This window comes from Xiphias gladius, chromosome 2, assembly GCF_016859285.1.
Source record: "Xiphias gladius isolate SHS-SW01 ecotype Sanya breed wild chromosome 2, ASM1685928v1, whole genome shotgun sequence".
Lineage (NCBI taxonomy): Eukaryota > Metazoa > Chordata > Actinopteri > Istiophoriformes > Xiphiidae > Xiphias > Xiphias gladius.
Genome location: NC_053401.1, coordinates 3,055,366 through 3,199,544, shown reverse-complemented (window position 1 = coordinate 3,199,544; position 144,179 = coordinate 3,055,366). Strand labels below are relative to the sequence as shown.

Genomic DNA, 144,179 nt, shown 5'->3' with positions numbered 1-144,179 from the left:
CTGCGAGGTTAAGGTTTAAAAAGCGGCACTTTAAAATCCAAAGACAGAAGTCATTTAATCGGTCATTTATTATTTCAAGTTGGTGGACGGAGCTGCGTATAGCAGCACAGACTGTAAGCGATAATGTGCATTATCATTTTCAGTGATGTGAGGAATCATATTCTTTCATCCAAAAGTCCCCGTGGTCTCGAGACTCTGACTGTTCCGGCCTTTGAAGGGAACTTGCGCGCTCGCCGGAGACACGACGCACCGTAAAACCGTGGCCGCCTTCGCACTGCGGGCCGTAGTGTTTATCGTAACCCGTGGTAAAATCCAGTTTGTTTGACTGATGACGTTCATATTTGAAATGAAGCCTTATCCGATCAGCCCTTTCTGTTCATACCATTGTACTGGAATGTCAGAACTCCTCTCAGGAAAGATTTAGTTAGCCTACTTAGAGCAGGGCTAGCTTCGAACAGCTGCTGCAGCCGGTTCCTGGGGTCCAAATAAAGAGGAACCCATGTGGGCAGACAGACAGGCTGTAAACAAGCCTGCAGTTTGACCAAACTTTTTTGAAAGGCAAACAAAATAGTTTCCCCAATCTGTCCGCTTTTAACATCAATCACACTTTGTGGATCCACTTGGATCCATCACGTTAACCGTAGATGTACTGAATTTAATGAGAGGTTACAGCTGACTTTTCATTTTTACCTCCAGGGACGTCGTTTAGATTATATGACTAAACTGAGGGTTTGTTTAGGCTCATCTGACCAATAGCGCTCCTTCCATGCCGGACTGTTTTGTGCATGATGGCAGTGAACAAACAAAAATATTCTCCTTCTAAAGCTGCAGTATGAATGTAGCTTTTGCTTCATGTGTTAAATGCTGGTTGTATATAACGTGCACTTCTCGAAATACTAAAGATAAACTTCCTTTTGTTATTTTGTTACCCTGCCAAATTGTGCCCCTTAATACCAAAATGTCCTCCCAGCTCACTGCTTATGTTTTAAATCAACTGGGACGAGTTGCACACACTAATATTTTGCGAGAATCCCGCGGTTTATGTCTAAAGATACACAAGTTTTCCACAAAGACGCGTTCACGTTCTTGTTTGGGCATGAAGGCCTTTCAAACTCCACTTAGATCACCTGACACTGATGCTGCCTGAGATGGGAGTGGAATCTGACCCAAACGGCATTGATCAATTCAGTAATCACTACTGAATGCAAACAGAGCAAATCCATCCGTGCGAAGACGCTAGCAGTGAAGTATAAACGGCCGGCACCGGCCCTCACCTACCAGCTAACTGATACCCGGGCAAACGCCTCGGATGGCACAAGTGTGTGTCCTCGGCAAAGGGCTTGTTAGTAGCTCGGGCGAGGGGAGGGATGGCTCGTGTCCACAGCCTGTCGGTCGATGTGTGTTGTTTGTTCAGGTGCGAGCCCATTACACGTATCGCCGCTCTATCACAATGGCTCTCCGCGCTGCACTTAGCCGGCTCGCAGGAAAAAGAGATGAGGTAACTCCCACCGACTGATAGACCGGCAGATTTACTCTCCAGCCCCTTTAAAGTTTTTCGCCATCTCGCCGCACCGCAGACGAGCTCCCATGAAACCTGACCGCCGGAACCGCCCAGGGACCTGGGAAGTATTAGTAGTAGGTGGTGCGAAGCCAGAAACAGCGGAAATATGCCGGTGTATGATATTAAATTTCTCATGTACTAAGTCGTGTGTCATCAAACATTCATGTGTTATAGCCTGGAGGATATTATGCAACAAGCTGAAAGGTTAGACCTCGGACAAGTGGTTTATAAAAAGGCTGACAGCTATTAGAGCAGCATGCACCCATGTTTTAAATATGCGTTTGTGTGTGTGTGTCCTCATCTTTAAATCCTGCTCGGCTGCTCACAGATAATTTAAGTCCAGAAAAACAACAGTAGCTCATTCATTGCAAACACCACACACACACACACACACACACACACACACATATATCTATACACACCACCATTCCCACAGCGGTGTCATTACAGAGGCTCATTATCGAAATCAATTCAATTAAAGGCCGTAATTGCTGTAGTGAAGCCCAAATGCTATCACAAACACTGCTGAAGGAAGACAAACTTCATCGATGCGCCAACCCTCGGAGTGTGTGTGCCGTGTGTGTGTGTGTGTGTGTGTGTGATGTCCTCATCTTTAAATCCTGCTCGGCTGCTCACAGATAATTTAAGTCCAGAAAAACAACAGTAGCTCATTCATTGCAAACACCACACACACACACACATATATCTATACACACCACCATTCCCACAGCGGTGTCATTACAGAGGCTCATTATCGAAATCAATTCAATTAAAGGCCGTAATTGCTGTAGTGAAGCCCAAATGCTATCACAAACACTGCTGAAGGAAGACAAACTTCATCGATGCGCCAACCCTCGGAGTGTGTGTGCCGTGTGTGTGTGTGTGTGTGTGTCCTCATCTTTAAATCCTGCTCGGCTGCTCACAGATAATTTAAGTCCAGAAAAACAACAGTAGCTCATTCATTGCAAACACCACACACACACACACATATATCTATACACACCACCATTCCCACAGCGGTGTCATTACAGAGGCTCATTATCGAAATCAATTCAATTAAAGGCCGTAATTGCTGTAGTGAAGCCCAAATGCTATCACAAACACTGCTGAAGGAAGACAAACTTCATCGATGCGCCAACCCTCGGAGTGTGTGTGCCGTGTGTGTGTGTGTGTCCTCATCTTTAAATCCTGCTCGGCTGCTCACAGATAATTTAAGTCCAGAAAAACAACAGTAGCTCATTCATTGCAAACACCACACACACACACACATATATCTATACACACCACCATTCCCACAGCGGTGTCATTACAGAGGCTCATTATCGAAATCAATTCAATTAAAGGCCGTAATTGCTGTAGTGAAGCCCAAATGCTATCACAAACACTGCTGAAGGAAGACAAACTTCATCGATGCGCCAACCCTCGGAGTGTGTGTGCCGTGTGTGTGTGTGTGTCCTCATCTTTAAATCCTGCTCGGCTGCTCACAGATAATTTAAGTCCAGAAAAACAACAGTAGCTCATTCATTGCAAACACCACACACACACACACATATATCTATACACACCACCATTCCCACAGCGGTGTCATTACAGAGGCTCATTATCGAAATCAATTCAATTAAAGGCCGTAATTGCTGTAGTGAAGCCCAAATGCTATCACAAACACTGCTGAAGGAAGACAACCATCGGCGCGCCAACCCTCGGAGTGTGTGTGTGTGTGTGTGTGTGTGTGAGTGTGTGTGTGTGTGTGTGTGTGTGTGTGTGTGTGGTCGATCGTACGGTCTCGGTCACCGATATTGAATCCCGACTGCGAGGGCCATCTGTCCGACTTTGACCCAGCAGCTCACCGTCACACCTTCAGGGAGGAGGGAGGAGAGAGAGTGTGTGGTTGCCGTCCGTGTGTGTGTGTGTGTGTGTGTGTGTGTGTGTGTGTGTGTGTGTGTGTGTGTGTGTGTGGTCGATCGTACGGTCTCGGTCACCGATATTGAATCCCGACTGCGAGGGCCATCTGTCCGACTTTGACCCAGCAGCTCACCGTCACACCTTCAGGGAGGAGGGAGGAGAGAGAGTGTGTGGTTGCCGTCCGTGTGTGTGAGTGCGTGCGTGTGTGTGAGGGAGAGACACAGACAGGGGGAGAGAGAGAGAGAGAGAGAGCGAGAGGCGTTTGGTACCATACAGTATGTGTGCTCCCCAGTTTTTTGGCACACGCACCCTGGTCATATGAACTTGGCTGTTGCTTTGAAGGTGCCAACTGCTGGCTAAGGGCACGCACATAGGCTTCATATACACACTCCTTCCACAACACACACTCATTCTATTCCCGGCGTGAGCCTCAAGTTAGTACCCTGGCTCCAGGACAAGTCGACCTCTGACCTTTTAAGCGCCGGGGCATTCCTGGGCGACGTCAGCGGGTGATAGGAGGCGACAGCGGCTAACGTTAACCCAAGAGCAGCAGTTAACATTTGGGGAGTGTAGGGTTTCCTGTACTCGATGCACCGGGAGGGACTATTTAACGGCCAGTCGATGGGGGGGGGGGGGCGCTTGGCACATACACCTCCTAAATGCCGGCGAGGTTGCCGGGAGTCTCTGTACATGATGAAAGATAAAAAAGCTGAAAGGAAAAGAGGCGGGTTAGCGGGTGACATTTCGTCATCTAGTCCGACAGATAGACACCTCGTCTCAGTCTCCAGCCAGGAAGGGGACTGGGGGGGTTGTGTGTGGTTAAAGAGACTGTCCAATAAGTGGAAGGTCGTAAAATCCATCCTGGCTGCCCGCTGCACTCTGATCCCTCCGCTGTAATGTGGACCTTATGGTTCCACTCATCCGTAAATATCTTCTGGTGATGGTTGGCTAAGCTAATCCTGCATAGCCACATCTTTGCCTTGTCATGCTCACGGAAAAAACCAAAAGCTGAATCACTTCTGTATTAATAACATATCACATATCAAAAAACTGTTTGAAATGTGGTGACAGACCCACGAGGAACTGCTTTGTCCTGCTTTAGCTCACTGGTTTTGGTTTCTCACAGCACATTAGCTCAGCACCAGGCAGCAGACAGACAAGGTTAGCGACTTTCGTCCGGCGCCTCAAAGAGGCAGATGTTTCTCTCAAGAGAAAGTGGAGGCCAAAAAACAGAGCGAGAGGAAGAGCGCATATCAGACTTACATTTGTCAGCTGGACAAAAACAGTAGGCAACTGTTTTCTAACAAATTAGCCATACAACAACACAATAAGGGAATTTTATGTCAGGTTTATGTGTTTTTCAGCTTGTTGTGTAGTTTCTCCTCCCCCCAAGTGGCCATATATCCCATTAGCGCAGTTTTAAACCGAAATCCCTTCCTCTCCCCTGGCTAGAGCCTCTGCGCCGCCAGCTAGCAGCAGTGACTCAGTGACCATTCCCCGGGTTTTCTGTCCGCGTTTTACGTTAGATGAGTCCCTACCGCTGTCCAGTACAGTAAGATAACCCCCCCTCGCGTGGCGATGCGTCTCCTAAATGAAAACAAATAGACTACTTTGGGCAACTTTTCAAAGCAATAGAAGTTCTATATAGAGCTCGTTTGGTTAGTATTCAACATCTACAGCTTCCAGGAGGCTTTGACAGTCTGTCAGTGGTAAAACTCACAGGATATAAAAGAAATAATAAGGTTGATAAATAGAACGGATGACTTTGCCGTGGTTCTGGAGCAGCCAAGAGGAGTTGTTATTCTCAGCAATGTAGTTCTTTGAAAAAAGGAACAACATGGCGGCCTAGCAACTCATTATCAGCAAAGTGAGCGGTGACTTTCAGTTTGTCCATTAATACGTGAATTAAATGTTAAGCGATTTTCAAAGGTGTCCATTTATCACGCGTTTCACAGCAGCGCCCAATGTGACTAATCAGAACTGAACTATGCAGGTCGTTACGAGGCAATTCAGGTGCTCTAAATATGATTAAAAAGGAAATGGTGACACTTTGCTTCAAGTGCGCGGCGGATGCACTCCGAGCAGATAACAAGCCCCGCAAAGCACAGACAGACTTGTGCTACGTAATAATCAAACATCGAGGAATTAACATTCAATTTAACTTTCTGTCATAAGTGTATTCATCTCATTTCTTTCTTATTTTGTAAATCATGTTCCGATTAATTATTATGCAGTGGCTTAGAGTGGCTCATGAGGACCACTTCAGTTTACCAAAGAAAACACTGACTCGGCTCTCGGAAGAGCAGAGAAGAAGTGAGTAAAAAAAAAAATGGGGGTTTTTTTTTTTTGGGAGAGGAGGAAGAATTAACCCTCATGTAGGATGTAGAGGGTAAACAGGAAGTAGATTAAACAGCCTACTGACTAGACAGACAGATTTGCAAAGCTAAATGCCAGCGCAGCATCAAGCCGCCTGCACACATGGCTTTACGTCGTGAAGTTTTTGTTTCTCTGTGCCTTTTATGAGCCTGAGCGCGGCGAGGACTTAGTAGTTTTACCGGGCTCCTGCTGAGCGCATAATGAATGGCAGACTGCGGCTGCGGGCCTGCCAGGCACGAAGAAGCAGCGCTGTGGAATTGTGGGGTAGCGGAGGAGAGTCTCGCTTTGTGGGTCTCGGCGGGAGCCCGCTCAGATCAAACATGTCGACAGTGCCTCCGCCCGCCAGGCATTTCTTGGTAGATAGACCTGAGGAGGAGACGCCTGAAAGCCAGGCAGAGTTTTTGTACCTGCACGGGGGTGTGTGTGTGTGTGTCTGTGTGTGTGTGTGCTGTTTATGTTTGTATACACGTGTGGGTGTGTAGTTGTGTGCGTGTGTGTGTGTGTGTGTGTGTGTGTGCGTACATGGCAGCTTTTGGCAGTGTTTTTCAGGAGTGAATGACGGCAGCACGGCGGATGCTGTCGTTGCTTTTGTTTTTTCGTTTTTTTGTCTTTTGCCTTTAGAGGACAGACTTTGAAATGGATTAACAAGAGCTGACTTGATGTGACTTCCAGGTTTGCTTTGACATGACTTTCCTCCTTTTGATGTGGCTTCAACCCAAATCTCACACACACACACACACACACCTCCTCCTCCTTCTCCATGTCCCTGCATTTGTCCTTGCGTTAGTGATACTGTACTGAAACTGCAGCCTGAAGGGTTTTCTGTCTGTCCAGTGTCTTTAACCCTCTTCCCTCCTTCTGATCTCTGGTGATGGTCTTCCTCTCACCACGTCTCTGTCACTGTCTGTTATTTTTTCCCCTTTTTTATTTATCACTTTCTTTCTTGCTTCCTTGTCTTTATTTCATCATATATTTCTTTTTTTCTTTAATTCTGTCTTTCTTTCTTTCTTGTCCTTCATGTAGACATTTGCAGCTGGCGTGTACTGCAAACTACAAGTTAAAACACGCATCCATCACTGACTTTCATTGTAATATCCTTTTTACTTTCTTATTTCTTTTCATATTTAAGTTTTTTTTTGGCCTTACCTTTTTCTTTTCTCTCACATTGTAGCCTTTCTCTCTGTCCTTCTTTCTCTCTATCTTGTTTTCAGTACACGCAGACCTTTCTGACTGAAATTCAAGGCGTTCCAGAGTCACACCTTAATTTTTGTAGTTTCTTTCCGTCTTTCTACCATTTTCCTTTGTTACTTTTAGTTTTATCTCTCTTTCCGGACGCCCAGACATTTGGAGCTGATGTACACGACACGACACAGTTTTCATCTTCTTTCTAATATTAGTTACTTCCTTCTTTCTTTCCTTTCCCTGTACTTTATGCAGCCGAAATGCATCACAAACCTCAAGTCAAAGTGCTCAAACGTCAACACTGAATTACTCTTAGATTTTTTGTGCATGCATAAAATCCATCACAAATTGCAACTTCAGAATCGGGAAATTCTTCTGGTTGTCAAAATGAGCACAGTTTTTTGGGTTTTTTTGGGTATTTTTTGGTTGTTTTGTTCCTGTTGTTTGCCTTTTTTTAAGGGGGTCAGCAATGGTTGACTCTTGAATCTGCAGCGTGCAGTGTGCGGTTTACAGAGTGCTTTGATTCGTTCTTCCATTCTGTCTTTCTTTGTTTCTTCCTCCTCCACCATTGACTGCCCCCATCAGGCATATTCGGGAACTAACCAGCGGACATACTGGATGTGTGCGAGTGTGTGTCGGGTAGAAGAGGAAGAAAAAAAAAAAAAAGCAGAGAGTGAAGATGATAAGGAAGACAGCAAGAGGGAGAGAGTTGGGATAAAGGTGTATGATAGAATTGGAAGATCAAAGCGTTCTGTCACAGCGTGACTGAGCCCAGGGGCGTTATGGGTAAGACAGGGCACATACACACTCCTACGGACACACACACACACACACACACACAGACACACTTATGCACACGGACACACACACACACACACACTCACTCATGGCTGGTATTTGACTTTGAGTGTGATTGATACAGGGCTAGATTTGGAGAATCACTGTCATTCGTCTCTCTGCAGATCAAACAGCCACATAATCTGCCATAAAGGAAAGAGGGATGGAAGGAATAAAAAAAGGGACAGAGGAGGAGAGACTGCAGGGATGGGGGGGTGACAAAGCCTTCTCATCTGTGAAGTGTTTTCTTGTTTTCCATTAAAAAAAAAAAAAAACCCACCACCTTAAAAACACGTCCATCATTCAGCTCCATTAAACCGCTTCTTGGGCTCATCAGAGAGATATCCAGTATCTAAAAAGATACGTTTAAATGCAGGCATTAGAACCCATTTGCACCTGGTGTGAACATGCAATCTGTGCGGATGCCATTTTTCAGATGCAGACTGTTAAAGGGGCGTTAGAGATGGATTGCTGGCTGCTAAGACCACCTCGGAAGGGGGGCACAGGGATGAAGTTTCCATGCGTCCGAGCAGAGACCAACCGTTCATGTGGTCGGGATTCCATTTTAGCGGCAATGTAGCCAGGTTGAGCTATTTTAAGTTATGTCAGGTGGAGCCCGGACTAAAATAACAAGTCAACCAAGTCTAACTAGAAAAATGAAGCCGCTGCTAACTAAATTAGCACAAAATTAAAGTTGCAGTAGTAAAGGAACTTGAGGAAGTGCAATGACAAGGCTACGACAGCGCTTAAATTACATATCTACACCCCCCGATTTTCAAGTGTGACAGGCAGACCAGCGCTAGCATCTCAACCCTAAGCAGTAATCAGCAGTTGTTGAGCAGTGTGTGTGTGGCTGAGAGATGAGCGAGCGATCGGGCGAGTGACTCAGTGAGTGAGCGAGCGAGGGAGCGGCCGTATGACAGGCAAAATCTTTTTCTCATTCATAGTTCATTCAGAAAGGTCGCCTGGCTTGTTATTAGCTAGCAGCTAAAATGTGTTCAGCACAAGCTATTTAGAAACGTTAAGCTGAGACTGCTTGTTCTTCTTCTTCTTCCTCTTCTCTGTCTTGGACTTTATTTTTCTTCTTGGCCTTCTTCCTGTTCTTCTTCCTCTACTGCTTCTCAGTTTTTCCCTCTCTCTTGCTCTTGGTCTTCTTTTTTTTTTTCTTTTTTCTCCCCTTGTTCTCGATCTTTCTCACGCTCTTGAATGTGGTCTCGGTCCCGTTCTTCCTCTTGTTCTTCTTCTTCTTCCTCTTCTCTGTCTTGGACTTTATTTTTCTTCTTGGCCTTCTTCCTGTTCTTCTTCCTCTACTGCTTCTCAGTTTTGGTCTTCTTTTCTTTTCTTTTTCTTTTTTCTCCCCTTGTTCTCGATCTTTCTCACGCTCTTGAATGTGGTCTCGGTCCCGTTCTTCCCCTTGTTCTTTATCTTCCTCTCCCAGCGTTTCTGGCACTTATCAAACCACATCAGGTGCCATACCACCACCTTCTGGACTGAAGTGTTTTAGGGCTTACCCAGATTTGTGTCTGGTATGGGAAACTAGTTGCACTCGCATTCCTTACCTGGGAAACAAAGACGCATTTACAGCACATGTAAATGAATGTGTATTGAATCATATCTGGATTTAATTTGGGTATAAGACAACTGAGATGACAATGAGAAATGCAGCATATGTCTGGCTGTATTTGTGTATGTTTATAAGTAGCATTTAATGTATTTTGTCCTCCTTTTTTCTCTCTACAGATGCACCATCCTATTCAGATGAAACCGGCAGACAGTGAGAAATCTAATGGTGAGTGCCCCCCACCCACACACACACACACACACACACACACATTCTGTATCACACGCACATGCATCAGTAGCCTTTTTCGAATTTGCTTGGTAATAGCTATCTCACCCATGTGTTTGCTCGCTGCCTGACTGGCAGACAGGATGAGGGACTGGGTGGAGAGATGGAGGAAGAGACGTAGAGAGGGATGGAGTAAGAGAGCAATGGGGGGTGGTGGGGGTGGGGAGCTGATATATATATATATATGTATATATATATTTATATGTGTGATGAATTATTAAGATGCTTCAGAAAGGAGGTTGATGAAAAGTTGAATCGTTTTTGGCCCCTGCGGGTGAACCAGCCTCTCTCCCTGTGGCCACTCGCCCGCCATACTTGACATGTTGTAGGCACTCTCCTCTCGCTGCACACACGCACATCGTTGGCTTTTTAATGCATCTGTCACACGCTGCACACACACACACACACACACACACATGCATCAGTAGCCTTTTTCGAATTTGCTTGGTAATAGCTATCTCACCCATGTGTTTGCTCGCTGCCTGACTGGCAGACAGGATGAGGGACTGGGTGGAGAGATGGAGGAAGAGACGTAGAGAGGGATGGAGTAAGAGAGCAATGGGGGGTGGTGGGGGTGGGGAGCTGATATATATATATATATATATGTATATATATATTTATATGTGTGATGAATTATTAAGATGCTTCAGAAGGAGGTCAGTGAAAGTTGAATCGTTTTGGCCCCGTGGTGAACCAGCCTCTCTCCCCTGTGGCCACTCGCCCATACAAACATGCTGTAGGCACTCTCCTCTCGCTGCACACACGCACACGTTGGCTTTAATGCATCTGTCACACGCACACACACACACACATCTGTATCACACGCACATGCATCAGTAGCCTTTTTTGAATTTGCTTGGTAATAGCTATCTCACCCATGTGTTTGCTCGCTGCCTGACTGGCAGACAGGATGAGGGACTGGGTGGAGAGATGGAGGAAGAGACGTAGAGAGGGATGGAGTAAGAGAGCAATGGGGGGTGGTGGGGGTGGGGAGCTGATATATATATATATATATATATATATAATATATATTTTTATATATCATACATACTAAGAGATAGAAGAACAATTACATTAGGGACACAGGATACGAACCTGAAAACAGTCCTTTTTTGTTTATTTCATTGTGTCTTTAAAGAAAGATTTACAAGGTCTGAATTTTGCCGCTCCAGTATTCCAATCTGTTTTTAACTGGTTTAATTCTGACGCGGCAATAAGGCCGGGCGTAGTTCGTCAGGTTCATTACGTTCAGTGGTGTTTGGCCGAGGAAGACTCGGAAGCCGAAAGGCAGAGTCGTTGCGCCATTGGATGCCGCAGCTTTGCGGTAGAGGCAAGGAAAGACGGCGGACACGGTGTCCCGAAACAAAAAGCTGATTTGGTGTCTGTTGTATCCGTTATAAGGTTCTGCTCAATCGCTCAGCTTTAAGGGTCAATTCACCCAAATTGTGAAGGAAAAAAAAAGAAAAAAAAACCCCTGTATTTTCTGACTTGCCTCTGCAGATAGTTTAGGTTTCGGGCCCCTGGGCAACGGTGATAATGATAATTCACCCACGAGTTGGCGTTCTGACATCGCTTGCTGCCGAGCTTTCATTCTCTCCCACTCAAATATAATGAGGATTAATGTGATTTCGGTTTTGTAGCTCAGAAAATCACATTTTAAAAATCTTAACAACTGTCCGTCCTTCCAGGAAATAATTTGCGGTTGCATCTGGATAATTGAGAGACCTCGGTGCGGGCAGTGTTTTTATACCTTCGGTGAAAAATATTTCCCAGTGAATTTTCGGCGATCGTCTGTGAATTATTCAGCGTGGCAGGGCTCAAGAAATCTCAGCAGCTGATATCTGAAAATTTTAGCAAATAAAACTGAAATTATTTGCATGACTGAGTGAGAAAATGTGTGTTTTTGCAATTTGGGTGAACTGACCCTTAAGGCTGAGTAATTGAGCAGAATATGAAAATGGATACTATAAAACCATGATTGTATAAACTGGCCATTTAAATTCAGTTGCAGGTTGTTTAAAAAAAAAAAAAAAGGAGGGGGGGGGGTGGTTCACAAAGTTTTAAAGGTATTTTTCTGACACCTGCAGGAACCCTCTGTGGGCGCGTATTAAATTAACAGGTTTTGCCGTAACTTCACATCGCGGAGAAGTCCTTCTGGCTGACACGCAGACGGATGGAGCAGCATCATAAGCCACCTGCTGTGTCACTGTCCACTGCCGGGGAAATACAATAAAATGACAGTATCCAGCCAAGGCGGAGGAGAAATCCTTATAAAAGCCATCATCCGCTCCACTGAAATATGGCGAAATGCGACTTTATAAGACATAACCGTCGGGGGTAACGATGGTGGAACTTAATAAAGCAGCCGCCGCTCTCAGCCGGGATGGTGAAATATGGAGCAGACCATACGTAACATATCCTTCCCCTAATGGTAATGACCTTTAATATACCCAGTGTTAGAGTCGCTGTAACAGTGACGAATGGCTGCTCAGCAGTTTATTAGTCAGTGGAGGAGATAAAAGAAGAGAAAGAGACGAAGAGACGTACAGTGTAACGGAGAGATAACATTATTGGTAAATCTCGTGCAGTAATTTTTTCTTTTCACTAGACCTTTGTGATTCTTTTCCCTTTTTCTTTTTTTTCCCCCTTCCCGGTATCTGTTAATGTGTTGGGACTCAGCATGAAGCCAATTCTGCTCCAATTCATCCCAGAATGCAAAGCTGACTCCAGATCCTCCCAGAGCCGGCTTTATGAGTCTTATCGCCCGCCCGCCTGCCTGTGCGCCTCGTCCGAAAAAACAGAAACAGTCAATTGTAACGATATCTCCCCTCTTTCTTTTCTATCACCACAGAGTAAATTAATTACATCGCTGTTAGACTTGTGGTAATCTTCCTCTGGAGTGATGCGCATACACACGCTGTGTACAAAGGAGTTAAAGCTTTTTGAAACAACACTTATCTTGGCAGCGTATCCCGACGGTTTGTTTTTTAAACACACAAACAATTCAAACAGCAAAATAAACAAGTGCGCTATTGATTTCCCAGAGTGCAACAGACCGCTTATCTCTTTCGCCTCGCGGTAAGAGCTGACAGTTTCCTCATTAAAAATGAATTGGATTAGCATTACATTGAATGTGGTGGAAACACATAAGCACACACATATTGTTTCTGATTTCACTCTCGGCTTAATTCACACTTAACCTCCCTCACACTCTCTCTCACACACACACACACACACACACACACACACACACACACTCTAAAATACAGCCCAAGTTTCTCACCGTTACCTGCAGCCGTCTCCCATTCCTGGAGATTGCACCTGAGAAGGAGGGATTGTGTCAGCGCAGGAGAAGGTGAGGGGACCCACGGGGGAGAAAAAGGAGGAGGTTAGCGGAGGAAGAGGAGGAGAGGTGGAGGGAGGAAGAGGGTGAGAGAGGACAAGCTGGAGACTCTCAGCAAGCAGTCGGCGTTGAAGTGATAATGAGACATTGATCAGAGCCTCGCAGATGGCATGATGAAATATATGAACTCTGCCTGTCTTCATCTCTCTCCCACTGTCTTTTTTCCTCCCTTCCTTCTTTCTTTGACCATTTCTTTTGATTGTTGTGTTTTGCTCTGTCTCATTCCATTTTTCTGGATTTTACTGTTTTTGTTTCATCTTTTTTTTTTTTTTTTTCCTCCCTCCCTATTTCGCAGTTTATTATCATCGTTACATGTTTTAGAAACATCAGATTCCAGTGCAATGGGAAGCCTGTGCTCTGGCTACCCACATACAATACACAGGGGAAATGTACCGTTAAAAGGAATAGTTCAAGACTTTGGGAAACACGCTTGTTTGCTCGCGTGCTGAGAGATGAATGATGGTAAATATGAGGCTACGACCAGCGGCCAGTTCGCCTAGCTCAGCACGGAGATTGGAACCCGGGGGAAACGGCTGGTAAAAACTAGTGGTTCATTAGACGACTTGGCAAAAAGCTTAGAAGTATACTTCCCAAAATGTTGAACTCTTCCTTTAAAAAGTGATAAGTAAGTAAATGTACAATTCAGAAAAAAAAGCTCAGTAAATACATGCTGAACTATGCAGCGACGGATCTATATACAAAGACCTGTTTTCTACTTTTTCTTCTTCTCGGCCCTGCAGCGGTGGAAGACAGGAAGTTGTTTATTGGCATGGTGTCGAAGAAGTGCAACGAGAACGACATCCGGGTCATGTTCTCCGCGTTCGGACAGATCGAGGAGTGCCGGATCCTCCGAGGGCCCGACGGACTCAGCAGAGGTACGTGTCACTCCGACTCACTCCCGTCCCGCACCCGGCGCGCCTCACGTGAATACGAGCGCCCGGCCGGCCGGCCGGCCTCCGGCAGCCGCCGCAGTTCGCGCGTCGACTTGTCTCATGACTCAAAGTCCTGCAGGACGTGTTTACCTCTGACTGTGTGACAAGAGCGGGCTGGTTGAAGATGGTCTCTGAGCAAATGCCTATATCTCAAGAGTATAAACAACTTTTTTTTACATTAAAGAAACTTTTAATTTTCATGTATCCAAAAAAATCCAGGACTTTATCTGTTTATTTTTAATTTTCATGTATCCAAAAAAATCCAGGACTTGAAAGCATCGTTTCAACCGGTTTTTAGTTTATCCATTTACCGAGTTTTTGTACCTACACAAAAGCATTTTCCTGCATAATCAGCAGCTCATTTACCTGTTTTCAAATGTCTTCTCCTCACTGTCCTTTACTGGAAGTTTTTCAAGAGCTGTCAAGGTTGCAAGATGTTGTTTACTGTAAACTGTGGTGATTAGTGTCGTCTGGCAGCAGGCAACACAAAAACTTTTGGAGACATAAATGTGAGGTGACATCTGGTTTAAACTGTTTTGCAAAAAAACAAAAAACAAACTCTAGATCATTTTTTGTGCTAATTTGTAAAAAAAAAAAAAAAAAAAAGAATGAGCCTTAAATATTGTTTGTCTGTGACTATAAAATCAAATTGCTCCATTTACCTGATATAGTCTTTTGATGTTTTGACCGGGCTACACGGTATCTTTGTCCCGTGAGACGCTCACTGTGTCAGATTAGGCCGCGCCAGAGCCGTAAATTCGCAGCGACCTGGCCGAGAAACGTGGCAGATTAAAATGTTGGAGACCAATCAGAGCCTCCTGGCCTCCGCGCCTGGCGCGACGTCCAGAGGTGATCGGTGGGAGACGCCAGGGACCAACTCCCCTTGTACCTGCCTGACGGCACCACCACCACCGCAGGTTGACACCTGTACCCATGATTTTCTGAACGAAAGTCAACCTCGAACCGTTCACGATCGCTGGGCGGTGAAGGTGAGCGCCGTCCCCGTTCCTTCCCGGCCGGCAGAACGAGTGCGAGGGTGCCGGCGAGCAGCATATACACTGCATGTGCGCAGAGAGCGATGCTGCAACACGCAGGCGAACCGGTCGTGGTAGACACATGGGTACATGTTCACTGAAATGAAATCCAGCATCGGTCCGCCGGGCTGGGCCGTTATCGGGTCGATATTGTATAGTCTGAATCTGGCATAAATCGTATCTTTACTATTAGCTGTCAGACACAGAATACAGAAATCATAATGACAATAATGATAAAGTAAAAAAAACCAAACCAAAGACCAAATAAAGCAGTAAGAAATAAGAACAGTGAAGAGCGAACGTCCTCGTGTTGCCTCGTATATTAAGGATTACAGGTTTTCCTCGGTGAAACTGAACTCCGTTTGAAATGGTACGATTTTTTTTTTTTTGAGACGTTCGAGGGGCGACCCGGACAGCGGACTTGAGCTTGTATAGTGCACTCTTTGTTGCACTTAAAGCCTCGTGTCACATCCTGTTGTCAACCAGCTGCTTCTTGGAAAACAGTCAAGATTTCCTGCAAGGTTTTGAAAGAGTCATGTTCAAGTAAATACAGAAGAACTAAAGGGACATCTTGAGGCTGCTGTGGCCATTTTGAATCCATGATTCTCCTTTTCGCTCTATATATCTCTTCTCCCTCTCTCTCTCTCTCTCTTTTTTCTCCCCCTGTTGCTCTCTCAGCTTCAGCCCCCCGATCGCCCCCCTCCTCCTCCTCCTCCTCCTCCTCCACCTCCTCCTCCTCCACCTCCTCAGACCTCCTAACCCCCATTCATATCCCTCACCTTCCCTGCCGTTCCAGTTTAGCCTCACCGTAAGCCAGTCCTAAGCTCTCTGATACTTCCCACACTGAGACTGAGAGCATTTGCAAACCTGCAGTCCCCATGAGAAGACGAGTCGCTGCTTTGTTGCATTTACGGTGGGCAGGTTATATTTTACATAGCGGAACTCGAGTTTCAAAGCCGCGTTGAGGCAGCTTTTTCCTTTCCTTAATTAATAGGGAAAAGACTAAACAGTCATCAAGGATTCACCGTTTTTATCAGTGACTTTCCTTTCATTGTTTGGGTCATATGGAGGGTCAGTGAAGTAAGTGAAGGAAAAGGGGTAAGAGGACGTATAAGATTATGGGAAATCACAAAATATAGTCATCGCATCAGGAAAATGCCGAAGAAATGAGTAGGGTGGTGTATCGTTCGACAATTTTTGATACTAGAGCTAAAACAGTTGATTTTTGATACCTTACCTTCACGGATATATACTGTTTTTTTTCGTTTAATAGAAGAGTCAGAGTCCTCGAATGTTAGATGTTGGCTAAATGCTAGCAGCCGAACGAGAGCGTGGTCCGAATGAAATACCATCTGAAACTGGCAGGATTTTGATTTTAATCATAAAAGCGTTCGATCGGAGAATAAGGAAAGGAGAATACGACGGTCTACCCGCTGAATTTATGGTTTGCTTCGGATAACTGGCGCACATTGCGGCCATTGAGGCCACAGCGTGCGCTCCAAACAAAGTGCTCCAGGGCTGGTCTGAATACCGGAGTCGGTCCTATTGACTGCATGTCAAAGCGGTCGGGATTTTTCCAACAACTGAGTTTGACGAGTGTTCCTAAACAAAACTCAGCCACTCTTAAAAACGGCCAAAGTCACCAGTTGGTGGCTCACGAGGCTGACGTTATGACCAAATCTGGCGAGTCCTGCCAACGGAAAACTGGCTGCCTCGTCCGTCAATCCCATCTCACCTACTGTACCTCTATAAATAGTCCTTGCAGTGAAATCATCAACCATTCCTCCCCACGAACACACATACACACGCCTGCCCGCCCACCCACCCTGATTTCTGCCATCCTCCCGATACTCCCCACCTCCCCACTCCCCTCTCCCCTTTGTGGTTTCTGTGTGCTGAGGAGATGGAGGGCCCTTTGAAAAATCTCTGTCCTCCCCTTCCTCCTCCTCCTCCTCCTCCTCCTCTTCCTCCTGTCACATGAGCTGTCAGTGTCACCGTCACACAGGTTCGATGTGGATCTGTCGTCACACATGTTTTTTTCTGTGGTTGTCGGGCGTTATGGATGTTTTATCGTTGACTCTGGTCTTATTTTCTCAGCGTGCCCTCTCTCTCTCTTTGCCCTCAAGGTTGTCTCTATCTAGAACCAATCCTTGCTTCAAACCAAACTACTCAAACTCCCATGCTCCTTTGCTTCTCCAAACAGCACCACCCTCCCTGTCTCTCTATGCACCCCGGCTGTCCTAGAATCCTCTCTTGCATCAATTTGTCCTCTTTTTTCCCAGACATCCCTCACCGGCCTCTTTCCCTCCCTTCCCTGTTTTCTTCTCCCAGCCCTTTTCAGCTCCTCTCTTTTGTCCTCATGAATATTTCAGATGCGATGGCCACATCCTTGTTTCTGTAGAACTAGTATAAGCCACTTTCCGGCTGACATAGGGGTCAAACAGAAAATGCCGGTAGTCCGGTTTGGGTCCGGCTGGTAAACAAACAGCCCTAACCAGGTTGGAAATAAATAGGTCTTTAAGGATTTCCTCGTGCCTGCAACTCCCAGAGGTCCTCAGTCCCACCTAGCCGCACTGCCGAGATCCTATTAAATCACGGTATCAATCAGAGGAGCGCTCCGCCATCCCGCTATTAATAAAATATGGATCACACCACCAGTGGATGGCTGGGCCTTGGGAGCTACCCTACTTTCATTAAAGGACTGTGTGGTTCTCTGCTGACGACAGAATGCGGCCCATGAGGTATTTTTAGCGCTGAAGCCACATCCCATCTCTGCGCCGTGAGAAATAAGACACGCACCAGCCAGAGAGCACTGCTTTTACTCTAAGTTTTGTTTTTTGTTTTTTTTTGTCATTAACAGCTTTGACATTAATGATTCAATGTTCAGGCACTGAGGAATTCTTTATTTAGACGCCTCAAGGTTCAAGCTGCAGAAACTGGCTAAAGATAGAAATGTTTTTTCGGGGCGGGGGTATTCCGTCTGCCAATAGGAGACAAACCCAGGAGTTTCCATTAGATGACAACAAATGACGTTGTAGCGGACCAGTTTTATAAATAGAGTCAGGACCTATCGAGTCAAGTCTGGATCGCTAACCCAAATGGAAGACCCCCCGCCCCCCCTTGCCCCAGAACTGATCCAGTTCTGGGGCAGCGCTTCTCTGCAGAGGATGGGGCATACTCCTGGAAAATAAGCAGTCAAATGACAGATTGTGACCCATCTAAAATAGACAGTCCCCTGAATTGGTTGGAAAAAAAAAATGACCCCTTTTCAAATGTCCTGGCTACAGTAAGACCAGCTGGCACAGCAGCCCAGCACCGTAGAGGACACGTGAAAATGTTTACTAGGTTTACCAGTGTCTTTTTATGGCCCTCATACCACTCAAATGTTAAGTCACTAAGGAAGTTTTATATAAAAGATCAGTAAACTAGAACTTCCAGTTGGCTGGGACATGAAAATGGAAAAAAGGAGGTCAAATATGTATTAAACGAGATCAATAGCAGGTCTGTGTGGATAAGAAGAACAGTCATTTTGACACGAAATACCCTAGATACTGGTCCGACCGGCTGAATGACAAAAACCTGTTCCGATGTAGTAACAAAGTGAAAATTATTCTTTCTGCATCATTTCGTGACATCAGGGCCTAAATGTCCGTCAGAGACCGACAAAAAAAGGAAAACCCCGTGGCGGCCCGCTACCTTTTTTCTGGGCTTCTTTAAAATTCTTTAAATAACGCCCACGCCCACAGAGGACGGTCATTATTGGCAGGGCCGCTAGAGGCCGCCTGTCAGGACAACGTGAAACGGGGGTCATTTTAAGCGTTTGAACATATAACCAATGTCGTCAGGGTTTTCGGCGAGGCAGTCTTTTGATTTTGAATGTCGCAACTGTTGCAGAGCCCCCGATTCGCCTTAAAGAAGCGCGCCCCGTCCGCCGTCTGGCACATTAGACCTTGTTCGACGTGCCCAGTGAGGGTGTCGGAGGCAGTTCTGCTACGGAGGCGGTCAGAAAACGTGATCATACCATTACTGTGGCGCTCCGTGCGTCCCCCCCCTGCTTGTGGTTTCTCGGGGAAAAGCCCCCGTATGAAATCCGTGTAGCTGATTTTGGCAGGAGAAAAACTGACCAATCCCGCGCTCTCAGCCTCGTTCTATCACAGCAACAGCCGGCTTTTGATAGAGGTGGAATAGGACAACGATCACATCTATTCTTCAACACATCTGCCCTTCCTCTCTGTTGCATTATCCATCCTCACGGTTTCTCCTCTATTTTTCCCTCATCCCATCCACACTCCCAGGGAGAGTCTATCTGATGACCCGGGCTATTAGTTTTTTTTTTTTTTTTTTTTTCTTCTGTAGCGAAAGCCGCCAGCCAGCCAGCCGAACCTGAACATGTGTGCGTGTGTGTGTGCGCGCGAGCATGTGTGTAATTAGTTCAGGCCTGGCTGTGCTAACATGGCTTGGTGAGTTTGTTAGCATATTATTAGCCTAGGGGGTTGTTGAAGCACTTCTCAGATTATCTCCTCTAATCACTCCCTAACCAGCCAGCCAAACACAACCTTGCATCATCCCCTACCCACAAACAACCGAAAACAAACCCCTGAAACCGCTTCAGGCCGCGTCCAGTCTTGATTGGCCAAAGTCAGTGTCAGTCACGGAGGAGGTCGACCACACCCCCCCCCCCTTCTCTTCCTCTCTCTGTGGATTTAATTAACATGTTTTTCCAACTGATTCCCATCTTCCCGAGCCCCTGCAGATATTTCGTCCCGCCCCGCCGCCACGTCTCTTTCCTTTTTGACAAAGAGAGAAAGAGGGCACCCAATCAGAAACACGATACAGGCCCAATTGAATTCAAATGGCTCTCGTGCAAATTTTACCTGATTTACATCGTTGAGTTTGTTGAGAGAAGGGAGCAGTTGAATCCAGGTATAACTAAATTGGCTCAGTGAGAAGGAGCGAGAGGGAAAAAAAAAAAAAAGACGGCAACAGAGAGAGACGAGGAGGAGGAGGAGGAGGAGGAGGGAGGCGGGGAATTCATCAACAGCCAATCCAAAGCCCCGATGGTGATCATGGTTGTCTGAGATGTCCCACGGTGGCTGTGGATGGGCTGAGGTGGTGGGACGGGGCCGGGGAGGGGCTGTGGTTGTCATGACACTGTGCTCATTTTTCGGCTGTTGTTTCTACAGCGACTGAGAACACTGTTGTCCACCTGTGAGCTGTTCTCTGTATCAATCTGTGTTTTGGGTTTTTTTACAAAAACGACGTGTCCAACCCTTTTGTCTTGTTTTTGTTCTTTCTTGTCTTCCCTCCCTCCCTCCTCCCTCCTCCTGCCCCTCTGCCCTCCTCCCTCCTCCCTTCCACTGTCCCTCCATCCCTCCCTCCTCCCCTCCCCTCCCTACAGGATGTGCGTTTGTCACGTTTTCCACCAGAGCTATGGCACAGAATGCAATCAAAGCCATGCACCAGTCTCAGACTATGGAGGTACTGTACTCTTGCCCTTTCTTTAACTCTCTCTTTCTCTCTCTGCCTCTCCAGCTCCTTTTTACACATGCAATTCACTCTGTCCTTGTGCTGGCAGTTTAATGTGTCGGTCTCATGTTTGAATTTCTGTATGCCCCCGAGTCACCTCTCTGTAAAAGTCACGACGTACCGCTGTAGTCCGCTCTCTAGGTCGGTGCCTTGTGAAATTTTCATCGCACTTCCGGAGTGGCACGGGTCAGAACTGAATGCCGTCAAAATCAATCTGAGGGTGCAGCGGCACTGAGTTAAATAGAGACAGAGCGGAGGGGGTTCTTGCTTTCGGTGGTGAAGAGCGGTAATATTTCACAAAATGCTGTAAATGAGCCAATAAGCATAATCAGGAGATTCATCAAACGTCAGATCAGTCCCGACGAAAATGCGGAAAAGAAGACGGACCCCTCGGGAAACCATTATATGATCATTAGACCTTCAGTTTCCCTACATTCTTAACTCCCATTCAAGCCAACTGCTTGAGCGTGTCGTCGAGTGGGAATCGAACAACAGTCATTTTTAACTGGGCTCAGCCGGTCGCTGAACTGTTTGAAAATGTGACGAAAACATTCGTTGGAGAATCTCCTCGGACCAATACAGTTGTATCCCGTCAGCCAAAACAAACAAAATCAGACAAAATCTGTCGTTGGCGGGGGGGTTAAAAATCTTACCAGCATACAGCATTCTCCATCCGAGACCCGAGACTCGGGTCAGGTTTCTGCAACCTGACTCGATTACAACAGGTCCTGATAAAGTATTGGGTTTTCTCTTTTTCTAACCATCTAACCGTCAGTGATGTATGTATATTTACTGGATCTCAGGTCAGGCCTGAACCTGAGCTTTGGCAGTCGGGTTCACCCGAGTTTGGTCTTAGAAGTGCCGTCACGGGAAGGTTTCGGGCCTTAGTTTCGGGTCCGGGCAGAACTCTTAAGACCAGATGCCCGAAAGTCATGCGAGCACTGTTCTGCTCTGTCCCAAAAGTCATTATGTCTGAGGCCAAAAATCCATTTCTTAAGCAGAAGCTACCAATGTTACAGGTGAAGTTTCTGAAAGGGGCTTCCCTCGCCTTGGCCTCCTCTCTGCTGACTCGTGACGAAATCAGTTCTGTCACCTCTTATCCCTCCTTTCGTGGTCCCGAGTTTAAAAAGTGGGACAAACTTTGGCAAAGACCGAAAACTGTGACCACAAAAAAAAAAAGCGACACCTTTGATACAACAGTCACAATGGGCAGGTGGTGTTACAGACCTCGTCGGCTGCCCCGGCAGTGCCATAATGGGGACTCGGCCGCAGCTCCTTTGTGTTCCGGCGGGTTTTTTTGGGGCGCCCTTGTCAGCATTGTCAGGCCGGTGACAGGGCTGTGATCGGGAGAGAATTACATGTTTTACCGCGACTGTGAGTGTTGCGCACACGTGTGAGTCAGAGAGAGAGACAAAAAACTGGTAATAACAGGCTGCGTTAAAGAAGAAAAGACGAGTGGCATTCACCCCCGTGGGCCCCTCATTAGACCCGATCGTGATAATCATGGCTGCCATTGATGTGCTCTGACCCTGACATGGGGAAAACGCATGCTGCTCCCTCCGTGTGTGTGTGTGTGTGTGTGTGTGAGAGCTGGTATTTTTTTTGTTTATGTTGTCACCCTGCAAATATCAGAGAAGTGTCTGTGTTGATTTATGTGGCCGAGCAGCAGCAGCAGCAGCAGCAGCAGCTGCAGCAGCAGTGTGTGTCTGTCTTTGTGAGGAGAAGGAATGACACTCTCCTCCGACAGCGTTAGTATTAAGGCCGAATTATCCTCGCTCTGAGCAGTCGTCTGCCACAATGGGCCTGGTAAACACTGCCAGTGTCCCTCGCTTTTATCAGGAATATAGGGGGAAAAAAAAAAAAACGTTAAACCGGAACACAGCGATATAGCAGTGGACAATGGCAAAATACCTTCATTTCCATTTGAAAACAAGATGTCTAGCCCCAGGCAGACCTAAATTGCCGCATCCGTTTGTTAATGTTCCTCAGTTTTGCAATTTAAAAGTAATTACTTCGGGTCCGAATGAGGGAATGAGGTCTGGCAAATAGCGTTTGGTTATTGTCTTGGCTCAATTGCACCCCACTGTCTTAGATAGAGCATGGTTGTGTGTGTGTGTGTGTGTGTGCGTGCGTGCGTGCGTGCGTGCGTGCGTGCGTGCGTGCGTGCGTGCGTGCGTGCGTGCGTGCGTGCGTGCGTGCGTGCGTGCGTGCGTGCGTGCGTGCGTGCGTGCGTGCGTGCGTGCGTGCGTGCGTGCGTGCGTGCGTGCGTGCGTGCGTGCGTGCGTGCGTGCGTGCGTGCGTGCGTGCGTGCGTGCGTGCGTGCGTGCGTGCGTGCGTGCGTGCGTGCGTGCGTGCGTGCGTGCGTGCGTGCGTGCGTGCGTGCGTGCGTGCGTGCGTGCGTGCGTGCGTGCGTGCGTGCGTGCGTGCGTGCGTGCGTGCGTGCGTGCGTGCGTGCGTGCGTGCGTGCGTGCGTGCGTGCGTGCGTGCGTGCGTGCGTGCGTGCGTGCGTGCGTGCGTGCGTGCGTGCGTGCGTGCGTGCGTGCGTGCGTGCGTGCGTGCGTGCGTGCGTGCGTGCGTGCGTGCGTGCGTGCGTGCGTGCGTGCGTGCGTGCGTGCGTGCGTGCGTGCGTGCGTGCGTGCGTGCGTGCGTGCGTGCGTGCGTGCGTGCGTGCGTGCGTGCGTGCGTGCGTGCGTGCGTGCGTGCGTGCGTGCGTGCGTGCGTGCGTGCGTGCGTGCGTGCGTGCGTGCGTGCGTGCGTGCGTGCGTGCGTGCGTGCGTGCGTGCGTGCGTGCGTGCGTGCGTGCGTGCGTGCGTGCGTGCGTGCGTGCGTGCGTGCGTGCGTGCGTGCGTGCGTGCGTGCGTGCGTGCGTGCGTGCGTGCGTGCGTGCGTGCGTGCGTGCGTGCGTGCGTGCGTGCGTGCGTGCGTGCGTGCGTGCGTGCGTGCGTGCGTGCGTGCGTGCGTGCGTGCGTGCGTGCGTGCGTGCGTGCGTGCGTGCGTGCGTGCGTGCGTGCGTGCGTGCGTGCGTGCGTGCGTGCGTGCGTGCGTGCGTGCGTGCGTGCGTGCGTGCGTGCGTGCGTGCGTGCGTGCGTGCGTGCGTGCGTGCGTGCGTGCGTGCGTGCGTGCGTGCGTGCGTGCGTGCGTGCGTGCGTGCGTGCGTGCGTGCGTGCGTGCGTGCGTGCGTGCGTGCGTGCGTGCGTGCGTGCGTGCGTGCGTGCGTGCGTGCGTGCGTGCGTGCGTGCGTGCGTGCGTGCGTGCGTGCGTGCGTGCGTGCGTGCGTGCGTGCGTGCGTGCGTGCGTGCGTGCGTGCGTGCGTGCGTGCGTGCGTGCGTGCGTGCGTGCGTGCGTGCGTGCGTGCGTGCGTGCGTGCGTGCGTGCGTGCGTGCGTGCGTGCGTGCGTGCGTGCGTGCGTGCGTGCGTGCGTGCGTGCGTGCGTGCGTGCGTGCGTGCGTGCGTGCGTGCGTGCGTGCGTGCGTGCGTGCGTGCGTGCGTGCGTGCGTGCGTGCGTGCGTGCGTGCGTGCGTGCGTGCGTGCGTGCGTGCGTGCGTGCGTGCGTGCGTGCGTGCGTGCGTGCGTGCGTGCGTGCGTGCGTGCGTGCGTGCGTGCGTGCGTGCGTGCGTGCGTGCGTGCGTGCGTGCGTGCGTGCGTGCGTGCGTGCGTGCGTGCGTGCGTGCGTGCGTGCGTGCGTGCGTGCGTGCGTGCGTGCGTGCGTGCGTGCGTGCGTGCGAGCGTGCGTGCGAGCGTGCGTGCGTGCGAGCGTGCGTGCGAGCGTGCGTGCGTGCGTGCGTGCGTGCGTGCGTGCGTGCGTGCGTGCGTGCGTGCGTGCGTGCGTGCGTGCGTGCGTGCGTGCGTGCGTGCGTGCGTGCGTGCGTGCGTGCGTGCGTGCGTGCGTGCGTGCGTGCGTGCGTGCGTGCGTGCGTGCGTGCGTGCGTGCGTGCGTGCGTGCGTGCGTGCGTGCGTGCGTGCGTGCGTGCGTGCGTGCGTGCGTGCGTGCGTGCGTGCGTGCGTGCGTGCGTGCGTGCGTGCGTGCGTGCGTGCGTGCGTGCGTGCGTGCGTGCGTGCGTGCGTGCGTGCGTGCGTGCGTGCGTGCGTGCGTGCGTGCGTGCGTGCGTGCGTGCGTGCGTGCGTGCGTGCGTGCGTGCGTGCGTGCGTGCGTGCGTGCGTGCGTGCGTGCGTGCGTGCGTGCGTGCGTGCGTGCGTGCGTGCGTGCGTGCGTGCGTGCGTGCGTGCGTGCCTGCGTGCGTGCGTGCGTGCGTGCGTGCGTGCGTGCGTGCGTGGCGTCGGAGCACATTTAGACGAGAGCTTAAGTAGAGCGTGAGAGAAAACAGAGCGGTGTTTGTTTAAATAGCAAACAAACGCATCTGTCAACTGTGGCGAAGAGAGGCGAAGGATACAGAAAGACTAACAGCGGAACAAAAACATTAGATAAATCAGGGGCTGACGTTGCGTAAGACATCGTATGGGGCTGGGTAATCATGTCCGTTGCGTTGGTCTGAAAGTGTCCGCACACAGCCCCAGGTTTCTTACACCGACTCTGAAACGGCCGTCTGTCACGGCCGGTCTCCGGCCGGTCCCAATTTTCTGGGTGTCGCCACGTCGGACGAGAGGCTCACGCACGTACGCGCATTGATCAGAATACACCCTCAGCCGTCAGTGTCAGGCGGCGCGCGAGCGAAGGCGGTCTAATGCAGCAGAGCTGCGGTGAGTCCTGCCTTCGTGAAGGTTGTAATGGTCTTTGTCTTTGTTCAGGCCCTTTTAGAGAGGTGTCGGTTCAAGCTGCGGTCCGTGGTGCCTTCGGACCGCATGGCGTCACAGTGTAAACTCCTGATGCTTTACAATTTACCCACAATGATTAAAATAAGATAGGACGAAGAAGAGAAGTAGTAGATTGTGCAACCAGAGTGTAGACGGAAGTAAAATTCCAGGCAACGGCGAACAAGTAGGCTTTAAGTGTAGATTTGATCACGGCGCACAAGTTTGTGAAGCTCTCGACACCTGTTTTTGACTCAGCCTGCAAGGTTTTTCTATGTAAGGCGTCTTTGGTACAGTGGGTTAAAACGGCATGTTCAAAGAACTCAAACTCAAACTCCTGTAGTTAACAGAGCCTCCCTCTGTCCTATTAGTAGCGAAAGATCACAAGGTTTGACGTTTTAAAGGCTGTGTGAGTGGTAAATAAATGAGATGGAGAAGGTTCAGAGCACATAAACTCACCTGAAAGCTTCGAGCGATTGATTTTCAAGGCAAACGGACCAGAGCTCACGAGTTCAGTTTGCGTGAGCGCTTCCCAAGCATTTTGGGGCAAGGTGTGTGCCGCCCTCTCCGCGGTTGTGTCAGAGTCGGCTTCGGGGAGCACGGTCGGGCTTATTAGCTGCATGAACTCCAGGTTTAGGTCCCTAACTTCTGTCACACACAAAAAGTTTAACTTTTTTTTTCGTGGTGGGGAGAACGAGACGAGGTCAAATGGCAGCCGGAAGCAGGTGCTGAGGCATATTCCACACGCGTTAATTACATGATGACGAACTTGGACACCGTAATTACGCCAGGTGCTCATTGCCATGTCCGCAGCATCATTTTGAGACTATAGGTTGTCATGCCATCAGCCTACGCAGACCCGTCTGTCAGTCACAGCTGTGCTAGTGTGATATCAGGACGTCAAACATGCAGCAAAGGTGAAATTCTCTGGGTCAGCTGAGGTTTTTAAAGGAACCCACCAAGTTCGACCTGCTACATGTTGACATCCGTTAGCTAATGTGCTGTAAAGACATGTGTCTGAGACTGGCATTTTTGTGCAGGGGACTTGTCGAGAATCTGCAAGAAACAGACAAAAATAACGACTCGGGAAGGAGCGTCTTCCCTGTAGAATCATCTCCCGGTGAGACCCGTTCCCGTGGGACCCGGCGCGCCTGATTTTTCTTAAGATGTGAAAGTTGTGCAGCAAGGGAGACGCACCGTGTGCAGCCAAAAACTCTCTCCTGCCAAGGTGTCAAAAATAAATCGATGCTACACCGACGGCATTGAGTCAATGACGTGCGTGACAAAGACAAAACAGCACCAACTTTTTTCTGACTGTACAATTAGTGTTCCTCCGCTGGAGGACACTGTCGCCTGTTGTTAACAAATTCCGTGCGTTTTTGAGTGTCGGCACCACACAGGTGAGACTCGTGAAAGGTGTTAGTGCCCCATGGCGAGGAAGACTCATCTCGCCGCACCCCCGCTGTTTGCGTCCGAAAGTGGCCAATTCACACAAACAAAAAAAAATCAGATGGTTCACAGATTTAGTTTTTACACGTCACGAGGGATAATTGCGCTTTCAGGACGACGATGACCGTGGCCGTGACGGTAGGTATTTTGAAAAAGTCTCAATCCAGCATTCGTTTTCAAACGTAGGAAATTTGTCTCAACTTCTTGCTCTCTTGCCAATAACAGTCATAAACCTTATGACTCCGGTCCCGGTTCATGTGGCGACAGCAAGCGCGGTTTAATGCTACGGCAAACGCTCGCTGATAGATGAACCTTTCAGTGAAGAAGTTAGCCGAATTCAACTCTTGGCATCGTGCTACGAGCAACGGCGATCTGAGTTCACTTTGCGGGGGAAGTACGACGTGCCGGCCTCCCAACTTTGAATGAGCGACCGCCGTCATCGCTAACCTCTGTGACAAATACGCCGTGTTTCCCGTGACTGCTTCACAGTAAAGGCCGCCCAGTGTTTTACGCGTTGGAACGCTTCTAATGTGAAGCAGCAACAGCAGGAAATCTGCGTTTGTTTGTTTGTTTTTTATGGATGAGATGAAACAGAAATGTTGGATTACATGCTGCGACGTTTCCTGTGAATCCCTTGCGCGTATGAAGGCAGATTTTAGTCCGGCACAGGAACGGCAGACTCCGCAGCAAACAATGAAAACTTCTGTGGGTAGGTAATTACTGAATATAAATCCATTTATTGGCTATTTCGGGAAAGATTCAGACGGAACCGCTGAGAGAAAATGGCATCTGAGTTCACGTAACGCATGTAATCTTTTAGCTGGTGTGAAAACCTTGAGATCACCTAACTACGAACACGTTTTTCTCCCCGGTCACTGACGTTGTTTCATCTCACTCACGGCTGATTAGCACCGTAGTCGCACAGTGTTTGATATATGAACGTTCAAGCTGTTACTAATCTATGGTGAATTATTAAAACTACCCCGACGGTAAAATCAATGGTGATTTGTTCCTTTGAGCGAGAACAACAGATGGAAAAAGCCACCACTCTCCCTCCATGTGTTCCCATTATTTAAGGGCAAAGTTGACCAACGGGCCAATTGCCTGAAAAATTCAGCGTGCCGCTTTAAAGCGCGGCCCAGTTTTCAGAGAGAGCCAGTATCATAGAGGCGCCCCATCCCTCGGCTCCCCTCCCAGGGCAGGACTCTCATTCTGGGTTGAACCACCCCCCCCCCCGCTCGCATGGTGTCAGCTGGAGTAATGAGATATTTAGCACAGAGGGATAGGCAGCTCCTGTCTCAAGGGGAATTGACTGCGGGGACGAGGCCCCAGACTGACACTCTCCTTCCGAATGCAATTCTCCCGTCGTCTCCTCTCCTTTATCTGTCGGCGGTCAGAATAAAGAGGGGGAATGACTGGCGGAGTGACGGAGTAAATATGGCCGGGCCGCCGCCAGACAGGAGGCGCGCTCATTCGGCTGATGAAGTCGAGCCCCCCCCCCCCCCGCCGGCCCCCAGAGGGGCAGCTTTCCGGTCACACACTTGGAAACACACACATACAGGCGTACAGGTACACTGTAAAAAAAACAAAAACAAAAAACACACAAACAAAAAAAACACAACCAACCAAGTCATTAGCTTAGCATGTGATATTTGACTATTTTCAGAATATGTTAGGCTGCTCAGAAGTGCCATCGTTGGGCATGTAAGTGGTACTATTCATTCTGAGAGAAAGAAGGTTTAACGCAACGTGCCATTTTTTTTTTTTGCCTGTACAGGCAAAGGTCATCAACAACCGGCATAGGTCTGGCTACGAATGGATGGCTCCACAGGAGAACAGCGTGCGAAACGCCATGTTTATGGGACTTCTTCATCGCCTCATCGGTCTCAAAATATGTACGGACGGCGCAGAAATGAAAAATGTCACGGATTCCGTCACTTCTCGTTTTTTTCTAATTTCCATTTGAGATGAATATGTTTTGAAAACATATTTGCCGTGGCCCATTGGTTGTACGGAAAACCTCATTTCTAGGAGACGGGGTTGGTGTGACTTATCTAGGCTCGAGTCACTGACAGAAAAATTATTAAACAACGACAATTTTGATCAGGCATGCCCGAGGTTTTTTTTTTTTTTTTTAAGCAGGAAGAGTTTTGGACTGTTTGGACTAGGAGAAAACAAGTAATTCCAAAAATGTCACCGTGAGCTCTGTAAACTTTCTTTCGAGGGCACTTTTCGCTTTTTATAAATGGAAATTATGAATCAGTCAATCAGAAAAGTAATCAGTGGATGAATTCCTAATGAGAACAATGATAAGTTGCATCCATACTCATCTAAGATACAAATATGGGGGGAAAAAATGAGACACAAAATGAGCCTCCATCATAAAACTTTCTACAACTTGGAATCCAAATTAAGTAGAAAGTTTCTGATTATTGCTACAAGTTCTGAACGAGTTTTGACTTTTACGTTGGCTTGACTTGAAACTGCCGGTCCCGGCGAGTCGGACTGACAGAAAAGTTAGCGAGAACAGACAAGGTGATTTTCTCCGAGCTGATCCAAGAGTCTCTCTTACAGGCTCGCACACACACACACACACACACACACACACACGCGCACGCTCTCGGTTCTGACTATGTGCCGCACTGTCTGCAAAGTAGCCAAATCCCTTCTCTCCCCTGCCGCGCGCGCATCGCGTCTGAAACTAAATGTTTCACTCAAAAGGTTTTTATCCTCCTGCGGCAGATCGCCTTTGTTTCCGACGGATTTGCCCCCAGTTAGACTTTGATTGCGGTGTGTGAGTAACGGTGTGGTGTAATAGATTATGACTTACAGTTTCAGCTCCGCTCTGTTTCAGCCGTCGCTGCAACTTTAATCAGGAGCATTGTGGGTTTTTTTTTTTCTTTTTTTTATATCTCCTTTAGGTTATAGTTGTCAGTAGGTGTGCATGCCAGGAATCCGGTATGTTACTCACCTCGGGCCTGTGTGGGTCAGACGCGCACACGCCCACACACACACACACACACTCACACACACACACAAGCTGCTCTGAGGAATAGAAATTTGGTCAATTAGATACACTTCCTCTGATTGTCCAAATCTCCAAATCTTCCTCTTGCCCTCTCAACCTCTTTTTCTGGACATCCCAATTACTTTATTTTTCTCTTTCTCTCCTACGCACCCTAACACACACACACACACACACACACACGCACACCAAGTCTTTCTTCATGTGAGGTGATGAAATAGTTGGAGAACACAGGAAATCTGTTTCTGGTGAAACCGTTCTGGACTCAAAGATAACTGAGCCCTTGTGGGGAAAAGAAGAAAGCACCACTGGCTTTAGAGTCAAGTTTCCTGTGTGACTCTGTGTGTGTGTGTGTGTGTGTGTGTGTGTGTCCCGTGTCACTGAGTGTGTGTCTGTGTGTGTGTGTGCTGGTTAATGTGTGAGGGAGAATTTTAGAAGGTTTTAATTGAGTTTTTTTTTTTTTCTTCTTTCTGATGGAAAGTTTGTTAAAACAAAACTGTGTGTTGATTGGTCGGTGTGGAAATACTTTTGTGAGTCCTTCTCGGCTGTGTCTGTTTGTGTATTTGTGCTTGTGTGTGTGTTTGTGTGCATATGCAGGTGTGTGTGTGTGAACTCTTCCCCATCATCATAGAAACTTTAATTTTTCTCCTCTCCTCTCTTCTTCTGTCCTTTCTTGTTCCTCTCCACTCCCCTTTCCCTTCTTCTTCTCTTCTATTTTCTCTCCTTCCCGCTCTTGTTTTGTCTTCTCCTTTTTCTCCTCTTCTTTACTCTTCCTCTTCTCCCCGCTCTCTCCCTCTGCATCTCCCTCCCTCTCTCCTCCTCTTACTCTCCTCCTCTTCCTCCCCCGCAGGGCTGCTCGTCTCCCATCGTGGTGAAGTTCGCCGACACGCAGAAGGACAAGGAGCAGCGGCGTCTGCAGCAGCAGCTGGCGCAGCAGATGCAGCAGCTCAACAGTGCGACCACCTGGGGGAGCCTGACCGGCCTGGGCGGCCTCACCCCACAGTATCTGGCTGTAAGGAGCGCCGCCGCGTCACCCACCTCCACCATCACCTTCTCCACCCCTTACTGCAGCTCCGTGGCCAACGCCGCCGCAGTCAGTGCCCCTACCAGAAACATTCAACTCCAACAGTCCCAAAATTCTCTGTCAGGCTTGCCTTCTTTTCCTCCCTTCTTTCTTTTGTTCTCTAATTCCTCCTTCAGCCCTGCCATTGTTCCTTCCCGTCATGCTGCTCTCGGGAGTGTTGTGTAGTGAGGAAATGAGGTTTCTGAATCGGTTTGAAGGCTGCTAGAAAAAAAATGTTTCTTATTGTATTTATTCCGTTTGAAACACTAAAATCCTCAATGCAAAGTAACTCTCATGAAGTTCTTGATGCAAAGACATGTTTAGGAAGGATTTACTTATATGTTGCTATTGAATCGTAGATCTCGTCAAACTTTTCTACGGAAAAGCAGAAAGAACAAAAATCTTCAGTAATTATGTCTGTATTTGTGTCTCTTATATTCCATTTGTCCCATTTCTAATGCTTAAATAATCGTGCAAACTTTAGAAATACTTTTGGGAGATTTTTCTGTCAAATTAATTCTGGTTGCGAAACAACTGTGTCAGAATCACAAAATAACCATTTTGTCATCTGTTTCTTCTAGAAATTAATGTTTATATACTAAAAAAAACCTAATGACTCCATGATTATATTTTGGTCTTTTTATCAACACAAGGGAAACATTTTCATTGGACGTGTCTGCAAAGCCAGAATCTTTGCCTGACCGTAGCCAAAGCGTTTTATTGCCCACAACCATTCATATGAGGGACACGGTCTCCGAGGTCAGTCCGGCCCTTTCCGTGTGGTAGAAGAACGTAGAAAATAAAGTGTCCGGTGAACGCAATCTACGCCGCAAATCCGTGTCCTCCACAACGTATAAAGCAAAAACATTTAGTCGTATAAAAACGCAATTTCTAAGGCGCAGGGCTGCTTCACCGACGTCCTCTCTGGACTCCTGTCTTAAGCTGCAAATCTTCGCTGTCCAATGAAATCCATGTACTGGATCTCCAAATTTTTTATTTTGAAAAACTTCAAATGAACTGAAGGATTCAGTGTTTTTTTTTTTTGTTTTTTTTGTTTTTTATAGATTAAGAAAATTCTTCTATTCCTTGCGATAAATAAAACATTTAAAAACCCATTAGATAAACGGAAAAATTGCTTTGTCGCAAAATCGCCAAATGTCTCAAAAGCCTGTGATTCGATTCTGAATTAGTTTGATCCTAAATGCAGTTTGCACCCGTCTTTACGACAAGGCAAAACAGAGCTCAGACAAACATGCCTCCTTAAAAAAGAGATAAAAAGTGTTTTGTGAATTGCACTCCCTGATTTTTCTGCTCTTTCAGTCCTCTTTCTCAGTCTTTTGAAAAGATTAAGCTCTATTCTGTAGGAAAAAAAAAAAAAAAAAATCACATACAATAGAAACAAGATGTTAATTTGCTGTTAATTCAGGTCTTTGAAGGATGAGTTTTTGACAGCATCAGTATTCCACTTTTGTTTTGGAATCTAATTAGTCGGTTAGATTAGAGCTTTCATGCTCAACTTGTCTGGGAGAATCATGTTGGAATACAAACAGCGTTTGCTTAGAGGAGAGATCAAACTATATTAGCAGCTCATTTACTCATCGAGCACTGATGCAAAAACCACATTGCTAAACCACTCATTACGAGTTTAGCTTCCCAGCCTAGCACTGTATAGACATGTATTAAGCTTTCTGTATCCACCCAGCTGACTTTGTCTCTCCTTTTTTCTCTCACCCCCTCCCGCCCCTTTCCCTCCCCTCCTCTCGCTTTCTTTCCTTCCCGCCACCAGCTGCTTCAGCAGGCGACCTCTTCCGGTAACCTGGGAGCCTTCAGCGGGATCCAGCAGATGGCCGGTGAGTCAAAAATCAGTCAATAAACTCCCTGGAAAGCACGATCTACCGCGGCAATGGACTCTTTGTTGCACCTCTCTTGTTGTTGTTGTGTTTTTTTTTTTCAGAGGCTTCTAAAAGAGGACCAAAGAGCATAACAGATGAACTTGCGTGGTGGAGTAAAGAGAGTTCTTTGCCCCGAAGATTTATTAACTGTTCCTAAGATTTATCTTGATCTTTTAATGAGGCCAGACAAGAGTTGTGCCCTGGGCGTGTAACAGTAACACCAAGGCTTTTTTCAGGGATGGATGAATCACAGAAAGGAGAGAGGAAGAAGAAAAGGGAGTGGGAAAAAAATGGCTAAAAATGGGTTCCCTTTGTGGACATCTTGCGCTGCAGATTGGCGCCATCTACTGCTCTCCTCCTGTCGAGGGTCTGTGATCCGTCACTTCCATATTTCCCTTCGAGAGCATCTGCGGGTTCCTTTTATAGCTGTTTCAGTGCTAAAGGACTCAGGTTTGAAGCCAATTTAAAGAATAAAATGAAGAAATCAACACATTTTGCATTGAATGTAGCCGGTCAAAGTTTTCTCTCTTGATGGGTGGAACGAGAAAAAGGAAAGAAAGTGTGAAGGGACAGTCTATTCCTCTTAGGGGAAGCTGATGCATAAAGAAATGCATATTGTATTAACCCAGTTCGGTATTAATCTAAGCCTTGAGCGTGCCAAGAGGCCTCCTACTAAATGCTGAACAAGATAAAATCTCTGTCTTTAAGAAATATAATTTTTGGAGCTTTAAATTGAGGTTATTTAAGACTTTCGGGGACCCGTGGATACTCGTTCTCCTCATCCATGACTTCCCCTCTCATCCCCTCTTTCTCTCCTCCTCTCTCTCTATTTATTCAAAGCCTCTTTTCGCAGATACTCTTGCACCCCCTACCCTCTTCAATCACGGTCTCCTCGTCTCACCTTTACGCTTCCCTCCGGTCTTCACCCTTCGTCTGTTCTATCCTCCTCTGCGTTCCTGCCCGCGCATCCTCCTTTCTTCTCTGACCCCTCTCCTTGGGTTTCCTGGTTAACGTGTCAGCTTTTAATTGTAGGCTGTTTAGTCAGCCGACAGAGGGAGGCAGGATAAAGAAGTTGCCAGAAAGCGGTAAATGATCTGAGTGCGACGGAGAGGTTTTTGAAGTGGCGAGCTCTGTCTTGTGTCCCCGCGGTTTTCGGCTGTGTTCCCTTGAATTACAGTGTGTTTTGCAGTTTCCCTGTGGCTCTTGTAAAATTTTTGGCCATCCTACCGCTGAGCTCAAACACACATCATCCTGACAAATGCACACACTCGCATGGATAAATAGGCCGCTAGGTTTCTGGAACTGAGGGCGAGCAACGGTGTCTGTTAGCCCTCCATCTGCGAGAGAGAGCGAGAGCGAGAGAGAGAGAGCGTCAGTGATTGGCAGGAGATGTGAGACAGCTGAATGACATCTGGTCCCAGTCTTTAACACAAGGAGCTGCCGAGCTGAGAGGCTTCAATTACACCAATGAGCATTCAATTAGACGCAGCCAGCGCCAGCCTGGTGCAGCCCAGCGCTGCCATACCGGCTGCATGGAGCGCACGTGCACATACACACGCGTCCTCGCATACATATATATGTACACGCCATCGCTCACGCACTCACATACCATCTGCACAGCGCGGATACTCTTACTCTGATGTGGGAAGTAGATCGTATTTGTCTCGTACTGTCCCTCTTTCTTAGCCTTTTCTCTCTCTCTCTCTGTACAGTTTCATCTCTACTTTGTTCCCCTCTAGCCCAGTTATTTTTATCTCCTCCCTGCTCCTTTTTCTCCTCATAACTGCCTTGAAAATGTACGTTCAATGAGGGAGATAGCCTCCGACAAATGCAAGTAAGAATCGGTGTAGAGCTGCTTTGAGAAAGAGGGGTGGGGGGGCACGGAGGGAGGGAGAAAGAGAGCCGCCATAGAGTCGTCTTTGTCGTCCAGTTGAGGAGAAGAAAAGAAAGGGACTTGAAAAACAGACGTGAAAAAAGCTGGGTAAGGAAAAGATAGAACAGGCAGGAAAGGGATACATGGAAAAGATGATGGAAAAGGCAAGTAAGAAATTGGGAACTGGAACGGTGAAAAAAAAAGGAAAGAAAAGGAAAAAGGAGAGGAAAGGGGGAGGAGGCAAAGGGCATGGGAGATACAGGATGTAAGAAGGGAGGCAAGGAAGGGAAAGGAAATGGAATATGAGGAGGGATAAGCAGTAATGGATATGGAAAATTGGAAAAGAGGAAAGGAAATAGAACAGGAAATGAGGAGGAATTGGCCATTGGAGTTGTCAGTAAAGGAAGGGAGGAAAGGAAAGAAGGGGAAAGGAAAAGACAGTGAAGGTAATGGAAATAAAAATGGAAAAGGAAAGAAAAGGCATCAGAGAAGGAAAAGATTATCCAAGACAGAGAAGAAAGTGAGAAAAGCAAAGGAATGGGAAAAGTACAAGGGAAAGGAAAACTACAGTGAAATGAATGAAGGGAAAGGGACAATGAAAAGGAAAAGAGGCAGAAAAGGAAAAGGCCAAAGAAAAGGAAGGAAAGGAAAAGAAAAGGAGGAAGAATGAAATAGGACAGGAGGGGAGAACAGGAAGTAAGTAAAGAAAGGGAAGGGAAACGTAAAAGAGGAGGGATAATGAAAATGGAAAGGAAAGGCGAAAAGAAATAGAAAAGAAGAGCCGAGCAAATGAATAGAAGAAGAGAGAAAGATGATTGAAAAGACAGGACAGAAAGGAAAGAAAACAGGAAAGTGGAAATAGAAAAAGAGAGGGAGAAAGTCGGGCAATAAATGTGGAATAGGAAGGGCAGGCAGGACTGAGAAAAGAAAAAAGGGAAAGGAAAAGAAAAAGGCCATGAAGAGGACGAGAGGTGGAAAGGGAAATAGAAAAGGAGAGGAAAGGAAATAATAAAAGAAGAGTAAAAAGTGAGGAAGGACTACAGGAACAGGGAGGGCAAAAACAAACAGGAAGGAAGGAAGAGGTATAAAGGAGGAAACCAAGGAAAAAGAAAAGGAAAATGCAGTCAAAGAAATAAAAGGGAAAACGAAATGAAGAGTAAAGGGCAGCCAAAGTGAGGAGAGGAATTGCTCTACAATGACTATTTGTTTAGATCACACTGAAATGATATTGAAATGTTAAAAACATCTGTGTCGTCTAATCACCCCCCCAACACACACACACACACACACACACACAGAGGGCGGAAAGGCCAGTGACATAAAAAACCTCCTTATAATGTTATAAAGAGCCATGAAGGAGAGCTCTCATCTCACTCTCGTCTCGCCCATGTGGTGCATTATCTTCCTTACCGAAAAACCCCAAACGCTGTCGGGATTAGTGCGAGACTTGAGCGCGCGCTCGCAGAAATGTGTGCGACAGCTGTTCTATTCCCACCTTGCAAATAGAAAGCGTCCGATGTATCGCAGAAAATTGGAGAAAATAGCTTTGAAAACGAGATTGGTTTCGGCTTCGGTGCGCCTCTACGTAAGCACAGATGAGTTTTAAAAAAAATAAAAATAAAAATAAAAAAGTCGCACTCAAGTGGACACGATCGTTAGCGGGAGCACACACACGTTTAACTTTGCTTTTCCACCCACACACTTCCTGCCGCGGCAGCTCTTCCCCCACAACCTCGTAGCAAGAGCATTTAGAAGCCGGCAGTTGCCCCCTTTTTTAAGATGATGAGTCGTTGGCTGCCTCCTGGTTGGTCGTCTGGATGAAGGATACCTTTGTGTGGGTGTTACGACATCAAACCATTCGCCACGGTGTCAAACAAGATGGATCTTCTTCGTGGTGTCTTGTTTGTGTGCGTCCACTCGTGTGTGTGTGTGTGTGTGTGTGCGCGCGCGTGGGAGGGCGCGTTTGTGTGGGCGTTTGAGTGTGTATTCCCATGGTACTGTATATACATCCAGACTGTATATACGACGCATACACCCCGCATTGACAGTCTCCACCCTTGTAACTTTTACTCTAACACGGCCGTGGGTCAGGGGAAGCTTCTCCGCTGCTGAAGACCAACTTCTGCCCCGGCGACTGATTCCGTTTGCCTGATGAGGATTTACACCGCGGCCTCATTATGGGCGCACACTCACACGCCCGCGTAAACTCATTCACATTCATGGAGTGAGGTGAAAGGTTGGGTTGTGTTCGCAGACGGTGTTTTATAGCCTTTGCTTCGCCATCGTTTAGGCGTCGGCATGTGGTCATTAATTATGCTTAAGCACAGGCCCATATGCTAATGCCGCGGAGCGGATTAACAACGAGGAGAGATCAGCCTGCGGGTGTCCTGAAATCCTGTGCGCTGGTGAATGGGGGCTAGCTTGGATTTTTAGTCCAGGGTGGAAAAGTCTCAATCGCGTGACACCCTGGCTAGAGCCTGACTGATGTCAGCAGCAGTGGGCGAACATTGAATTATGACAGACCTCAATATGTCTGACAGGTACGCAAATAGAAATAGTATTGAATGACTGTTTTGAATTTTTTTCCCCTTAATTATTTCTAAATTAAAGCGTGAAATACAGTGTTTTTTGCTGTATTTGTGTTTTTATTAAGTTATAAACATGTAATTAAGACTAACCATTACTGTTTAAAATTTGAATTTATAGTAATTTTCGACAGTAAAGTGTATTGACCCTCTCTAAAATATCCTCTTTTAAGTTAAAGAGTTTAAAAGACAGATATCGTGATCAATTTTTCTTCAGTCATTATTTCAGTTTGTTTGACAGGGAAAGCAGCCGGGGTTTCGGCCTGAAAAGGCAACGTTTCATCCGTCATCCCCAGGGAACATGTTAGAAACCCCGATATCAGTACCAGCCTCAAAAACCCCATGTCAGTCAGGCTCCAATCATGAGCCCGTGTGGTAGATATGTAGGTCTTTATTCACCATTTTAGGCTTTTATTAATACGAACTCAAGCTAGCTGAGCAACAAAGGAGCGCTGGTCAAATTAAAAAAGGCTTTACTCCAACGCCGCTTGGACAAAAAAAAACACAAGTTTAACTAAATGGGCGAGATTATTTCCGCCTCAGCTCAGGGCAGCGCTGCCTCGGAGAAATGCACCGAGCCTAAACAGCGCAACAGCTGCTTGTACTGGTTTGGGCACAGTTGGGACTTATTAGTGAAATCAGCTGCCTTCAAACACACTACAGACTCCTCACGGTGGCAAAGACTCTCTCAAGTTGTCTGGAGATGCAGCAGGAAACATTATGAAGACTGTTGCCAGGCATATCCACACACTCCACTGTTACTCTTTTTCACCTCGGGACGCCAAGCAGCTAACTCATGTTCAGTGCTGTCCTGTGGTACTACTGTCCCGGTCCAGCCAGGCGACCCGGCCACGCCTCAGCCTCGCTCCCCAGCTTTGACACCACCCTCTCTGGCTCCTCTCTCCAGGTATGAGTGCTCTGCAGTTGCAGAACCTGGCCACTTTAGCGGCGGCAGCGGCGGCGGCCCAAAACTCAGCCAGCCCCTCCACCGCAAACCCCCTGTCCTCCAACGCCGCCTCCCTGGGAGCGTTGGCCAGCCCAGGTAACGCCGCAGCCTCTCAGGTTGGGGGGGTCCGACGCCGGGGGGGGGGGCACAACGCCTGCCTACGTTCTCCGCTCTCCACCGTTGCCATTACCAGTGTTGTCGCCCCGTGATCCCGGCACTTCACCGCCATCACTGAAACCATCAACCAATCATCGTTGCCGAAACATAACCATCTTCATTGTTCAGATCTGCGTCAGTGTTGTTGACCCTCTTTCTGGCACATTCCCATGGTGTGTGTATCCACCGTTTCTGCTTCTCAGACCTTCATCTTGAAAGAGAACCCATGCTGTGTTGTTGATGCGCCGCCTACCTGCGTCTTCCTGTCTTTGAGCACCTCACTTCCTCACCATGTGGCACAACATCCATGCCATCCCGTGATACACGCACTGTATATGTGTGCGCGCGTGCATGTATGTGTGTTTTGTGCTTAAATGTTTCCCACGTAGACCCGTGTGGGAATTTGCAGGACTGTGGTTTTGTTCTTTCCCGGCAAACAGGGTTTGTTTGCACCTGTGTGTGTGTGTTGGTGTTGTGTCGCCGCTCATGGCTGGGGGTTTTCAAAGTTACCAGGTTGATGTCTGAACTTGATTGATCGGCTACACATTTCTTCTCTCTCTTCTCTCTTTCCTTTTTTCCTTTTCCCCACGCCTTCTCCTCCTCTCCTCTCCCTCCCTCCTTCCCTCCTCTCCTTCTTTTCTTGCTGCCCTCCTGCTCTGCTCCCTTTTGACAAGCTCCCTGTTTCTGCTCCATCATTCTCCCCTTTCATGTCGACTCGGCCTCGCTCTCTCCGTGCGCGCACGTTCTCTTTGAGTTGCTCTCCACGCACCCGCTGAAGATGAAGAGCCCCCCCCCCCCCCCCCCACCCACCCCCACCCCGCCTCCATCCCACTTCCTACCTCCACCAGGCTGCATACACTGGCATCTCGCTCTTGCTTCCCTTCCTTTCCTTTTCCTTCCTCTCTCTCTCTCTCTTCCTTCTTCCTTTTTTCCCTTTCCTTCTTCTTTCTCTCTTCTTTCTCACTTTCCAGTAAGAAGAATAGCACTCAGGCTGAGCTACTCAGAGCTACTGAGCAATGCAGAATGGGATTGCATGAGTCAAAGTGAATGAAAACAGTGAGTCAAAAGCCAGCAATACACGCCAGTTACGATGCTGATAGGCAGTGCTGCATGGGAACCCATCCAGCGGCATGCCCGGTTGTCACACCATTCCTGCTCTATTCAGCGGCAATCCTAGATGTGTGGCATCGCTCTATGATCTGGAGGGTAAATGAATAGATGAAATCTTTTTTCTGTGTGTGTAAGAACAGGACAGGGCTGGGAGCTTTGTGCGCCATGCATCCCGCCATCTCACCACCTCACACATAGTAGTAGTCCGTGTGTATGCAGGTGTGTGTGTGTGTGTGTGTTTAGGTGTATGTGCGTGGGTTTGTGTCCACTGCGTTGAAATTCACTTTGTCGTCTGCTGTGCTTTTTGCGTGTTTTAATGTCCGATACAAGAGGACCGACTGATCAAAAAACCCAGTCTGCTCAAGGAAAAGCAGTTTAAACATTCTCGGAATGAGAAAGAATTCCAAAAGTTTCACAATTACAAACATGTAAGCATAAAAAGCTTCTGCTGATTGTGCTCTTGCCTCTCTGTACACACGTCTACCTTTTTGAATGGTCTCTTTGTTGTTTAATGACATTACAGCATCACCTCCAAAGCCGCAATCCTGCAAAATGCCTGCTTTTGTGAACATATCCTGATCAAATCAAACCATACAGAACTCCTCTTTTAAACCGCAGATGTGTTTTCATCTCCATATACTTCTGTACGTGGGGTTTTTTTTTTTTCGGTGTAGGGTCAAGGTGCTGCAACTACGTAGATTAAGTAAAGGTTCTGCTTGTATTTCTTTTTAAACATCAGCATACCGTCAAACCAACTGAGACGCTTTGGCCTAGATCCATAAAAGAATGAAGCCACTGTGGAGAAAATTGGTTGAACTCAAGTGCGTCGTGTCAAAGAGATATTTCTAGTTTTCTCCGGGCAAACTGGCTCTGCTTAAACGATCTCTCCCGCATTCATCTTTACCAGAGGCTCAGAAAAGCTTTAGCTCTTATTGCACTGGAAGCATAGTGCCCAGCTCCTCAGAATCTTCAAAGAAATCAGACCAGACAAATCTTGCAAAAGAGAAAAACACTGACTTAGTGCAAAAACTCTGCCAAGAATGCAGTTTGGTTCTGCACGGTTGCATTTTATTAATGGAAAACCAGTGTTTCATCTGCACCTGGACTCGCATCTGCATCGAAAAAACACGTGGTGGTGAGTCAATCGTGATGATTGCTTTGCTGCTTCGCTTTCCACGAAAGAGTCGATTGTTTGACTGAGTTTCATGAGTCAAACTCATGACCACTGAGTCATGGCCATTTAAATTTATCATGCCGCTGTGGCACTGACTACGGGTAAAATACCACCAAATCACTCAGTGTTGACACGTGCACCTGTCCTCTGAATTTGGTTGCAGCGTCACGGCCATGCTTTCAACAATCTGGAAACTAATTACGGGAATCAAATCCCAAAGTTACCTTTTTGGAGTCATCTAACATAAAACGGTCCGAATTTGGTCAAGGTTTGATCCTCCAAAATAAATAAAAAACAGTGGAACATCTGTTTAGGCGGAAACGGGCGCAGGCTATACTAAAAGATTCATCTTCCATCCAGAAATCCAAGAGAAAATAATTTGGCTAGTATGTCTCGCTGTTTGAGTGAGGAGTACTCATGAAGTTCTTTAGCAGTGGCCATATGGTGGTGCTGTCTCCACCAAAACCTTATCACTCATCCACTTTACTCCAATTTCCTTGGAAAATCTTAGATCTTTTCGAGATCCGGTGTCCTGCTAACTTACAAACAAACAAGGGGCCTCTACATGTTCTCCTCCTTGGCGGAGGTGAACATGTGGAGGCAGGCAGCCAGTCTTCTCCGCGGTGGTTTCAGTTGTTTGCGGTCGTAACATGAATATTTCGAAATTCTGACAAATTCTTGCTGACGTCAAATGGCCACACGAGCACCTTGTGTATAGGTTCTGTAAAGGTCTAGCTGTATGAAGTAGCCTGAGTTTTTGATTTGTGTTTAATACGACAGCCTTCACCTCTACTCGAGGATCCACGTTGAGGTTTGTTAAATTCTTCCGTAACACATCTGCTTCTCTGTCTCCCACTCTCCCCTCATCCCTCCCGTCTCTTTTTACTCCCTTCAACCCTGATCTCTTCTCTTCCTCCCTCCCTCCTCTTCTCTTCCCCCAGCAGCGGGCACCACAGCCAGCTCCAACGCCGGCGCCATGAACTCTCTGACCTCTCTGGGCACCCTGCAGGGCCTGGCCGGCGCAACTGTGGGCCTGAACAACATTAATGCACTAGCAGGTAGCGTCAACAGTGAGTATTCACCCTGCCATCAGCCACTCCACCTCCACCTACACCTCAACCACCGACCATCCCCACCCAGCTGCAGCATCATTGCCGCAACCCGTGAGTCGACACACAGAGACGCAGTGTTACGGCTACGCAGCGCCGCAATCATTAGAGTTTGATTGATATGGATTTTTTAAAGGCCATTGCATATGATTTTGTAATTAAAGCAATTTCTCCTATTTGAGCTGTTATTTTTGACAAATTGAAAGAAAAGAAAAGAGATTTTTCACTCAAACTCTACATCACAACCTATACAGACAGAATTTTTTGAAGAAGAACCTGCTGAATTTGAGCTAAAAACAAAAAAACATAACTTGCCAAAATGCTATATTTAATATCCTTAAACAAAAGCTGAGGTTGTCAAAAAATCCATGCAGTTGTCCAATTCTAATGTCAATGGCTGCGCAAAATCGTATCATAGTATTTATAGTTTAAGTACATAGTTTAGACATAACTCGTAGGAAATTGGACCCCATTTACTAATTTATGAAGATCTAAATCAATTATTTACCTTATTTTATTTTAAAGATTGAATAAGAAAAAGGCGGAACAAAGATGGATAAAACAGAAGAACAGATAATAGATAACAAGAAGAAAAACCAATGCATGACAAACACTGAGTTTGGTTCCTCCTGACATCTCTCTGTGTCTCTGTCTGGCTGGTAAATAAAACCGGCCTCACTCTCTCAGTGATGGCTGCCTCACTCATTCATTCGGGCCACAGATATTTCACCCATTCGTCCATCCATTCCTCCATCTCTCCATCCGCTTCCTGGTTGTGTCCCGGGTTATGCTTGCCGTAAGAGTGCTGGTGTGCCATCCCCGGCAGAGTTGGCGTGCTGCTGTCACCTCACGCGACTGTGTCTGTGTGGGACCACGTTGTACGTGTTGCATGTGGCGTTGTTTCGTTCGTGTCCTTGTTGTCTTTCTGTCGTATCCACGAGGGGTTCGAACATTAGAGGGCTGCATAGGTGGCAAAACGCACAACTCGGACTTTGTTTTTGTTTTTTTTCCATTTCCATGAATGTGACAATTTAGATGCGCCCGAAAAATACAGAATCTGATCATTTTCATGCCAAAATATGATCATTTTCCTGACAAACTAACCAAACTGGACCATTTTCAAACATTTCCATACAAAACCTTGTCCATTTTCATGCCAAACAAAGTGTGCCAGTTTTTTTTTTTTTTTACCAAAAATAACAAATTTGATAAATGACGTGCCAAAAATACAAACTGTGACAATTTTTTTTAGTTGATAAAATACAGGATATGTCAGCATTCGTGCCAGAAATACATTTGACGATTTTCCTTCCCGTAGAAAACCAAACCAGGCAGTTTTCATGCCTCTGTTACCATTTTCATGTTAAAAAAAAAAAAAAAAAAAGGGACAAAATTCAGGCATTTTTTACGCTGAAGCAGAAGAAGATGTAACAATTTTCATGCCAAAACAATACAACAGTTGACAATTTCCATGCACAATAAACAACTACATTTGACCGTTTTCCTGCCAAAAACTTTCTTCCTCTCAGAAAGATACAAAGAGACATAAGGGGAAACTGGTGTTAGTTTTAGGATAGAAGGCAGCGTCGAGGTAGCTAGTTTGTAATCACGGGCGATCATTTTTTAAGATTTACTTTAAAGCTACTCTACGTTGTCGAGATTACTTAAAGTGTGTTTTCTAGCCGGAGCAGATACACGTGCGCCTACCCTCATGTGAACTGCACTGGTCTGCCGGCATCCGCCGAGCTGTGCGGTGTGTGTCCCGCCTTCGACCTCCGGGGAGACGGGGGCTGGGATCTTAATCAGAGCTGTTATGACAGCCGAGATCCTGTACTACCGGCCTCTTCCACCACATTATTCTCCGCTGACCTTTACCGCTCCTTGGCTAGAGTGGGTGTATCCGCCGCGTAAATCATACACGCGTCCACCTGAGCGCACACAGGTACAGAAACACGGGACATGAACACACACACACACACACGCTCGTTCTTTTAAATAGGAATGGCTCGCTTTGGTTTTGCATCCCATTTTGTGCCCGCTTACCCCTCTCTCCTCGTCACGCGCCCTCCTCATCCCTCAGCCCCCACCACCACCAACCGCCCTCATTTAAACACATCTAAGCCTTAATTGAATTGCAAAGGTCACCGGTGCAATTATTCCTGAATAAATGAGTGACCTATAATCCAGAGCTGCGCGGTGATAATTTATTTCACTGTGTCTGACAGTGAGGCGACAGGACACCGAGCCAATGTCAGACCCCCTCAGACAAGTTGCCCTCCGTGGTGATATTAAGCCGTTACAAGCAACTAATGAGTGTTACTGCTGCGTTCCCCTCACTTTTTAAACTCGCCCCCCCCCCCGTCCTCGCGCCACGCGCCTGTCTCCGGCCCCAAAGTGAGACGTCACATGCTGGAAAAGCACAGCGTATCAGGCCTCGCCGCTGATGTTCGACTCAGCCGCCCCGACATGTATGGCGAGATGGCTCTCCACACTTAGAACAGCTTGAGGGGGGGTTCTCTGGTACTTCCGTAGGTGTTGAAATAGTCGATCGGGTTTCTCTTATCAACGCTTACACTGATTATTTGAAATTTGAATTTCTATTAAACAAATAAGTCTGTCAGTGTGTCTTTCGGGGCAATTCGAAGTGCCCTAGAGAAGGCACTGAAAAAGACATAAATACAGTCCGGAAGAAGAAGTATAGAAGTACTGTGAATCAGAAGTGAAAGAATAAAATAAATAATGCAGATCAAAAAAAAAAAAAAATAGATTTAACAAATAGTTGGCCAATTAAATACTGCACATTTGTAAAGTTGAGAAACTTGCAATAAACTATTCTAAAAAGATTTTTCAAATAGAAGTAAAAGCAAGTAGCCCACAGCTTATGAAAACGCACAAAAGTTCCAACAGGACAATTTAATAACCGAAATATGGGCCGTCAGGGGAAATTCGTTCCTTTAGGCGGCCGCGCCCCTGCCTCTCGGGTACGAAGCGTGTCTCCACGCCGCCGTTCTCGTGTGTTTTCATTCCGTCCCGGTGTTTTGTAGAGACTGTGTCTTTGTGTGTGCGCTTCCATGGCCGCGTGCTTTTTATCTGGAGCACACCTGCGTGCAGCTCTGGCTGTCATCAGCTACACCCATATCGTACTTTATCGTGTTTATACTAATACTGTGTGTGTCCCGTGTTAGCCGTTGTGTTTCGTGAACCAGTATTGATGTGTCTTTTGTGTGTGAGATGACATGTGTGTAACTAACTGTATAGTCTGGGCGAATGTCTGTGTGTGTGTGTGTGCGTGTGCGTGTGCGTGTGCGGCGTCTGGTAGCAGTCGTGTACGTGTTAATGTGTGTGTTAGTGTGTGTACGTGTGGTTAAAAACACAACCTTCAGTGGGAGCGCTAATGAGTAAGTGCACTCTTCTTTCTTTATTGTTGGGTTTTATGTAAAGTTGCTCAAATGCTCTCAGGTATGGCGGCTCTAAACGGAGGCCTGGGCGGCGCAGGGCTTACCAACGGGACGGCGGGCACCATGGACGCGCTGACGCAGGCCTACTCAGGGATCCAGCAGTACGCCGCCGCAGCGCTGCCCACCCTCTACAGCCAGTCCCTGCTGCAGCAGCAAGGGGCCGCCGGCAGCCAGAAAGAGGGTTAGTAGCGCGGGGCAGTGCGCCGCCGCTGCTCGGCGGGAGTCCGATTTCAGGCCGTTTGCAGCCGAGGTGTTTCGCAAACACGTGTTCAATGTTTCCCCCCCGGGGTTCGCTCTGCAGAACGGCGAGTAGACGACGTCAGACGTGTAAACGCAGCTGAAGCCTAGTATGATGATTATTATTATCACGATAAAAACACTAATCTGTAGCCGTGAAAGGTCCCAGTAATCCCTTTAAGTGAAGAGCTTCCCATGGACAACCAGTGTAGCAGTAATTATGTGATAAGTACAACAAATGTGTAAAGCAATACTTTATTCCCAACTAGAGCAGTGTACCCCAGATTCTGCCAACATTTTCTTACCTCCACCGAGGAGGTTATGTAGTCACCCTCATCTGTCCGTTTGCTTGTCTGCTGGTTTATTTGTAAGCAGGACTACGCAAAAAGCACTGAACCGATTTGCACGATAAACATGGTGGAGGGACGGGGCGTGGGCCAGGGAAGAACCCAATTATATTCCGGGACCGGTCCAGGTCGTTTACTATGAATTTGAATTTTTTCCTCTGAAGTCTTGGTGGAGGTCGGAAGCACTCTTAAAATTTTGTCGCGGATCCGGTTAAAGGGCTAAAACCAGGAATTTTTCTTATCGCTTTCCTCAACATTGGGACGTCGGGCATTATTCGACATTTACGTCAGCATTTGGCCTTGGCGCAGGCATGCGCTCCACTGAGTGCCATTCTAGTTGAAAATGTTTTTCCAAAAAAAAAAAAAAAGAAGGTGAAACTCAAGGTGATTTGTCGAAATCTTAGTTCTTAAAAACTGATTTTTACAAAGATTAGCTGTTGTTTTTTGTTTTTTTTTGGTCCAGTCAAATATTAAAATACTGACCTACATATTTTTGCATTTTATTTTGAATCACTATCACCTCGGCTTTAAAACACTTATGAAAGACATACTTCTTTATACCTGGACCAAGGCATCTTTATGCCCATTTTTCAGGCATGAAATCAACTGAGAATTAACTACAAAAATAGAGAAATTCACAATTACTTAAAACTACTTTTTTTTTTTTTTTTTTTACCAAATCTAACATTTATAGTCAAGATGAGTTCGTTAAGGAATCATTCTGACACATTCGTGTTCAATCAGACCTCTCTATGACTATCATTAATGTTTTCGTTGATAATTGTACATTTAATTTTATTATATTCTGGAAAAGAAAATGTAAAATTGATCAGTCTCCGATCTGTTGCGAAGTGCCACCTTTATTTACCCAAAAGCTTTAGATGATGAAATGCCTAGTAAAAACGAATGGGACCCGATACTGTCGGTCTGTGCACTTCTCCGCTCTGCTGCCAACAAAGATACCTTTGTAAAGATGCTTTCTTTCCTTGACAGCCCGTCCAGGAGTTCAAGACCCTCCACGGAGACAAAAATGGGACAAACATTCGGCTCCCTCCCGGCTTCACTTAGCGGCGGAGGGCATATTTAATGACGCCGAGAGAGCTGACCTATTAGGATTACCAGGATGTGTGATAGAAGGAGGGGGGGGTCAACCTATGACACACAGCTGAAAGAATAAATGAATCAAAAGCAAAGAGAACAGGGAGCTCTAGCTTTGTTAGCAGAGAGAGCAGAAATATAATTAAATGAAAACCAAAAGCTTTCATCTTTGTTTAACGTTCAATACAATGGCAGAATGTTGTTTAAAAGCAATAACAAACCCAAGGTCGTGCGATATTGTCCTAAGCGTTGTGCTTCGGCTCCGTTCCTATGACGACAGCACAGCGGTACGAGTCGCCACAATGCAGCGCTACCTCTCCTGCAGTTTTTGCTTGAATGAAAGAGAAGCCACCCTGACCTTATACCCGCTCTGCATCTCATCCCGCCAGGTCCGGAAGGTGCCAACCTGTTCATCTACCACCTGCCCCAAGAGTTTGGAGACCAGGACATACTGCAGATGTTCATGCCTTTCGGAAACGTGGTCTCTGCCAAAGTCTTCATCGACAAACAGACAAACCTTAGCAAGTGCTTTGGTACGGGCGGCAGTACAGGCGTCGGTGTGAGCTCCCGAAAGGGGGAACAAACACCAATGCCTGCAGTTACCTGTTTTTTTTGTTTTCTTTACGAGTTGTGTCCCAGTTCAGGGACTGGGTGCTCTGAAAGACGCAGCCCACGAAGGGCGGTCTTTGCGCGGGGATGAGGGCCAGGCTGAACCTGATGCCGAGCTCATGTCATACGGGACTACGACTTGTAAACTGGAAAACTTTGAATTTCATCAGACGTATGCAAAATAATGAGGCAATTTATGCTGCGTCACGTCAGCCGTCGTTAAAGATGGTGCGTAAACACCGACTCTTTCCCGTCTCCACCGTCTATCCCGTATGACATGAACATGACGAGAGACGTCCCTATCAAAAAAGATGGTGCGTTCAGGTGCTCCTTGTCAACCTGTCAGTCAAAGAAATATTCAAGTTTACCGCGGGGAAGTCTAAACCGGTCTGTTAACTTTACACGAACTACGTACATTATCTGCGTCCAACTGGGGTTTTTTTAAGCGGTGTGAAATCTTGAATCACTTTTACACACATTTAATCCCCGCGTCCCACAGTTTCCTAATAAATCCCCAGAAAGTTAATTCAAAGGGTGCCTGGAAAAGGTGTGTAACATGGAACTTATTACAGGTACAACTAACTGAGACGATACTCAATCGGTATGTTTACAGCTACATTTATTTCCAATTAATTTCTACCATAACCTAGATAGTATTTCAATCAGTGCGCAGCACAAAATTTGTAAAATTACGGGACCGATAATCGGAATACCTGGTAATTACAAAGTGGACGTGGGATATTACCAGACTTAACAAGTTGACATGGATCGCCTGAACACTCCGGGAAACATCTGACCGACTCCAAATTGACTGACAGATACTGTGGGCTGCGCAATGCCCTCCAGTTTTCGACAGGCCTTGTTGGTCCACCATGACTTCTTTAGTGACGACATTCAGACTTCGGGGGGGGGGTTGCCCTGCCCAGCCCAGCCCAGCCCAGCCCCTGAATTGGGACAGGAAGTGATTTCTTTCCACCTGGTATTAAGAAGCTTGTTGATCGGACGGCAATCTTAAGGGAGCAAAAATGTCTGAAATGCATAAAAATGTCCCAAAAGCCCACGTCAGCGTCACTACCAAAGTATAATGCATCTCCATTTTTCATGTAGCAACTAGAGGACACAGAAATAAATCAAGCATGGAAACAGGAAGGAAGAGCACACAAACTTGTCTAGTACTTGTCAAAAAAATAGATTGTGAGGATGGATGTGAGACAAGCGAGACGGGGAGTTTACTGTCAGTTTTAGAGGTTGCAAATATCACAGGAAGAAGTGAAGTGTACACGGAAATTACTTTGTGGGAGACAGCAGAAAAAATAAGCGACGGTAGAACAACACTGTCTGCCCCAAAACACTTTATTCTTACCTTCAACCCACAATTTCAAGTTGTTGGACAAAATGTTGCTGTTGAATTTTTGGAGCAGATACTGCGGTTTTACTTTTTGTCTTTATTTTTTTAAACTTTCGAATTCACAGTATTTGTCCTATTTCCATAGGATTTCACTGCATTTATTTTTGCAGACTCATGATGCTTCACATTGGAAGTGTCACTACACCCCCTCTATTTGTTTTACTGTTATTTCATTTTACTTAGCTTTATCTTTCATTATTTCTGTTGACGGCGCACCCCAGTTTACTCACGGGAGTCATTAAAGTTTAATCTTTTCTTATTGTGTACCAGAGGTGTATTTTAATGTAGATGCAAATGTAATCCAGATAAATCAGATCTCAAGACGCAGACAACACTGTGAGGGTGCCTTGTGTAACATTTCAACGTCAGTTTATTATTACACCTTCCTTTTGAAGCAGCATAGTTGCTGTAAACAAACAAGCCCCGTTAAGTGGAAGGTTATCGGTCTCCGACTGTGTTTTAAAATGTGAGTCGGAATTGGAGGGAAATCTGCTGCAGTGCTTTTTGGCACGAAACAAAGAGAAAATGCTAGAAGACCTTTGACCGCGGAACGGGAAATTCTCACATCCGACAGGAAACAATCAGGATTATGGGTCGATGTTGTATTCATTTTAAGAGATGCTAACATGAATATTACCATCTTATCTATCCAGACCAGCCAACATTTGCTTGCTAGCTATATTAGCTAACAGGTTAGCTACCTTTACACATGTTCTCCTGTCTGTACTTGCTATTTTCCTCCCTGGTTAAATACCGGTTTCTTGAAGAAAACACTTAACTAAAACTTGTTTCATTTCAGGACTTGATCATAGAGCATCAAAACCTTTAAATCCAATATTTTTTAACGAACTGCAGCCGGCACAGAGGTTGTATCGATGACCAGTGAAGTCACATTAGTTTTGCTCCAGTCGGAGATTGTACTGTTTGTTACTCTCAATCACGTAAATGGGGCTAGGACTGATGTTGCATACAGGCCGTGTTCGCAGAATGTGGAAAAACAGCAAAATTTCCCATGGTTAAAACGTGGGAGCGTTCATGCGTTCCTCCAATGAGATTACCCCAACTGTTAGCCCCGTATTTGCACTATTTCGCTAACATACGTATCTGTAGCCGTTCGCTAACGAGCGAAACCAGATGCAAACAGCATAAAGCTCCTCTTCACCAATTGGAACCAATTATAATATTGCTAATTTTGTATTTTATTGACATGTAACAGTAACGGCGTGATGTGAACACAGCCAACCAGTAGCTAATGTAGCTAGCTAGCTTGCAAATATTAGTGAGCTGGCCCATCATGCTCAGTCTGCTTCAAGGATAACAAACGTTCAATGCCGACTGGAAAGGCAGCGTGTCGTCACACCCTTCTCAATCCGTCCTCTTGTCCCCGTAGGCTTCGTCAGCTACGACAATCCAGTGTCGGCGCAGGCAGCCATCCAGGCCATGAACGGCTTCCAGATCGGCATGAAGCGGCTGAAGGTGCAGCTGAAGCGCTCCAAGAACGACAGCAAACCGTACTGATCTTAGCACTAGGGTCTATCTGCTCCCCATGTTAGCACTGCTAGGGTAAGTCCCCCCACAAAAAAAAAAATGAAAGAAAAGCAAACAAAAAAAAAAAAAAAAAAAAAACAGCAAACCGAGCCACGACCTCTCTACACAGGGACTGGGGGGGGGTGTTGGGGTGTGGGGGGTGGGGGGTGGGGGGTTGAAGGGAGGGAAGGGAGGGAGGGGGAGACGACCTACAACCACCCTGAGGGAGACACACACGCCTTGTTTTTTTTTTTTTCTTGTTTTTCTTGCTTTTTTTTTGAAGGTTTTTATGTTAGCTTTCAAGTATTATTATTTATTACAATTTTATTTTTTTTTGACACACATGAACGCTTCCATTACCGCCATTACTTTGTGCAATTTTTTTTTTTCTTTTTTAACAATGGAAGGAAGTAGCTATCTTGGGTAGCTTTTTTTTTTTTTAAAAAAAAAGCCTGTTTAAAAGTTATTTAATTTTTTTTTTCTCAGCGATTATTTATACATTTTTGAGGACTAGTTACAGTCAGAACTGAGGTACAGACAAAGGAGCCATGATGATTTTCAAAAATTTTTTTTTCCTCTCTCTCTCTCTCGACGTGAACCCGAGGCCTGGCGAAAGGTTCATTGTTTTTTTTTGACGCGCACGCCGATATGCACATTCGACCTTTGACCTCCGCGGTGTTGGTTGCAGGCCGCCGCTGCTTCTCCAAAAAAAAAAAAAAACCCCTCTATGCCTGCTGGCAACCCGGGAGCAAAGGCTGCAAAATGTTAGTGGCCTCTTTACAGTATAGTCAGCGGCAACATCAGCCTGCCATACAGTTACACACCACCACCGCAAGATGAAGACAAAAAAAAAAACAACACACACACACACTCCAGCTACGTCTTATTATTTATGTGAAAAATGAAAAGCAGTTTTTTATTTCTCAGAAGATGACAAAAATAATTAGTAACTACTTTTCTGGGTCAGATCACATTGGTCTTTGTTGTGAAATGGATATTACAGCATGTAGAACATTTTCAAAATAACGTCCAGAATTTGATGAAGGCTATAACAATACTAATAATAAAAAGAGTTTATGGGTTAAGGGTGTAACTGAAAATACTTGATGTTTGTTGAAAGATTTAGAAAATTATTCAAAGTACAGAAAGCCACAGGCCTGTAAATTTTATTTGTAAAAAAAGCAGTTCTATTTTTATACAACATTTTTACTGCCTCAGATGAAGAAAAAAGGATTTTATTTATTGCCTATCGTTAAGTTATTGGACTCCTATAAAGTATACAGCATCATTAAAGTAGACCCTTGTGGAGAAGTCTCGTGGAATTGGGTTCTCCGGTGTTTTTCATGTTTTTTCAGTGCAGAAACCACGATCACAACACACTCCACTGCCATTTGAACCACAACCCCCGTCCACCTTCCCCGTGTCATTTATTCATTCAAACAGACACACACACGCACACACACACACACACACACACACACACACACACACACACACACACACACACACACACATCTCTTTGCTGTCCATCCATCCATCCATCCATCCATCTCTCTCTCTTTTTACCACTCTCTCCCTCTCTCCATCCGTAGTGGGACTACTTCTTCACTTGTCCAACTTCTACCTTTTTCCTGATGTTTTTAGTCTTTTTTTTTTGTTTGTTTGTTTGTTTGTTTGTTTTTTGTTTGGAGTGTTTCCGTTTTTTTGTTTGTTCGTAGCCCCCGCCCCCAACCCCCCCACCCTTCCAAAGATTTAAGAAATTGTAAAATAGAAAGAAATGAGAAGACCCCCGTCCCCCACCCCCTCCCGAAATATTACAACTATTTTCTCCCAAACGACAACATCCATCTGGGATCTGATGGATAAAGCTTTGGGTGCTCTTTGTTTTTGTGTTTGTGTGTATGAATGAGTGAGTGTGTGTGTGTGTGTGTGTGTGTGCGCGCGCTTGCGTGCGTGTGTGTGTGTGTGTGTGTTGCCTGTTAGTAAAAACCTATTTATATCATTTTATATTACAAAAGAAAACAACAAAATCGAAGCTAAAAAATTGCCAATGAAACCAGTGAGTGGTGTTGCTGTTCTGCCGGTTTGCATTGTTGTTGTTGTTTGTTTGTTGTTGTTTGTTGTTGTTGTTGTTTCTCCTGATTTTATAAAATGCTGTAGTGGTGTGGTGCTCTGGCTCTCTGTGTGTAACTCTCTCCTCTCCCCTGTTTTTTCTTTTCCCCTTTTAGAACAACCCATCTCCATGCCTGTTAGCTCATCGTTTGCCTAGCATGTCTCCGTGGCGTCCAAAAAAAAACTTTACACAAAAACAAAACAAAAACAAAAAAAAAACCCCACCAAAAAAAAAAAGTGTCATCGCCCTCCTCCTCCCCCGTCATTGTTTTTTCTGATGTCTTTTCCGAGCTCACCTGATCATAACCTGGTTCTCCTCCTCCTCCTCTGCCGCCTACTGATCTTTTGAACTTTGAACTTTTAGCTTTTTTGGACTTTGATTTTTATGATTTTTTTTTTTTTTTTGTCTTTCTTTTTGTGTTTTTGGTTTTGTTTTTTTGGTTTTTTGGTTTTTTTTTGCATGTGACCTCATTTGGATCTGTTTTCCGGGAGGGGTTTCAGGGAGGGAGGGAGGCGATAAGGGAGGGGGTGGGTAAGAAAATGAATCAATGTGAAAAAGATATAAAGCTGCATTCATATGAAAAAACAAAAAGACTGAGATTTTTATGGAAAAACAAATGTTCTTTTTGGAGAAAAAAAAACAGACAACAACCTGTGGCAAAGTGATTTCCATTCAGTGTGTTTTCTTGCATTTCTTTTGTTTCTTCTTCTTCTTTAGGTCAGTTTTTTTTTTTTTTTTTCTTTTTCTTTTTCTTTTTTCTTCTTCATTTAAAGTAAACTTGAAAGTTCACTACAGGAATTGGCGCGTCATCTTGCTTCTGGTGCCGATGGAAAAACAAGAGCGCGGGCCAGAAGCAGTTCGCGCCAGTTTCTCTGAAATATAAGACTACTTCCAAACAGTTTTGAATAAAAACTGTCTGATCAATATTAGACTCTCTCAGAGCTCTCTAATGGTTTTTACATTTTTCAGGCAGTGTAAAGTTTTTTGATAAGGCCATTTTAAGTGGCTCTGTTTCTCATTCAAAGTCTATATATAGAACCACTTTTTTCTAGAGTAGTTTAAAGGTAAAAATAAAAAAAGACATTTGCCCTGTTTGGGGGGGAGAAATGCTACCTACTTGTGTCACCTTTTGCTGAACTGACTCACAGATAGACAATCCGTGGTTTAAATGCACATGATGAAATGACCTATATTTTCTACTGTTTAAATGTATAGAGGAAAAAAAACGTACTAAGATACCTGTAACCCGCGTTAACGTCGGTGCTTCTCGTGAGTTTAGTTGTGGTTTCATCACAAGTCTAACGGTCTTAAATGTCTCATGTTTTTCAAGAGAAGACTAAAAAATCGGTTTACTTGAACAATAGACAAAGCCTTTCATATTACTATAATAGTTACTTTTTCCTTTTTGTTTTTCTTTTTTTCTTCTTTTTTTAAGGAGTCCCTATTTGCTAAATTTCTTGTTGGTTAATTAGCTATATAAAATTCCTAAAATATATATAAATATAAATATATCTATATATATATAATGTCAGCTTGTGAAGCATCAATGTCATTATTATTTTATTTCTCTCGTGGGAAACAATATTTAGATGTGTTTTGTTGTTCAGCAAAATGTCTTATAAAGAAAAAAAGACAAGATCAGTGGAGTTTAGTGCCAAATTCTGAAGGTACTTCCTGCCTAGCGCGTCAGTGTATTTCTTGTGAAATTATTTGATAACATGGGTATTTTATTATAAGTGTTTTGTATGGATCCCTCATATTTAAAAATATAGATTTAAAAAAGAGTTTGTTAACTTGCTATTCTGTGGTCTTGTTGCCTGAAAATGTCATGTTTGCTTTTTTTCTTTGTAAAGATGTACAAAAAAAAAAAAAAGTGCCCATGTGTCATATATATATATCTATATACACGCACACACGGACGCACACACGGACACACACACACACACACACAGACACACACACACACACACACACACACACACACACTCTCTCGTGCAGACCTCACAGTTTACTTTGTTGTTGTGCATGAGAGCCCCTGAGTGTGAAAGCCTCCACAGCGACCGCTACAGCCCGCCAGCGTGCACACACACACACACACTTTAAAACACACACGAGAATCGTGCACTGATATTTTTAGCCATTGTACAGCCGTTTTATTCATCAAAGCCTTACCACAAATCTTTGCACTCCTGTTCTCTCTCTATTAGTATCTCGCACACGCAGACACAAACGCAGACATCAAACTTCAGTATATATTGTTCTGTTGTTTTCGTCGCACACTATCCCGCCACTCCGCCGAAAAAATTGAGGTGAGAGTCATACGCGAAGCCTTATTTCTCCAAATCCTCTTATCCCTTTTGTTCGGCTCGAAACGTCCCGGAGTTGTAGCCGGCGCCGTTTGTCTCTGACGGCGAGGATCATTCACTTTTGTGTACATCACCTCAGACGAGCGCGCTTCGCTTTCATGATGTAAGCACAGGGCAAGACTCGCTCACTCACAAACGAGCCTCGATCTTTTGAGGAAAAAAAAAAGCACACGCCGCCGCCGCCGCCGTCGAAGAGTCAAGCGCGAGACGCGGGACGGTCCGGAGCAAGTTTTTAACTTGTTTGATTTCGCCGCTCAACTTTATCCTTTGACGTTTTTCTAAGTGGTGTTAAGACTTCTCCGTGTGTAAGCCTTGTGGTGTAATGGGCCAAAATCATGTTTAGATGCCAAAGTGTGTTATTGACATTCTCATGGTCAAGCCGTTTACATGGCACAGTGTTGTCAGTCTATTCAACTGCCCCTTTCCCCCCTCCCTGAAAGCCTAGTTTACGGTCTGCAAAAAAAAAAAAAAAAAGGCAGCATTATTTTCTACAGAAGCTCACCAGTCGCCTTAACCAGGGAGAGTGTATCAGTATTATAAGAGTAGAAGATGTTGTCGAGTCAGTCAGTGGTTTGTGCCAAGTCCAGGTTCACGTTTGTGTGCAGTTAACCTCCCACTTGTCAGAGTCCGGGATTTCGCTCTTCCGCCATTTTGTCCAATCGGCCAGAGCAGGAAAGGCCGAAATGGCCGTGTGTCCTCGCAGCGGCGAAGAAGGAGAGAAGACGAAGGCGCCCGTTTGAAGGATGCCGCTCTCCGCCTGGTTGTTGTCTCCCAGGCTAAGCGGGGTTATTAGAAACAGGGCTGTGTGGGGAGACGTCTTATTGGAATAGCGACAGGGGAAATAAAGCGCTCGTTGGTTGGAGAGGAAGGGGTCACGTCCGCAGGTCCACACAGGCAAAACAACAGCCGCAGCCGAGATGAAGGCAGCACAGCTTTCATTATCCTCTCAAAGACCAAACCCGATACTAAACTTTACCCGATCTCATGGAGGGAGGCATGCAGACTTTTTTTCTAAATGCAGTACACAAACGAGCGGTGCCGCAAACAGCCATAAACTACCTGTACGAAAGCTGGACAGGAGGAGTCCCAGTCCGATCCGCGTTAAGGGACCGGTTTTCTGACCAGCGTGTGTGTGGGTTTCCCGTCGTAACCGCTGCGAAGTCCAAAACCTTTGCGGCCGAGAGCTACGGCCGCACGTCTCACATCTTCACCTCGCTCTCGCACAGCTCACATAGTTCGTCCAGTGGGGGAGGCCGCACAATCTGGGCCGTTCGAGTCGACTCGCGGCCCGCGGCCCCCGTCCGGGCTGTCCAAACCGTCCCAGAAAACGATGTTGCCAGAATCGCCAGATCTCACCGAGCCGCACGAGGCCGGATGTCGCGCGGCCCGGTGCGAAGCATCTTTGTCCTCGTTTCAATGTCGAAGCACAAGAGGGTCGTAGAAACAAGAGTTTCTGTCGAGCGGCTCACCTCAGGGGCTGTCATCGCCGATGCTCGTTGTAATCTCTCTATCTCGTCACTGTTCACTTCTCTGTTCTCCTTCTTTCTTAATTATCTTAAGTGCTATTTATCAAACAATGAAATCGAAAAGGAAAAAAAAAAATTGAACTTGTCGTTTCTTTGCATTATGGCTTATGTCAAGTTTTTTGAGGAAAAATGTTTTGTGTGTTCTCTCTTTCCGTGCCGTAAAAAAGAGCTTGTTGTCTTTAGAAATGATCCAATTTTGATTTCGATTTTGATTTCTTTTTGTCGTTGTTGTTGTTGTTTTTGTTTCTTTTACTTCTCAAAAAGGTTTTCAGTAGTTTCAAAGTTATTGTCTTGAGAGAAGCCAAAGTCAATGCATTTCAGTGGATCCTGTAAGCGTGATGTATGTTTGTTTGACAACACTTCGAAATCTGTCACTGGATGGGATTTAAAAAGTACAAAAAATGCAGGCTTTCCTATTTCTACAACTGATTGTACTTATGCATTTTGTACCAGTGGAATTTTTTATACTGGAGATTAAAGGATACAACAAAAAAAAAATCTTAGAAAAAAAGCTGTCTGGCCTGGTGGTTGTGGCCTGACCCTGACTGGTCCCCGAGTATGATTTCTAGCTGGCATCAAGAAAGTTGGCTTTTGATATAAGATTTTCTAGAAGATCTTTGGCTTTATTTCTTTCACTTCTTTTTCCTCACTTGAGTGTTGTTCTTTCTTTCTGCCTTTCTTTCTTAGTTCGGTCTTTCTTTATTTTTCCCGAAAACAGAGGGTAGGTGAGTGTCAGATCTTTCGTTTTTGCTTTATGAATAGTTCTAGTAAGTTTGTCTATACAACAGCAGTAAGTTTCATTTGACTTCTGTATTGTGCCGTCTACACGATAAGACAATTATAGAAAAAGAAGGAATAGAAATATTTAGTCACCTTCAGTGGATTAATGTATTAGTTTAATAAAGAGATCAACTAATTAGAAATTTTTTGCTTTTAGCTGTTTAGATTTTTCCGGTTTCTCTGTCCTTCTCTGTGAACTAACTGTGTAGCTGAAGCAGTCAGAATTATTTTTGTAAACGTATGTTCTTGTGTGATGCAGTTTTTTGCTTCTGTCTCCTATATTAAACCATTTTTCCTAATACTTGTCTCTCTCTGTGTTGTTATGTTCCAGTGGCTGTCTGATGTTGTACCGTTTCACGACCTCCTCCCTGCCATTCTCTCTCTTCCTGCTCCTTTTCATAGTCTCTCTCTCTCTCTCTCTCTCTCTCTCATTCTCTCTTTCTCCGCTCATGTTCGTGTTTTTGTTTCTACCACATAGTAAAGTTGACTCCATCCCCAGTGACAACTCACTATGCTGTTCTCACTAAACATAGTAAATATACATCGAGGTGTTTGTATGTATATTACTGTGTAGCCCAAGTTGCCGCGTGACAGTCGAGAAAGTAAAGTCATCGACCAAAATTTGCAAGACGGGATTTCTGGGAAACCAAATTTTAATCAGCAAAAAATCGGGTGTGGAAAAGCTGAATGCATTTTTTTTTTTTTTTTTTTCTTAGCCTAAAGAAATAATTACACATTTTGGGAAATATGCGTATTTGTGGCTTGGTCACAGCGCGAGGTAGTTCGTCGAAATTCACAGGTGCCTCACCAGAAGAAGGCTGGTGTTGTCGGGATTGCTCGTAGGGCTGGCGAGCTAACAGCCCAGCGGGCGGGCGCCAGTCGGTCACTGTAGCTCTCCAAGTTGCTTCCTGTTTTTCCGTTTACTGGCCCGTTCACTCCTCGGTGGCATTTTGTTCCACAGGGTTGTGCATCATCTCACTCTATGAAGAGTTAAGGGGAGGAGGGGGGGTCAGTTTAGCTTGCCGACTGTAAGCTAGCAAGCTAGTTAGCTTGGTCACTTAGAGAACGAGTTCACACAGTTTATTCGGAAGACTGTCTGTTCCCTCTACTCCCGCGTCACAAGTGATCAACCATTCCTTTTGTGTTCAGCAGCTTATGTTGTGAATGAGGAGGTTAATTAAAAGCTGGTGGTTCAACATGAGTCATCGCTTCGATGGCTTCCTCTGTTTTGGACTCTCAAGCTCTCCGTGCCCACGAAGGTCGGCACTATGAAGACAGCTTGGTCAGCTGTGCAAATCCAATAATCACAGCAATTTCATTTGAATAAATTTATTTAGCCTCCCAATGTCAGCGTTTTAAATGCTTGTATGAGCAGGCCTTGAGGACGATAAGATCCTGGTGTCCCTGAGTCCGCGAGGTTGCCAGCGCAGTCTGCAGAAAGTCACTGCACCCCATAAAGACTCATTACCCCATGTAAACCACTATTTACTATTTTTTAAACTTTGGTCTCTGTGCATGAGATACATGTCAGCTAGCCTTAGATCTTTAGAGGTGATGGTAGGCAGATTGTATTACCTTTGGACAGAGTCAGGCTAGCTGTTTCCTCCCGTTTCCAGTCTTTATGCCAAGCTAAGCTAACTGGCTGTGGCTTCTTACTCACTGTACAGATGTTAGAGCGGCATCGATCCTCGGATTTAAGCAAACGAATGGGCGCATTTCCCAAGATGTTGAATTATACCTTCAAATACTGCCTTTTTTTTCCACTTTGGCTTCAGTTGCTTACGTTTAAGAAGCCTCTTTACTCGCTTTGATCCAGCTGAGAAATTTTCTCCAATTTTCTTTTATTCTTGTGACTTTTCATTCAAGTTCGCTCAAAATTGGCTCTCCCAGCTGCGGTGATGAAAGCTTTACTCACACTCGAATTGACTTTCTATAAGAGTTCGGACCTCTGGCCGCTGTGAGTTCTCCCTCATCAGGGATCGGCCCACGCTGTCCTCCTTCCTGTGCTGTCCGCTGTCCTGGGCGAGGCCTGTCCACTGTATGTCCACTCTCTGTGTGCGATCCACTCCCGTGCTGTCTCACCGTCACAACTGCATCCCCGGTAGAGAGAGAGGAAAGAGAAGTCAAAGGTCAAAGTTTTCACCGTACATCGCAGATACCCAGGAGGGTTTCGAACAAAAAGCGGTCCGTTCTTCCACTCACAGAACGGTTACCTCGGAAAAATGATTCTAGTACTAAAAATGAAGTCCTGAAAAATGGGAAGATCTGGGTAATACTGGCTGCTTTTTGAAAAAATAAACACAGACATTCAATGTTGGTCCAACAAATAAGACAATCCACTGATTCCCACTGCAACCTTGCGATGCTCTGGTTTTTTGGGTTTTTTATTTATCTTTATAACTTCGTGCTACAAATATCCACGTGGCTGTACATTATGTGCTCTCTGGCACATTATAGCATCTTTTGCTTTCATCATTGCACCAGTCCACCAAGTCTGTTATTAAATATTGATTGTGAGGTTCAGGCAAGGCATATAATAAACCTCTATTATTGTCAATGTGTGGCCTGTAATTCAAGAAAATGCCTCCAGATCTTTATTTTTTCCGAGGTATTTTTTCTCCCTTTAGTTTGTGCTCTTGGGGATTTATTCCCTCTCGTGGAATCACTTTTAAAATGTAAAAGCAGCCAGGGAGGGAAGGGTTCCGGCTACGCGCCGATGTTTTATCTGCAACCAAAGTTTAAATAAAGGTTGTTTGCACACATGCACACATTCAGTAGCCCTAAAAGATGTGGCGGGCCTGCCGTGGAACGGGCGAGTAATCTGACGATGACCACTACATCCGCCGTTGCCCAGGATGCTTCGGAAATTCAAGGTAAGCTCCACACAGTGTTCTAAATAAACCCACATTTGACAAGTATGGATATTTAAGGGGCAAACTTGGCCGGTGGCGGCGCTCAGTTTCATTCAATCTGACCACTTTAAAGCCCAGAAGATGCCAAGGATTCAGCAGGACTTTTATCCCTCCTCAGAATTGAAAAGCCTTTGGGCCATGCGACACTATAATTCTGCTTTTTGAAAGAGGATTTGAGTCACAAAAAAAACTCCAATTAACAACACATGACAAACAGAATATGCTAAGGAAATATAGTTGAGGGATTAAGTGAATATTCATCCTGATGGACACCGGATTTTTTTTTTTTTTTTTTATAAATGCACAAGCATTAGTTAAATATGTCCAGGTAACCTTGACACACACACCACAGAATTGCTTTTGTTTTTTTGTTTTTTACCACTTTCTCTTTTTTGCAAACATTTCTTCTACCCGAAAAAGCTTAAAAAAAAACAAAAACACCCATCATAAAGCCAGCTGCATAGAATGAATAACACGCGAATAAATCCCCCAATCAATACCAGACTATTTATAGTGAGCAGACAGTGGTGATTCTGGATCAATAGACCAAACACAAAGACACTGTTTGCAGATGAAAATAGAGGAGTCGCGCTCAAACGAAATATCGGAACAGTGGTGATGTTTTTGGAGTATGGTGAGAGCGCGGTTAACAATTCAGGTCATATTTTGCTGTAGTTCGGATGCAGGTGAAATAAAGCGGGTTAATGCATTATGCAGCTGATCAGCAGGCTATATCTTTCCACTCTGTGAATTGATTTTTAAAGGCACGAGAAGCTCCTAACCACCAAACCACACCGCTAGTCTATTATTCACGTCTTCACAATGGGTAGAAACAAGACATGCCGCAGGGGCTGAGAACACACACACACACACACAAACATCAGTTCCCAGTCCGTCACATTCTGGGTGGACACGTGGAGACGTCCTTCCTGCGAGGGACCAGGCGGGATGCTCTGCGCTCACCGACGCCGCAGAGAAAGCAGAGGGAGAGGGCCGGAGAACGGGACCGCCGAGCGAGGGTGGCAGGGGGAGAGCTGCTCGAGTCGGGCTAATGGAGATTAACTGCCGGCACAGGCTGTCGCTCTGCAAGATCATCCCTGATGGAGTTACCTCAGAGAAGGGTCAGGGGTCGAAGGAGGTTTGCCGCACGTAATAGAATTTCAAAACAGTGTTTTCGGAGGATAATATAGTTCAGGTGGAGGAGAAACTAGTGCAGGAAAGGAGCTATTTGTCCTGGTCACTGTGACATCGGGGCCACAACTGTGTCTGAGGACACCAAGGTCGTGTCCTTGACATGTATTTTCCTTTCATGTCTTGATTCCGCTTTTCCTCGCAGGGACAAACCTCGTTCGGCAGAGGAAAAGTGGATTTCAGCATGTGCGTACAATTCCTACCCAGTCTAGTGGCACACATGCAGCTGCCCCAGTTAAATAACGACGATACAAGTGGAAAAGGGGGGCTACCTGGGTTTATATCCCACAAGCGCAAGTTTCTCGACCTCAGTATCACCTAGCCTCAGAATGTGAGATTTTAAAAACTACTCATCAGGGTTTTTTGTTTTTTTTTCAGCAGGTAAAACATGAAGAGGATAAGGCAGAAAAAATGAAACAAAATGTATATATATTTCTGATGCTGTAACGTTGTGTTACAGGTACAAACGTGAAGAAGAAAATAGTGTATTACAACATTATGAAAAGTTTTGATAATTATTATACTAGAACTTCAGCGGTGCGACCATCAAAGCACTGAATCCAAAACGCAGCCAATTTAAAACAAATGAGAAAGTCAAAAATACATTTCTCAAATCATTACATTATATTACAAATGTGTGCAAAAATACTTGCGTATCACGTCCAACGTTTTAAACCAACAACAAAAAGATGTGTCTCCGTTCACCTCAATGAAATGAATATTAACGAGAGGGGACGGTCGCAGACAGCAAACGTCAGCCATTCATTTTTAAGAAAGCAAATGTTTCAAATCTACAAAACGCCCCGTATTAAAATTCACTTTTATCACTGGAAGGACACCATTTCTGTGCCTTGTGTTTCAGGTATTGTTTAGAGCTGATCGCATTATCATCTACATCCACTTCAACTTCCACTTCAACTTCCAGACAGCAAGAGCAAAAACTATTTTTTTTTTTTTCTTTCACTTTTGAATTCACTGGGCCGTGGAGAAAATAAGACGACGGAGACTGAAATTCCAAATAAAGGCTCTCTTTGGTTTGCAGGTAATTAAATTATGGTGTTGATCAAAGGGAGGCCTGGGAGAGGGTTTTTCTTTTTCTTTTTCTGTCTTCTTTTCATATTTTTCCCACCATTTCTCATGCATCCCTTTGAAGAAAGGAGTGACTCATTTTCCTTTGTTAGACAAAATATTCACCGGATTGTTATGCCTCCGCAACGCTCAAGCTCGCTTGGCAGTAAAAGGAATAACCAGAGCAATTTATAAAACACAGTTTGCTAAGGGGACTCCATGCACAGAGTGGAGCGTCGCGTCCGCCCGGTTAGTCGATGCGCTGCTGCCATCTTGTGCTGGCGGGGGAAAGTAAATGCGGACGCAGTGACTTCAAAAGCCACATGTTCGGCTCATTAAAACCAGGCATTTCAAAACCAACGCGCTGCTCTGATGGCACTGCACTCCGCTGATACTGTGTGAAAGACAGCGTTGCCCATCTGAGGATAATGCCTGTGTGTGTGTGTGTGTGTGTTCGTGTGTGTTTTAAATAGCAGGCTCTTTGATGAGATTAGCACAGTATACCGTGCCCTTCATTAGGCCTGTTATTCCTCATTGATGTTTGGGCACGCGGGATCCCAAATCGGTCTTTGGAGCCTTGATCTCTGCCAGAGACGTGTGTGTGTGTGTGTGACTGTCTGTGTGTGCGCGCGTGTGTTTTGGTACAACTGTAGACTTTTCAAGTGACATCCACAGCGACTGTACGCTCTCTGGTTCTACCGCCTTGTTTGATTGGGCTAACAATGCACCCTCCTATTAATGACATTTTATAACCATTGTTACCTTGTTGGTGTGACAAGTCTCCCTCTCTTCGTGCAAATCTGTTCACAACGTTGGCAAAATATCTCCGTTAGGGGCATTTTTTTTTTGTCGGAGGAGCTCCCGACCAGTAAGGGTTCGACTCTGGCACCATTTCAACCACCTGAGCCCGTTTCTAAATGTCCGGTCTGTGGCATTAAAGGACACTCAAACATTAAAATCGCCACTTGCACTATAAAACACATCGTGTACATTTATACACGACTGAAGGTTTTGCCCAAAAATGGACATTTAAGCTAAAAAAAAGCATCCTCGTGGCAACGGGAATGACCCTCGGTCTCGGTCACTTGAATCTCTTGAATCAGCTTTAAGGCGGTGGCCAGGACGTCTGACCTTTTATTTCAGACCCCCCCTACTTAAAGAATGCTCAGGTAATGTAAATGTCCCGTCCTCTTCGGCTCCACCATCACACCCCCGTTTGTGTGTTTGCCTAAGCGTCACCGCAGTGTGCCGTTGTGTTGAGCGCTTGCAGGCGGAACGGATGTAGAATTTGCTGCAGACAGCGGCGCCGCAATCACCGGCTTAATAGACCGTGAAATCAAACACTCGCGGCAGGGGCGAAGCCAGAATCCCGTCCCTCTCATTGCCCCCTTAACATGGTCACATGGCACATTAGGATAACAAATAGGCTGTAACGCCTGGCTCTAACAAGGTAAGTGGTGCAGGTCTGCAGCACTGTCAGATGCTGGACAATAAAACACATTACGCCGCCGCCACCTGATTAGCTGCCGGCTGTGATGCCGCTTCCTGCCACTCAGCTGTAAACCCACGACAGATGGATGTTTACTGACTGATCAGACCGCACGCCCGTCCAAACCGGCAGCCCTCTTTTGTGTGTTCCGCTGTCCGCTCCTCCTCGGATTTACCTTCTGATTTCGACGTGCGTCCGTGACGGACGGACAGACGCGCCCGCTGAGTGAACCCAACAAGCAGCAAATGAATAAATCAATCCCTTGACTTGGAGCGGGTCTGACATTGTTGGGGGAAGTCAATACGCAGTCGCGGAGTACCTCAGATGCCGGTAAAGCAGACCTAACTCAATTTATCAGCCTTTTTAGAGGTCTGTTTGTCACTTTTTTCCTCTTTATTTCTGCTTTTAATCTCTGATGGTGTTTTGGGGCCAACAAACACATTATTTTCCCACCAGAATCTGATTGTAGGTGCAGCTGAAGAAACGGGGCCCTTCTGAAGGAGAAGCTACACATTTATATCTCGCTCGATGAGAAGTCTAGAGGTCACGGTTGAGCCCGTCCTCTTTCGGTCCGGCGCCGAGGGACCGCGCGCTGCATCCGTAAGCTTCAGGAGCAGTCCCAGTCAGCAGTCAGCGCTCGGCAGTCGCTAATGTGGCCTGCCGGGGGGGGGGTTTCCGTTCCTCTCTATAAACAGTATACTCTCCAAAGTAAATAGTGCAGCCCTATACCCAGCCCTCATTATACACGCTGGGTGTGTGTGTTTAGGGCTCCTCCAGGGCCTCCGTGCCGAGTGCAACAGAAATGAAACACTGAAAACAGCCGACTGAGGCAGGCTGAACTACGCTGCGCTGCACTGAGCCCGTTCAGCACGGCAGAGGAAAGCCGGAGAATCTGCCGGATGTTCGGAGACAGGTTTTTTACTTTTAAAGACCTTTTTAAGCAAAAATCCCCCAGTGACAGTCCCGTCGTGATCGTCCCATTTTTTATTCTCTTTCCTTTCCTGTATAAGTTGCATGTATACCGCAGATAAAATGAAGTCAAATTTAAGACTAATAGACTTTTTCAACAGAAATCTGCAGCCCTGCCATGATTGTCCTGCCTTTTTCCCCCCCATTACGTCTAAGTGGTGTTAAATCTACGGCTGCAACTTTTAGAGCCACTTTTGAGATTTTTAAAACAGAAATCTTGCCGCTAAGAGCCTGCTCCTGATTACTCCTCCTTGTCTTTCCTGGCTTTTCCTGTCACGTCCAAGTGGCATGAAGAAGAAAGCCAAATTTTAGAGACTTTTTAAAGACTTTGTTTGCGGAGAAAGCCTGCAAGTAACAGCATCTCTCCTCTATCCTCCCGTTATGTCTAGGTTGCGCATATCCTGCAGGTTGCAGAAACCCTCATTTAAAACACTTTCAACTCCCTTTTACACAGAAATAAGAAACTAACAGACTGTGATCTTCGCAATTCTTCTTGTCTTTCCCTTTATTTCATAGCCGATTTGAATGAAATCCAGCTTTAGTCCTTTGACAAAACAGAAACGAACACTCATAACATTTCTAGCGCATCATGTCCAACTTGCAGGGCATCTGCAGGCTGCTGGGAGCTAAATTTCAAATGCATGACTTTGTAATACCTTTTTAAAACATATATCTGCCAGTGAAAGCCCGGCAGCGATCGGCCTGCCTTCCCTTTCCTTTTGTTTCCTGCTGTGACTGTCCCTCAACACCTTTTCTTTTCACATCCCCCCCATGTCATATCTGTCGATCCGGCAGCGATCTGCCCTCCATCTCTCTGTTTCCGCTCTTTTCCCCTCCCGCCCACTGCCGCTGTCTCCCCAGCAGCCAAAACCACGTGGCTCTAACGCACGCTCTCCGCCTATAGAGGTCAGTGTGAACTTACAGAACCCGAATTACAAGAGGTCAGCAAACTCGCTGACGGACAAGACGAGCTGTGGTGATATAAGTATTACGCCGTTTCCAGCGGCAAACTGCGGACAAACGACAGGCCGGGGTCACGTGTTTCAGTGCAAGCGAATCCCATGTCACTGTGTCGTCTGTTGTTTTGTCGGCAAGTGGCTGTGTGTCGTCGCTGCGTACACAACGGTGATAGCGGATTCCTCTGTGGTGGGAACACGAGGGAAGAGTCCCCAGACACAACGTGGGAGGTGCGTGGACACCTGACGCACTCATCGACAAAGCAAGCGCTGTTTGCGTTGAGGCCGAGATTAGAAGACAAATGAAGTATTTCTATTTCTTTTTTTTTACCACTTCCACTCCAGCACATTTTAGAGGGAAATATTGTCTTTTTTCTTTTCTTTCTCAAGCCAGTTGTTACTAGGTACCTTGAAGACTAAGCTTTTTACACAGGCCGACCAAGTAAACCAGCAACGTTGAACTGCTGCTTCCACATTCATGCATCGATCATTTTAATTTGATAATAAAATATATATATAGCAGCATAGAACCATGAAAAAGGGGCCGTGCTGCCGAGGTGCTTTTGCTTTCATGAAGAAGCACGTGAGCTGCTTCTGTATTTTTACTCTGATGCGTAAACGTCTGAGCGCAGGTGTCTGACTGGTGTTGGCGTATTTTTAAACCGCGGTACTGATGCCTCTGCTCGAGGGAGGGATCTCAGAAGTGCGACGACTCTTTGTTTGTTAACCGAAGAACAGAGAACATATCCGCCCTTCGTGGGCGTCACACCGTGAGCGAACGCCGTGTGAGACAGTCTTTTGAGAGGAGAAGGAAAAAAATCAAGAAATACAGTCTTTGAAAATGATTTCTTTACATTGGAGGTGTGTCATTTGAAGTTTTTCTTTCGGTCATCTTCTGGATGAAGTGAAATCGGCTGATTAATAGTCAGGTTAACAGTTTTTTCCCTTTTGTCCCAGTTCTGACAGTTTTTTATTTTCTTCCCCTAAATGCATTTAATCATTCGTTTAATCATTTGTTTATTTTGTGTTAACTGAAGATCAGAGAATACATATCCACTAACTCTAGGCTCACACAGAGTTCTCGCTGCATCCATGATACTATTATAACTCGTCCCAAACCGGTGTGATTAAATCCTTTTTCATATCATGCACCGCTGACTTGGAATAACTTGTATAAAAAGCGTATTCAAATGCTCCATAAGGGATGTAATTGTTCTACGGGCAAGGTTGTGACTTCTTCGTGCTCATGTCTGTTTAACATGTTGCCGGAAACTGCGTCCACATGAATGACCTAAGTTCCATGGCAGGTTGAACTTAGGGAGAGACTTTCCAGTTGAGTAAAGGATGAATAAAGTGTAAACAAAAGTCTGTCTGAAGTTGGGAGGGGAAAAAAGGGCCTATTTAAAACTTTTTATTTTGTTGTTTGATTATAATTTTCATTAAATGTGGTTGGCATTATGATGATTTTTTTAATCTTTTATGACCGGAAAAAACAAACAAACAAAGTCCCCGCACACACTGCCCCGGGTAAGCGTGCGTCGTTTGGGGGTGTGTGAGGACTGTCGCAGGCTGGACTGAGCTGCAGCGGCGGCCGCATCCAGCCGGTGAGCTCAGACCAGACCAGCCCGGCGGGCGGCGCATTGCTACCTGGCTGGGATCCTGCGCGGCTTCCCACACAGAGTTTGAGAAGTGCTCTGGACTTCCTGGTACGGGACCATGGACATTTTCTGCTCCGCTCTGGCCGGGGGAATGCCCGCAGCGACGTGATCGAGGAGGGACCCGTCGAGTTGAGAGCAAGGTGAGCGGTTCGGCGAGTTTGTTGCGCCCGGCGCTGTCGGCGAACGTTGGAGCGGACGGGAACTTGTCGAGCTCCTGAAATGCATCTGTCAGTGGAGACGGTAGCGTAACCGCGGGGCTGAATTGACGGTAGCTCATTAAACGGTAGCTTTTCAAAGTGAAATGAAACATGGCGCCGGGGCTTTTTGGACTTTGTTGGGCGCCCGTTTGAAATTATTCCGGTTGTTTGACGTTTGATAGAGAGGGTGCGTTGTGTTTTATTATTGTAAACTTTGTGCTTATTTGTATTCACTGAGGCCTACCTAGCCAAACCCCCCCACTGTTGAGCTAACAGAGTAGGAGAAAGAGACTTCCGGTGTCATCCTACAAATTAAAAGTGCTCCTGTGCCAGCATAACTCGGCATCGGAGGGGTTTTGGGAGTGATTGTGTAAGAGCTGGCCGCTGTCTTTAAAAAGCGAAGAATATATGAAGATCGGTCCATCCGAGAAACAATGCTCTATCCAGTGCCGACCCTCGCCCTCTTGCTAAATTGCACTCAGTTGTCAGTTTATTAGGCACACTTAGCTAAAACTAATGCAGTCTAGTACACCGGCTCTGCGGGAAGGTTAAAATCCAGGTTCTGTTAAGAGCGCCGTCGATTCAACTTTAGCTTGCGACGCCGTTGGACTGAATTGCCTGCCCCGTGGTTTGGACACCGGCGAGGGAGGGAGGGGGGCGGCTAGGTAACGGGCGCCCCCCTCAGCGCAGCACGACGCGGTTCGACGGCACCGCGAACGGCGGCCTCCAGAATGAACACGCAGCCGAGTCAACGCTCCTCCGAAGCGGATTCAGAGGAGCAGGCCCGGTGTATCCGACTGCAATAGTTTTACCCATGTGAACCTAATAAACTGCCATTTTCTCCCCCCTGACACAAGCTGAAGTTTTCACTTTCTTGTTTACATGAAAACTTGATTCTTCACGATGATCTAATGCTGCCTGCTCTCTAAGTTTGTGGTCCAACAGGAAATACATCCGCACGTAAATTTTTTGTTTGTTTGTTTGTTTTTTCTTTTTAACCTGAGAATATTAACATATGCTGCTCTTACTCTTTTAGCTATACATTACTGGTGGTGAAAAGGACATCTGCCCTAGGATACCATTGCAAAATGATCGGTGCCATTAATCAATTTCATTCTTAAATGAATTAAAAGAAATTAAGCAAAGCAAAAGATTGTAACACATTGTATGTTTGCAACATGCCTGGAAAACGTTGCCCCCCCCAAGAAGCGTGCTAAAAAAGCTGGGCCACAGTTGAACCCTAACTCCTGACCCTCGGCTGATGCTTCTGTTCGTTGCATTTTTTTATTTTATTTTATTATTTTTTTAATCAGTATTGATATTTCCAATACCAGTGACATTGGCAGCACAAGCGTGAACATTTTGAAGAGGTTCGTGGTTACTTCAGTCAGTGTTTCGCCTTAAAGCCAAAGCTAGCACAAGTTAGCACAATGTAGGAGAGAAACAAATAAGGGACGTTACAGGGGACCAGAATAAATTACAAAAATAAACACAAAAATAAGATTATTCCAAGAAACAAACAAACAAACAAACAAAAAAACCCTTTAAATTGTGGTCTTAGGGGATATTCTAACTAGCTGCCCCTTTGGGGGTGTACAGTAAAGCTTGCTTTTATTTAAATCAACCTTTTTTTTTCTTCTTTTTTTTTTAAATGTATGAATGTGTGTCTCAAGCAGGTCTAACCAAGCCAGTATTTTAATTTGAATGCCAAAACGCTGTAATTCCGGTCGTATTTCGGCTGAATGTTGCAACATTGACGCGGCCGAAACACTCCCCCCCCCTCCGGGCTGCCTCCCGCAACGGAATCAATGCCACCCCAACCCCCACCCCACCCCTAACACCAGTCGCGGCCCTCCCATTGGCTGTAACCGCGAGGTCCGAGGCTCCTGGTTGGCTGTGACAGCCCGTCAATCACTTTGATGAGCTCGGCGCTCTGCGGCTGCGTTAGCATCGTTGAAAGGAATCGAGGAGCTCAGTTGTTTAACAGTTTTTTAAAAAAAAACACGTGTGTGTCTGTGTGTGTGTGTGTGTGTGTGTGTGTGTGTGTGTGTGTGTGGGGGGGGGTCTTTTTCTTAAAGTTGAGCAAGGTGTGTTACAGGAGAAAGGGGACGGAGTTACCTTTTAGCAAGGTGCGTTAAGTTATGCAGGACGACGGTAGAAACGGATATAGGGCGAATCCGTTTTCAAAGTAAAAGCGCGAAACGTGTCAGCCACAGGGACAAAGGTGCTGTGCATAACCCACGGAGTGCGTGGAGCGCCCTTGGTATTTTATCAGTGAACACGCCGAATGTCTGTTTTAAACTATAGCACTTTGTAAATACAAATATAGGTGCATGCTATACACCTATACATCATGAAGCCTGCATGCCCTGGAAAGAGCGTCTTAGGGCTTCAAAACTATATATCTGAAAATTTCTAAAGAACTATATCACCAGCTTAAACCTATGTAAATACATTCCAGGCAATATCAATTCATAGTAGAAAGTCTTCTTAAAGAAAATGGGGTTTTTATTTTTGAAAATAGTGACAGGAAATGTGCTATGTTAATATTGCGAACTTGACAATGGTGTGTCTTTCAATCCTTCCTATCCCGCTTCAGGATAATGCGGCTTAAGGCAGTCGGGAGCTTTACAGTTTGAAAAAAAACAAACAAGGTGTTTGTACTACTATGTGGCCGTGGTAGCTTTAGGACCCAAGACCTTGTAATATGTAGTCCATATGCAGGACTGGATTGATTCGGTCAAGTGGAGGGTAAACTTTGACCTCCGGTATCAGGCAAAAGGACCACAAACTGAGACAAAACTCAACAGTTTTAATCAGAAAAATGTGCATTTCCTCTTCTGCAGGCCCTTGCCTGCGTATTGCCGTTGCGGTGGTGAAAGTCTGAGCCCACACTGAGTGTCAGGCTGCGCTGAAGCGAGCGGCATGTCAGGATGTGTCAGGGTCAGACTATTCGCTTTATCAGCTTTTAGTGGGAGCCATTGTGCCGCCGCTGCTGAGCTGCTTTTCTGGGATCAGCCCTTTCCCGGCTCCGATGCAAAGTGGAGACAGAAAGCAAGAAAGTGGGAGCAGCGTTCTTGGGAAAGGGCAAGTCCCGTCACAGCACCACCGCCACTGCTACTGCTATCAGCAGAAGATATGGAATAATTACATAACCAATGCGTGTGGACACCGGCAGGCTTTCGGCGTCTGGCTCTCAGACACTTCAGCAGGGTGGAAGCTCGTTGCTGCAGTGTTTTTGAGGTTAAAGGTCCGATAAGTCTTCGTGCCACCCCGCTGCCGGTACACCATTGTCAACACTTGACCTTTTTTACACAAAAACCTGACTTTTATACATAGTCGCTGCGCTCTGTGGCATTTGCGAGACCTAGTGAATGCCAGGCGCATTTACGCTCTGCTAATAATAGTTAACTGTACACCCCCCCCCTCCATTTTATTTCACAATCAGAGCTCTCAATGCAAAATTTAGACCGTCACAGGATTACTCACATTACTCAAATGTAGGTGTCAATACCTGCAACTACCACTTGTTTTTATTCACACATTTTTTTATTTTGTCTGACCAACAGTCTAAAAGAAAAAGATATTCAATTTACAAAGGTTTTTAAAAGAGAAAAAAGCAGCAAATTTTTACATTTCACAAGCTGAAACTAGCGTTGTTTGGCATTTTTGCTTGGTAAGTGACTTAAAAATATCCGTCAATTAACTAGTTCAGTAATCCACTAATTTTTTCAGAACTAGTTTGAGTCAAATTTGGCCCAAAAGTGTCATTAGAATTAGTTCCGGTGACACTTGTACTCCAGCAGGACCCGACTGAATCCGCTGTCCTGTACCTGGCCTAAATCAAGCAGCTGCACACAGCTGCTTTTTCTGTATCACCGTGATAATCTAATCATCGTAAAGAACATGAAATCTCTGACTGATCAAAAAAAAAAAAAAAAAAGAAGTTCCCCAGATGCTGAGATGGAGGCTGCTGTCGGATCAGTGTCTCAGTGACAGAGAGGAAATGGAAAAGCCCCGCAGTCGTCAGGGTCAACAACCACAAATTAGTTCATCTCCTTCTTCTGTTCCCCTTTCTATCTCTGTCACAGTATCTGCTCAGACTCTCCAGAAACAATTGAATGAACTTGTTTGTGTGTGAGAATGAGAGCGAGATAGAAAAAATGTGTGTGTGTGTGTGGGTTTTTTTTCCTTTCTTTTTTTGTTTGTTTTTGTTGAAAGGGCAGTTTATTTGCCAGGCTGCATGGTGTTCGGTGGCAAACAAGAGGTTTTGTCCAACCGGACGTCTGTATCTTAGCAACAGAGACTCTACTGGGTCTCACCCGCTGTGTACAGTGCGTCTCTGTCTGTCGTGCTTGTGATTTTATTCCTGACCCTAAATGTGTTTCCATTTGAGATCGTACAGACATTAAACTCACAGTCCACAAATGAGACAGAAAAGTGAGTCAGAAATATCTGCGTTTCCAGACTTTTTAGTCTGTTAACTAAAGTTATTTCGCTTTCGATTTTACTTCACTTTACAAAAACAAGAGTGAACAGAAACAACTTTAATTACCATAGTTTCATAAGCTCCATCGGTTGTTTAGCCAGATATAGGGCCAGACAGTAATGACTCTTGATTGATCTGTACGTATCAAAATTATTGTCAACTAATTAACAGACGAATCGTTTCCGCACTAAACAGAAGTATCCGTTTTTTTTTAGCTTTGAGTCTTTTTTTTATTTTTGGTTATTAAATTGGACTTTTCCAAGTAGTGTTAAAGGAGTAGTTCAACATTTGGCCAATGAGCTTATTCACTTTGTTGCCGAGAGTTTGCAAGAAAGCAAATTAGTGCGTTTCCCCCAATGGTGGAACTATTATTCCTTTATAAAGGCAACAAGAGTCTTACGTGTTTCTTCATAAAAGCTGCACCTTCCTCGAATATGCAGGTCATCTGAAATCTGATAAGAGCCTCAGGACAGTGCAGCACAATTCGACTGACTCCGCAAGGCAGGCAGCCCACCCACATAGCAGATGTAGTCTGCGCACGCGCACGCGCACACACACACACACACACACACACACACACAGGGTTTCGACATTCCCTCACTGCTGTCCAGGCCTTGGCACCGAGCAGCTACTGCTGCCCGTCTTTATTGGCCGCTGATCCCCGCTGGCTCAGTCCACCGCTCTCTCTTCTAATGCCTGGCTTCAGAGGAGCAACACAGCACGCCACCAGATGCTGAGCCCATCTCTGGCCTCTGTACGTGTGTGTGTGTGTGTGTGTGTGTGAGAGAGAGAGAGAGAGAGACAACCTCATTGGCTCCTGACCCTGCATAACTAACCTCCAATGTCCAATATGTGTCCAATGTGTTTGGCCAATATGGGCTTATGAAGGCCGATACAGATAATTCTGGATAAATCAGCCTCCAGCTGCCCGTTTTTCTGATGTGATACTCAGATGTCAGTTCGGGCTGTTTTCGTGTCAGGCGGCAGTTAATTCACTTCAGCGGGGTCTAACCAGTCTGAGGTTGCATGGTTACTCTTTAACACACCACAACAGCAGTTACACATCCCTCACAGCTGCTGTCCTGCTGAGTTTACTCCACCGAACAAAAGAAGGCTTGTTTCTTGAACAGCATTGTGGCTCGACAGATACAGCATTTCCAAGGCTGTTGTTTATAGACTTTAGCCTGAAGCTGATTATTTTGCACTGTCATTCGTCGTCGTACAATCTGACTACCTTGGTGCCAAAATATTCTAAGATAACTAGTTAGTAGTAATTATTTTTGAATACCGTGTATTTTATTAATGCAGTGTTGTGTGGAATCTGTGGAGTCAGTAGGAGTCAGGTCAGGATAAAGGCTGCCTAATTGTCAACTAGAGGGCACTTGAAGAGTCAAAGTGCCCAGCATTGACCAATTGTTCAACTTGTTATTACGGCGTGTCAGGATGTTGCCCTGTTGCTGCCGGATGTGTAAAAAGGCCAGTGTTTGCTAACAAGGTCTCCATATCAACTTTCGAGCGTCCATATCAACAAGTGTTGTCTTTGCGGCTTGTTGCGCTGCTGCCTCGAAGTGTATAATAGCAGCGGTGCATTATAATCTGATAAAGCACGTACTGTATCTTCTCTGCCTGTGACCTCCCAGACGCAGAACTGTAATCTGCGAACACACATCACCCCCTCATTCGGACCTGAGCGTGTGACCCCAGAGGTCGGGTCAGCCTCCCTGAACTGACCCCAGCTTCCTCGCTGACGGTGCGTTCGATTGGCTGCGTGTAGTTGCAGCTCGGTTCGTTTGGGTCACGATAAGTGGCTGGTGTCCCAGCTCGGGGGCAGAGGTGGACATATGGTGGATCTAATCCCAGGTCACAGCCTCGGAGCTAAGACTGTCCGCCTGAAACCCTCTGAGATCTCACTTCCTGTGGCGGAAGGAGGGGTTTTAGGGAGTTGTACATTGGTTGTTCAAACTCTTGGACGTTAGTCCTGCACTAGACAACATTTAGTTTTTGGTGAGGAGGCTAAAAAGGAGGGAAAATTGATCATTCAAGGGATGTGAAAGCTGTAACTAATGAGAGAAATTCATTTTATTTCCTAAAGCAGCCATGTTCGAGCGCTCCACGGAGAGAAACCTGGACGCATCACTGATCACCCTCGACTCAAAAATGCACTTTGCTTATTTTTCCTTCTCTTGTCAGAAAGTCCCAGAGTTTGATTTCCTGCTTTTCTGTTTCTTATATCTTTTGGCTTTGGACTGTTGGTTGGATGAAAGAAGCAATATGAAGACTGGGAAGCTGTAGTAGGCATTTCTTTACTTTTTTGACATTTTACTGGCTAAGTAACTCATTCATCAATCGCAAAAATTATTAAGCGTAATCAATAATGAAATGAATCACTAGTTTCAGCCATAGCGCATTAGCTCGGTTAGGATCTGGAGCGAGGAGATGAGTCCTCTTTGGCTTCCGTTTCAAAATGTTGCTGTTGGCCACCTAAAAAAAAAAAATGCACCCACAACCGAACCGCTCTGAGCAATAGTTTTCAAACTCTCCCATAAACCCAGCAGTAAATTCAGTGTGGGGGATAATGATAGATGGCAGCATCAGCCCTCATCTCATCTTTAGTATGAACGAAACCCTGCTCAGTTTGCTGCTCTGCTGCTTCCCCGTCATTCCCCCTGCTTCTGAAGCATTCTGCTGACCTGTGCTGGTTTTGCTCACAGCCGCGGAGGATATTGGATCCCTCCAGCATCTGCAGTAGTCGTGTAGCTCGTGGCGACATGGAGGGGCGGAACTTCATTTCTGCATCACCTGCATCATTTCCCCCTCTGCCTTCCTGCCCACCCGTCCCTCCCGCCGCCTCCTCCTCCTGCTGCAAGCATCTGCGGAGTGATCAAATTACCCATTATTACCGCATACGATCATCGGATTACTGTTATTTAGTCCAACGACCGGGCCGTCGGTCGTTGGATGGATGGATGGATGCTCATACACACACACACACACAGAAACAAAGCCAAGGCTGCTCATTCATCCATCCTGTGCCCTGCCATTTCTATCGCAGTGAGGATGTAAATGGGCAGGCCCACATCCTTAATCAACCGTGTGTGTGTGTGCATATATTTGTGTGTGAGTTGATTCGAGACAGCATTTGTTTATTTCACAAATGAATGCCTTTGTGTAAGCCTATTTTCTTTATCCACTGAGGTGTCAAATATTTTTTTGATTTATCATTTTGTCTCCAAAATGAGAGAAAAGTGGTGAAAAATCTCCATCACAATTTCCCAAAACCCAGGGTGACATGTTCAAGTTGCCTTTTTTTGTCCGAAAAGCTGTGGGAAACCCAAAGATATCAACGATATAACTCAGAAAACCCTCACCTATTGAAAGGGTGGAACCAGCAAATGTTTGGCATTTTTTACTTGATAAATTATTTAAACGATTCATCGATTATCCAAACAGCCAAGCCTTTACCTAAACAGGACCACTTGGTGTCCGGAAGGAGCCTGAATAATCATTTGCACTTTGCCCAGCTTTCAGCCCCAGCAATTGTCTTGTGAAAGGAAGGAATGGAGTCGTTTTATCAACAGCCAATTTAAACGTCACGGTGTGGTTCTTGTTCAGTGGATATTCGGTGGACAGAAGTGATCTCACTTTTTTTTTTTTCTTCCCCCCTTTCCCCAGGTCATGAGTGCCTCTAGGAAAGACCCAGTGGAGAATAACCTCACCTGTCCAAAGCCCCGCCCCACCTGGGCCTCACCCTGCCCCCCACCCCTGGACTCCCACAATGAGTAAGTTCCTGATTTTAATTTAAATTAATTTATTGATTATCCTATATTAATTCATTGAGAACTGGCCTTCCGTGTATGCTCTCTTCCACTCGGGCTGCTTTGTCGTCGTGATGCAAATCGCAGGAAGGAGATTGTATGTTTTTGTGTCTCACAAGTGCCATTGTAGTGTGATTTGGTTTTTCTTTTCTTATACTTTTTTTTTTTAAAATACTTTTTTTTTTTTTAATACAGTCCAATGCCGTTATCTTTATATTAGGGAGTATGAACAACATGAAAACACACGGACGCAGCAAGTGCGGTTTCTGACGTTCCGTTTCAAAGCTTTTGTGAGTCGCTCGAACCATGAAGATCGATATTTGTGCAAAGAGAAGGAAGTCAGGGTGGGGCTGGGTTCCCAAAAAAAAAAAAAAAAGGCAAGCTGGCAGCCACCGTGGCTGACTGTGATGGACGGGGATACATGCCAAACAAGAGAACAAGCCGTCGTGTTCCTCCTCTGGCCTCGATATCTCATTCAAAAACAAACATATAAATCGAAACAAACGTGACTGATCTCTAGTGTTCAGAGTCTGTTTTTTAGCCATTTTGTTTGTGCATTTCAACCTGACCAGAGTGACTGTAGTGATGTCAGTCGATGTGAACCAATAATCCATACTAAACTATTTAAATAGAAAAATTTGGGTGTGTCAGGTCAACGTTTTCTGGAGCCAGCACTTCGGGGAACTGCAGCGTAAGACGCCGTTTCAGTACAGTAGCTTCAACATTACGCTGCGGCGGTCGCTGTTTGGTGATGTCTCCAGTAGTGTTTGGCTTTTTCTACGACGTAGCCTGAACCCACTGAATCTGCCTTCCCTTTGCACCCCCCCCCCGTGGCAGAAACATATGGCAACGCTCACCACCTCATCACTCGTCAGTCACACTGCAAAGCACAGTGGGAGGGCAAACGGCAAGGCTTTGGACTCCATCAGCCGTGTGTGTGTGTGTGTGTGTGTGTGTGTGTGTGTGTGTGTGTGTGTGTGTGTGTGTGTGTGTGTGTGTGTGGGGCTCTCTGTTCGTCTCCTGCACCGCTGTATGTCAGTGCATTCTGCTGTTATGCATCAAAAAAAAAAAAAAAATTCATTTTTAATCACAATCTGCTCTTACCTTTTAGATAAAATGACTCGTGCAGTTTTTCAGACATGAAAGCGGCATGTCAAATCGCCGTCACATCGATGAAAGAGGTTTAAGTTTTATATCCTACTAGCGATATAGCATACCCATTGTGATATATCACACATCATGGAAATTCCATTGCGCAAAACCAAATCTAATTTCTTATTATGACCATTTAAAACAGACACTTTTCTGCCAGTGTACATATAATGATATAATGAAGGGGTCACCACTGGCGCTTTTTAATTACTGATTTACTGATGATTGCTGCTGTTGTTGATGTTGTTGTATCGTGTGGAGGAGTTGGAAAAGCAGGGTCTGATCGCCATCAATTTTGGTTGGTCTTGTTTGTACGTCTGCTATGGAATTATTAAACTATATATGTTTCTGTTGGTGCTTTTGGAAACCACTCTCACAATTTGTCATGTGAACATGATGAGAAAAAGGTAGAAGTGGAATCGCGTAATTCAACACAGACATAAAGAACTGAAAAGGACAACATTTAGGATTCGTCTCAATAATACCAAGTCCCAGGCAGTAATTTTATATTGATTTAATTCCCAGCTCTTAGCTGAACATGTGGGAATTAGTAAGTATCAGAAAGAAATAACAAAGGAAAGTGAGTTCATTTCTTAACCCCCCCAGAGTTATTTGCTCTTTGGCAACTAACTCTTCCCTCTCAGAGCTTCTTGTTTTCTTTGCCATTTAGCGCACTTCACAGATAAGCGTTGAATGGGAGCCAGCGTTTCCCTCTGCCAGGCCGCCAGCTCACTCTGCGCCGTTCGCGTCTCCTCGCGTTTCTCTGCACAGAGCCGTGAGGCTGTAGATCTGTATTACTGGGGGCTGTGACTGGGTTACCAGGGGCAACCCAGCGCATGTGAGGCGTTTACTGGAAGGCGATTGGATTAGGCAGACGCTGCTGAAGGGGGACTACTGAGAGGTTTAACCCGATTACTGCCTTTGCCTTTGCACACATACACAAACAGCACAAGCATATATGTGTGTGTGTGTGTGTTTGTGTGCGAATGTGTGTGTGTCAAGGGAGGGTGGTTGATCTGATTGATTGTGAGTGATGAAAATGGAGAAAAGCGTGATTGATGAGCTGAGTGGTGTAACAGTGGGAAAAGCCCCCCAGCAGCTTAGTGGTTTATGCGATAGGTATTGCTCTCTTTCAAAGTGTGTGTGTGTGTGTGTGTGTGTGTGTGTGTGTGTGTGTGTGTGTGTGTGTGTGTGTGTGTGTGTGTGTGTGTGTGTGTGTGTGTGTGTGTGTGTGTGCATGCTTTTGATACGTAAAACCAATACAGTGTTTTGTTAAAGAAATATTGAAAATGTAACTAAAATGAAGACTTTGCGTAGGTATTTTTGCAAAAACTTGCGGAAACAAACTGCTAATCGTCGAAAAAAAGAAATCAGAAATCGTGAACATGAAAATCACGACAAGTAAAACAGTGCGAAAAAGAGGTAAAAACAACCAACAACAGCTGTTAAAAAGTGCGTAGATACAATTGTGAAAGTATGCTAATGACTCTGCCAGCCTAATCTCCCCATTAACAACTTCTGTGGAGAGAAAATGGCCAAAAAATACCGACAGAAAAGTTGGTGCTGCTATCGGTGTCTTGATGCGACCTGAATGTGCTTTGTAAGCAGCTGGTGCTCTGGGAGGAAGGCTTTCATGTGTTTCATTATTTATCTCAACCTTTGATGGACTCACTCTCTCGGCCTCTCCTGGAGATGGTTGACAATGTTGATGTCCTGAGCTAATTACCTTAATTACCCCCCCGGCCGGCCCGGGGTAGGTCGGGGTTCGTTTCCTCTAATGAGTGTCCTAATAAGGATGGATGACTCACTCCGGATGGTGAGATTTTCAGTGGAAAAAGAGGAAAAAGGGGACAGAGATAGAAAGAGGAACATAGGACAGAATTATTACTCATCTCTGTTCGGCTGTAAATATACTTTTCTCTGTTCTTGTTGAATGCAGCTTCACAGCAGGTGCTAGGTACTCAGGGGTCTTAAAGTGGGGTCTGGGGAAATCGCAGGGGCCCTGGAAGGCGATCAAGGTCTGCTGCACAGTCAGGAGTTTTTGGGTGGTGTGAATGCTGAAGCGGCGCACAGCCTGGAAAGTTGGGTCTCATTCCGTGTCCAAGCGAACCCGGGTGAGGTTTGTTTGTGGTGAGAATATACAAGGCGGGCCACCCGCAAGATTGTCAGACAGTAGATATGTGATTGTAGCACGAATTCAAACGTTAAGCCGCTCTTGCATTTACACCATCCATATGCTGATCATGATAACTGTCAAGGAAGCAGGTTTTACTTTCAGGAACAAAACTTTCTCTTTTTTTTTTTTTTTTTCTTCAGATGTCCACGATCTTCCACTCTGTCCATTTAAAACATGCCCACGTCCCCTGAAGCGGGATGTGATGTGACAAATAATATTATCTTTGAACAGAGGAAGATGTTTGCGCAGATAGCACAGCGTCCTTATATGTGGTAGCAGACGCTGCAGTTCTGCGGGTCTGGAACAACATGACTCCCAGCTTTTTCCCCCCCAGACTACTGTTGTAGGAAATGGATGCAGAGCAGAGTGACAACAGTGGAGGGAGAAGGAGATTGATGACAAACGAGGAAGAGACACAGAAGCTACGCAGTGTGTTGTTGGTGCTGTATAAACAGCGCTGTCAGTTAAAGGAGCATCAGGCGGGCGGGGACTTTGAGTTTCTGTCCGCAAGCAGCAGTTTGGTCCGTCGTCCGTAGAGATAAACGGAGGGAGAGAATGAGATGGGAAAGGGGAAGAAGCTGTAATGTAGTTAATAAGTTCCTATTTATCTTCTGTCTCCTCCCATGGAGGATTCAGATGACTTCTCCTGTGGAAAAAGTCAGTGAGATATAAACCAAGTAGTTTTCCCCCAGGGGCTCAGATTCAGTGGATGATAGAGATGTGTGGTAAACTATGAATTTATACTGGGAAGATGTATTCTAGCCCTCAGAAGGTGGTTCAAAGCTGCAAACAAGGTCAATCATCTTAGATTTAGATTTTTTTTTTCAACATTTCACTGCAACCATTTTACCAACCGTTTTTTTTTTCCTCACAATTTGCTATTTGAAATAAAAGAGAAAATAACCACCAAGATCCACATGTAGAAATTTAAACTTTTTTGCATCTGATCTTTTTAGTATTTTGAAAACGTATCGCTCATTTTTGGTCACCCTGATGCTGCCTTCACAGTTTGCCAGAAAATACAGAAATGGCCCCACGACCAGGACTGGATATCTGCACTCATCTCCCCGTTCGATGTCACTTCGATTCACAAAGTCCAAAATCGATGAATTCCTCAGTACGTCATGTCTCACTTTAAACAGCCATTTCTTCTTCTTTCACTGTTACTACTTGATGTAAATACAGAAAAATAGCCTAACAAAGTGGTAACTGGTTGAATTTTCCTCATCTCCAAATCGCTGAGATGTGACATTTTTGAATATTAGATTTATTCATCATTAATCAGTGCCTGGCGCTAGATGTGAAAGTTAAAATTATTCTGCGTGGATATGTTCAAATTTCTCAACTGTTCATCATCAGAAATATACTACCTGTAACTGATGATTTACCTAAAACGCAAGTTCTAAGTGTCTTCACCCTTCTTCATTGCCGGTTACTTTCTAAAACAGGACCACAGCCCACCCTGAAATTACCTTTTTTACAGGGTACATGTTGTTATTAACCCCCCAAAGAGCTTCCATGTGCGATGCGAGTCTCACTTTATGACTTCTGAGCTCACAAGGAGGAGATTCTGCGGAGCACTTGAGCGTGCAGGCACGGACTGTTGGCTCCAACCTGTTAACCTGTCCTTCACCTATTCCAACACACGCCCACCCACACACACACACACACACACACACACACACACACACACACACACACACACACACACACACAGTCATCTCTCCCTGTCAGATGAAGACTGATGTCATCGGGTGGCGTGCTGGGCACATACAGTGTCTGGGTGTGGTGCCGGATAATTATCTTCTTTTCAAAGCCTCATCTGGCCTCCATCTGCCGGATTCTAGCGTGGTTGGCTCAGCCACAGAACACACAGCAACGGTCTTCACACTCGCTCTGTTGCCAGACTTGCAGTATCTATTAAATGTCAGCTGAACACGCATGTAAACCTGGTTTACATTCATACAGTCGCACACAGACTTTCAGTAGTCCGCCACCGAGCTGCTCCGTCGTCAAAGTTTGTGTCTGAGCACCCAGGACACCTCCCCAATAGGTCTTGAGGGAAGGGAGAGTGTTATTAACTCAACCACATTTTCCAAGCTAGGGAATCTTGTGAACATGTTCTGTGAGCTGCCAGTTCCCCACTATGATGTTAATCACACAGGATAGATGACTGCTAATGCTGCTAATGTCTCCCTGCAGTGCATGTTATTCTCCGCCCAAGACCTTGCGGTTCCAAATAGCTCTTAGCGGGTGATGAGGATGAAAATAGCACCGCATTAAAGCACTACCTCAGTGGAGGCGCGTTGCTTCTGGTACCACCCAGTGGGTGAGGGGGAAGATGTGTGATCCCTGTACGAATTAAAACTCACAATATTCTCAGTTTAAACCAGTTTTAAGAAAGAATACTTTGTGCACGACTATTGTAATTTATGCCGGAGACAAGAGCATGCAGGAAGGTATGAGCACGATGTTAGCAAACACAGTAGAAACTACCTTCTAATATCCATTGCAATTGACAATGTCAGAGTCTATATTCTCATCTAACCCTCTGCCAAAAATTGAAAACTATTCCTATCAATTCATTCTGAAGATGGCTGTAGTCAAGTTTTCTTAGGGTTTTCTTCTTTTTGCATTTAAGTGCTTTGCATCAGCCATGTTTCATTTTGGAAGTCATACTAGTATAGGTACAGTACACGAAGTACCTGAAAATAATAACAAAATTGATACAGTATAAAACTATAATTTGGTTTTTCTGTAGATGTATAATAGAACTAAAGCACCACTATTTCTGCTTTGTGTGTGTGTGTGCTTAATCAATAATATCACATTTCTGACGGCGCTTGAGGGCATCATTTGTTCTTATGGGGTTTTTTATTTTATTTTGTCTTTGTCTGTTCAACCCCTAAGCCCTTAGTGATGATGACACATCTCCTGGTGTGAAATGTGTCTTCACCGGCTCCAGATAGTTAGAACCTCTCTGCCCACGAATTACAAGAGAGATCGGTATTTTGTTTGTTTGGGGAGCACCTGAGGAAAGAGGAACGTTTCGGTTTGTTGCTGCACAGGTTGGGCAGGTTGGGCAGCGCTTCCTCCACTTCGAGGACTTGCCACCGTGAGCATGCCGTAAATTTGGAGCTGAATAGAGATTAAGAATTGAGATAAATCCGGATTTTTATAACACATGATGTGCTGTTTTCATTAATGCGACTGTGTCAGATCCACATCTAAGGTCTCCAGCGGAAAGGAAATAAGGCAGATGTTGTGGTAGAGGAGGTTGTCTCTAGTGTGATATTAACACAGGAGCCGTTATAAACACAGAATTTTCATTGTATTACCAGAACAGTCATCAAGTCTGTGCTGTTTACTGCCAGAATGCTATTTAGTGTGGTTGTTAAGCTGACTTTTCTCTCTCCCTCATACCACAGTTCGATTTGTTTCGCTGGGTGCTTTATCGGCACGACACAGAGATTTCATAGACCAACAAAGCACGAGCCGGCAAAATGGGAAACATTCACCGTAGAGGAGAAGAAGAATTGATTAGCTCTCTCTGTTTTGTTTAACACGCCACGGCACAGCTTCGTAAGATGACGGCTGCGAACGGCAGCAGTTTGAACACGTTTGAACTTCAGGCGACTTAACATGTGATTTTACACGTTGTAGCCCGTTCAATACAAACCACGACTGCTGCTGACCATGACTCAAGCTGAGTCTGCTTGGTTAGTTCCTTATCATTTGAAAATAAGTGGAAACCAATGGCTGCTTGGAAAGTAGGAAAATGCATTCGATAATCTTCAGAATATTGACAAAGCGATCTCACCACAAGGCCCATTTAGTAGTTCCGAAGCTTTCAGTTGTATCATACGATCTTCCTCAGCAAATGGGGCTTGCCCAGTTTGGATTGAAATATGTTCCAATATCCATTTTTCTTCTTCAAACTTCTTCTCATCTTTAGAGTACTCCACCGAGTTTTCCATTGCGCGGTCTGACTCACGACGGACAATCAACGACAGCCAACCAGGACAGGACACTTGTCCTGGGTAGACTTTCTCATTTGGAAAAGAATGACAGATTCAGGCCGCTATAGCCTCCCGTCCTCCAGTGCCTACGTCTTGTGATTGATAAATGGACACATCAGCAGTTGGGATCCGGTTAAGGACGAGGCCACTGAAATTGGACAGTTTAAATTTCACTTCTAAGTGTTTCATTCAATACTTTTTGCATGTCAAGTGACCAGTCAATGCCAAGAAATAATTTTGGGTGGCTACAGAGATTTGAAATCAACTCACTTCCCCTGTATGCGGTGCTTTTTTCTGCATCCATGAGTGTATTTTCCTAAAAAGAAAACTTGGCTTTGTGCAGCTTTGGTCAACACATTTCTGCATCTAAAATTCCACACTGCCAGATTTAAAAGGAACGTTTTTCACAAACCGGGGAGAGAACAACACTCAGACTGTTTCACTTGAAAGCAAATTATGCTTATTTTTATGCCGATAGAAGTGATTTCATCTCTTTCACTTTCCTCCTGTTTCATGTCTATTCTGTCCTCCTCTCTCTTTTTTTCCCCACCACGTTCCACCTCCCTGTTTTATTTCGGTTCTTGCCAGTGTATGTTCCAGGGCGACTGAAGATCGAACTGTGTGTCATGTGTGTAAAATGTGTGATCTCATGCCAGTCGTGTGGTGGAATGCAGTTCGTCCACTCTCCCACTCTCTCTGCATTTTCTGTCCTTTCCTGCCATGGTGAAGGATGCTCGGATGTCGTGTTTGTGGAGACAGGGCCGTGTCTGTGTGTCAATGTGTGTGTGTGTGTGTGTGTGTGTGTGTGTGTGTGTGTGTGTGTGTGTGTGTGTGTGTGTGTGTTGAGTTATAGGAGGAGTGAGGGTTACAGGAAGGAAGCCTTACTGGAATATGATTACATCTCCCAGTAAACAGGGCAGCAGGAGGAAATGGATCCCCAGACCCTGTCCTCAGGGCATCAGCATGTATATACTGAAGGTGCCAGTGAGAGATTTAATGAGTAATGTAAAGTTACTGACACACACACACGCCCTGGTAGATCACGTACCTGAAAACATCCTCACCAGCACATTACCTACTTACATGTCAGGTTTTCCCATAGATGAGACCTCACATCTGGTCTATTCAGTGTCGTCCTCTTCTGGTTCAATGGGTGAGATGCAGTTTGATTGACTTATTGTTGAGTGTAGGAGCAACTGGTCCTGCTTTGGTGGTCTTAAGGGGAAAAACTGGAAGCCAAAAGTATTCCGATGGGATGTTTCGTCAGTGTTCGTACAGTACGTTTAAGATTTAAGAGAGAAACGTGTCTTATACAAATGTTTCCTCATTTGAATGGCCATTACGTCCTTCTTGGAATCTCATTTGTTGAAGACACCTTGACCTCCTGGAAAACGGTTACATCCTGGAAAACAGTGAATCTTTAATGGTGACCTCATCCAGCACTAGTAGGTGTGAACTCGGAGCCCTTTTCCACTACAGGAACTTAACCTACCCATCCCATTACCCGAACTTTTAGGACCCTTTTGAGGCTTTGGTACTACTAGGTACATCATAATGATTATTTTCATTATCGGTTAATCTGCAGGTAATGGTCCAAAATGTCAGAAAAAAGGTTCAAATTGCCCATCACAGTTTCCCAGTGCCCAAGGTGTCGTCCTCAGATGTCTTGTTTTGTCTGTCAAACAATCCAAAACACTAAGTTACTCAATTTACTATCATCAAGGATTAAGAAAACCAGCAAGTATTCACACTTGAGAGGCTAGAACAAGTAAACTTTTTTTGCATTTTTGATTTAAAGACGACCAACAGTCGTTCCTCGTGGTTCTTCTTTTTAAAAGTGTTGGTTGTCCTGGTCGATACAGATGCAGTAGTAACATACTGTTTACTGTTGTTATGTTTGTTGTAGTCACTCTTTTTGTGGTGTGATGACACATCTGCTCAACGGTCACGATTGATAGGACTGCTGCCAACCCCTGAACGTCCCTGAAACTTGTATTTAGTACCTCCTCCTTACCAGTGCTCACATTTAGTTCCTGGAATTAGTCCTAGTTGGGCAGAGTGGGCAGAGAACAGTGTAAACAAAAGCAGAAGCTGTGACGATGACTACAACACTTTGTGTTTCATTAAGTTCCTGTAGTATAAAAGGTCAATATACACCTTGTAAGTAATCCTGCCCTTGTGTCTCTCCTATCAATCCAAGCAGCCTTTCTCTCCTTAACTACTATACATTTGGTTTATGGGACAATTTATGTCTCAAGATCTTGTTTCAAAAGGAATAACATCTTATCAAGGAAACAGATGAGAGGAGCATTGCTGGTGCCGCTGCAGCTGAAAACAGGGTAACAGGGTTAGCACTATCACCTGGTCATTCCGCCGCTGAAGGGCAATTTTTTTTTCATACTGCCACGTTTTTATCAGGTTTTCCAGCTATATTTTCCAGCTCAAAGTGGCCCTTGGGATTTATAGACGGTCGGTGTATCAGTGTATACATATTTGCTCTGACAAAATACCAACCAGACCACATATAAGTTTGTTTTCTTTCCCTGGGCTGGCCAGCCTGGCCGAGATTAGGGAAGGTGAGAGCAACACACGGAGTAAATAACATTATCAAGCCATGAAATATCAGGCTTATGGGATACAGAGAGCTGTTATTCCCTGTAGCTTTGGTCAAATTGAGTTCGTGAGTTTGTGAATCGCTGCAGCTGCATCTTAAGTGTTCGGCCTGTTGCACTGACTTAAACTCGTGAATCGTCTCACACAGTAAATAGTTTTTCCAGAGGATGAAATAACTGAAAAACAAAGATTCATAAAGAACAGAAGCTGCACTGTGCTGATTATAGACTCCAGCTTGCAAACACATGAAGAAGAAAGAACTTTTTGGATAATTACTGTGTAATATTATCCACAAGGTTATTTTAAGCAAGATAACTTCACCAGGAAAATTTCTCCCTCACAAGCACACAAGCACACAGAAACTATGAAGTAGCCTTATCTTAAGCTTTTCATTGCCTTTCTGTAGTTAGTTTCCATGGTGAGCCGAGTGGAGCTGCTGTTTTCCGCGGACGCCCCCCCGCTCAGAAAGTTTTACCCATCAATATTTAATGTCTGGGCTTGAGACAGATGGGATCTTGTAAGGCTTTGCTGTGTTTGAATGTGTGGCTTCTACGCCTTCTGTGCCTTTTTAATTTGTTTTTTTTTTTCCTTTGTGTAGCCGTGGTGTGAATTCACCCAGATTTCATGCACTTCGCTTTGCTCCATCTCTATGCTATCCAGTTGAATTTGTTGTAAGTGATAAGTGAGTTGCTGTTGTTATTGAGAATAACAGAGTTCAATCTATTGGCATATACTAGAGGTGTAAGATTATTCAAAATCATACAAGTCATTGGATACATGTCCTGCTTTCAGTGTAAAGCAAGTAAAACAAATGGTTTCATTTCTATTCATGTATTCTGAAAAGTGTTAACAGTAAGCACTGGGTCATGCAACTAATGATTATTTTTCGTTATTGATTAATCTGCCGAGTATTTTCTCGATTATCTGATTGAACGTTTAGCCTATGAAATGTGGCAGGAAACCAGCCATCACAGCTTCCCAGAGTCCAGAGTGACTTCTTCAAATTGCTTGATTTGTCCAACCAACGTCCCAAAACCAAAAGAAATTTAATTTGCTTAAATATTTGACAAATAAGTGCAACAAAACCTCACATTTGAGGCACTGAAATCACCAATTTTTTGGCATTTTATCGTGAAAATGAATGAAATGATTAATTGATTATCAAAATAGTTGCTGATTTAACTTTTTTTTTGTTTTGTTTTTTTTTGTTCAACCAATCAGTTAATCCACTAATTGTTGCAGCTGTAGCAACAGTTCTTGCTAACGGTGATCTGTTGGTGTAATGTGGGTTAGTGCCATTACTGCTACCAACTACTTTCTTACTGGGGCTTATGGGTCATGTCACGTAGAGTTGTTTATTGTTGTGACTTCCTAAAAAGGATTTCTTTTCTAAATTAATACTATCATTAATTAATTATCTCATTTTCAGGCAAGTTTCTGCTATTTTTTATCACTAGAAAATGTGTAGAAAAGATGCTATGACTAACAATGTGTTTTCTGCATCCTGGCTGTGAGTGTTTTTTTGTGATGCGGTAAATGCAGAACTGTTAACCGTAAGCAGTGCCTCTAGCGGCGTAAGTCTTGTTAACGGTGACTTACCAGAGTAAGCTAGCTGGAGTTTCTCACTGGACGTTGCTGTAACACGTTAGCTAGAGCCTTCCGGCGTCTGGAAGCATTCGCCCTCAGGTTAAAAAAAAAAAGCCACCGGTACAAATCTACTTCTAGGAAAAGAGCAATTTGATATTTTTCCAGCGAGTTCTCATATTTCTAAACGCTAAAAAAGTTCATAGATATGGGTGTGTTTTTGCTTATTTGTAAACATGTATGTTGCCAAGTGCCAAGAGATAGACTGTAATTAGACCAACTGTTTGGTTCAGGGCAAACCGATCTGAAACAAGTACTGTGTGTCCAAACTGTCCTGTCCTGAACAGTTCAGGACAAATACATGTACCCACTGTACAGCCAACATGCTGTTAAAGAGTCAGATGTGCTTTAGCGGTCCTTTCATACAGATTAGAAACACACACACACATGAGACATAACACGGGTTGTCCCATAAAACACACAAAGCTTCAAAATCACGATGCATTGTGTCATCTCAGTTCCTTTAGATCAAGTGATAATGACTAACAAAAACCACATTTGAAACCTCCCAACGCCGCCATCAGCAGCCATCTTACTGTAAACCAGTGAGAAACCACACACACACACACACACACACACACACACACACGCACACACACATCGGCCAGTGACAAACATCCCGCCGCCTGTCCAACCCCGTGATATACGACACACACCCTATCGACCAATGTCTAGCAGGATACACCTGATCGACTTTGCGATGTATGAATGCACGTGTGTTTGTGTGTGAGTTGGAGAGAGAGAGAGAGGGACGGACGGGGCGGGCACAGAGCTTCGTAGACTCCCACGCTGGTGCCGCAGTCACTGGGCCTGTGTGGTCGTAGATCTTGGGCTGTCTGCCCCTGCGTACATCAAACCCCTGCTTCTTCCTCCGCTGGGCCCCGGTCCTCTGCTGTTTTACCAGCTGTTTATTTCACTCTCGCCTTGTAAACAACACCGCGCACGCACACACACACACACACACACACACACACTCATGAATTCTCACACACACATCTATAGCAGCTATTGAATCTCCCACCTTTGTGGTAAACATCGTGGCTGTTCACTGGGAGGTTGGGTCATGCAGCCCTGGGAGAGGTTAGCTCTGAGGGAGGCCTGCCTCTTAATGTGGAGTCGCAATCAGGGTTTTGATTTATTGGTTTGCTGATATCTTAGCCTTTGGTTAAGGCTAAATTTGGAGTGTTTTGTTTGAACTCCAGAACATTTTCTCCTTCATTTGCTTTCTGTTTTTCTTGCCATCCAAAGCTTGGAAGGAAAGAAATAACTGAAACCATATATAATATAGACTTAATATTAATTTATTACATATAGGGCTGCAGTTAATGATTATTTTCACTATTGATTAATCCGACAATTATTTTCTGATTTGTTTATTAGTCGTTTAGTCCATAAAATGTTTAAAAAAATCCCATTTAAAATCTCTCCAAGCCTACTGGGATACCTACAATGTACTTGTTTTTTTTCCGAACAACAGTTCAAAATCTAAAGATATTCAGTTTACTGACAGATATGAAAATAGGCAAATCCTCACATTTGAGAAGCTGAAACGGGGGAATATTCGGCATTATTGTTTGACAAATGACTGACAACAATTCCATTATCAAAATAGTTCATTCGATTAATTTTTTGATAGTTAACTAATCGGTTAATCGACTAATCATTGCAGCTCTAATATTACGTAGAGGGCTGCTACTAATGATTATTTTCATTATCGATTAGGCTGTTGATTATTTTCTCAGTTTACTCATCGTTTGGTAAATAAACTCTCTGAAAATAGCTTTCCAGAGCCTGTGTCAAATTATTTAAATAAATTATTGGTCCGACCAACACTCGAAAAACACACAGATAATCAGTTTCAATCTTAAAGCACTAAGAAAACCAGAAGATGTTCACATTTTAGAAGGTGGAGTCATTACATTTTGGGAATTTCTTGCTTAGAAAATTACTTAAATGATTGATTGATTTTCAAAGTTGTTGCAGATTCATTTTCTGTCACTTGACTAGTCAGTTATTATCCTAATTGTTTCAGCTGAAATTGTGTATTTCATTTACTTAATATTGTAATTCTTTTTCTCTGTATTGCACTGTAGTTCTACTACTAGTGTGTGTTTTTACTCCTCCAAAGGTTTCTCACATTTTTTCCTTAACCGAGTCAAGGAATAATGGGCGTGTAAATTTTATAGGCGCCTGGGACAAATTTGTGAATTTGGGATATTCCAATGAAATTGTCCTGTCTTTACCCTGATCAAGATGGGGGAAAATGTGATTTAAGAGGAGTTTGACACACCTAATCATACACCGTTTTATGCCTTTTATTAGACAATCTACAGTAAGAAGATGACAGGATAATGGGGAATGACATGCAACAAAGGCAAACTCGAAATGGGGTCTGGTCCACCAGGTCACCAGGGCCCGCCCTTGTCGAATCAATTTGACTTCGCAAATTTGTGTAGCGGGGCTTCACATTCTGCGCCACATACAACACCCTCTACCTCACACCCTTGATATGAGTAAGGACAATTTCAGAGAAAGGTAGAAAAAGAGAGGAGAAACCTCAGAAAGAGCAACAGTGCCGGGATCCATACTAGATGACATGCAATAGATGTTGAATATGCACGGCACACGGAAGTACCACTAGTAAAATTACAATGACAATATTAAGTAAATAAAGTACAACGGCTGCGAAAAAGAACTCGAACAATTTCACAATGGCCAATGGAGTGAAAGAGGATTCCTCACTAACCGCATGGGATTACCACTTATGACTCATGTTACAATTGTTCTTGTTTACAAATCCTGGTTTGCTTTTTATGGGGCAGTGCAAACCCAAACAAAACCACAGACAAAAATGCAACAAATTAAACTGAACCGCTGTGGTTCCGAGTACAAAAACACACAATGGTGAGCCAAGCTGTCGGTAAAACTGGAAAATATTTTTCCAGTTCAGCGTGGCTCAGATCTGCTATGATGGATATGATGCACTTTGTTTGATTACATGCAAATCTATATACGTGTATTTATTGTTCTCTAGTGCCCTTTACTTGGAATAAAGGTTTTTTGATTTTTAAAAAGTGAGGACAAGGTTAAAGGCTATGACATGAATGAAGCAGGACAGGTGGTGCTGGAACGTTTCATAGCACAACATGTAACCAGTCACGAAGGACACTGGAACTCTGGCTGACATCTGATTGGTCAAAAAGTTGCACACTTCAAACAGGAAATGACACGGGGAGGGCAAACAGGAAGCACGAGGCAGAGGGGTAATGTTGTTCCAGAGTGTTTTCTTTCCCGTCCGTTCCCATTCCCTCGCTCGCTGCAGGGCTGAGAGAGGAAGGAGGGAGGTAAGGGAGAGAGGAAGGGGAGAGGAAAGGGAGTGAGAAAGTCAGAGAGAGGAGTGTATTCTGGGTAAACCCCCCCCCCAACAGTGGCTCCATCCAGAGACAATAAATTGCCGTGAACTAGTCTCAACCTTTCAAAATGCTGACTCAAAACTCTGTGCTTTATTGTCTCAAAGGACTGTTAGACTGTTATAGTCTGTAGGAGGACTCGAAATTGAGATACTTTTGTTTTAGAGCTGCCAGTCGTTGACAGATGGTCCAAATACCGCTCCGAAACGGCGTTTAAAAATACTGCGTGACACTTTCAGCCCTCTGCTATTGGACTACATTCGGCAGGTGGGCACAAACATGTCTCCAATGGGATAATGTTCCCGCATTTCTGTTGGAAGTGTAAGTAGGACATTGTTTTTTCTAACACGAAAGAATTGTGAATCTGTCAACTTGTTTTGGAGCCAGTCTGCAAAGGCAGATTTTAGATTATTGCAGATATCCTGTATTGCTCTGCAACAAGCAACAAGAAAAATTCCAGCACAGGAACGCTGAACTTGTATTTGAGGTAATGTCGTAGCTCTTAGCTCATTATTACAATTTATTCAGTGGAAGGCCAAGAATCAAGCTCGGAATACAGCTGAAGTCAATGGGGAATTGTCAAATAGCTTTAGAGGTGTTGTGTCAAAGAATAAAGTGTTGGTTAAGTGGAAATTTTGACCTGGCAGCTGTACTAGATGGAAAGTCTGGAGAGCACTAAAGTCATAGTATTCATTCTCTGGGGACCATGAATGTCTGCACCAAATTTCAGCTCAAGAGAAATGCTGCTAGCTTGGCTAAAAGTATTAGCATTGGCTTCATAACCGGTCTATCCCCACATGCAAATTTACAAAGAGGTAAGTGTAAGTTTGAGCTAAATCGAGAGCTGGCACACATTCGGCGTTGGTCTTTTTCATAGTGCCCCCGTGCATGGTATCTCATTGGCATTCAGCGGCAGGACTCTTTGATTGAGTAATCAATGTGCCGAGCCATCAGCACCCAGCCTGATTCGGTCACCCCTCCAACAGTATGCTGCCATTAGGACAACAGAGGAGTGTGTGTTCACGTCACTGTGCGATTTGTGGGTGTGTGCGCGCGCGCGCCAGTCCCTCTGGCCGTCGCCACCGACCCAAAACAAACCCCTTTAGAGGGACAGATAGAAACCATTAGGGAGAGGAGGGCTGTGTAGAGTTGGGGCTACTGCTTTCTTGTAGTGCCCAAGAGAGACAGACGTCCAGACACGGGGCCAGAAAGATGACAGCGCAGTTGTTATTGTCACTTTCAATGGAGGGAGATTAAGTGGAAACAAGGAAGTGGTGTCGAGTTGAGAAAACTCTTCGCTCGCGTCTTTCCTGTGAGGCAGATGTTCGTTCATTCATTCATTCATGTTGTGATAACTGAAGACAATTCTTGACTAATTTTGAGAAATTATGACAATAAGGCGTCAAAGCTTGTGTGTTCCCTATTGTCTTTTTTCTGACACCTTTTCTGTCTTTCTCTGGTAATATTATACATGTTCTTCCATTCGATCTGTTTCATTGCATTTTAAATTTTCTTTCCAGTAAATTCTGTTTAAAAGTTTTCCCAAACCATTGAGCGAGTCAAGGGTGAGCCTAAATTACGCAGTGCTCACAGTTGCCAAAGCAACAACAAAAAAATCCACACACACACATCTGCAGTCACACGCATCCTTAATATTTCTGTGAATTGCTGCTGGTCGTTGTGTAAATAAAAAAACTGAAACGTATTCAAGAATATGTGACACATTTCTCCACTATCGTACATGTTCGTCAGGTGGCCAGAGACACGCCTGTCGGTACGGGTCTGAAATTGTCTGCCAGCCTGAGCGAAGAGGGCTGCCGCTAGGCCGAGCCCCTCGTCCGCCGCGCAGCCTTTAAAGAGGCGATGTCTCAGCAACCCGGGCAGACTGACAGTATCCGTCCATGCTCAGTTAAGTGAGTGTTAAGGCTAACTCGTCAAGGGCCTATCGATCTGGTGTGTGTGAGAGGGCCCCTGTATGACTGGACCCATGGGTGCTGTCAGGAGGAGACTTAGGTCTCCATCAATATCTCCCCGCTTCCCCCCAGCTCAGCTACAGCGATAGCGGGTCAATCCATATCTCTGCCGGTGCCCCCCCACCTCTCTCCTACTCCCTCACAGTTTCTCCATCTCTCACCTTACCTACGCTTCCCCTTACACGTGCGACGTCTTTGATAATCCCTCTTGAGACGCGGAAGGTATAGCCACTAAAAAAAATTCAAAGGAAGTGCGAGTTGATGCATCAATCACACACACCATGACCACCTGACGGACTAATAAACTATATCCCACATTCACTTATGTGAAACTGCTAACAGGACAAGCCTTCTCGTCAGTTATAGCTCAAAAATAGGTTTCTTGTTGGAGCAATTGCCAGAGCTCTTGTTGCTGCTCCATGGATTGGACTTATTTCATTTTTGGGTGACGCATGTCACTTGTTTTTAAAGAGAACTAAAGAGAGTGGTGTCTAAATTAAAGCGATGGAAACTGTAAATGTTGTAGTACTAGTGAATTGTAAGACGTAATATGACAGACAGACAGACATGTGAGACTAGTAAAAGATTTTTTAAAAATTAAATGCACAATATGTAATTTTCTGTTTTTTTCCAAGCATGTTATATTTTGGACGTTTGCGTTTCTCCTGTAATGGTGAGGCTCATTTGTTAGAACCAGGTGTGGTTGACTGAATGACTGTAGTCACCGTGATGTTTGTAACGGGCCACACATTCACTTCATGTAGGGGGGGGGGGGTCACAGCCTAGCAACAGTGGGTCTGAGGCATAGCAACAGCAGCCGCAGACTCAGTCCGGCAATGCAGTAACTGGACCTTCTGGCTCGACGCGCTTACAGATACAGGCTCACTTCATCACAAGGACGCGTGTGCATACTGTAGCGCAAGGCTCTGTCTTTCTTTTGCAGAGCATGTGTTTGATGGAATATGTGTGTGTGTGTGTGTGTGTGAGAGAGAGAGAGAGAGAGAGAGAGGGAGAGGACGTGTGTGCCACTGGAGAAGAGAGACTGAAAATGTGCTTGTGTGAGAGAGAGAGAGAAAGCTTACATTTATTAGAAAAACAGAGTGTGTTTTATAGTGAGTCCATTAGGATGAAAAATGAAGCCGGCAGCTGGTATTTCCACACCGCGGCTGCTCCTCTCTGCATGCTGCACTGTCCTTGGGCGGGTGCGGTGTGTGCATGTCTGTGCGATCTCGTTGTGGGCGTGTGCGTATCTTCCCGTTACGGCGTGGCCCTTGTGCACCGATGACGTGGCGTATTTACGTACCTTGAGAGGCGTGCGAAGACTCGCCGCTCAAGGTCACTTTTGGGACAGTCCATCTTCTGACGGGCTGAAACACAGATATAGGAAAACATTATTCACTGCCAGGGCTGCTGGGAAATCCAATTTGGATTTGAAACTAGAGAAGAGGAGGAGGAGGAGGGTGTGAAAAATAACGTATTTTTATTTTGATGTAATTAACTTATTTTTAATTTCACTTTTTTAAAACTTTTTTCTTTAATGTACTTCTAATTTTTATTCACTTGTATTTATAGCGTAACATTAAGAACTTTGACGCCTTTACTGCAGAATATCATTCTAGATTGAATTAGTTTCAACTTTGTTGTCGTTGCACACAGTAAGAACCAGTCCAACAAAATGCAGCAGCAGCCACTGCGAACAGAGGCAAAGAACCCAAAGAGCTGTACCATTGATATCAACTGCACAGAAAAGGAGGAACAGTGTGATCTGCTTTATCAAAAGCTGTAGAAATGTCCACAGGAAGTCAGGCAGTGCAATCCTCTGCTTCCATTTCCAACAGTAAATGATATAGGACTTGTTGCAGAGTGTGTTCCTTGATAAGATGGCAATTCTGGCAGTGTGAATAGCTCTTGGACTATCCTCAAAGTCTAAGTGACATTACGGCCCGAATTTCATCGGTAACTTGCTTCTTCTGCCTTGAAAAGTGGTTTTAAAAAAATCTTGAGGGCATAACCTCAGGGTGACGGTGTTACCGATGCCGCCGGGTGCACGTCACCGCCGGGACACATGCATACACATACGCACACATCTCCTGCCTGACATTTGCCCCTTTGCATTCTGCTCATGTTCCCAGTTTCGCTGTAAATGTACTCAAGAAAGAGGGGCTGGGTGGCGGAGAGAAAGTGACACACTTATAACGGGAGAGGGAGGGCGGGAGAGGGGGATGCGGGAAGAGAGGAGAGAGGGAGGGAGGGAAGGAGATGCTGTGGGTGAGTGAGTGGAAGAGCTCATTAATTAGAATTTAAAGGATGTGAGGAGAGGACAGCGGGCGTTTGCAGGACTGAGGGAGGAGAGGGTAACGGGAAAGAAAGGGATGGATGAGAGAGGAAAGAGAGAGTCGGGGAAGGAGATGAGAGCTGGACAGTTGAGAGGCATTATCACCGGACAACTGTGCATCTACTGATCTTCGGCAACCAGGTGGTTCGTCTGTCTGCCGGAGCCACAGAAGAAGAAGCGGACGGAAAGAGAGAGGACTGCTCTATTCTGCCTCTCCGCTGCCGACTGCCAAAATGAGGAGTGTGAGAGCACTCCAGCTGATCGGCACAGCACACACATCACGCGCGCAAAGACTCGGCGCTGCCAGCGAACATCCTCCGCGACTTTCAGCAGCTGCCGTTAGTTGAATTGAGATTCATAGGCTGTTTCATGTGGACCAGAGGCAGGATCCTAAGCGGGTGAAATATTTATCAGGTAGCGTGTGTGTATGAGGTTTCTGCTGCTGTACATCTGTGCTTGGAGAGTGGCACATTTATAGAGAAATATCAGCATCTGAGGACATTTGAGTGCCAGAGAGTTTGTAAACATGTGTTGAAATCTGGAGAAAGAACATCAAACAGATAAAGGAGGATAAGAACATTTAAAGATTCCGAATCCTGGAGAAGCAGCCAGCCCTCACACATCACCACCCAGGAACAAGCGCCGTACCTCGGGGCGGAAGCGCGGATCCTTGCCTCTCCTACGGGATGCTGAAACCAAGAACTGCAGGATCTGGGAGCCCTGATGCGGATTAGGGGATGAGTCCCGAGGGGGAGCCAGGGAGGGATGAGGTGGTGGAGGGTGAGTGGGCAAGAATGGGCTGCCCCTGCCCTGTGGCACCTTCGGCCGCCTCCCCGTGAGGATGCAGGTCCTACAGATCGTCAAGGAGCTGGTGTCGCCTTCCAGGCGCAGGGCAGCAGCCAGGTTCGGAGGTGTGTGTGCACGTACGGTACATCGCATTTAGTCGTGTAATGACCCGTTAAATCGCTTTTGTAGCCGCTGATTGTGTCTCTTAGTGAAGTTAAAAAATTGACATTCTACAAAGATTTGACCGAAAAGCATCACAAGAAAAAATGCCAGGCATTAGCCAGTTAGTGTTGTCCCCCTGATCATTTAAAAAATCAAACAAAATTTTGGGAGAAAAGCTCAACTTGAAGAGAGGGCAGCAGTCCGGGAGACTTAAGAGACCTGTGAATGTTTGCAGCAGGGTTAGACCAATATAAGGGTCATATTAAGCTTTTTATTAAAACTGGTTACTGGCCAGTTATAAAGTCCTCATCTGACACGATCTTCAGGGGTTTAAGACGCTGTTCAACCCCCCCCCAAAAAAAACCTAAATGACAAAGACCTGGAGTTCCTGTAAGTTTGTTTTTTTTTGACTACAAAAGCACTTCTGCCGTCAGGTTGCGTGTATAGAGTGAAGCGAAATTTGCTTCACCTTCCGTCTGCGTGCTCCCTAAAAGGTCACCACTCCCTGGCTAACTGTCCCGAGCTAGAAGCTCTGTCTCTGATATAATATCAGAATCAGTGTGATCTGCCGACGACGTGCAACGTTTTTGCAAAGCATTATGAGTAACTGCGGAGCTCCTGTTTCATGCTAGCACACTTAGCTGTCTGTCTCTCGTGGCCAATTTTTCAAGCAACATTTCTTATACTCAAAGATTTGGCTTTTTCGGCAAGAAAATTGTCTGATGTTAATTATTTTGTGCTGAATATCGTTTTGTATTGAGTGTCATTGTGGATGTGCTTGTATGACATTTCTCTGAATGGAAGGGACATTCCCCTGGAGCCACCACTGTAATAGCTCTGTTGCTGTGGGACCTGTGTGTGTGTGTGTGTGTGTGTGTGTGTGTGTGTGTGTGTGTGTGTGTGTGTGTGTGTGTGTGTGTGTGTGTGCGTGTGCGTGTGTGTGTGTTTGTGCGCTGCGGCCGCATTTCTCTATTGTGCATTGAATAATGAAGCATGGCGCCCAGGTTAATGGGAAACCCGGCGACCCCTGACCTCTGTGTCCTGATTGGATCAGCCTGCATGCGATAGCCAAGATCTGTATCTACTATTCCAAGACAGGCGTTGTTTTTATTGTCGTAGCCACAAGTTTATCCAATCTTTTTGCCCCTGCGGGAGGAAGAAATCCACAGTTTGTTGACTTTCCACTTCAGTGCTCTTCAAATAAAAAGGGAGCAGATTTACATAAATTTAACGAGGGGCTGATGGGCAGGTAAATTGGTGCTTCCTGCAGGTTTCTCATAAAATGTGTTGTAATTAGGACACTGATGGTAATTTATGATAATTTTTTCCAATGTACCTTCATTTGCAGTCATATTGCCAGGCCTGTGTGTACTTAAATTTCCCTGGAATGTATCCGGCTGTGTGCTTTGGGAGAAATTGTTTTCTCATATTCTCTATTTCACCTGGATTGGCTCTTCTGAACTTGAGTGAAATGTTAGAAATGGTATTTTCCAGTTTCTTACACGTCTTTTAGAGCCCAAAAATGTAAGCTTTCGCTCTGTTTGTGCTTAAACAGTGGACCCCTCTTGATTTGTGCCGTAAAGCATTGCCCCTTTGTGTCTCAAAGCAATCCATTACACCTGCCGCCAGGTCCCAGCCCTCTGAATCGGAAGTTTTTACGCAGTAGAAGCCAGACTGTAAAAGGCTGAATGTACTTGTACCTGCTCTAAAAGCCAACAAGGATTCACTTTTAAAGGCTTTTATTCAGGTATAAAACGATTTTCGTCTCTCAGCCGGCTTTGATAACAGCTTTAATTTATCAACTAACCCCACTAATGCACTAAAGGAGGACCAGTTACATCACGCAAGCAAGCACTGCACCTTGGGTTCCATTGGGAAGTCAATATTTTGGGTAGAAATTGCTTTTGTTCTGAATCATTGCCGGTTAATGATAGATGGAGGCAGACGTTAACGTTCGGGCAGTGAACCAGGTCAAATTAGTCTCCGGGTTTCACTGGGGGCCAGTGATCAAAGTGGCTTAATGTTACAGCTAAATAACAACTTAACCTCTTGAACTGACGCGCAGACGACTCAGCCATCGTTTCAATGGAGTCGCCAACGCTCTGTCTTGATAAGCTGCGTTTTTAATAGGAACTGTGAGGATTGAGGATCAGTGCTGCGGCAGTGTTGGCATAAATTAAGTAACAGCGACGAACTCGTGACACTTTTCTGTGTTAGTGCTTCTGTTGAACCCATTTAAACAGTCACGAGTCCGATCCATGGTGTTGGTATGGATTTTCTCATTTAAAGTCTGGAAGAGATCACTGTCATGTTTAAATACTGTAGGGACTTGAACCCAGAAATTAAAGTGTTGAAAGACTCTTTAAACATATTGCTAAACAATTGAATGAGGTGATGATAAATGCAACCGCCCCTGAGGCTGTTGCTTTATAAAGCTGGGTTTGATAAAGTGTTGAATTGAGGAAATCGTGCAGTGTTGCTCAGCCGACGCGCCACCTAAGGAGCATCATAAAGTGCCATTAGTTGACACTTTTTTCATGCTTCTTCTGGCAACAAGCAAAAGTGAAAATTGAATGTATGTGACAATGGTCTTTTTGGTTTAGAGTAACTACTCAAATGCCACTAAATTAATGTTTTATTGATGTATTGATTTTTAAAACGCCACAAGCGGAACCGTTGCCGCGACCAACTTGCGCTTAGCCTCCAGCTCCACAGTGCAGCTACTCATGGCGCTTTCGAACACTGTTGTGAGTGTGTCGACTCGATGACAAGCGTGCGAAAGTTGCAGTGAGGCAGGTAAGTGTGTGTAATCAGCTCTAAAGGCACAGACACTTAAACAGAGAGAGTGTTGCAAAGATTTTCAGCTGCTCCATCGACTGCACGGGAACGACTTGCACTTTCCATTTGGCCGTCGTCTTTATCTCTGTCCATCAGCCCTGCAGAGGAATTCACCTTGGCTCTTCTCTTGGCTTGGATCAATGCAGGCAGACTTAGAGATGGCTTCCAACAGATACAGGGCACACACGTGCAGACGAACCTGAATTCACACACTCACTGCAGTGCTGTGCAGACGTGGAGGTGCTGCGCCGGGGCTGTGATGACCGTGCGTATAGGGCAGATGCAGATGCCGCGTCCCATGATCAGGGTGGAGCTCTGACACAATAAACAATATGACAGCATCTGTCAGAGCTTTATATAGCATATGCCTCTGTTGTCCACTTAGTATTAGAACAAGAGTAAAAGAGCTTTACAGTTGCACTGAGTGAAATATTCCTTCATTACACAGCAGTTTATTCCACTTCCACGTTGTCAAACAAAGTAATATAAGTAAGTGATGCTCGGTTATGTCTGGAATAATTCACCCAATACACAGCATGGCTATTTTATGAATGACAGAGGAGCCCTCTGGCAGTGGTTCACATCCCTTTTCCCTTGTGACCCCTTAAAATGGAGCAATCGGGGCTGCAACCAGAGATTATTTTCAGAGAATGATGAAAAATGCTCATTACAATTTCTTAAGCCTAAATTTATGCCATAGTTTGTCCTCCAAAAGATGTTTAGCTTGCTACCATATAAAACAAAGAAAAAGAAAGCAAATCCTCACATTCAGCCAATTCATTGATAAATTAATGGTTTTCAGCTCTAGAATAAGTCAACTGGTCAACTGTTAGTAATCATTTATTTTAATTTGGTAAAATTATCCAGGAGTGTCACAAAATAAACCTAAATATTACAGGAATGTCTGAAAAAATAAATATAACTTTATCATTTCTGTGTCATGTTCTTTTACTCCTTTTCAATCCCGTTAATTGTCTGGTGACCCGTCAGATTTATCTGGCCTCCCCTTGGACAGGTCCTTACCTTCAGCTGAGAGCCTCTGTTTAATGGCATGCAGGTATAAGATGGTAGTTAGGGGCGCTCGTGGCTCAGCAGGGTCATCCACTAATCGCACACCTGGCGGTTTGATCCCCATCTCCTCATGTCAACATGTGGAAGCGTCCGTTGAGCACGGCACTGACCCCCAACTGCCTCCAGTGATTAGACCAGCGACTTGCATAGTTGCTGGCTGCCGTGGGTGTGTGTATGTGTGTGTGTGTGTGTGTGTGAGAGAGAGAGAGAGAGAATGGGTGAATGAGAAGCAAATTGTATGCCGTCTTTATCCATTTAGATATACGCCAAATTGGCTGAAGGATAAATTTATTATTGGTTTTGGTTTCTCTGAGGGAATTTGTAGTATCTGCTGGGTCTCCTTCATGGCTCATGTGGGAGGAAACGACTAGGAACTGCTCTCCTCTTTCTCTCTTGAACAAAACAACTGCTAAACAGGTGCCTTTGAGCAAGACAGTGAACGCTGTATGAATGTGAAGCAGGGACTCTTCAGAAAACATCGATCATATTTTTGTGCATATTGACTTGCGGCTCAGCTGCAGTAGCCTGAGGCCTCAACCTTGGCCCTCATTTAAAGCAGCTTGTCCAGCTCACACTGGAGTAGAATTGCCCTGGGACCTCATTATGACTTCATAAATACTATCGGAGCACTCATTAATTATTTCCACTGCAGCCTTTGTATATTTGTGTCTGAAAGAAGAAGGAGCAAGCACAGATAAAAACAAATATTCGCACCACCGAGATGCTGGTTCATGTAAGAGTTGCAGCGTTGGAGCCAGTATTGTCTGGGAGAGGTTCAAACAGACGCTGCTTTATAGATAATGAATGAAACCTAGAATAGGTAATAGAAAGTACATCAAATACCGGCAAATATTTGGTGTACTGACAAATATTACATCAGTATTTGACTTTGGGATTGAAATTCAAAATTCATTTGCGGCTCTTTTAGCTGACAAATTTCTAAGGTCAATACTGACCCTTCAAGGTCAACAGCTAACTGTTTATGTTTTTAGTTTGGCTAACTTATATTAATTGACTATAGCTGCTAAATTCTAAAAACTGGGAATCCTGCTAACAGCATTGATTCTGGCCTTGGAGTCTGGTTTTAAGGCAGTCATTGTGGCAATGGCAGGCTCTGGAGGAAACCCTGGAGTTAATCTTGGTGTTTGGCAAAATATGGTAGTTTTCCTCTCATTATCTCATTATCTCTCCAGTTATTCCAAATCCCTGGAGGATCCGGAGGTAATACTGGTCCTGTACAAACGGAGCTTTTCTCTGCAGCAGAATTGATCTGATGCCTGTAGTCAAGGGAGGAGGAGTTCGGATTTATAACAAGTATAGAGGAAGACTCTGCTGCTGCCAGACTGCTGCCTTCCCCCGGTCAGCACCTTCGGCAGCTCGGTATCCTTCTGCATTATTCAGGAGCCCCCCATACTTCTCTCTCTCTTTCTCTGCTTCTCTCTCTCTCTGCTGTGGTATCATTGAAGGGCTTCACTCACATATTCAAATACTGCACCAGGACCTTCCAACAAGGATACCTCTTATATTTACGTGTGGACCGGAGCTTGAGGGGAAGAGAGAGCTGGTTCGTTAAGGGGGGCCGGGCAGAGAGTCCAGGCCCAGTGGGTGTTGGGTTGAAGCTGCCTGCTGACATCCACACTGTGGCAGCCGGGCTAATTGCCTGCCTGTGCTCCCTAAAGGGCAAGGCAGCGGTACACTTCATACCGCCGCTGTCGGGCCTTCAAGGCAGAGCAGTTTAGTGCGATACACAATGTTCTGCTGTTTTGCAGTACGCCAGACCAAGGTCTCACACCTGCAAACAGAAACTTCAAGAACTTGTTTTGTTATTTAAGACTGTGAAGCATTCGTTTTGGCAACAGAAAGTCATAAATCAATATCATGATATGATCAAATCATCATGATAAAATTCCTGTGAAAATCTACATATTACGTCTGAAAACCATAGTTGTACTTTTAGGTTTTTAGTTAAGAAGTTTACTGGCTAAGAATAAAGAATATTTTGTGGAAAACTCTTATGTTTTTAATCATTTGTTCTGTATTTGAATGTCCAATAGTTTTAAAAAAGTGCTTTCATGCATATGTTATGTAAAAATAACCCACTCTTTTATCGAAGTCTGAATGTCTTGACTAAATATCTTGTGTCCACTTGGAATAGAAGAAAAATACACAGCTATTTAAAAATCACTCTCTAAAACAAAAGGCATATCAAACCAACCACACAACATTAAACACATTAAATGTTTTTTGTTTTTTTACAAAGCAAATAAAGCGGTCAGCAGAAATACTATCATTACACCAAAACATTAAAAGGTCTTGGCAGCTTCTGACCGAAAAGATTAAAATTGGCCTCAAAAAACTCCAAAGTTCTGCACCTCTTCATTTTGTCTCGGATCTCTGGCTGTGCAGTGGAAGCTGCTACCGTGCAGCGGTGTTTTTTTTTTTTTTTTTTCTTCTGCGCTTCCCGCCCCGACTTGTCCCGTCTTGTTAATGACAAACTGGTGACAGTCACGCTGGCACCGAGTTCTGAGGATTGTGGTGATAACAGCCTCCGTCGTAGCTCCATCAGATTAGTGGCAGATTTCAAAGCTGCATGCAGTAGTGTTGTTTTTATACGTGTCTGTGTGTCTGTTTGCACCGGTTTTAGGCTGTTTACTTTACAAAGAAATATGTCAGTCGTTGCACACTAAAAAAACCCCAACTTTTTATAACATATTTTACTTCTTATTCCCTGTATTCCCTCTTTTACAGCTCTAAATCTGAATCCTTTCTTTGTCAGTTTGTCCATTTTTCCAGAGACCACACAGCTTTGATGTCCAGAGTTGCTCTCTGAAATGAGGCCAGTCTGAATACGTCCAATCACAGAGGCATCTTTTCTACAATGTCCCATCTGCACGTGCTCAACAGATAGCTAATCAAGTCGACTCGGTGGGATATAGCCTTTAAATCAGCCGCAGTCTTTTATTTTGACAGGGTTTGAATGTGGTCGGATTGAGTTTGCCAACCTGAGAGGGAAATCGTTCTCCAGTGAGGAACAGAGGTTTAATCTGGCATTAATAACGGCGTAAGGGCAGTAAACAAGGGTGCGTGTTGTTTTTTTGGGCCGACAAAACGAGGAAATGAAGGAAATGACGTCGGACCCAAACCTTAACCAGTGAGGAAGTTGGACTAGAAGCCTTTGAGGAACAGTGACTTTTAAAAAACTGGTTGCGATTGTCTGTCGGAGCTGCAGAGGATGATAATACACTTATTTTGCCCCTGTCGTACAGGAAAACGCAGCTCAAAGTGCTTTACATTAAGAGCAAATGACTGAAAACGAGTCAAAAGAAAAAGCCGATGATATAAACTGCAATTACAATATTAAACCTCATGAAAAAAGAGAAGAAGGGAACGATGATCTCATGGGTATTTTTCTCCTGGGAGGACTTGAACCTGTATTTAGCACTGCCTGCCTCAGATCTGCATCCACATTTAGCCTATTTGAACAATACGACTGCATCTAATTATGTTCCGGGCTGCTGTTGCGCCCGCCGACAGACACTTTGATATTGAGTATTATTTTCCTTGTGGGAACGCGCGCCGGTGCTGGAGTCCTCGGCCGATGCCGACCGCGAAACTCTTCAGCCAGATCAACTTGCATTGAAAACACACGTGTTTGCGATGAGGCTTCATGACTGAGGTTGGACTTAATTTTTCGGTGCAGCTACACATCTGAATCATCTCATTCCGAGCATTTTTGCCTATTGCTTTTTGTTTTTTGCACTTTTTGTTAATTTATTCACAGCAACAACTAGGTCAGTGCTTGTTTTTGCCTGCAATTGCCAGGAAGGCCACCCACTCAACAAACTGCCCGTTTGCAACTCAGATACCGAGCTGAAGACAGGAAACAGGTAGGGCATTGAAGTTGCATAAGTGCCAGTAAAGAAAAACAAACAGCGCATTTGAAAGACAAACATACTGGAGTTTAAGAACAGTATTGTCAGAATGTTTTCGTCTTTACGTTCACATGTCCTTTCCTCTGTGACAAAGAATACACTGGCGTTCCTCCGTCCTCTACTTCTGATGCTGGGACGTCGTAAATTATCCGACAGATGACATTTTATCTGATTAATTTGATTATTTTTGTTATTTGTATTGTCGCCTTTGGTTTCGGTGTCCAATGGTGGAAATCTTCTTTAGAGGCTTTCCGATTCATCACGTTTTAAGTTTAGAAGCTCGCACGGGAGTCTCCCTGGGAGATCCCGACCCCTGTAACGATGTGTCGAGATCAGATCAGACCACTCTGGTGGTCTTGTTGAACCGATCTTACAGAGCGGCACTTTTACCTTACAGTTGCTCTTTAGCCACAACCCTGTCTCCTAGAAATTACGCTCTTTAGTATCAATTTGTTTTCCATATTACGTTTGGAGTCCTGCGTGGGGTTAGGTTGAGGCAACAAAATCACCCACCACAAAAGTTTAGGGAAAGATTGTGATTTTGATTAAGTACTAATGAAGTAAAAAAAAAAAAAAAAATCATATCGCATTGGTCGAATCACTGCAAACTTCTGTATTGAGGCGAGACCATGATGTTTCCTTGACCTTGATTAAGTGCCCTGAGTGGCGATACATGACGCTGTAATTGTCGCCCGTGGATTTTGTTTTGCAAAAAATGAGAGCTACAAGCCTCCTCAAGCCACGGTGCTTTGTGAATCCGGGTATTGACTCAGCATCACCTTTCAACGTACCGAGGCACAAATGCAGACATGGATTAAGTGGAGTTAGATGGCGATGAGGCCCAAGAGCAGTAAATATCCACCCTCTCCTTTGACCCTGGAGCTTCAGAAGTGATAGCGGCACTTCAGTCCCACCCGCTGACTCTCCCCTCGCTGACAGAGATATTTCCTGTTCTGATGCAGCACCGAGATAGAGCCGAGATGACAAGCGGGAGCTTCTTTTTTTTCTTTTTCCTCCGCCTGTGGTTCATTTCAGCCCCGCCAACCCCGCCCTCTCTCTCGTCTCTGATACGCCACATCACAAGACCCTTCATGGTACATCACGTCCATTTCATAATGAAGATTTAATGGAAACTGTTTATCACCAAACTGTCTTCATCTGCCCCCTTCAGCCTCTCTCTCTCTTTCCCAGCTTCCACTCATATATGCTGGACTTGAAAGAGGTGCAGCAAAGAAGTTTTTCAAAGAAACTTTTATGCACATTGGGGAAAAGTATTTAATTTCTAAATTTGTTACCTAAATAATGAGTTTGCCTTGGCACGATCAAGTCAACTCGCTGTGTAGCTCTCTTGCTAAAGAGGAGCTGTTTTACAAGTGCATTTCGCCGCTACTGCTTTTTAAACTCAACCGAAAGAACTCATCTGATAAGTCGCATTTTATTTTTTGTGACATTTGGAAAAACTTCCCCGAGACTCTCGTCAGTTGGCCGAAAACAGCCATCCCCTCTGTCCTCTCTCTCTGATGCGCTGAATGGAGCTTGTTGTTGCCGTGTTGTTGTGTTTGGGTGGGGAATGTTGTGAGTGGGACCGACTCGTCCCTGAAGTCTGTCCGTCCGTCTCTGTCAGTCCGCGTTGGAGCCGCAGTAACAAACGGTAGCATTGTTGACCGCAGCGTGTCTGATCTCACGTCTCTTGGCCCCTCGCTCGTGTTTCCTCCCTGTCTCTTGTGTGTGTAGCAGTGGTTAGTGACAGTGATGGGGTGAGGTAGTTCAGTTTGTGACTCAGTGTGCTGGACCCGGCTGAGCTGTGACCGATGCGGACTAAGGCCGTGACTCGCTCGGAGGATCCACTGGATGGCGTGAAAAGAGGTAAAAAATGAAAGGGCTCTGTCCAGTTGGGGAGTTGGACGTTTCTGTTGCTCTAGCTTGACGGTACAGGCAGTACATCTGTGCGTACATGTTTGCTTAATACTGGGAAAATGAACTGATTCCAAATCTGATAACTGACTTGGTTCCGGTTCGGATCATTCCGTCGGTTCACTTTAAACGCAGTGTGAGGGAAAAGGTCGGAGGACAAAATAATACTCCGTTTCCAAGAATACGGTGAATTTTCCCTTTAGTCTGTGTGTCTCTGCAAAAGGTTTAAATAAATATCAGTATTGGCCTTCAAGTGTCGTCTCCTGATAGATACTGTATGGATTTCCAGAAAAGGTGACACAAACATTCATGTTGACCGGAGGACGGATCCAGATAAATTTGATGATCCCCGACATTTCATCTAGCGCCACCAACAGGCCAAACGTACATGTAAAAGTGATGCCCAGAGTCTCCGTCAGCTTTTTAGCAGATTAACATTTATTCATCACATTGTTTATTTAACAGGGACAACATATATTTACTGCACCAGATATGGTTCAAAGGTCATTTCTGCCTGTAGTCCCCTGCGTGGAGGCCGCAGCTCCGATGTGCAGGTTTGATCTCATAGAGGACATCAAACTTTGAGAACAGACATTAAAAGATATCAAGAGAGAGAGAGAGACAATTATACCAGCAGTAATCAAAACACGATAACAAACAGTTTGTGCTGATGAATGCCAACAAACCAGTATGTATCTCAGCTCAGTGGCTGCAGAGCTGCGCGTCCGTCAGCCATTTTTTTCAGACTACGTTTACAATTTAAAAAGGACTACACTCTCCGATACTCGCTGGTAGAGCGTTGCGTATCCCGGCTGCCCTAACTGGGGAAAAAACAAAAACAACAAAAAAACCCCAAAAATTGTTACAGTTGTAGAATATCACCATAACGTGGCTGTGAGGTTGTGTGATGCTCAGGCCAGTGCTGCTCTGTACACAACCGCCGAATGAGCAGCACGCAAGCGAGGAGCTAACTGCAGACACTCAGCTGTAAACTATTCCGTCCTGACACTCTGCTTCTAAATATAATGCCCCGATATTAGATGCTAATATTAGATGCTGATGATAGATGATGGTGTACTGTGAAATGTCTGCAGTTGCCTCACCGGTTGCTAAATGGGGTCACCCGTCTCACTTGAGGGTGCTGCACGTTCGCATGCTAACATTAGCATTTAGCTTAATTAGCACAGCCAAGCGGGAGCTAATAATTAAACGTACAGCTCGATCGGAGTCGATCCAAGCCCTTTAACAGTATTAATACAGTTCAGGAGCAGCACCACAGAAGGGTGCACAGAAGAAGACAATGTGGAAGCTGTTTGTTTGTCTGGAAGCCACAGGAGAATCAGGATGGCCGGAGTCCGCGATTGCTGGAGTGTGTGCAGAGCTCACGGCACGTTCCTGTGGTCGAACCTTAGGTTAGGAACACAGACTGGGAGGAGACGGGTGATGGGTGTTGGCGTTTTGGAACCACTGTAATAACCACCGTGGGGTGTCTGCAGTTGCCTCATCAGTTGTTTGTTGTGAAGTGGGTGACATCATTTGGTCTGTGTGTCTGTGTGTGTGTGTGTGTATGTGTTTGTGTCACTGTGTCAACGCCTCAGCTACCTCTTACATAACGGTGCTACATGTTTCAGTTTTACTCAGACGAGCAGCGCTGACTGTGCGTTGTTCAAACGGCTTTGTTAAAATATGCCACGTGCAGCATATTTACAACTGTTCCAGTTCACGTCGCGCAGCCCGGATTTTCACGTCTTGACTTTAGTTCGGGCAGAATTTAAAAACAGCGGTTAAAGCAGCAGGTATGGCAGTCGCAGGGAAAAGGATCTACAATGTATGACAATGTCTGTACAACTGGGGCTGCAACTAACAAGTACCTGTCTCGGTACTGATTAATCTGCTGATTATTTTCTGGATTAATTGATCAGTCATTTGGTCTGCTGTGCAAAATGTCAGAAAATAGAGCCTAAGACGATGTTTTTAAACCGATTTTCAGTTTAATGTGAAGGACTAAGAAAACCAGAAAACCTTGACATTTGAGGAGTTTGAAGCGGGGGGGGGGGGGTCTCTGTCGCTTTTGACAGACTTAAAACATGACTTAAACAGTCAACCAATTATTTGAATTATTGCCAATTAATTCTGCTGATCAATTCATGATTTTCATGCGAAAAACATGCAATGCAGCTCTTCTAACCTGCAAGATAGTGTTTGAGAGAGCTTGAATCAGTCCTATGCATGTTTTTTGCTTTCAGTTTTCATAGACAGCTTTGAAAAATATGTGTACAAGTGCGGAATAAACCTAGAAAAACTGCAAAAGTGTCTACTCTGAGTCTAGAAAAGAACTATGCAAATGTGCATAGTTTGAGCCTAGAGCGCTGTTAAAATGCAGGAAAGTTCCCACCTCTGCATTACTGGAAATGCAATTAATTCAAATTCACGCAAATTCATTTTAAGAGAAAAGTCTACGTTGCTAATTATTCCTCTGCTGTTGAACTAATTCTTTCAGTTCTACGTGCAACTGTAAGAAAAAACCTACAATACAGCACTAGACAAGAGAACTGATAACAATATCCGTGTCCCATGATGGAAGTATCATACCGTGTATCGGGTGATCTAGGGTTTGCGTATGTTTGAATGTGTTTTCTGTGCATGTTCAGTGAGCACATGGTTGATAAGTGGAAGTCCTGTGTGGGCTTTAGCGGCCAGAACTCTGGCCTCAGCGGAAGAAACGCCACGGCCGAACCAAGGGAAGCGTGAGTGCAAGAACAAAAGCCAGGAAATGAGTTCTTCTCCTAGCAACCTCCCCACTATTATTACTGTCATTATTATTATTATTATCATTATTATCATTATCATTGTTATTATTATTATTATTATTATTCCTCTTTCGGTGCAGATGGCATCTATGAGAGGAGCAAAGAGCTGTAACAAGCGACGACTCCTTAACGTCGAGAACAAAGAGGGCTCATTACAGCAGCCAAAAGAGAGGGCTGCAGGAGAGCAGAGGAAATGAAAGGAGGAGAGAGGCTGTGATTATGTTTGTCGTGTTGCTCGCTGTCAGTGCCAGTCTTTTACATCAGTGATAATGAGGAACAGCCACACAGATGCGCCCCGCTACACTTCCTGTCACATGGCCCGCAGTGTTGTGGCCGCAGGCAAAATTAAATTTTGAGCCTAAACTACAGACCATCATGTGACGGGATCACGGCAGCCTCAACGCCCGTCGACATGCCGACGTTCCGACCCATGACTACTTGCATGTGTCGCGGCCGGTTCGATCTCAGGCTGGTCCGTAGTTTTACCTAACGTCTTGGAGTGGACGAGAATGATTGAAACTGGGATACAGTGGACCGTGACTTAAACAAATGTGGGCCAAGGGCCAGTGGCTCCTTCCCTACTCGCAACCCCCTTACTTCCAGCGCCCTTGCTTGGACCACATCCATCTTCGAACTCGGCCTTCATTTTGATCTCAACTACGAGCCTGTAACGTTTCGTGAACGTATCTTGTTGTGACGCTATCGCGGTGACAAAATCTGTCCACAGACAGACTGACACCCGTGGTAGTTCCGGCTACAGTAGGTGTGTCCAGGACCAAGTTTTGCAATGATAACGCACACGTACACATACACATGTAAGAAAAACAAAACCAGCCACGCTGTCGCAGCCGGTAATGATTCTATCGAGGCTTCAGCCTCACATTTCCTCCCCTTTTTCATCTTTTACATGCAAAGTCTAGCTTAGGCATTTGCCAAGTGGGAAGACCAGGACTAAAAGCCAAATCTAGAGAATAATTTTTCGGCATTCAGTCAAAATCAGGGGTTTAATGGCTCACATCTTGTATAATCACCAGCATGTGTGCGTATCTCAGCTAGCGTTTGATTGCCCTTTGGACCCGCGGTGCGCATGACACTTCTTGAGTTGTTGAGGCGTGTCGTCGTGTTCATCACATCAACAATCTGGTGAGGCAGCTAGAAGTACCAACTTCTTTCTTTAACAGCCCTTGAACAACATCTCCAACTGCAAAATCCCCAATTTTTTTTGTCTTGAGAAACAGCTTAGAGACGACCATTTTTCAGTCATTCGTTCTATTTATCTTCATCTTATTTTTACTTACGTTTAGAAATTAAATTTAATTAAATGAATAAAAAGGAATAATTCACGTTGTCTCAAGATGAATTAGCTTTTAATTGTATTTATTCCCCTTTATTTAGACCTGTAGTTGATGTAAGGTAGAAGTAGAGATAAAAGAAGTAAAAGCTGAAAAATAAGAGGAAAAAGAAGTAACAAAAATATTGGACTGATGAAAATATTGGCATAATTTCCACTTTATTCTATTGACGTCTTCCTTTTTCGTGTCCTAATCAACATTTTTCCATCAACACAGCGTTGAATGTGCAGGTTTTCACTTTGCTGTTAGCAAGTGAGACAAGTGACAACATGGAAATCACAGTTGGCTTTTAGGCTGCTAGATTAAAAAAAAAAAAAAAACGTGATGAGCAGTGTGAGCTTCCTACTTAAAAAAAAAAAAAAAAAAAAACAGTGTTCACATCACCTGCGGGTTGGTTAACGCTTCTGGGGAAGTTACACCTAACTTCCTGATTTCTTCATGTATTGTGATGGTTTCGGATGAGTTGTCATGCGTCAACACGTCTGACTCCACCAGACTCCTGAGTGCCGACAGTAAATTCCCATGTGACCTGAATGCAGCATGAGGAGTGAAGGGCAGAGCGGGGGGACGGGGCAGCGTCCAGCTGGCCAGGAAGGTGACGGACGGACGGACGGGTGGGGGGGGGGGTTTAATCACAGCAGGACGGGGGGAGAGTTAGCTGGCGCTGACGTCGGCCTCGCCGCTGGGGGAGTGACTGGCAGCTCAGAGCGGAGGCAGCGGAAGGTCAGCTCAGTGGGAGGGTTTCTAGCCATGTAACGAGGGATGAGCAGGATGACAAGTGAGAAAGGTTGTCTTTTAAAGGAATTATCCACCCGCAGATCCTGTTAAACTGTTAGATGTTGTGACTTAGCATTGTACTTTTGCTGGTTAATCTGGTTGTTCAGCCTGTTTAATCTATTTCCACTTCATGTGATGTCTCGAGTGATTTACTGTGCTTCTCAGAATGGTCTGAGCTGTTCATTTCATCCGGTGAAATTGCTCTGGTTTTACAGCACATCTACTGTATGAAAAAGAAGAAGAAGCTCTGAAAACCCACTGTCCACTACCTGCTCAGCACCAAGCCACACAGCGACACAGTTAGCGTCTCGCTGGTGAACACAGTGGAGCGTTAAGCAGCCGAAGAGCCGGATATTTTTCTCAGGAGTTAGAGGAGCTAAAAGAGAGCGAATATCAGACTTCGATTTGCCGGGTGTCCAAAAAACATCTCAAAATGAATCATCATGTTGCTCCATCTCTAAAGTAGTTGACAGAACCAGCTCAATTCCATTCATTTTCTTGTTCTGGAGATTTTGTTCTTTCTTTCTTTATTTTTTTTTTAGCTGTACTTATTTGTTACAGGGTTAATTTTTCTCTTGAGACCATCTGTTCTCAAACTGGGATCAGGGCACATGCAAGGCTGAGTCATCACTTTCCAAAACAAGTTAAAGTTAAACTTTACGAAATTGTAATTCACGACAGAGTGTATCCCATTTACTAAGCAAAATCGGTATTTTAATTAAAAGTTCCGCCGCGATTAACTTCTCGTGTACGGTGTAGATAAGTCCCCGTTGGGGGCACGTGATGGTAAACACGTTACAGAGCTGAAGTTAACAGGATGTTTTATCTTAAGTCACAAGGGGTTTTCTCCTACAATTGGCCATAAACTCCCTGGACTCGCTACAAGTCCAACAGGAGCACCTCGGCCACAAATAAAAACACACACAACCTCGGTCTCCGTCACGGATGCCAATGTGATCCCTGAAGCATGAAAAGGGGCCTAATTGCATTTAGCTTAAGTCAGGCCACCGCGGAATACTAATATGGCTCAGAATTAAGGCTGAGCTTCAGTGCGAAAGAAAGGACCGAATCCCATGTCCTCCCCAATTCCTTTCGCTCTCACTATGGGAACCGCGGGACCTCCTGGGGTGGACTTCCCAGCAGAAGAAGGCTTTACTGTAATCTGTTTATTTGCCCCAGACAGTCTGCCTTGTCCGGGTACGGACCCCCAACCCCCGGCATCTTCTCCCACTGCGTGTGCTCTCGGCAGCTCGGCAGCGACGTGCCTTTCACTGACACAAAACCGTCCTGTCATAAAAATGCCAGCCGCCTCAATAAAGGAGCGTGTTTGTTTCGGAGCGTTTTGGAATTCCAGCGAAGCCGTTCCTCCCGTCGGACCCCAGAGACCCAGAGAGGAAGTTGGAGAATGACTGGAGTCAAATACTTCCCGTCGAAGGGCTGAAAAACTGGCAGAAAGAAAGGAACTGGGAATATTGCATAACTGCTGGGATTTGAACGATGTGGGGTTTTGGGAGGCCAAGGTAGTTTGAGATAAGCTGCTCGTAGCCCGATAGTTTGTGCAGAGATCGGTGTCTTCGTATTTATGTGCGTTTTGTACAGGCAAAGACTGTTCACGAATCCACTGTTAAAACATGTTAGTATTAGATATTGGGTTTAAAGATATTTTCATGCATCACAGCTGGACTTTGTCCTGAATTTGTTCCGCATTAAAGGGTCAGTTGAATTGTTTCCAATCGGGACTGTCTTTGGACAGTTGAGCCCAATTCCCAGCATATTTCAGTTGGTCCAGTTTTATGACCGTTCAGAAATAATAGTCAGAAATTTATACAAGACACACACCTACACACACCCCCACACACACATTTCTCCCCCATTTTGGAAAGGCTATGTACTAATGCAGGAACCACCACAGTTAATATTGTACTTTGTGTAGATTCTCTAACAAAACCACTGTAATTTCACTGTTTCCCCTCAAAAACGTTTTTTTGGCGACGTCGTGTGCGTTTCTCAGCAGCCGACTTGATGAGTACAATGTCGTCCTAACTGTGATTGACCCATGAAAGTAGTCCAGAAAATCACCGGAACAAGCTGTAATTCCAAATTAAAGTCCGGTTATTGGAGAATTACGGCAGATTTGTGCGGAGGCAGGATGTTGTACAGTTGCCACTAAACAGTAACCGTTCCATCAGGATGTTTTAGAAGCACATACCATGTTAATATTCATCCTCTTTAGGGTGTTTATCACGATGGCTTTAACTTGTAGTGTTTTGTTCTGCTGGCTGCTTCTCCTCTCGCTGCTTGGAGGTATGATTCATTTTTACACCTCCGTTACTACGTGCCGCACGCTGTATTCAACCTAAACACAACATGACCCCACTTAATAGTGGGGTCAAAGCTGTGTGCCAGCTTTGTTAACGCACGTCCGATGTTTAAGAGCCTGTCACGGTTGGCTGGATCAGGATGTGTGCGCGACTGTTACGGGTGTGACAGATCTTGTCCGATACGAGAGTGGAAACGTGCTTTGGGAAATGCAAATTTACAATCCCGGGGTACACGGAGAAGTGAGAAGTGTCTATTTTAGTGTGTGTTGTCGCCGTGTGCAGCAACAGCAATGCACACCTTTCCACTCACACAGTGTCGTGCGTGCGCACTCGGCAAACACAAAACCTTTCTGTGCCACTGTGACGTCTCTTGTCAAAGCAGCTCTCAGTTTTAAGGAGCTCCTCTCATCAGCCTGCTTCACGCACACACACGCACGCACACACACACACACACACACACACACACACACACACACACACACAGAGACGCACATTATTCTCTCAGGCTGAGGTCAGGCTGGCACGCTGGCTGTTTTGCAGTGAAGTGTTCCCGCTGCCCTCACCAAGCTTTTTCTGACGAGTGTGCATCGAGAAGTGCGTGTGTGTGTGTGTGTGTGTGTGTGTGCGTGTGTGTGTGTGTGAGAGTGAGTGTGTGTGTGTGAGAGTGTGTTTGTGTTTGTGTGTATGTGTTTGTTCTCCACGTCAGCTCTTGGCTCTGACACACCGAGGGAGAGTTGCAGTAACACAAAGCCAGCCTGTGTTGACAGAATAATCTTATATATGTGAAGTAAGAAGCGATAACAGCTTTGACAACTCAGAAAACGAACAGGGGGAACTTTTAAAGGACCTTTTTACGTTTTTTTTTTAACAAAACTTCAACAGTTTTCTTGAATTCATTACAGGATAAAGAAATGACTAAGATGCATGAATGAGAATTCAGATGATTGCTCACATAGCGTGCTAACATGCTAACTTACTGTAAGCATCACTTTGTCTAAAATCATTAATCATTACCCACATAATAAACACTCAGGAGTTCACTCTGTAAAAAAGCAGTAAATTGAGCTTTCTGACAGTCGTGACTCACTGTCATTTTTGCCAGATCTTGCGTTGCTTTACGTTAATTTGAGTATCGAGGAAATGCAAAGATTTTGGGACCATTTGGTGCATTTGGTAGCAACTATCAAAATTTAGCATGTTACCCTGACATGCCAGATGTTACATAGTGTGTTAATAGACCAATTGTAAAATACTTTTACAACAACATCAGCATTTTAACTTGTTTGTCTACAGTGTCAAAAATTCAGCCTCTTTTTTTTTTTGAAGCTAACAAACTTTCTTCAAGTTCAAGGTCCTCGGCACCCTTTTGTGTCTGTGCTGTGTGTCTGTCCTGTCAGCCTGAGCCGGGGACATTTTGTATTTTGTGAAAGAGATTAGTTCGCTGTTTGAAACTACTGTTTAAAATGGGAAAACGCTCGTCGGTGAGACGCAAAGAACCACGGGCACGACGTGAAGCTCACCTGTAATTTGAGCAAACCAAAGATTAACAGCCTGTTGTTGTTTTTTGCTGCTGCTTCTGAAGCCTGAAGTTCAACAAACACAGCCCCAAAGACACATAACCACCGCTCACGTGCATGCTGACATCGCTTTAAAGGGATATCAAAGACAGACTTAACTTGATTTGACTTCTCTCGTCTTTGTGTAAAAGCTCAGAAACATCGGCACAAAGAGTCTGATCACCGCTGGCCTGCAGCTCATTGAGCCGAATGTTTGTATTGTAACTTGTCGTCACTCATTTCATCTCTCCCTCTTTCTCTCTCTCTCTCTCTCCCTCTTGTGCTTTGCTCTCCAGCGTCTGATACCGAGCAGGATGCGGCGGTGAAACTCGACCAGGAGCGGGCTGACATAGTCGCCAAGTATGACAAGGTACGTTAAGAACCCACCCCCCCAGCCGGCGGTAAACGTACTTCATCCTGAAGGAGGTTTGGTGAAGTTGCAACTTACAACAATAGGTTTTTTTTTTTTTTTTCCCCTGTGGTCATCCAAGACCAAACTCCAGTCGCTCACTCGTGCTGAGACTCTACCAAACTTCGTAGCACTGTGGTGGAATCTCCTCAATAACTCATCGCCTCATTGCCGGTGAAACCCGAGCAGAGTCTGCTGCTCTGTGTTTTCAACATTTTCATATATTTAGCAAAGCTGTGATTACCCCGCAGGAGCCACGTTTCAGGTGCACTGTTCTCATCGACAGCGCAATTTAAAAATTACCACGTAAATTAAGCGTAATGTATTTAAAAAGCCACCCAGTGCGCGCACGTTCAGAGGACTGGACACTAACTGTGTTAGAAGGGGAAGAGAGATACAAAACTTTCTTCTGCAGAACAGTAGTTTTAAGAGAAGGGGAAGGACAAAGATGTGGATTTAGTCATTCAACTAAACAGCGGAGGGTTAATGTGATGTCATGGACACAAAGTGATTTTATTGGCCGAGATCCAGCGGCGGCGGTTTATGCAACAATGCTGTATCCGATATTGTTTTCCAGAGCGTCGCCCGTTTATTTTTCAGACAGCCCGCGTTGCAATCTGTGGGTGTGGAAGTTTGGAAGATGTGGCTGTTGTTCAGGCGGGAAGGATGTAACGAAAAACACCGCCCCCACTGCATTATGGGAAGTGTAGGATCCAGGGTTGTTGTTTTTTTTCTTCAATCCGGGATATCTCTGCTTCTGCTGCTTCGATTTTGACCTCTGCCTCTTGCGAGTCCCCCCAGCTTATTGGAAAAGTGATGCTTAATCAAACCAGTATCCGTTTTAGGCGTCCAGCTACTGGTTATTTTCATTATCGATTAATCTGCCGGGTATTGTTTGATTTTACTGATTAACCGTCACGTTCATGGAGCCATTGCGACGTCTTCAAATGTCTTGTTTTTCTGGACTAAAGGTCCAAATACCCCAAAATATTTACTTCACATTAATGACAAGGAAAAGCTGGAAATACTCTCAATATTTGGCATCGTTTCACTATTTTTGCTTGGAAAATTACTGAAACGATGAATTGATTATCAAAATAGTTGATGATTTTTTTTTTCCCCCTGTCAATCAGCTAATCGATTAATTGTGTAATCGTTTCAGCTCTAATCACTTAAATATTGTTTTCCATTTAAAACTTTGGTTAGCAATTGATATAGAGGCAGGCAGATTATCAGGCCCATTCTAGCTTATCACAGATAAATCTACCGGTTCAAATATTAGCAGATATTGTAAAAAGAAATGTTAGTACAGTCAAGTTTTGCCCGCTAAGTGTTAATCATATTTAATGCTAATTTTTCTCCTTTTCGTGTTTGCGTATTTGTTATATAATGTTTTTTATACTTTTTATAAATGTTTTTATAGATTTTTTTGCAGTTATCTTTAATCATATGGAATTTCCTGTGGTGTTAGCTGTTCACAGTTTGCTGTTAAACTATATTTACTGTCACCGTAAAACGTCCTACCTCAGCTGGTATGTTAAGTAAAAAAAGAAAACAGAAACAAATATTGGCCACTATACTGTTCTCAAACCTTTATTTATCCTCGAATATCGATATCAGTATCGGTCTTTCAAACTTCGGTCAGGCTCTACTCCTTTACAAAGATAAAATCAAAACAAAGATGATTATATAACCACTATGTAGATGGGTTATTATATTGGTTATTACTTGGTTATTATTTGATCCGTGAGCATAAATTACTTGACGTGCAGGTAATAGTGCCCTTAATGTCGTCCATAAACCCGTCGGAGAGTTTTATAAATTACCCCCCGATGTCTGTGTTTTTATTAACAAGTGTCTGGTATATTAAATACTATAGAGGAAACATTGTTGAAATGTTACTTTGACTATAAATCTTCAAACCTCTGCTGTGATCTTTCCTCCTCTAGTCATCCTATAGTATCTGTAAATTTACATTAACTTCTGTACGGTGATATGACAATAACTCTCCATAGTTTCCCAGCTGTGTGTGTGTGTGTGTGTGTGTGTGTGTGTGTGTGTGTGTGTGTGTGTCTGATTTTTACTGTATGTTCGTGGATGCGTCCTGAGTGACACCTCTATTTCACAGCCCGGCGGTATCAGTCAGACCAGCCCACCACACTTGGTTTGTAAATTAGTCATTTTAATTTAGTCCAGCAGGCTGCATAATCAAGCTGCCTCATTAAGAGTGAAGAGACCATGCAGAGGAGATGATGGAGGTGTGTGCGCGTGTGTGTGTGTGTGTGTGTGTGTGTGTGTGTGTGTGTGTGTGTGTGTGTGTGTGTGTGTGCGTGTGTGTGTGAGGTGGAATGAGGCGCAATCGGAGCTAAATCAATGTCATTGTCGCTGTCGCTGTCGGGGATGGAAGGAGTTTAATGGAGTCGGTTATCATGCCGACCACACACACTCGCTGGCTCATCGTTTCACATCAGCCAGCGTTCATTTGTGGACATAAAAAATGATTTCTCGTCTTCTCAGAATGCACAGAAATGAGGAGTTTTGTTTTCCAGATGACACATCCACCCAGGCCCGGCTGCTGTCTGTTTTCACTGCCAGCACTGATGCTGACGGTTTTGGACCGAGGCCACTCGTCGTAGACGATTGGAGCCAATATTTAATATCTTCCCGCTTGGTTGGATCAGATCAAATGTGTCACACTTGAATGAATTCAAGTCTTTTTTTATAGAGTTCAGCAGTTCGGTTCACCACTTTGGTCCAGACTGAAAAATCTCAACAACTATTCGATGGATTGCCACGAAACTTTCTACAGACTCTCATGATCCCCAGAGGATGAAGCCTACTGACGTCGGTGATCCCCCAGACTTGTCCTCCAGCTCCACCACGGGGGTTAACATCTCGGGTTTTGAGCTGAATCTCAACAACCAGCGTCAATGCCTTGGTTTACGGGCAGCTACCTGCAGAACTAATGACATTCCCATCAGCCTCAGCTGTACTTCGTGTCTAGTAATGTTAGAATGCTAACACGCTAAACCAAGATGTCGAACATTGAAAACTTTACCTGCTAAACATGAATGTTAGTGAGAACTAACCAGCAAAAAGCACCTGTGTGTCTGAGTAAAGCCTCACAGAGCCACTAGCATCCAAAAGTAACTAATAAAATATTAGTTTTTTTTTTTTTTTAATTATTAAATTATTCAACCTAGATTTTGTGAATTTGATACTGAATGAGGGAACATCTGGCCATTAATCTTCTACAAATACTGATTCATTTTGGAAATTCTGAGATGTTCCGCATTTAACACCAGAGATTGTTCAGCACTTCCCAACAAGGCGTCGCGAGATAAGTCTAAGAGGCAGGAAATAAGGAACTAATAGATTCTGCCGCACAAAACCGTGTTTATTTTTCCAGACTTTTCTCAAATCTTTGCTTAATTCTTGTGAAATGAACAGTTTTATGTCCTTAAGAGCCTAAAAATCATTGAAGGTCACAACCAAAAAATGTAGACCACCACAGATTTATTGTTGTGAATAAGTACAAGTTATATTAATAAAATGGCGAAATGCTGACCCGTCACGCTGCAAGAAAGCGCGCGACTGATTTTCGTGCAGTCCATCACAGATCTCTGGTGACGTGAAGGAGCGAGCGCCGACCAGTCGCAGTCCTGCTTTAATTTTCCCCCTGAAATTGATTTTAAGCGGAGAGAGAAATGATAAAAGCGTCAGCCATGACGATGTGGTGCTCTTGACTCTGCGGACACACACGTGGAGTGAGGCGGGATTAAACACTGAGGCTCTTTTGAGTCCTCAGAGATGCCTGTGTGTTTTAAGTTATTTATTTTTCTGCTTTGTTTCCGCTGATGGAGCAGTGGGTGCGGAAAGAGGGAGGAGATGGATTTAGAAACAGTTCACCTCAACATCTGGTCATCAGACGGACCCGTCAAACCACAGACAGCCTTCTGCGTCTGCCTCTGTTACTGTATGAAGAAACGTTTTTAAGATATGTCGGGTCGCACACAGTGGAGAGAGGCAGAAAAGTCTGGTAGCAGACAGGGTTGGGGGTTCCCCGATGTTTCTGTAGCGTTAAGTTTGACATCTCAGTGTTTTCAGAGTACTCAGGTTGTCAGATTGTCTTCACGTCTGTATTTTTGTAGCTTGTGCTTTGCTGCAGTTTAAAACTCGCAGTCAAAGCAAAAAATGTCATATTTGTACATTTACAGTATTTATATCGTAGCCCAGAGTCTCACAACTGTGGGGTCAGGACCCCAGCGTGCTACTCTTGGATATGCGCACAAGCTAATGGGAGCTTGGTTAGAATTTCATTTATGTTTATTTGATACACAATATTTAAAATATAATTAAATTAAACAAGTTTAAATGAGGTCGTTTCTGTTTATTCCATCTGGAGCTCCCTCCTTGCTTTCAGACATAAAAATGAAAGTACTGCTCTAAATTCACATGACGGTTTAATAGTCTTGTTTTGTTTTGTTTTTTTACCTACTTGTAGATTCTGGTTCATAAATCTTTTCTCTCTCTTTTTTTTGATAAAAGGAATAAACAAACAAACAGATTATATTTTCCTCTAATTGCTTTGTAGTTTTTCAACACAATGAGGCCTAAATCGCTGATTGATTAAGCACTCGTAAGTACTCGGAGTCAGGCTTGTATCAGCAGAGAAATGAACAGCAGCTGAAGCTGTCTATGCAAATGAAGACGAAAACCACGCAGCCAAGCAAGGGAACCTTCTGGCACGGTGGGTCATAATCAGCACGCGTTTTGTTTACTGTAGCTCTCGCGTAGAAGTTTGTGAACTGTGACGAGGCGTGGGAGAGACTTGTGGCAAAGATTCCGCGTGAGGTGAACGGGACAGTGAAGGGAGGTTGGTTGTTGTGGCGATTATTTTTTTCAGACATCGCACCTTTTCTCTGAGTCATGAATCAAGTCAAATCTGAACGCACAGACATGACGCAAGTATTTTTGGATTCAGTGTGACTTAGACTTTCCAAGGACATCGTTAGCTCCAGTCTCCGTCGTAAACAAACATCCATAAATCCGATTGGAAATTATAGAACTCCCCTGAGAATCATCACATTTTAAAGTTTTCTTCACTATGAAAGTAGTCAAGTGATAGTTGTCGGTACGTCCATGGGGACCTTGCAAACAGGAACTGCTAATAGCTAATTTGGTATACTTTTAATGGTGCCAGTTTGCCAAAATGTAAACAAATACGGACCAAAGAAATTGGGCTCCAGTTGCGGCCCGCAGCATAACTCCCTGGATCCATGGCAACCCTGAGATTCCCGCAGCGGGCGTGAATTGAAATTTGCTCGTGTTGCTCACAGTGTTGAAAGACTACATTTAAATGTTCAGCAGCGACACCTCTTTTTCCCCGAGTGTTTATCCTGGTCGCTCTCTGTGGTTCGCAGACGACGTGATCAGCAGTTTTTGCCGGGACTGCCTTTTCCCAGAGAAAATGGTACCTAGAGCACGTGTGATTAACTGGGGCGAGCCGACCCTTTCAACTCCCTGTGAAGGTAAAACAGTGGAGTCTTGAAGGATTTGAAAACAGCAAGAGACTGAAATTCAAAAGAGAGATGAAGCACGAATTAAAACTTTGTCTTTCTTGAAACTGCAGCTCATGTTTAGATCAGTTTGAGAACTTTAGATGACACGGCTTTCAGCGCAACAAGGCCTCAGGTCGACGAGACGCAACTGTGACGTCTACATCGTTTAGCACATTATAGTGTGAGCTTGTGTTTTGTTTCACTGGTCTATGCTGGTAACTACAGCCGGTTTATAGGAGGCCTAGAGTCAGATGGTGACGCAGGTGGGCATTGCTACACACACACACACACACACAGTTTCTTTGTGTCTCATAAACACACACTCGTGCCAACACACCTTCCCAAGGGCGCCGGAGTCTTGGCTCCGCTCGTAATCTAGCAGCCAGTCAAACATGGTTCTCTGCCCCTGAAGGACGTGGGTGGCATGTAATTTGGAGCTCAGTCAGAAGCCACTGTTGCACAGTGAACGTCCAGCACCAGACAAGCTGCTGGACTGCAGCTGATCGCGGTCACGTTCACTGCAGATCAATGTCTTGGCTGCTCTCTTGGCTCTCTTGGCAGAAGATACTATAAAATGCCCGTCACATCATTTGAGATTCGAGCTGATGTCTTTAAATCGCTCGTTTTGTTTGACCAACAGTCCAAAACCCAAACCCAGTCCAAAATGAATGAGAAGATTCCAAAATGAATTCAGTTTTTAAAAAATTTTCATTCGTCAGTTGTCAAATCCGTAGAAATGAAGGTTTTTGGTATTGTTTTTGTTTTGCTTTTTTCAATTTTATATATTGTATTATAACTTTATTTGCATTCAAATTAAAAAAAAAAGGAAAATTGAAGGAAAAACTTCACTAGATGAGCATAACACAGACTAGTTCAAGTGAAAGTCCTGTGTTGAATACTATTTATATCATTTGCCAAAAGTCAAGCCTGTGTTTAAATACACTTACTTTACACAAGGGCTGCACCTAATAAATATTGTCATTATTAATTAATCTGCTGATTATCTTCTCAGATTATTAGTTTATCCGTTAAAATGTCAGAAAATAATGAAGAATGTCCATTAAAGTTTCCCAGAGCCTTAGATGATGCAGTCGGTTAGATTGTTTCGTCCGAAAGAGACCTCGCAACGTCTAAAAACCACAGAACTTCGGTTCACTGTCATAAATGTCAAGCAGAAGGAACAAATCCTCCCAACTGAGAAGTTGAAACCAGGGAGTGTTTCTCAATTTCCCTTTTTTTAAAAATGAAATGGTCAATCAGTTATCATAATTTCATTTGATCGCCTGATGAATCAGTCGGTTCAGCTCTGCTTTACACACTCACGTGTGCACTTACTTAAGATCCTGACTTACTCTATCTTTTTATTTATTGTCTTCATATCACTGTGCCAGTTTTAGCCAGTGGCCGCTATCCACCTTTCGTCCCTTGGTCAGACGTCGAATTAGCCATGAAAAAGAAAAGGACAAACCGGACAACGTGTAAAACCAAAAGGCGAGGCGGCGTGCAGAATATGAAAGCTGACTCTTTTAAATCTTCATCTAGCATTTACTAGCATCGCTTGCTCAGCGGTACACATCAGAGGCCTTCGTGGACCCTGAAAAACACTTAACTGAAACCAACATGCCTGAATGTAATTTTCACAAAGGAAAGAGACCTGGCCTGAAAGATTCTGTTCAGGTCTTGGTTACCAGGGACCGAGTAGACCTCAGAAGTCCCGTCGTACATGCTTTGCAGGAGGCTCAATATTCCTTTTCACAGATCCTCCCATTAGAGAAACTGGAGACGCAAAGCTTTGACTTTTTTTACCCGATAAATGTAAAATGGCCGAAATCAACAAAAAGTTTTGTCATTTAAGTATCTGGCAGGTTTCGATTTGATACCGTATGAACAGATATACTTTTCAGTTTGAATGTAATCTCTGCTATTGCCTTCTCTCGTCTCAATTCCAGGGAAAGGAGGCCACTGTGGAGCCCTGGGAGGACACCAACTTCCACCTGTACAAAGTCATCGACCGCTTCGGCTTCGTCCAGTAAGGACACGCGCAGCGAACCATCGCAGCCTGTCATTATTTCTATTAACTAAATGAATAACCTCCAAAGCCCAATATGAACAGCGGTACCACACTTAAGGAAAGAGGGAGAAAATGAGAGGCTGTGTTGCTGAGAGAAGAGTCTGTTTGTGGCTTTGGTCAGGCTGGTTCGGGAGGCTGCGAGGCTCTCAAACAACGCTGTGTTGGGGTGTTTTATATATAGGCTGGCGCAGGCAGGCAGGACGCAGCCTGGTTAGCCACAATCACAGGCACCCTTGTTAGGGTAGAGCGGTGCGAGCCAGACCATAGGCGGTGTAAGGCGGAGGGAGAGATGGGAGGATGGTGGAAGACGGGAAAGAAACCTCAGGGTTATATGATTGTTTAAGACAGGGACAGAGGTTTCCCAGGGTGAAGCCCGGGGAGGATGCTTCAGACCGGGCAGATGGGTGACAGAAGAAGAGCCAAGAGGAACCAATGATCCGATCGTGTACTTTTTAGGCCCAAGATGCCGCGTGGACGGAAAGATTAGAGCAAGAGTTGATGTTAACTTTAAGGGCATGTTCATGCTCTTTTCAGACCCAAGGCTCTTTGCTCGGTCAGGTATGAAGGCTGGCACTGTGGAGCAGAGAACCAGTCTTGAGTCAGCCACAAATGTTGGGAGAAGGTTAGGCGTCGGTTCACTGAGATAAACAGCTGCTGGAGCGAAGTCTCCCGTCGGTGCCGTTAAACCACTGCAGAGGAAGAGGGTGCAGCAGGATGATGTAATTAAAAGGGTCATGGGTCAAACCTCTTACAGAGAAAACAATATCGAGAACATTATGGGAATATGGTATTTACGTGTGTTTCACAGATCTGGTGTTTTCGTCCGCTGCTTTTATTCTTCTCTTAAGTCTGGTTTACTGACAGTTGGGTAAAACCTTATTTTAGGGGGCTCTTGTTTCCCCCAAATCTAAAAGAACTGCTCCATTTAAAGCCAAGTTGGCATTGATTCGTCGTTCATTTATTATCGGAAACTTTGGAAATGTTGAATTGTAAGCTTGTCTTTAGACCAATCTAGAAAAATGTAGCTTTTTCTTCTTCTTTCTGGCAATAATCCTAAAAAGCGAAAGATCCTAGACATGTTGGATCAATAAAACATGGAGCCAGTAGCCCAACCGTTACTTGTCCGCTTGAGTGTAGGCCACATTTTTTGTGTAATAAAGCCAAGAGGGAATTAAGGAGAGTGATGGACCAGGCGCTGCAGATTGTCAGCTGACCTGGTTGAAGTCTGTGCCTTCTCTGTTTACGGTTGGCAGGTAGTGTCCGGTGCCGGAGATGAAACCAGTATATTCGCTGAATTTTTCCCAAAGGCCAAACGCTCCGCTGCTGCAGAGACTTTGACACACAGATAAACGCAGCCAAAATTGGGGAATGTCTAATCTGTTATTTCCTGTTTGTGTGACCGCTGACATGTTTGATGTTCCCTCTCTCTGATAACGGTCAGGGAGTGAGACGAGCACCGTTTTCTGGAAGGAATCTGACTTTGAGCGTCGTGTTAAAATGCAGATATCTGAGCACGAAACCTGACAACTGTCAGACTGGCTGTGAAATAATGTTTTCCATCTGACACACTTGTTTACGTGCAGGCAGGGCCGACTAAACTGTGACTCGTATACGACAGCAAAGACATGAGCTAAGGCATCAAAATAAACTGGAGGATGGGAGATACGTCCAAGACTGTTTATCTCTTCATTCTCCCCCTTTTCTCTTGTTCATTCCTTCCCTTTCTTCTCTTCTCCTCAGTGAGAATGAACTTCCATCCTACGACTCGGTGGAGGAGAAGGTGAGTGACTTCTCTTTTTCTCTTTCACTTTTGTTTTTCAAACAAATATCCAACTGTGTAGGATATGGCAACTGTGTCGGTCGGGAAGTTAAAATTCCCCTTTTGCACATTCCCTGTTTTCATTTCCCCTGAATCCGGAAAACTGTGAAGATTAGATAAATGAGACTGGTGATGGAATTAAAAATAGAGGTCTGGGTTTGAGGTTCGCGCACGGAACCGGACAGAAACACAGAATGGCTGCGATCGCTCTGATCCACCGCTACCTGACTCTGACAAGTGAAATCCTGTTGGAGAAAAGACTGAAAACACCTGAAAGGGGCATAGGCTCCGCGGAAGCGTAGCGGCGGTCTGGGCCTCGTTCCCCGCGAGCACCTAAACCGAAGACACTCCGGGTCGGAGACCAAGAGCATCTCAAGAAGCTCCAGAACCTGCAGCTGGAACCAAAAACTTTGTTTCACTCAAGGTTTTGTTCATGTTCTAAGTCTGCAAGGTTCTTTGTTCAGTGACATTTGATATAAAATTAGTGAAAATGTTTAAATAAGCAAATAAAAGCAATTGATCGATCGATTGATTGATTTGCGGTATCGGTATTGCCTCAAGCTGTCGATAAAGAAGCTGAGGACTTTCACTCCATAAATAGTTTCTCCTCCCAAAAATCACTCTCATCGTTGTTCAGGGAGCCGGAACCGTGAGGTTCAAGCTGCTCCTGCGTCAGTTATAAAGGTTTTTATTTGTTGCAATTTATCTTTAAAAATAGTTCCCGCTGCCTCTCACATCAGATGTTTTCAGCAGGATTCTCGCCGGTTGGTTTTGGATCCTTTTTTTTTTTTCTTTAAGCTTTTCACTAAAAATAGATGCTGCTTTTGTCCTTTTTTTTTTTTTTTTAAAAAGTCATTTTCAGATCATTTTCAAAAGGATCCAAAAATAAATAAACTAAATTTTTAGATGCATTTGATAGTTGTTCATTTGAACTATGTCTTTATACTTCAACGTGTCTTCAAGCGTATCATTTTTAGTAAATCACGCAGATTGGCATCATAAACTCAGTGCACTTCATAAAATCCACAAAACAGGAAACAACATCGCAACAGATCTTTGGTTTGCGGTACAACGTGAGCCGACTCACTACGGGCGTGCCACCAAAATGTGAAGGATGCTTCCATTAAAGCCCCGTTGAACGTGCAGCACGATCCCTCGCACGTCGCCGACGGTGCTTCCCGCGGGGGCGGGAACGCAGCCGCGGGAAGACTGTCGGAGACGGGGCTCCTTAACGCGTCACCTCTGCTTTTCCCACGCAGCAAAAACACACGGAGGTGGAGAGGACCAGCAAATGGCTGAAGATGCTGAAGAGCTGGGACAAGTACAAGAACAGCGAGAAGGTGACCTTACCACATCTCAACACTCCTCTTTGCCCTTTCACACCCGCCTCCCTCCGTCCTTCACGGTCACTTCCTCTCTCCCGACAGAGAGTAGTCAAATCTAACAAAAGTGAGAGTTGCTTGGCTTAATGATACGTCAGCACCGTGATTTCTCATTGATTGCATACATCATTTACACTCACTGTTTGTTATAAAACTCTCATATCACGATGCACTGCTCAGCGGCTGTCGTCACTGTGTGGTTTTTGTGAGTTTAATTTTTTTAAATTTTTTAAAAAATGACCAAATTTTTGCTCTCGAGAAGCCATTTTGATTCAGTGGAGTGAGGAGGAGCTCTACTTGCCAGCGTGTTACCTCAGTAGGTGTCATTCACATGTCGGTATCGTGATAGTGCCGTCGGACGTTGCAAACTTTTTCCTGATTGGAGAACAATCCGTACCCGCGCCCAAAGCCTTACACAAGGAAATAGCCTGAACTCCACGTTTCAAATAGTCATTTGATCTGTTTTAGATCTAAAATATTGTTTCCACATATCAGAACCGGCCTTGCAGAGGTCATATCGGTCCACTTCTGCCCTCTGCCGCGGTCGTCCCGTCACTGGCAGATGTAGAGTTATGGCTGCCTTCGTTAGTGCCTCTTCAGATCCAGGTCGTGTTGCCCTGGAGCGCTTCACCACGACCTTCATTTGTACGTTTGGTTTCAGCAGGGAATTAGTGTGTGTGTGTGTGTGTGGGTGTGGGTGTGTGTGTGTGTGTGTGTGTGTGTGTGTGTGTGTGGGTGGGTGGGTGGGTGGGTGGGTGTGTACTGCGTTGGGGCTTAGAAATGAGAGATACACTCATGGCTGGAGCTACCAGCACAGTCAGGCTCGTTCTTCAGCAGTGGGTCGTCTTTGAAAGTAACAGCCAAGGACGCATGGGAGCGTTTAGCTTCTCCCTCCGTCACATCACTCTCTTCTCCCCTCCTCCTCCTCCTCCTCCTTTCTTCTCTAAAGCCTCAGGGATTTTCTGTTTCTTTTCCTCTTTGTCAGTCCGCGGCGTGCTTTCAGCTCAGCGAGGCAGCGCGTCACGCTTGGTGCCTCTCTTATTCTGTTTCCTGACCTGCCGGCTGCTGAGAACATCCAGCCCGCGGTAGGAGAGTGCTAGAGGGCTGCCCAGACGTGAGGAAGTCGTGAGGCTTCGAGGTCGTGGTGCGTGGCACAACGGTGATGATGCCGTACCCTCTCAAACCCTCGCAGGGTTGGGACGTGGTGTTGAAGGGGTTGTGGGGTTGTGACCCCTCAGGATGAAGACCAAAGCTGTGCCTGGGTTCTGCTCTCGTTCACAGCAGAAAGTGGCCAAATCAACCAGTTGTCAGTTACAAAGGTGGAGCCGGAGGCTCGGTGCTGTCGTAGCCACATGCAAAAGCTGCAAGCTGCTGTTGGTTGTGGCTAGTTCTGTTTGTTTGTGCTCAAACGGGTACGAATAGGAATTGGCTGGGCGACATCTGGAGTTTGCATGGTCCCTCCTCTTTGTCCTTCCTTTTAATACATCTTTTTTTTTTTTTTGCGAAGACCCCGCCTTACACGTGTCCCGGTTGTGGAGCTTAATGGCTGTGTTTGCTGTTCGCAGGCGTGGAAGACGCGACTCGGCGGGTCTTGTTTATCCCTCCATCGCTAAACGCCTGCCCCGTCAAAAGAGTCTGAAACTGGTCAAGGCCGCAAGCCTGCACGTCAGAGTTCGCCGAAGTTGAACCCTGCATGAACACGCTTCACACACTGGCTTTGCCTTTGCAAGGGAATTCGCGGTGGTTCCATTCAGCCTAACTCAGTCTTATTTAGAATAGTGGTCGCTTTAAAATGCATCCTCACCTGCTGGATTTTTGAGGCCGCTATCAATATTTGAGAACTTTGAAAAACCGATAACAATATGTCGACCAACATTCATGTATTTGTGAAAACTCGCTTCAATTTCTCTAACTTCAGAGTTTTTAAAATCTGGTGTTTCTTTTCAGTGAAAATCTGTAAAATAACGTGTGTACACAGTCAATGCAAAGAAGAGACCAGAATCTGTGCAATTCTGTAAATGTTGACACGCGTGTTTGAGCGTACACACACACACACACACACACTCGAAGGATGATTAACCAAACAGATGCGCCCATTGACTCGCTCATCAGAGCCTAATTACAAGGCTGTTGCACTAGAAACTAGTGAGTCCCAAGTGTGGTGGTGGGAGGCTGATGGAGTGTGCGCTTTGGATACTCCACACACACACACACACACACGACCAGAAATGTCATTCATTTGGAGATGACACACGAGAGTCCCACATACATCAGGACGTGAGACGCACGCTGACAGGCAGGCGAGGTCACAGAGCGGAGCTGATTTAAGGCTCAGCTCATCCTCACACATGGCTGTAAACCACTCGTCTGACTCCCTCTGCTTGACTCATCGGCTCCAGTAATAGGTTTAGTGTTTGTTTTTTTTTGTTATCTAGAAAATGGCGCAAAATGTCCGTCATAATTTCCCACAGCCCAAGGTGCGACGTCTTCAGATGTCTCGTTTTGTCCGACCAACAGTCCAAAGCCCAGAAATATCCAGTCTACCATCATGCGCGACACAGAAAAGCATAAAATCATCCGAGATGCCCGAACCGGGCTCCCTTATAAAGCAATTAATTGATTATCCGAATAGTTACCGATTAGCATTCCGTCGATCAACTCATCAGTGAATCGAAGAGTCGTCGCAGCCCTAGAGCGAGCGAATCTACGCGTGGCACCACTTTTAGCAGGACTTCTGTCGTGAGCCGCAGAATCAGCTTTATTTGCAGTTTGTTTATTGTTATTCATTATGTTCTGAGTAGTGAGGAGTTGTGCTACAAGTTATCTGTGGTGTCACTGAACGGTTTCAGTTAGTTGATTAAAAAATGCTGCAGAAAGTTCGACGTTGTTCGACGTGCGTGAGTAGGTCTTAAGTCGGGCAGACGCTGTGTCGATTCAGCCTCTTCAGACCCAAACTGTTTGCCCCCAGCGAACCTTCGATTGGGGCTGGTTGTCGTTTGACGTGCGGGGTGTGTGTGTGTGTGGGGGGGTCATCATAACGCCTGAACGGTCAGTGACGACTGGATGGGTTTATGGCGTGACAGAAATCCTGCTCGCCCCATCCGCAGTTTGGGCGGCTGCACGGTCTGATTTCCTTCACGGCTGCTGTTGAAACATCTGTTGTAGACTGTGGGGAGCCTGGTTTAACGTTACTGGACCAGGACTTTTACGTGCCGCGGCTAAAACTGTGGTCTCGACGGAGACCGCGGTGGTGTCGATCCTCTGCCCGGGCACACCTCTTGTTTTTAGGAATTTGGCCCCATTCGACCAGTTCGTTAGGAGCTACTTTGGGCCCCGGGGATGTTTTGGGAACATTGCCCATTGATGTGAGGACTTTACATTCATGCCCCCAGTCAAGTCACCAGTGCACGCATGCACACTCACACACACACACACACACACACACATTTACAGTCCCAACACCTCCCGTCTCTGCTGTATAACTGTTCTGGCTGCTTGGGTTTTAGCAGCTGCAGGCGTAGAACTCACTGCTGCGATTAGCTTCACAGTTTGGGTTTTAATCTGCTTCACCCGGAGTCCGACGGATTTTCCATCTCTTTGTGGACACTGAATTTCTATGGACTGTTCTGTTTTCACGGCCGCCTCTCTCTCTCTATGTCTGTCTCTCTGCCCACATTCTCTTCAGGAGCTCGTCCAGCCGGATGGTCGCGGTTCACCTTCCAAAGCCCTTTGCTTTCGCTCAGGCACAGCGCCGAGCAAACTCACGCATACGCTGTTTTTTGTCTTTGACAGCCCGAGAGCAGCTCGGTTGACGGGTCTGCCGGTTCTGAGTGACTTTTGGTGACTGCCAGAGGCTTCAGCTACATCTCTGAACAGATAAAATTGTGGATTTCTCACTTTCCTGTTTCATTTCCTGGCATCAAATTACACTTATTAGTGGTTATTTCACTCTGATCTATGCATGTTTTTGTGGCATTATGTCTCTTTTGTACTTTGTAACTTGTAAGCGCTTAAATTGAGACGTAAAGTAAGTAAATTAACATCGATGAACAACATCCTAGGTCAGAACAACATCCTGTGAAATAAATGATCGTACGCAGAGAACATTTAGCTTTTCGAAGGCCGTACGTCGTTTTAACCACATGTACGTTAAACATGGAGTCCTGGGTGAGGCAACGATACCTGGCATAACTGAAAAGATGACGCTGACGCAGGATATAGGACGATATAGCAGTGCGACACACACCGACCGTGTCGCGTGGCGTCACGTCAGTCGATGCCTGCGGCGCGGGCTGCTGGTAAATCGGTCGGGATGTGATGAAACTGCTGCTTTTCCCGAGCATTGGCTCGAGTTGTCCCTGGAAATCAGCAAAGGGGGCCCATTCAAAATGTTCTGGGCTCACAGAGAGAACAAGTTCTCGTCCAGATTCCTTTGTTGCTCTGTGGCTTGGAAGATTCGCTAAGTGTTACAGGAGCTTGGCAGCTGTTACATATTTGGACTGAAAACAAGGGCTGCTCTCATTATCAGTTCCTTTTTCTTTCTTTTTTTCTTTTTTCTGTCCGTCAGCTGATTATTCTATGAAATGTCGGAAAATCTCCAGAATCCAAGGCGATATGCCCTCAAGTTACCGGAGATCATCAGTAGTGATATAAAACAGAAGAGCTGTGAATCCTCACATTTGAGAAGCTTTGAGCATCAAATGTGGGTGGTTTTTTTTTCTTTTTACTTAAGGAAGGAGTTGAACAAATTAAACAGCCCCTGAAACAGCGTTTACACAGTCACTGGACAGCTTAGTCTACCACAGAGGTTTCAGAGTCCCCCGTACCGGCTCCCTCGCAGGTGAAGCCCTGAGACACATTTCTGCTTCGTGAGTGAAGAAAATATTAGACGTGGAGAGAAAATTTATTTTTGTGTTTGGTCTTTCACATAATGCAGCTGTGGTGGAGAAGAAAAGACACCATAACCCCACCGCCTCACCACTGCCTGATATTTCATCTAAGGCCTGATGTTTTGTCAGACTAAACCCTGTGTGAAAAACCTCTACCTCTGCGGTGGACAAAGCTGCCCCTCTTTGAAGGCCTCTCTAACACTGACCTCCTGCTGTTCGCTTCCTTCCAGCTGGTCAGGAGGATCTACAAGGGCGTTCCCCTGCAGCTCCGGGGGGAGGTTTGGTGTCTGCTGCTCGATATCCCCAAAATAAAGGAGGAGAAGAAAGACTTCTACGAGGTAAATACTCGGCGCTCTCCGCCTGCCTGCCGGCCGGCTGGCAGGTGGCGGTCCCGCTCTCCCACGGCAGTCTGTAAAACCTGTCCGGCGCAGCAGCTCTCAGTGCAGCACAAGCCTCGTAAAGATTCACGAGCGAGCCGGCACCTTGGATTCATTTGATTTTACTGAGCCTCCGTGTTATCGTGGGCGCGATGTGGGTCTAGAAGCTTAATCGTGTTTTGGTGTGAAGCTGCACGGCTCGTCTCTGCAAAGAACCGTAAAGAACTATTTTTTTGTTGTTGTTCTTTACAGTTCTTTAAACTTTGGGTCCCATCAATGTAGCGCTGCCTTCGGTTGCTGCGGAAGTATCGTAATTATGAGTTGCGGGCACGTTCGGAAAATACAGACAGAAATTTTCTGTCCTGTGAGCAGGTAAACTGCGTCGACGATAATCCGCTCTTATCTTTATCACATATATGACGTCCCAGCCAATAGAGCGGTTTAATGTTTTAAGGGAACGCGTGAAGGTCAAAATGCAGGAAACTTCGTTTTCATTAACAAGACTAAATAATTTTTTTTTTTTTAATTCTTGGATTGTCATAAAGGCTCGAAGTTTGAGCTCCTCACAATGGTCAATTTCGTGGGAGCCGTTTAATTCTAGCTCTGCGGGGGCAGCTGACGTCGTCGTTCAGCGAGGTGAGATGTGATTGGGCCGAATTGACGCAGCAGAGCACGCAGCCATCACCGTACGAGCCCATCTTTGCAGTGGTTGGTACCAGATGTTTTCCAGACTAAGATTTGGGAGTAAGCAGTTCTGTCAAGGCTCAGTATGAGATGTTTAGTTACACTTCAACGCTGCCTTCAACCTTGCAGACACAGAACGTGTTTAAACTAACGAGAAGTCCTCACAAGAGTACATAAAACACAAGTGTACGATAGGTTTTTGTGATGTGGGACGTCCCGCCGCCGCCGTCGTCTTCTTCTTCTTGAAGTTCTCTGTGCCACGTCTCTGTCTCTGACCTCTGTGATTTATGGTCGTCTACAGAAATTAAAATCCAGAGCCAGGGGACTCTCCCCTGACATCCGGCAGATTGACCTGGATGTGAACCGGACCTACAGGGACCACATCATGTTCATGCATCGCTACGATGTCAAGTAGGTAACCTCCACAACGCGTCCATGACTACGGTAAAAGGTAGGGGACGCTGAGGCCTTGAGGCCTGTGAGGCGGGAAGCTTGGCGGGATTAATCGCACGTCACGAGGAATCAATTCTTTTTCTATTTGTCCCAGAAAGAAAATAAAGTAAAGTAAATTCTCTCTGCATCGGCTGAACAGGCAAAGAAAAGACCCCAAACTTCACTTCACTCAAGAAATACGACTTTACGGTCCCGCCCTCAGTCTTTGACTGACACGAAACCTCAGGAAAAGTCTCAGGCAGAAACACCACGGGAGCTAGCACTTAGCGGCAGGAATGAAGGCAACACTTACCAACAAACTGTAGAGGACTCCCTGGAATGAATCTTCAGACTTCATACGGCTTACTGTCAGGCTGGAGAAAGAAAGGTCTGGTTGCACATAAAAAGCCTAAGTAATTAAGCGGATGTGGTAAAACTATCAGGGAACTCTGCCCCGACTGATTCCTAGAATGTGGCGCTCTCCCGCCATGGAAGTGAGGTCTCATATCCCCCTTTTCTGTGCTCTGACAATCAGCAACCAAAAACCGCTCCCTCTTAGTCTCATTCAAGAACTACCGCTGTTTTAACTCTATAGCAACATGTGTATTTTAGCCAGAAAGTTAAAGCCGTGGGAGCTGTTAGAACCAAGTCCGACCTATGAATGACCGTCCTGGGTGCTAACTGTGTGTTCGCGTTTGTTCTCAGGCAGCAGGCCCTGTTCCACGTCCTCACGGCCTACTCCATGTACAACACGGTGAGTCATTCACGCTCTGTCTGCGGGAAACTGCAACCATTAATATGCTTTTACCGTCTTTGTGGGTCTGTGCGTTTGTTTCTTGCAGATCTTGAGTAGGAATTTTTTTTTTCTTTTTCTTATTTATGATTTCGAAGTAAGCTGTTAATCCAAGCTGTTGCTTTAGTGTTCGGATGCATTTACACGAGTGAAGAGATTAATCAACAAGGACACAAGTGATTTCCACAAATTTTAATGTTTCCCAGTGAATGCAGAAGTCATAATTAATCACATGAAGTTCCAGTACAATCCCCGTCTGACACAAGGAAGATGGTGCGGATAAACAGAAACAAATGAGAAGTAATGCGTAATTTGTTCTGATTCATCTGAATGCAACCGACGTAGCCAATCGTACACTACATGGTGGTGTTGACGATGTTTAGCTCGCTAGCAATGCCTCACATAAGAAATACAACAAAACAGAAGAGAGAATGAATGCACGAGTTTTGTATAACTCAGGTAAAGGTTTGATGAGTCTGTGTCCGGCTCATACACACACATGCAGTAAGTCCCCCAGCTGACTGGTGTGTGTGTGTGTTTGCAGGAGGTGGGCTACTGCCAGGGCATGAGTCAGATCACAGCTCTGCTGCTGATCTACATGAACGAAGAAGACGCCTTCTGGGCTCTGGTCAAACTACTGTCTGGGCAGAAGCACGCCATGCACGGTAACACACACACACAGGTTACCTTACCTAAACCCCCAGTGTCCACTGGATGTGTCTGTGCCAGCTGCGTCCTACTACTAATCTAACGTGTCAGGTGACTTGAAATCCATATACATTTCATTTGTCACTCACTGCGTCTCAACACAGACGAAACTAGTTTTTCCGTAGACCGAACAGTTCATCCTTGACCTCAGAAACAGCAGCTGACGACAACCTCCCCACACGGTCCACTGGAGGCTGTTCTAGTTCCGTCGCATTCAGATCTTCCTCAGCTGATACTTAAATTTCTGTCTAGAAGACTGTGATTTGACTGAACACTCCGGAGCAGCTACTAACAAACCTTGTGGGGAGACAGTTCAGATTGATGTAGCAAGAGAGAGAGAGACAGGAAGACTTTTCCTGGTGTTAACATACAGTGCACTATTCAGAAACACAGGCAGATAAGAGGATGTGGTGAAGTACAGCCACAGAGCATATGTTGATACATTAAAACGAGCTGCTGAACTGTAAAACACAGAATCTTGGCAAAACCACTGAGTACTACATTGGAAAAGTTGCTGCTGAAGAACAGATGCTTCTGAGACCCAGAGACATGGTGCCACCAAAATGCAACACAGCCTCATCCAGTGGACGTCCCAGGTACTGCTCTTCATGTGTCCAAACCCGATGACACGGCTGGAAGGGGGCACGCGGTCCCCTGACCACAATTATCAAGTCTGTGATTGACGCTTGCTCAGAAAAAGAGAGAAAAAAGGTCCCACTGATATCTGCCTGACTCTTGTGAAAATATTATTACAGCCATGTCTCTAAACACGCTCGGGGATGTGCTCTATAGACTATAAACATACGTGTTTTAAGGCATAATCACCAACTGGGCCTGAAAGCCAGGAAATACACTGCAGACAACCAATTACGGAGAAGACACGGACTCACAGTTTGGCCGCGGGGCTGGTCCAGCTGCCTGCTGCTGCCATCGCGAAAGCTCAGCTGGAAGATATTCTCATTTGTGTTAATGCTGATGCCTAAATACTGTGTGTAACTGCAGGGTAAGCAGAATGGGACACAGCCGAAAAGATTGCGGCTCACTGCAAGTCGAGATCTGAGGCAGTCCAGTTAACCCACTCGTGGCTTCTGTCCTCACCTTTAGGGTTTTTTGTCCCCGGCTTCCCGAAGCTGATGCGTTTCCAGGAGCACCACGATCGTATCCTCAAGAAGATGATGCCCAAACTGAAACAGCACCTGGTGAGACACACAACACTGCGGTGGCTATTAATAATGTAGCAACTGCTCGTACTGCCAGAAAGAAAACATAACATCACAAATGATATAAATTTTGTGATAGAGCTGGAGGTATTTTTTCAGCGTTTCGGACCTGCTGTCCTTCACAAATGTAGCTGTTAATATTGTTGTTAATAATCTGAATAAGCAGTTGACACCACAGACAGAAAAATATCAAAAACTATTACTGGTTACATTGAAATATTTTACCAGAATATACTGGTTACCAGTCTTTTAAACAAATCCATGGAAATGGAATTGAAACAAAAACTTTCAATAACTCGGGGACTAAATGAAACTGTTGACGCTTAATTGATGTTATTACAGTTTTTTTAGTAGCACTACTACTAATTTGATGATTATACTGCTGATATTTGTGTTTTCTGGACATAGTGTATAGAAGACATCTTTTACTCATTTCGATGGATTCTCTCATTTTTGACGATCGAGGTGATACTACATTTTCATGAGATAAATAGATAGTGACTTACACTGATGTCAAGAGAGTCGACGTGCTGGGAGTAGGAGGTAAATCCTCCCTGAACGGATGCTGCTTTTGTCACTTTCATGATTAATTCTGGAGACGCTTTTACGCGGCACCGCTCCAACTCCCTCCCCTGCTCAGTGCGCTAAAACGGATTTTCTGTCGGGTTTGTTTGTTCTGCTGCAGGACAACCAGGAGGTGTTTACCAGTCTCTACACCATGAAGTGGTTCTTCCAGTGCTTCCTGGACAGAGTGAGTACATCAACAGCAAGCTGGTCCCACATTAATAGAGTCTAACAAGGTCCCAGCCGTAGGGTTTTGTTGTTTGCCTGTTTTAAGTTGATCGGAACATGAATTTGTTTAAGCTCCCCGTAGCCGGACATATTTAGTGTTTAGTCTTTAGTTATTGCCCCTGAGACAAAAATCAACAACGAATGGATGCTACTTCCCAATAAATGCACCTAGTTCCTCCGGAGTACGTTTTCTAAAAACTACAGTTCAAGGAAATGAGTGAGCCTTTCTATGAAAATGTCTTCAGTAGGGGCCAAAGGGCTTGTAGATGACAGACTAAAACGTTAGTTGTTTTTGGTCTTTTCATGGGATTTGGTGACAATAACAAAAGCACTGATGCGTAGCCAGCCTTTTCCTTCATGTGAGCCAAAGCAATACTATCAGTCTGTGAGAGGATCTTTAACTTTCTCCTCTATTTGTTGCCAGACTCCCTTCACACTCACCCTCAGGATCTGGGACATCTACATCTTAGAGGGTGAACGAGTGCTTCCTGCCATGTCCTACACCCTCCTCAAACTGCACAAGAGTAAGACCGCTTACGCTCCACACCGGTACCAGCTGCCTACCTCTCGTAGGCAGAAAAGGTCTAATCTGTGTGTGCGATTGCAGAGCACCTGATGAAGCTGTCCATGGAGGAGTTGGTGGAGTTTCTGCAGGTGACTTTGTCCAAAGATTTCTTCTTCGAGGACGACTTTGTGGTTGAGCAGCTACAGGCGTCCATGACGGAGCTCAGGAGGGCGAAGCTGGAGCTGCCTGCACCAGGTAATGCTACGGCATCATGCACACAGACGCAGCAGAAGGAGCTGTAATACAAAAAAGGGACATTTTCGACTGTGATTTTTGGAACAGTGGCGATGTCTCTCTGTGGTTCTCTTGCAGCCACAACTAACAACCAAAATACTGCTCTGTTCCTTTTGGCATTTCACTCCAGATCTGCTCTGAAGCGCTATGTAATTTGTTACATTTCATTCAGAATTGATTAATAGTATGCTGATTTTATAAAGGAAGCCTTTTAGCTGGACTAACACGATATACACGAGTATGTTTCTATAAATAGCAGTCATTATTATTTGGTTTTCGGTATCCTTAATTTGTTAGTGATACGACACCTTTTATAATTCGTTATCAAGCAAAGAGGGAGAATTTACTGCTTTTTTCCTCCATTGTTGTAAACTGACTGTGGTCATAACAACAACAAAAAGCCATTTAAAATCATCACCTTGGCCTTCATGAAATTGTAATGGGCATTTCTCGCTACTTTGAGATTTTATAACCTCAACAATTAGTCTATTAACCTTAACACATTGGTTGTCTTATACACAAGTGTGTCCAAATTGAAAAATAGCTCCAAAAATCAGCGATCCAGAGCAGTCAAACACTCCCCAGGAACACTCAGCGTTGTCATCCTGAAAGGTTTTCTTTACTGTTACATACAATAAAAAGAAGAATATCAGGTGACCTGGCTTACAGCTGTCCCTTAGCTTGCCTATGAATTTTTCTTATCTTGCTCTACTCAATAATCTGCCTTCTCTCCCTCTTCTTTCAAACAATGTTAGCCAACAACAACAAAAGTGTGGCCGTGAGTGGGGGCCACATTCCCTCCTACGACACTAACCGGTGGGCTATCCTGACTGGTCTTCCCTCTCCATGTCTCTGTCCATCTGTTCCTCAGTCAGTCCGTCCTGTCTGTCGCTTGTCTGTCCAACAGCACTCGGGTTTTTACCTCACAAACTAGTCTTCCAGCTGTTTCCCCCCACATAATACTTTTTTTTTTAAAAACTAAGTTCAGATGCATTGCTTCAGTGCTTACTTGGAGTCCTTGTCTTTGTATCTTGAGTTTTTCCCCCTTTTCCCCATGTTTTGATTCCAAAGTGGCTGCAATTTAACCTCCATCCATAAAGGTTGTTCAGGTGACATAATCTGCCCTCTGGTGGCCAATTAAAAAGGGACCGTATGATACTGTTTTTAATCAACAGCTGAGATGTACATTGACTATTTAAACTTGAGGCTTATTATTATTATAAATACTATAATTAACCGCACTTTTCTCATGGTACAACTAAGTACGGACTTATATTTGTAAAGATGGGTTAATATGTCGCAAAAATACACTTTAATTTATGACTGTAATGAATGGATCTACACCTGCCCTCAGCAGTGTTAGTGAAGAGGCTGCGTGTCGTCCTCGTCCTGTTTTTAGTCTTTAGTCAGTTGCTTGTCTAAAACACCAGCAACCACATTTTTTTGTAAGATTTCTGCTTCCTTCTCTTCTTCCAGAGCCCACACAGCTGTAACAGTAGCTGTCTGTTTCTCTGCTCGCTGACAAGATAATGAGCCACTTTTCTGACACTGAAGGACTTGTTAAACTTGTTTTTAACAACCATCTGCAACCACATTTTCTGCTGTGTGTGGGGGGTGGAGTATTTTTTAATTTGCATTCGCTGAGCCGTGAGAAATGTGTGGTTCTATGGTTCTGTAGTTTTGAACTTTACTAGGCATAGTTAGAGTTAAAAGTTTCATTCTGCTTTTCTGTCACAAACTCCTGTAAAAACTGAATTTAGGCCAATATGGGATATTGACTTTGAAAGGTACAAATAGCTGATCGTTTGTCCTAATATTTATTATCAGTCAGTACAATCAGTTTGTCCATTCAGGTCGAAAAGATAAGAAAAGGCTCTGCACGCTGTCCAAAGCTTAAAACTACAACATCTTGGGCAAACAGACAATTATTTGGAAGGAAGATTCTGTATTAGCGGGACACTATTGTTGCACCACTCAGAATGTGAGTTAAAATAATTTAAACACACCTTGACTTTGTTTTAAAATTAAGGAAACTTTAATTATTTTTGCTTCTATTTATTTCTTTGCTTCTATTGTTATTCTTATGTCTTGCTACACAGCTCCCTCGTTCAAGCTGTAGCTACAGGTTTTGAACATAAAATTTCCATTCAAAACTGTTACAGTCCTACATTTTTATCCAATTAAATAGGCAACACATCTCAGTATTCAGTGTATTTAAGTTGCAATGGACAGTGTTTCCCGTATGTGCATTCAGCAGCGGAATTGAGGGCTGCTGCTGAAATTTCACACGATTCATGAATATTCACAACAAAATATAACCGCGGCAACCAGAGCCCCTCAAGTGTCAAAAGCGCCCAGAACGTGAATGAATAACCCCATCTATAACGATTCTAAGGTCGTTTTAAGCCACGCGTTATTACGGGTCACACGCTCGTGAACACGCCCGCAGCAGAACCGCTGCTGAAAAAAATCCAGGGGGAAATCGAGATGGTATTAAAGTTAATCTAGTCTGGTAAAACAATGCTATGAAATTATTTCTACATGTCAAGAGTTTTTGATTGTTCAACCTACAAAATGAAGCTAAACATTTGCTCTTACTCAGTACAGGAAAGTTATTTGTATTTTTTTATATTAGTTTTTCAAGTGACGATAAAAGATGAGATGAAAGGCATCTACATCCCATGCCCTGAGTGTGCCAGTGATTCATATTTAAACGGCAATTTCAATTGAAATTTGTTGTTTATCTGCCATTTCAGCCAAAAAATAAAGAAAGATATACAGTACATCTGAGTAAAACCTTAATGGAGTTGCTTGTGAGATTAATTTATGGCTTTCAGAATTGAATCTGCAAGATTCAGAGGAAGAGTAAACTATCACCGTGCCTTTACTGTATCTGAAAACACATACGGGAACTTACCTGGACTGTGAACAGAGAGTCTCCAGTGGAAAAGGATTCCTGAAAGAACACAAAACTCTTAATTTTCTGCTGGAACCAACACTTTGCGACAGCTCCTCTTTCAGTTTTAAACAAATAATTTTGGCCAGTTGTCTGGCAAATGTATTTGACTAAACATTTTTTCACATACACTGATCCAAATCAGATCAACACTAATGAGGAAAACTGGATGAGGAAGGAAAAGAAGCATAGGTTAGTTTCCCCTGTTGCTTTAACCTATTTGGAGAAAAGAGGAGAAAAAAGGTCAAGGTCGGTGGATAAACTTGTCAAGGACAGACACTTCAGTTCATGGATTCAGTGCCAATAAGTCCATTTCCTGGATCACTCCCACAGCACTTCCTCTACCTCCAGCTGCTGCCTCCTGGCCTGACTCTGATCACATTTTCCCTTACAGTCCCCAACGCATCCGGCGTCTTCACTCTGTACCTGTTCCTGTCGACTCTGTTTTTATTTCTTTGTGACATAAAGCAGCAAGTTAAGGTATTAATGAACTCATAACTTGTAACATGTTCTGCTTGTAGAACAGTTACAACTTTACTGCAGGCTAAGTAGTCTAATTTAGACATATTTTGGTGGTTGTAATGATTGTACTTAGAAGTCTCAGTACATTTAAGAAAGTTCATTCATCAAGAATTATTTCTGTATGACCTTTCGAGTCTGGGGCTACTGCTGCAGCTAAGTGCAGTTTAAGGAAATGGAGTGGGACTCCATTTCAGGGACCACTAAATTGATTGTCACTCGTTAATTGAGCCCCTCAGCAAGCCGGGAATTAATATTAAACATTATTTGTGATGTTTTTTTCTGTCCTTTTCTCTTTGCCTGTGGAGATGCCATTATGTGTCGTCATGAATGTAATTCTCCTTTATTTCTACCTCTCTATGGCAGTGGTGTTGCATGAATCCATGTCCCTGTTGTGACTCGCCATCCGATGTGAATCAGCGCCGTACAGTTTTATTTCCTGATGATTTTCTCAAGTGTTTCCACTGTTTTCATCTTACAGGTAAAGAGGAAGAGTTTCCCAAGAAGCCCCTAGGGCAGCTTCCTCCTGAGCTGGCACCAGCAGTGATGAACCATGTGGGCAACGGTCAGAGCCACGCCGAGCCAGCCGAGCCTCCCGGGGACGCGAGTCCCGTACCAGACCGTCAGCGGGAGAGTCGGCCCCCCAGCCGGTCGCGCCGGGACTCGCTGGATAAACCGATCCGCCAACACAAGGCTGACAAAAGGGATGCCCGTTCCAGGGGATCAGGGGAGATCCCCAATGAGCAGCAAAAGCAGTCCACTTGCACCACACCTGAGAGGGGGGCAGCACCTCCCTCAGCGCTCACCCCTACACCACAGCTCACCACAGTGGATAGAGGGAAGCCTCAGAGCCACGCCACCGCCAACCACAACTCCAACGCGGCCTCCAGCTCTCACAAAGACATCACTCCCCGCTGGTTCAAACCCTCCGAGATGAAGCTGGAAGCAGTCAAAGCGGCAGCCCGGGACATCCAGCTGAGCAGAGGGGCATCGCCAACCCCTTCCAGCCCAGATGACGCTGCTCTTCCACATCGCCGACCACGATCCAAGGGCTTCATCCCTGGCTCCAACAGAGGTTCCAACGCCTCCCAGTATGACAACGTACCAGGGCTGCCGGAGCAGGATTTCGAGATCTTGGAGCTTGAGAGACCTCCGTCCAGAATTAGGACCCCCCGTAGTGAGACACCCTTCAGTGTATCGTCCCTCCATCAGGGCAGCCCCAGCCGGGGACCCAGCCATGCAGAGAGTGTTGTCTCCGTCGCATCAGGGCCCAGGATGACCAAACACCCTCTTCCTCCTCCATTTTCCCACAACAATCCACCAGGGGTCCAGGCAAGCTACCCTGGCAGCCAGAGCCAGTACCCTACCCCACCCAAGCAGCCATCCCCAGGCAGAACTACTACAGAAGTCCCCATCTTCCATCCCGCCTACAGCATGAACCTTGACCACAGAGGAGAGGAGAGGCTCTATGCACCACCTTCCCGGTTTCCCCCCCCCTCCAGTGTGGCATACGGGGAACGAGCGTACGCCACCACCCAGCGGCAGCCCAACAGCCTCTCCCCGGAGAAGGCTCTTATGAACAACTCCTTTGCTACCTACCGCAGACAGCCGCCACCTAGCTCCACTCACAACCCCCGGAGCCCCAGGCCTCCTCCGGAGCATTCCCTGCAGCCAGAAACCCAGGGGCGCGCCACCCCTATCTACCTGCAACAGCTCACCTCCACCGCGCAGGTGTTCACTCAAGTGGACTACAGGTTTGAGGGGCATCAGAGAAGAGAGGTGAACCCGCACTATCTGCCAGAAGGTGGGCCTCAGCGGGCTGTGGATGGGCTCGTGCGGGCGCCAGGGGATGAGCTGCCCCCTCAGTCCCCAGGTGGAATGCCCCGTTCACCCAGCTTCCAGCAAGCCCAAATGTCTCCCGTTCAGGAGTTCACTTTTCCCGCCAACCCGGGGGGCCTGCTTCACTACAGGACACAGTTCCAGGGGCAGCAGCCCGTCATAAGGCAAAAGCTCCCCCAGCTGTTTGGAGGGCAACACTACAGGCACGCACAGGAGGCGTTTGCCATGCAGGAGTCAATGCTGCTGTAACTGAACGATAAGGAATTGGAGAGACACTGTAAAAAAAAAACTAAAAAAAACTGAGGTGTAGTCACTGACACTGTGGTAAAGACGAGCAGTAGTCCTAGCTTTGTTAGGGACCCGGGTCGGTTTCTGCTCCGTTGTTCTTTATGTGTGAAGTACTGACCTTCTGACTGTCATGCTGCATCGTAGCGTTGCAGGACACACCAGCCTCTGACGTTTTTACTGATCACTTTAAAAAGAGGAAAGAAAAAAAAAACTGACTGAAGATTTAATTTTATTTTTGGATGTAAATCTTTAACGAGAGGTGGCAGCATATATCTTTTAGAGTCTGATATGTACAGTGGATTTTTTTTTCTTTGTGTTAATATGCTGAATTGTTATCAGTAGCAGGGGAACATTCTCCTGTGAGAGCAAAATTCTGATTTATTTTCCATCTTTATTTTTGTATATGTTACTTACAGATATTTACATTAGAGATCAATTTACTCTATATGCTTGAATGTTATTTTTCAGAGAGAATAAGTAAAACTGTGTCCAATGATACAATTAGAAAGCAGTTCTAAACTGGTCACTAAGTTTTTGATTTCCATTTCAATCTTGAAATGCCTCCAATGTAGAAAGAGCAGGGTTTGTTGTTTATTTTTTAGTTTTGCCTTTTTAGTTTCAGTGATAATTTTCCTTCCCAATTAAACTGATGTGCAATGCATTTCTCTTCCACATCTCAAGTACAGTACATTGGGTATTTATACATATTTGAGGCCAGTGAAGTCTTTGGTTAAATGTCAACCCTGATTAGAGATTCAAGAAATAGAGCTAATGTGTAGTAAGATAAACACACGCGCACACACACACACACGTGTTTGATGGCTTTAAGTCATCCCATTTACGATGTTACGTTGTTTTTTGTTTTGTTTGTTGTTTGAAATTGCTGTACTGTAACTACCGGATCTTGAGCACATGCACCAGGAGAGGGATGTGAGCTGGTTTCTGGACAATTTGCTTTACTTTATTATGTCTAATTATTTTCAACACTGTCATATCAACTACTGTTCAGCTGCTGGCACTAACACTGGCATACAGAGTCATCTGGCACACACACAACACACACACACAAATGCTCATTATACATGTCACAAATGTGAGTCACACATTTTAACATTTAATTAGACACATTCCCTATTAGTATTCCTCATACTCTAGTTTTGATGCAGTAACTCTCAAACAGTACTGTTGTACTGTTCATTACATTCCCTAAGTTATCTTTGTTTTTTGTTAAACGACTAATTGCAGCCCATTCTGATACTTTGCTTAATAAAAAAGGTTTGTTGAAAATGAGTCTTTGGATCTGTCCTTAATTGCTGTAAATCAGAAGTCGTATCATGGGGGTGCATATCCTACTAATATTTATTTCCCCAGGGTTTTTCTGCCGCGTGCCTTTTTCCACTAACAATGAAACTCTGCCCCCCAGTGGGGGAGTGTAGTTTTGGAATAACGTTGCAGTAAATAAGCGACGTCAAGTGATTTTAAAAGGAGTTAGGATGCAGTACTTGCTGAATCCTGGATGGTAGAATTGTTAAGTATTCCTGTAAATGAGGTTCCAGCACTTCACACAGAAAGGCAGTTATAAAATTATGATTGATGACTGACAATTACGATTCCAAGCCTCTAAAACTATATTAGTTCTAAATCGAGTCAGTAAAATTTTGTCATTCTTACTCTGTTATAACTTTGACATCCAGATAAGAAAGAAAAGTTGGGGTTGCCTTAATGAGTTGCTCAACAACAACAGCAGCAACAACAACAAGGGCTGTCAAATTTGCCGAATATGACGTTCAATTATTCCTCCAAACCAGTACAACGAGAGACATAACTACTTCTACATGTATATTTATTTCAACA

General features: G+C 45.1%; 2 protein-coding genes across 6 annotated transcripts in view; both read left to right on the top strand.

Annotated features, from left to right (window-relative positions):
* The window catches only part of celf2 (cugbp, Elav-like family member 2), a 206,773-nt gene extending 153,885 nt beyond the window's left edge, over positions 1–52,888 (top strand). The window contains exons 5-15 of one of the 3 annotated variants that reach the window (XM_040147960.1): positions 9,599–9,647; positions 13,851–13,985; positions 20,475–20,554; positions 30,676–30,837; positions 32,675–32,738; positions 38,146–38,280; positions 41,566–41,682; positions 45,175–45,372; positions 47,263–47,406; positions 50,281–50,453; positions 52,646–52,888. In XM_040147960.1, the coding sequence (XP_040003894.1) occupies positions 9,599–9,647; positions 13,851–13,985; positions 20,475–20,554; positions 30,676–30,837; positions 32,675–32,738; positions 38,146–38,280; positions 41,566–41,682; positions 45,175–45,372; positions 47,263–47,406; positions 50,281–50,408 (1,212 nt within the window). In that variant the 3' untranslated portion in view covers positions 50,409–50,453; positions 52,646–52,888. Of the gene's footprint in view, positions 1–9,598; positions 9,648–13,850; positions 13,986–20,474; positions 20,555–30,675; positions 30,919–32,674; positions 32,739–38,145; positions 38,281–41,565; positions 41,695–45,174; positions 45,373–47,262; positions 47,407–50,280; positions 50,454–52,645 lie in introns of all 3 variants that reach the window. The other 2 variants (XM_040147977.1, XM_040147970.1) reach the window with 2 other exon arrangements.
* A 14,595-nt stretch (positions 52,889–67,483) lies between these two features.
* On the top strand, positions 67,484–143,584 carry usp6nl (USP6 N-terminal like). Of its 3 annotated transcripts, XM_040150475.1 has the most exons (15): positions 67,484–67,585; positions 75,804–75,910; positions 115,084–115,157; positions 122,707–122,786; positions 124,569–124,608; positions 125,907–125,987; positions 131,149–131,256; positions 132,281–132,390; positions 133,117–133,165; positions 133,749–133,869; positions 135,017–135,111; positions 135,818–135,883; positions 136,349–136,448; positions 136,532–136,684; positions 140,680–143,584. In XM_040150475.1, exons 2-15 carry the CDS (start codon positions 75,907–75,909, stop codon positions 142,284–142,286), a joined length of 2,688 nt encoding a protein of 895 aa, XP_040006409.1. In that variant the 5' UTR covers positions 67,484–67,585; positions 75,804–75,906; the 3' UTR covers positions 142,287–143,584. The 3 variants fall into 3 exon arrangements, with proteins under 3 accessions (XP_040006409.1, XP_040006401.1, XP_040006417.1); XM_040150467.1 differs by lacking the exons at positions 67,484–67,585; positions 75,804–75,910 and adding an exon at positions 91,086–91,281; XM_040150483.1 differs by lacking the exons at positions 67,484–67,585; positions 75,804–75,910 and adding an exon at positions 107,365–107,383.
* The last annotated feature ends 595 nt before the right edge of the window (positions 143,585–144,179 follow it).

Bases quoted from the DNA above. Each gene is read 5' to 3' on its own strand.
- usp6nl (XM_040150467.1), top strand. From the start codon at position 91,257: ATGTTCCCGCATTTCTGTTGGAAGT. The intron at 131,257-132,280 runs GTAAATACTCGG...GGTCGTCTACAG, and splicing joins AGAAGAAAGACTTCTACGAG to AAATTAAAATCCAGAGCCAG. The intron at 133,166-133,748 runs GTGAGTCATTCA...GTGTGTTTGCAG, and splicing joins CCTACTCCATGTACAACACG to GAGGTGGGCTACTGCCAGGG.